Source organism: Peromyscus eremicus, chromosome 18 (genome assembly GCF_949786415.1).
Source record: "Peromyscus eremicus chromosome 18, PerEre_H2_v1, whole genome shotgun sequence".
Taxonomy (NCBI): domain Eukaryota; kingdom Metazoa; phylum Chordata; class Mammalia; order Rodentia; family Cricetidae; genus Peromyscus; species Peromyscus eremicus.
This window is the reverse complement of record NC_081434.1, coordinates 33,082,499-33,204,394: the sequence shown is the minus strand read 5'-3', so window position 1 is coordinate 33,204,394 and position 121,896 is coordinate 33,082,499. Positions and strand designations below refer to the sequence as shown.

The window sequence follows — 121,896 nt, the reverse complement described above, 5'->3', positions numbered from 1 at the left end:
GGTGCTGGGAATCAAACTTGAGTTCTCTGGAGGAGCAACAAGTCCCCTTCACCACTGAGCCATCAATCCAGCCCTCGGTAGTCGTTTCTGTCTAAATATGTGAGTTTGGGTCCGTGCACACACGGGTGGCAAGGAGTTGCAGGTGGACGCTCAACTCGGTGCTCCAACTCCCAGGACATCGGACCGACAGGCGGCGGCGCCGGCGGCCGTGTCCCTCCACACCTGCAGGGGGCAATCGACTTCCAGCCCGGCCCGCCGGACGCCGGGGCCCTCGGCTTCACCCGGGGAACGTCACCGCGGCTGCCCGCCGCTCCACCGCGCCACCGCGCAGGCGCCGAGAGCAGCGCGCGCCGCCGAGCCCGGGGAGGGGTCACGAACTCTGACCTCCCCGCCCCCACCCCCCCAAGTCTTCACAAACCCGGAAAGCTCCCCTTGTCTCCCCCCACCCCACCCCCCTCGCGTCAGCTCTCTCCAGCCCAGCGGCCGCCGCGGCGGGAGGGGTAAGTCGGCTGCGGGACGGCTGAACCGACGAGTGCCGCGACCCCCGGGGCCCCGAGCGAGCGCCCCGGGTCCCCCGAGTCCCCCCCCCCACCCCACCCCCGGGAGGGAGCTAGCGGCCCTGCCCGGAGCCGCGGGAGGCCGGGCGGGCACGGTGACCTTTCACCCGCGGGGAACGCTTCCGTCTCGGCGCCGCTTCCTCCGCCCCGGGGCTGCGCGCGGGGTGGGTGCTGGGCAGGGAGCGGCGGCGGGCGGCCGGGCGGGCCGCGGACCCCGGGGCCACGGGAGGGAGGTCGGCCGGCCGGCCGTGCGCCCGCCCCGGGCTCTCCTTCCACCCCGAGGGCGAGCCGCCGCTGCGATCGGGTCCGGGAGGGGAAGGTGGCCCACGGTGTCGCGTGCACCGGGCACATCACAGCCCCCGTCCCCCCCACTCCGGAGCGCTTTTGTTAAGAGCCCTGCCTGCCTCCAGCTCCTGCAGATGGCATCCCCCCACCCCCCCGTGAGGGGCAGAGAAGTGCCAGGTTGTCCCTCACCCTGTAGTTAAGTAGGTCGCCCTGAGTTGGAAAAGACAAGCAAAGACGACTTGGAGTTAAGTCCTGATAGGGTTTTCTCCGCCCCCTGGAAGTTTTAAGTATGCCTTAGACTTTGAGGGAGAGGTGTTTGTTTGTTTGTTTGTTTGTTTGTTTGAACAATGTCTGTTTCTTTACCCGGTTGGGTAATTGTATTTAAACTTTATGTGTCCGCTTTGGTAAACTTGGAAAGCGATTAGTGATCAGTGTCTGTTTCTTTACCCGGTTGGGTAATTGTGTTTAAGCTTTATGTGTCCGCTTTGGTAAATTCGGAAAGCGATTAGTGATCTGTTCTAGTCACACGGCTAAGATGAGAAGGAAATCGTTTTGGGAGGGTGTTTGAGGAATTTTAAGTTTGGGGGACAGACATTGAAGTAAATTAAGGAAGATTCCAGGAAGGTGAGAGAAATGGGAATTTATTGTGGACCGTTTAATATGGATGAACACCCGAGTGACCCGTAGGAGCCGGGCTGGTGAAGGACGCCTGTAATCCTAGTCCTCTGGAGGCTAGGACATCAAAAATGGCTTGGAGTTCCAGGCCAGACTGGCTTAGAAGCTATGTATCCAAACCCCAGGAGACCTGAGGAAGATAAAGGAAAGGTGGTGTTTCCTTTGTATCAGTATGTCCGGTAACCTTTTGGTATGCATCTTGAACCTTTGGATACAATGTAATCTTCCCAGTTGTGGTCATTGTGGTCGAAGGGTGGCGGTAACCAAAGGTCAGGTGTCCAGGTCAGAGCTTTGTACAGCTTCCTTCAGAGTCTCCTAACTCTGTTTTCAAAAGCTGTTTTCATGTTACTTCCACTGCCATTAATGAAGATACGTGTATCTGTTAACCCGTGGTGCCAATAAATGTAACTGGTTTCATCATTCTGTGTAATATAATTGAAAGGTTTTGAAGGGGGCAATTCCATGGCAGCAAACCCTAAATATCTACTGTGGGTGTGATGAGGTGTGTGGTTCCTACCCCAGTGATAACTAAGACAAACACCACACAATAAGTAGCACCATAAGAACCCCTGTGTGTCAAACCATCTCTAGAAAAATGGGCCTCTGTTCAAAATTTTTAGGAATTAATAGAAGTCTGTTCTTGAATTCCAGTCAACTCTTCCTGTATACAATATACACTAGATCATTCAAAAATAGTGTGTAAAATGGAATTTGAACTGGGTCTCAGAGGTGGAGTAGGGGATTGAAATGGGGTATTGAAGGTGTTGCTTTCCATGGTTTCTGTTCAGCGTGATAAACTGCTAAAATTTTACCTCAGGAATTCCTGACTAAGTAGGGAATTCCTTGGACTGACTGTGTGCTTTGTAAAGCTCTTGACATTTAGCGTACAGAATTGGGAGGTGAAGGAATATGAACTTGTGATTTTCTGGGGAGGGCAATCTCCATCAGATTTTCAGAAAAAAATTTATGCATATGGGTGTTTTGCCTGCATGTGTGTATCAAGGGTGTACAGTGCCCTCAGGGGCCAGAAGAGGTGTCAGATCTTCTAGAACTGTGGTTACAGGGGCTAGTGAGCCACCGTGTGGGTGGAGGAACCGAACTTGGGTCTTTTGAGTCTTTTGAAGGACAAGTGCTCTTAACCTTTGAGCCATCTTCTCTGCCTGAGGAGGTTATTTTTCATTATAAAATCATCTCTACTATAAACATCTCTAAAGAACTAATTTTCACTCTGTTTCTTCATGGTAGCTTTTTTAGTAAAAGTTTCAATTTTATCTTTTAACATAAAAACATTCCAGTTACTTCCTTGAAGCAGCATCATATTTAAAAAAAAAAAAACCTGACAACTTTTTGAGAGCCATAAATCATTATGAAAAAAATAATCCAAATCAGATTTATGCTCCATCCAAGACATAACATTGTTCAATTTCAGTGACCTTTGAACTTAACTATCTTGAGAGCCACCTCTGGGTGCCGAGAAGCTCTGTAAACAGAGCTTGTTTGCCATGTTGGAGAACAGAGCCAAGAGCACAGCTCTTGAATGAACAGTACTGCCAACCACAACTGCCTCGATGCCTTTTGACTACAGGTGCCTTCTGGTGGGTCATTCAGTGAGTGAAAGTACACTGGTTTCTGCCAACTTGAACTCCTGCTACAAGCCAACAGTCTCCCCTAGAGTTTCTCACAGCATCTCTGCAGAAACTTAGCAAGACCTTTCAGCTGTGAACCTTCATTTGTGAAAAAAATCCATTGGTGTTAGATATCTTTCCAGCCTGTCTGCACTTCCACAGGGCAGCAAAACAGTTTTTCAAATGTGCTTCCTTCCTAAACATATCTTAAAGGAACTACTGTACCATGTTAGAAATCCTGGCTGTATCATCCAGCTGAGTTACAAGCTTTGACTTTCCGTAAACCTGATAGTAAACTGCTGGAATTGGTCACATTAATTCTGGAAATTCTGTTGGAAAGTGGACCTTTTGGTAAAGAAACTTGGTGAATTTCATCACTAGCTCTGTTCCTTTAGAGGGCCCTGACTAGTGAATCCCCTTTGCCATGAGCCGCTGCTAACATTTTAATGGTAACACACATACCCACTGTATATGTAACACACACACACACACACACACACACACACACACACACACACAGAGTTTTTGCAAGTAAATAAAAGTTTGTAGAGTACAAATAAACGCTTTTCACTGACAGTAACAAACAGAGCTCTTTCTCTTCCTTTATTTGAAGAATTTTAAGAAACATTCAAATTATTCTTTTGGTTATTGCAGTGTGTTGCATATTTTTATTAAAATGTCAGCTTGGGCTGCTTTCATGTTCTCTGCAGCCAGATCCTCATTACAAATCAGGCTGGGGGGGATTATTGATTTTTCACATCATCATGATTATTAGAAATAAATCTATATTGCAAAGATGATTTGACTTACTTTTTTCTTGCCAATTTTGGTATTCTACAACCTGCCTGGGAAGAGTTAGACAGTTACCCATAACTGAAAAATAAAAACAGGTTTGTCCTAAAATACAAATGAATATTCCTTATAATTTTTAAAATAAAAACTTTAGTTTGTGAAATTACACTTGTGGTTAATTTTTTAAAATCCTACTTATAGCTGGGCAGTGGTAGTACATACCCTTAATCCCAGCACTCGGGAGGCAGAGGCAGGTGGAACTCTTAGTTTGAGGCTAGCCTGGTGTACAGAGTAAGTTCCAGGACAGCCAGGGACACACAGAGAAACTTTGTCTCAAAAAACCAAAATAATACTACTAATAAAAAAATTTTTTTAAATAAGATAAAAATGTAGGGAGGTGGGGAAGAATTGGATGAGGGAAAAAACATGATCAAATGTATTGTATGAGTCGAGCGTGGGTGGTGCACGCCTTTAATCCCAGCACTAGGGAGGCAGAGGCAGGGGGATCTCTAAGTTTGAGGCCAGCCTGATCTATAAATCAGGTTCCAGAATAGCCAGGGCTATACACATAGAAACTCTGTCTTGAAAAAAAAAAAAAACACAATAAACCAGTGTGTGTGTGTGTGTGTGTGTGTACATCTATAATTGCTTTTAATAAAAGATTTAACCACATGTGTATGTGTTGAGGGGAGTGCACGTAAGTGCAGGTGTCCATGGAGACCAGAGGAAAAGTGTGAGATCTCTGGAGCTACAGTTGCAGGTAGTTGTGAGTTACCAGATATGGGTGCTAGGATCCTGATCTGCTCCAAGTACAGTATGTGCTGGTAACTGCTGAACCATCTCTCCAGACCCCACAATAGCAGTTTTCAAAATCATGCTATAACTTGTCCAATCCAAAAAGTGTATTTGTCTTATTTTCCTATTGCTGTGACAAAACTCCATGACCAAGGTCATTTGTAAAAGAAAGCATTTAGCTGGACTTTGGTGACACATGCCTTGAATCCTAGCACTGGGGAGGCAGATGTAGTGAGTAGCTGTTCCAGCTTTGACCTGGAAGTACTACCCCCATTGAGGCTTCCAGTAACTGTCACGCCTACAAGGCGGGACCAAGACAGGAGCCCTTAAGACCTGAGATCCAGATGTACTGGCTCTTGGTTCCTGGATCCTGGACACTGGAGGTAGACCAAGCCGAGTTCTCCAGAGAACACTGCTGGACTGCGCTTCACCTTTCCCAGACCCTGTAACCTATCCCTTCACTTGTAAGTTACCCCACAAAATAAACCTCCCTTTTAACTACGTGGAGTGGCCTTAATACTACAACCAGTAGGCAGAGGCAGGCAGATCTCTGAGTTGAAGGACAGCCTGGTCTACAGAGTGAGTTCTAGGACAGCCAGGACTACACAGAGAAACCCTGTCTTCAGAAACAAAAACAGCATTTAATTTGGGGGTTCATAGTTCCAGAGGGCTGAAGTCCATGACCATCCTGAAGGGAAGCATGGCAGTCATGATGGCAGTAACAGAGTTGGCATGTTGAGACAGCAACCAAAAGTCAGAGAGAGCACGCACACATCAGGGCTAATGGGAAATTGCATGGACTTTTGAAACCTCAAAACCCTGCCCAGAGACACACCTCCTCCAGCAAGGTCTATCTGCTCATCTTTCCCAAACAGTTCCACCAACTGGGGACCAAGTATTCAAACATATGAGCCCATGGGGCCATTCTCCTTCAAACCACCACAGTACTAATTTGATAATTAGATGCTGAAAAAAGATAGTGTAGGAAAGTATTAGGAAATCTTTTTTAGAATAATTACAAATAATTACATAATCTTTATATAATTAAACTGTTACGTTTCTGTAAGAACAGAAATGTTTGTATCAGGGAAAAGAACTTTAGAGCACCCAGTAGTCTGAGCGGAGGTGTTTCAGGCAGAGTTCATGGTGTCATAGGTCACAAAAGCATGCACAGTACAAACTGCATGTGTTCTGTGTTTAAAACAGAGGTCTCAGGGACGTGGCTCCATATGACTTGGGTGGACCTGTGCTGCCAGCAACACCTTGGATTAACTGTGTTTGATTTTGAGTTAATGTTCTGTCATCACACATTTAAAACCCTCTTACTGTTACCAGATTTGTGGTGACTCCTATGTGACCCTTGTGTGATCTTGTACAGGATAGAGATCCATAGATTAGGAAACTGAGGGTTTCTGTTAATTCAACCATTTATATGGAAAGGATGAAGAGAGAGGGTCAGGGAGATTGTATGAGAGATCAAGGTTGATAGCAGTAACGGAAGGGAGCATCCTTGTGTTTTTGAAATTTGATTGTATTTAATCTGTATGGGTGTTTCACTGTGTGGATGTCTGTGTTCTATGTTCATGCTTCATGACATACAGAGACCAGAAGAGGGTGTTGAATCCCCTGGAACTGGAGTTATAGACAATTGTGAGCCACCAAGTGGGTGTTAGGAATCAAGCCCAGGTTCTCTGGAAAAGCAGCCACAGCTCTTAACCACTGAGTCTCCTCTCCAGCTCTCTCCCTCATGTTTTTTGCTTTCTACCTCAGGCTAATAAAAATACATAACCCTCCAGTGACTAATTTAGTTGTCTCTTCTATAAGATTTTGTTAAGTCTTCCTTTTTGTTCATTCTGCTAACTCGAATGGAATGCTTATTACATCACGGGCTGAAGACCATCAGTCATAGGTATATTTCCACTTACATCGACTCTTTAACTTCCCAGAGACAGTGTTGATGGTCTTATTTCTGAAGAATGCTAATAATAAGGACATTATGTAATAAACTGTGCATTTAGTAGCTATTACAATGAGGATTGCAACTCTGGAGTCTAGCACTCTGTAATAGGCTGACCATGAACTTGAAACTCTGACTTGGCCTCAGTACTGAGAATAAGTAGTTTAATTCCTTTGCTGTACAGTGTCAAATTACTTCTCTAGGGGAAGGTAGAATAGTTTAAACTGTCAACAGTCTGAAGACTATGTTGACACTTGCCTGTAATCCCAGTACTTAGGTAGTAGCAGGAGGGTTAGGAGTTCATGGTCATACTCAGCTACATAGCAAGTTCAAAGCCACCCATGGCTACCTTTTAAATCTAGAGTCTGGAGAGATGGCTCAGCAGTTAAGAGCACTGGCTGCTTTTCCAGGGGAGCCAAGTTCAGTTCTCAGCACCCACATTGGGCAGCTCAGTGCAGCCTTTAACTCCATCTTCAAGGTATCTAATACCTTCTTCTGGCCTTCTGACATCTATATTCCCGAGCACAAACCTATGCACATGCACATAATAAAAAAATAAAAATTTAAAGAAGAAAAATGCCTGTTTTGTCTCATTTATTATGCAGGCTTGAGCATATACATTGATCAATGATTGTGTGACATTCAGAGTGAAGAGAAAAGCCATTATCAAGGATGGGGAAGCATGGTAAACTGCAAGAATTAGTCTGGACGGCTAGAATGTAAAGTTTAGCAAATGGCAGCCCAAATCCCACAGAGAAAGGCCAGTCTGGGGTGAATATTGAGAAGATAGGTAATAGTAAATTGGTTTGTTTGGTCTTTTGCAAAATAATAGGGCCTGGAGAGATGGCTTGTAGTCAGAGACAGGGGCATTACTGGGACTTGCTGCCTTCTAGCCTAGCCAAGAAAACATGAACCCCAGCTTCAAGGAGAGACCCCTCTTCAAAGGAATAGTCAGAGCGATGGTGGAGGACACACATGCCCTCTTCTGGCCTCCACACATGCACATGTTCATGCACACAGTCACGCACAAATAAATTTTTTTGAAGTTGCAATTAGATGAATCATATTGGACTTTGATATCCGATACTTGAAGACTAGATGGTTATAATTTGGACGTCCTCAAGGACAAGAAAGGAACAACACTTGGTGTGAACCTCAGTAGGTGGTGGTATTGAAACAAGTCACCAGATGATAATAGTGATATCATTGGAAGCTGAACTTGTAAGGGAGAGCTGTTCTTGGTTTGTATGCTCGCTGCTTTCGTGTTTCTGGGAATTGAGCTCAGGCCTCTTTGGGCATGCCAGGCCAGCGTTCTACTGTGGAAGCTCTCCAGCTTAATCATGTTTGCATGAAGGTAGAGGAATTACAGTTTAGAATGGCAGACTTCACAGTGGCAGCAGGAAGGAGAGCAAACAGCTTGTTCAGGGGGCTAGAACATTGGCAGGGTCCTGGTGATCTCTGTGCATTATTTGTTACAGCTTGGCCCTTCCAGCCGTGGGCTTCTTACTGTGTTTACAGTACTAAACATAGATTCCCTCCTGTGAAGCAGGCCTCAGATCATAGCAGAGAGCAGTTGGTTACCGCCGTGACAGACTTGCCACAGTTGTGTGTCCCAATGGTGACATTTTAATTATCAGATCAGTAATATCACATCACAAACCTACACCTGAGTAAGACTATAGGTAACAGTCCCCCAGCAGCCTGCACAACACTGTCTAGCACTGGAGGCTAGCCAGCATGGAAGAAGAAGCTTCCAGTGCCAGCCTGGTTTCTCTTACCTCCTCTGACCAGAGAGGATGGAGTCTTCAGCAGTAGAGTCTTAACTGTCTAGTTCCCATGGACACCCAAGAGCAGTGGCACTTGCCTGTATTACCTGTGGGCCTCAGAGGCCTCCCTGACCAGTAATAGCTCACAGGAAGCAGCCTACTGCAGACTCTGGGATTTCCATGTAATAGCATGTGGCTTATAGGAGCAGCTTTATCCACCCACACAGGTAGAGAGCAGCTTTCTGAAACAGCTGTGTCTGAGTATGGAAGAGCAGAATAGTTACATGGACCTCCAGCATGGACGTTCATCAGCTGACAGTGTGTTCAACATTGCTAGTCTGCAGCCAATCTGGTTTTGTCTAATCCGGTAGTTCTCAACCTGTGGGTCGTGACCCCTTGTGAGGGTTGAATGACCCTTCGCAGGGGTCACATATCATATTCTGCATGTCAGATACGTACATAACTACTCATAACAGTAACAAAATTATAGTTATGAAATAGCAGATAAAAAGATGTTGTGGTTGGGGTCATCACACCATGAGGAACTGTTTTAAAGGCATTAGGAAGGGTGAGAACCACTGGTCTAGTGTCTCTCAAACCCCACTACCTTAACTGGATTATTTTAAAGAACATCTGAGGCAATCACAAATTCTTCAGTAAATGTTTTATGTGTATATTGTAAGCAGGCTTTTTTTTCCCCGTCTCTGGCAGGTGTTTTGACGGTTAGATCATGGCGACCATAGAAGAAATCGCACACCAGATTATTGAACAGCAGATGGGTGAGGTAGGTCTGGTTTACCGTTCTCTTGCTGGCCTACCAAGCTGTCATCCTTCATGCTCCATGTCTGTATTGGGTTCTGGACGGTCCAGGTGGGAAGATAGGCAGCTCACAGAAAGCTTTTCTGTGCAGTGAGAAGTAGTTCAGTAACTGCGATAAAATATGGGAAGTACTGTGACTTTAATGTATATGGTGCCCTGGAGCACACATATATACCAAACGTTTATAACAATGAAAAATAAATGGAAAGCTAATAGAGAGGAGTAGGAGGGGGCTCTGATCAGAGAATGTCATTTGGGGGTCAGGAAATCTGAGGCTAGTCTTAAATGACTACATCCAGTTTTTCGCAAAAAGTAACGTATGTGTCTTAGTTTGGGTTTCTGTTGCTGTGAGGCGACACCATGACCACAACAACTCTTATAAAGGAAACATTTAATTGAGGGGGCTCACTTACAGTTCAGAGGTTCCATCCATCATGACAGGGAGCATGGCAGCGTGCAGGCAGACGTGGTGCTGGAGCTGAGAGTCCTTACATCTTCATAGACAGGCAACTGGACGTCAACTGACTGTCACACCAAGTGAAACTTGAGAAAAAGACCCCAAAACCCGGCCCCCACACTGACACACTTCCACCAGATTAAAGGTGTGGCCCAGATTAAAGGTGTGGCCTCCAGCCTCAAAATCTGAATTAAAGGGAGTGTCATCCAGCCTCCAAGACCACACTTCCTCCAGCAAAGCCACACCTCCTAATAGTGCCACTCCCTATGAGCTTATGGGGGCCAAATACATTCAAACTACTATAATATGGCATATGTTTGGGGGTTTTATCTGAAGTTCGTGACTTATTACTCCCATAGACATTGTTAATTTTCATTCTTCAGTGTGAACTATTTTGACCATGTCTGACTTTTTGAAGTGATTTAAAAACATTGGGGCATATCAGGTCTCAGCAACACAACAGTACTTCTTCTTAGGGACCTTGCCCGGCCTCTGTCACAGTAAGAAAGAGAGATGGGCTCTGTTATTATAATAGCACCCAATAAAAACCAGTCTTGGGAACCAGGAAGATTGCTCATCTGTATCGAGGGCTTGCCACTAATCCTAATGACCAGAGTTCAATCCCCAGAACCTCTGTGGTGATGAGAAAAAAAAAAAAAAAACTCTTGAAGGTGTCCCCTCACTCCACATGCATGCTATGGAGTGCATGCATGCACATATGCGTGCTCACACTAGTGCGAGCGCACACACATGTCATGCACACATATAAAATAATAGGATAATAATAACTAGGATGGGATAGTTTGTGCTAAAAACATAAACATCCCCGTAGTTCAGTCAAGTTGTATCATAACCATCTACAATGTGGTTAATAGGGTTCAACTACCTCATAGAAGTCAATCTTACGATAGTAGGAATGTGATAGTGAAATAAAAATTTAATCTTCCTCATGATGTTAGTACCCAAAATATTATTGACTTGTCAGGCTAACGACACGTGCCTGTAATCCCAGAACTCAGGAGATAGAGTCAGGAGGACCTCAAGTTTAAGGCTAGACTAGGTATAAATAATGGTGAACAAAATGATTAATTTTAAGAAAAATATGAAAACGTTTATGACTTCCTAAGACAAAATATGTGTTTCTTCAAAGCTCTGCCTGCCCTGTGCTAGGTTTTCCATTTGTATATAATGTAACTCCTGATTCCACACTGCAGCTAACTTTTGCAAAGCTACACATCATGTTTTGGGATGGTATCAATGAACAATTTCCACAATTCAAGATGCTATTAAAATATTTCATTCCTTTCTACACCATCTATGCGAGACTGAGTTTCCTTTTTAAATTTGAACCAAAACAACGCATTCTAATGGACCAAATGAAAAAGCAGATATGAACTTACAACTTTATTAAATCAGACGTTAGAATAGTTCACAGAAACATAACAACACCACTCTTACTATTACATATTCAGTGGAGAAATAAACTTAGTTTTCATAAAACATTATTTCCTATTAGTATATGAATTATTTTTAAATGAATAAAGGTTTTCTAATTATCTTGGAAATTTTATGATGCCTCCCCCACCCCCAGTTTCTTCATTTTATTCCCAAAGGACAGCCAGGGTAGAGCTAGAATATGTCCCCAGGCCTCAGGAACTTCCTGCAGTGAGTATACACCAGATCCTCTGCTCTGTCCCAGCAGCCCACTGGTTTACAGACAGGCTGTCATCCAGGCCTGGGCTCGGGCATTGGTTGGGGAGACCTAGCCAGAGCATGTAATTGTGAGTCCAGATATAGCAAGACATGTCCTTCTGTTACCAGGGCCTCTTCCATAAGAGCCTACAGCTTTACCCTGTAGTCATTGTAGCCCATGTGAAACTTGGTAAAGTTCTACTTGAGAATGGCATTTCTTGACATGTCCCTCCTCTTGGGCTGGACCACTTCTAAAGCTGATGGGGCCCTTTCCATTCTCGTGGATCCGATGTGTATGTCTAATTTGACATGAGAGCTGGTTCCAGACTTAGAGAGTATAGGAGGTCCTGAGACCGGAGAACTGCTTACTTAATTACTGTTCTTCTCCACTGAAGTCCAAGTTTATTATTTTTCTTTTTAATTATTCTGTTACACTGTGGTAAATACCCTTTTACTGATCTAATGTTTCAACCCAGTGACAGTTAGATCATGCATGTACCTAATTCTCTTTTCTAAAAACTAAGTGAACGTTAGACTCATAACTCACAACCATAGAGTTATTTCATTGCCACTGAAAACTTGCTGCTGTTAGGAATCATAAAGTCTGTATTTGTAGATGGAGGGTTGCCGAAGGTGTCCTGACCCTCAGGTTGAGAACTGCTAAGTGAGACGTAGTGAAAAAAGGGAGAGATCAAAACAGCGATAATCAAAATCAAATAGGCTTGCTATTGTAGTTTATTTCTTTACTTGTTTTGGGTTTTTTGAGACTGGGTTTCTCTGTGTATTCTTGGCTGACCTGGAACTTGCTCTGTAAACCAGGCTGGCCTCAAATTCAGGACAGTCTGGCTACAAAGCCAGACCTGTCTCAAAAAGTAAGCAAACATGATTGAGTTGGATGGGTCATTAATGTGCCCTGGCTGTGTTAGATTGTTACAGAGCAGCAGAACGAACAGAAGATCCAGATTGTGACAGCGCTTGACCATAGCACCCAGGGCAAGCAGTTCACTCTGGCCAATCATGAGGGCTCCACCCCAGGAAAAGTCTTCCTCACAACCCCAGATGCCGCAGGCGTCAGCCAGCTGTTTTTTGCCACTCCTGACCTGGCCACACCGCACCTCCAGGTAAGTCATGGTTAAAAAAAAAAAAAAAAAAAAATGTTTTTCTCATCGGGGAACAACTAGCAGAGGATTAACGGAAAAGTAGATCTGAGGGAAGAACCCAGAACTCTTTGCCGGCGTTCTCCTAGATGTACCTAATGATGAGCTCTTCATACAACTCAACAGGGCCACCTCACCTTGTCTCAGTAATGGCCAGTTCTGTGGGTCTTTGTGCAGCAGTCATACTCACATAATTATAGTTAATCATATTGATAACATTTATTTGGAACTCCCTTTCTTTTTAAAAAGTCTGTAAAAACTATCTTTGTATGCTGTCACTTTTAGGTTTGGAGGCACAGGGGCTCATTTGTGTGACCCAGGGTCTCACTGTGTAGCCCAGGCTGCTGTAACTCAAGATCCTTGTCCCCTAGCCTCCCAAGTGCCGGGGTGGCAGGTGTGCACCACCAGGTCCAGCTTTAGTATATAGATGCTTTTGCTGGGCCATTTCATTTGGAAAGGTTCTGAACTGTCAAAGGCAAATGTCATGAAAGGTCTTAGAACTTTTAGAATAATCAGACATATTTCTATATGAATAATTTTATATATGAATAGTGTTAGTGTGTATGAATGGCTTACACTTAAAAATACTCATGTATTTGAACTTTTTTTAAGACTTACTTATTTTATATGTATGTGTGTATACCTGAGGATATGTGCATGTGCAAAATGTGTGCAGGTTCCTGAGTTAGCCATCAGTCACTGGACCTGGACATACAGATTGCTTATGAACTACCTGACGTGGGTGCTGGGAACTGAACCCATGTCCTCTACAAGAGCAGCGAGTGTTCTCAACCACCAGCTGGGTTTTGGTGTGGGGTTTTGTTCTGCTGGACTGGAACTGAGTACACCAGGCTGGACTTGAACTCACAAAGATCCACCTGCCCTCCCCACCCCTTCTCATAATACTAGAATCAGAGGTGTGTGCCATTGTGATTGTTGTAGAAGAAGGGAAAAGATACTCATAGTTTTTGCCTTGTCTACCACTGCCGTATTTTCTCTGTGTGTGGAAGAAAACTGGCTTACCTGCTGTGGCCATGGTCACAGAGTTCTTGGTTGAAGAGTAATTTATGTCAGAGTCAGTGACTCTGACTCTGTGTTCTTTCACTGTTGGACAGCATGAGGCTGTTGCTGACCAATGACGTTTGTCTTCTTCTAAAAGCTCTTTACAGAAAATTCGCCTGACCAAGGACCAAATAAAGTTTTTGATCTTTGTGTAGTATGTGGAGACAAAGCATCAGGTATGATTAAAAATAATTCTGTATATGTTACACTGTTAAAGTACCTGCTCCTCAACTGTGTTCCCTCTAACACTAAAAAATAAATAGAAGAATATGTTTTTTTATGCTTCATCTTTGTGACCTCGAAAACTTCACTTTTCTCTCTTTTTTATACTTTTTCTTGAGTGTCATTTCATTTGATTTATAATGGCATAGAATATTTGTTTTGGTTTCACCATTTGGAGGTAAACACAAAAACGTTTTAAATGTAAAAATTAAATTTGCCAAAGGAATCATCGGAAAATGAATTGTGGTCTTTAATAAATCATTATGTCGTAAATTTATTTTAACACGCTTCCCCAAATCCTGTTTTAGAAATTCAGAGTAAATTGAATTGCTGAATGGAAGATTCTTTGGTCAACCTTTATTTGGAGTTCTGCATATCTGATTTAGTTAGTTTCCCATCCAAGAATGAGCCAGCCTCACCTGGTTAGCTTCTGTGATCAGATGGGGTCTGCCGGGGAAGTTCGGCTCTAAGACCTGGGTGGGCTGTTCTCCGTCGGTTCTGGGTGCTCAGTGATAAGTCATTTTAACTGATCACTGCTTGCTTCCTGTCAGAAGTGCGTGCTCATGCACAGGTGTCAGTGGGGCAGAGTTTAAGGGCCCAGCTTGTTTCTGTAAATTTTTTTTTGAAATTTTATTACAAAAACTTCCATTAGAACTTTTCCTCAAGTTTGTGTAATTTGTTAATGTCATCATACAAAACACATGATTGGTTGCTGTGGGATGTTCTGTATGGCAAATGTGTTGCTGATTAGTCAATAAATAAAACACTGATTGGCCATTGGCTAGGCAGGAAGTGTAGGCGGGACAAGGAGGAGAATAAAGCTGGGAAGTGGAAGGCTGAGTCAGAGACACTGCCAGCCGCCACAATGAGAAACAGCATGTGAAGATGCCGGTAAGCCACGAGCCATGTGGCAAGGTATAGATTTATAGAAATGGATTAATTTAAGCTGTAAGAAAAGTTAGCAAGAAGCCTGCCACGGCCATACAGTTTGTAAGCAATCTAAGTCTCTGTGTTTACTTGGTCAGGTCTGAGCGGCTGTGGGACTGGCAGGTGAGAGAGATTTGCCCTGACTGTGGACCAGGCAGGAAAACTCTAGCTACAATTGGTGAAATAACAAGTTAATCAAAATGTAATGTGTGTGTGAGCAGTTTGCTTGGCTGTATCTGTGTGTACTGTGTGTGCACCTGATACTGGAGGCTAGAAGAGGCTGTCAAGTCCTCTGGAACTAGAGTTGCAGATGGATGATGGGTGCTGGGAACTGATCCTGGACCCTCTGACAGAGTAACAAGTGCTCTTACCACCGAGCCGTCTCTAGTCCAGACTACAGTAGCTTTATTAAGAAGTTTTCAAAGTGGAACTCACAAAGAAAGGGTACTATAATTCCAGGAGTAGGTAGCACTTTTCATTCTTCTGGAGCATGGAGCTGTAATATTAAATATCTATTATATCCAAGGATGCAGATTGGTAGAATGTTTGCCTAGCGTATACGAGGAGCTGTATTTACTCCCTAACAGGAAGGGGAAGAACACTGTTGTATGATATATGACAAAACTATAATTTGTAAGCTTTCTTAGAATCAAAATTTTAATGTGCATAATAGAATTTTTGATGATGATTTTGGCCCTAAGTTCTCTAATATTTTTAATGTTACATTATAAAATTCAAAACTATACATCATTGAAGTTACCACAGGATATGGTTGTTTGATTCTCTACTTAAATCCTAAAAAAAAATTTTGTCAGAATCTCAATCACAATTTCATTTTATATATTGTTGTTTTCATAGAAAAAATGAATTTATTTCCCTTCTAACTATAGTTTGTTTTCTACTGTCTTAAACATTTCTTCTCTAGGACGTCATTATGGAGCAATAACTTGTGAAGGCTGCAAAGGATTTTTTAAAAGAAGCATCCGGAAAAATCTAGTGTACTCGTGTCGAGGGTCAAAAGACTGTGTGATTAATAAGCACCACCGAAACCGCTGTCAGTACTGCAGGTTACAGAGATGCATCGCCTTCGGCATGAAACAGGACTGTATGTACTTGCCGGAAAGGAGCAATGTTCTGTGTACTCGGAAGTGAACGCGCGTTAGCAGGTTGAGCAGCTCAGGTGCCCGGGTGCTGTATTAGCGACTTTTCTGTCACTGTAGTTAAATACCGTGACAAAACCAACTGAAAGAACAAAATGCTTGTTGCGTTTATGGCTCCAGAAGTCTGGAAGGTTCTGTGCTAGCAGGACCAGGAAGCAGGCTGCTCACGTTTTAGCCCTATTCAGGAAGTGGAACGAGGCTACAAACCCTTACAATTCACTGCAGCCACACATGTCCTCCAGCAAGGCTCTTCTTTTGTCAAACATGACATGGGCTATTTAATCCAGTTGTCCAACTAAAAGAATATATACATATGTATTTATTATTCAATAAATATTTTTAATACTCCTGTGCCAAGCACACATTTCCACTTGGCACTTAGCACCCAAATGATTTTTGTAAGTTGTCTCAGAATTTAAAAATTTTAATATGCATAATAGAATTTTTAGTGATTTTTGTTGTGTTTCCTAAGTTCTCTGCAGTATTGTCAATGTTACATTCTAAAATTGAAAACTGTGTATCATTAGAGTAGCTAGACGTCAGTGTGCTTTGTGACTGATGGCCAAATGTGATCTTGGTAACAGCGGCCACTACTGATTGAACGGTCTGTGTGCCAAAAGCCGCTCCTTACACATCGTGTCAGCATATTCACATAGCAGTTCTCTGCGGTTGGTTATACTGCTAACACGTAACACCTTCACCGAGGAAGGGTGAAAACTCACCAAAGGACAGACAGCTAGCAGGTGGCTGAGCCGAGTTCTGAGTTCTGACAGCTTGCGTTCACCTCCACCCCAAAAGAAAGTGTACATTTAACAACTCTCTTACCTCCTCTCTAGGTCCTACAAATTCCTATGGATAGTGCACATTGTGCAGATGAGCTTCTGTGTAATACGTATTTATTTCTTAACTAGAAAGGCTGTCCTTAAGTCCTTTTTTCTTTATTAGTATTATCTTCAACTGATAAAGTTCCTTTTTCTTTAATGCTATATACAGTTTTTCCTTCTTGATTGTGAGGTTTTGTTTTTGTTTTTTGTTTTTTGTTTTTTTGATTTTTCGAGACAGGGTTTCTCTGTGTAGCTTTGGTGCCTGTCCTGGAACTCTCTGTAGACCAGGCTGGCCTCGAACTCACAGAGATCTGCCTGACTCTGCCTCCCAAGTGCTGGGATTGAAGGTGTGCGCCGCCGCTGCCACCACCACCACCTGGTGTGAGGTTTCTTAAGAGTTCTGTTTTTCTACCATAGGACTGGCCATATAGGAAGAAATGTGAATAAAATGTAAATTGACCAGTTTTACAAATAGGCAGCAACACCATTGAACGTGAATAGACTCTGTAAAGATTGATGGTTGCCTTTGGAATTCACTAGGAAACAGTGTCTCTCTCTTGCTAGCCATACTGATGACAAGAAGCCTAGGTTTACAAATTTCCATAAAGTTTCTTGTAGTATAATTATTTAACATGTTTTCACAGCTGTTCAGTGTGAGAGAAAACCCATTGAAGTATCCCGAGAAAAATCTTCCAACTGTGCGGCCTCGACAGAAAAAATCTACATCCGCAAAGACCTCCGAAGCCCACTGGCAGCCACTCCAACCTTTGTGACGGACGGCGAGGCCACCAGGTGCCGTACAGATGACGCTAAGAAGCGGATCAGTTGCTACTTTTTCCAGATCAAGTAAGACTGAAATTTGTGCTTCATTTGTTACAGGTCAACGGGACTGTTGGATTCAGGAATGTTCGTGAATATTCATCCGTCGGGAATAAAAACTGAACCAACTATGCTAATGGCACCAGATAAGGTATACAGTGCAGTTTAAAAGACCCCTCCCCTCCCCCGTCCCTATGGTGCTCTACTACAGAGCAATAATTCCTCCTTCCTTTTTAAAAAGCTTTTATTTATTTATATATGTTATGTATATGAGTGTTCTGCCTGCGTGTATGCCTGCAGGCCAGAAGAGGGCACCAGATCTCATTACAAATGGTTGTGAGCCACCATGTGGTTGCTGGGAATTGAACTCAGGACCTCTGGAAGAACAGTCAGTGCTCTTAACCTCTGAGCCATCTCTCCATCCCCAGACAGTGCTCTTAACCATTGAGCCATCTCTCTAGTTCCTAATTCCTGTTTCTAAAGCTAAAATTACTTGATAAAATTTTTTACTGTGCCACTAAAATTTTATCTTTACCATGAAAGCAACAAAAATTAGAAGTGTTCCCAGTTTTTCTTTCATCTTGAAATAAAAGCTGTCAGAAAATTAAATGATGCTAAATCTAAACCAAACCTAATGAATGGTACACTTCCTGAACCCAGCAACTTGGAAGGCTAAAAGCAGGAAACGACTGGGAGTGGATCCAGCCCGGTCTCACTCTGATTTGAGGATCAGCCGTGATGTATTGTGAACCTGTCTGATCAGAATCCTTACCTGTCTTCCTCTTATTTTTCCTGCTAGATTTATTATATTTTATGTATTATTTTACATATTATATTTTACTTGGAGTATCACATCAAGTAAAGGGAAATTCTCAGCAGACCTCCATTAGAACACTCAGTTGAGTCTCAGGATTCTATGTGGCCGTTGTGCATCTCAGCGTCTCTGGGGTCAGGGTGGGAATGAGATTGCATGTGCTCTCAGATGACACCCCAGTCCTCTAGACTCTCCTGAGACTGGAGCCGATCTGTTTGGCTCGAGTCTAAAGGAGAGATTTCTGTATGTGTGCGTGCACACACTTGCATGCTTGTGGACACCCTCATGCTCACGCTCACAATGCCCTGCTGTGTGCCGTCTGCCTTGTCCTTTGAGACAGGGTCTTAGCGAACCTGGAATTTGATGTTCCAGTTGGGGGGCAGCCAGTGAGGCCCCCAGCAACCCTCCTGTCTTTCTCTTCCCTGGATGCGGCGATGACAGGAACACACATGATTGTTTATGTGTGCGCTGGGGATCTGAATTCAGATCTGTCCTCATGCTTGTACAGCAGGCGCTGTTGCCCATGAAGCCATTTCCCCAGCCCTAAGAATTGCTCTATTTAGATAAACTTTATAAACTCCATAGTTTCCCAAAACTGTATGAGAAGAGAAAGTTTTCCTAAAAAGGTTTTTAACCTTTTATTTATTTATTTTATTTTTTTTTATTATTATTATTTTTTTACTGTGTACATATGCCACCATACACATATGGAGGTCAGAGGACAACTTTCCAGAGTTGGCTCTCCCTTCCCACCATGTGGGGTCTTGTCATACAAGGAATCATGGTTAGTGGCCAGTGCCTTGGCTCTGAGCTGTCTTGCTGGCCCTGAAAAGACTTGGGAGTGCCTCTGGGAAGACTTATATGTATGTATCATCAATCTCTCAGTTAATCCTGTCCAACAGGAATCCTCATCCGTCTTCAGCAGAATGACCCTGCACACACAGACCATAAACAATAGGGGCCTGCTGAATTGCAAAGCCTATGTTCAGAGCCAATTAGCCTTCTTTTTTTTTTTTTTTTTTTTTTTTTTGTTTTGTTTTGTTTTGTTTTGTTTTTCGAGACAGGGTCTCTCTGTGTAGCTTTTGCGCCTTTCCTGGAACTCACTTGGTAGCCCAGGCTGGCCTCGAACTCACAGAGATCCACCTGGCTCTGCCTCCCGAGTGCTGGGATTAAAGGCGTGCGCCACCACCGCCCGGCCAATTAGCCTTCTTAAATAAGAATACAAGTAATTAGTATTTTTAACTATTTTAATTTTTTTTCTTGTTTAGCTTTTGTTTTTTGAGACAGGGTCTAAGTGTACAGCCCTGGCTGGCCTATCACTGTATGTAGACCAAGCTGGCCTCAAGCTCAGACAGCTCCTCCTGCCTCTGCCTCCTGAATGCTGGGATTACATTAAAGGCATTTGCTCATATATTCTGCTAGGTATCTTAACTTTTATTTAAAACTCAGAAATGTAAATATTCCTTTCCATGAGACAGTATGTCTAACTAGATTTCAAAGTTTCTGCCACTGGAGATTCTTAGGTAACACAACATGGAGAAATCTCATCTTGTGATATGATATTTAGGGCCATTTGTTGTGTTCTGCATTACACCTTCCGGTGCCGAGATTGAACCAAGGACTTCATGCATGCTGCACCTACTCTTCCACTATATATATATAGTGGAATTTCATAAGAAATTGCTAACAGGATATCATTAAGGATCTGGGAACACTGGCAATGATTTATTTGAGGAGGGCATAAAAATTATTGTCTACTTATTCACCAAAGTATGTTTCATATAAATTAAAGAATTAATAAAACCAATGAAACTTTAAAAGAAACACTGATATTATTTCAGAATTCAGAATGGTTTGCGTGTGCTAGATGTATTGTAGTGTTTCACACCTGTAATTCCAGCTCTCAGGGGGCAGAGGCAGGCTCACAAGCTCAAAATCAGCCTGGACCAACAGTAGGAAACTACAGGCCAGCCCTGATCGGCATAGCAGGACTCTGCATTAAAAAAAAGAAACAAATCATGTACACACAGACAAAACAAATTAAAGACTATAGAAGAAACTTAAAGGTCTTGTTATTAGGTTTGGGTGGAATAATTGAACGTTAAAAGAATTGTTATATGCCTCTGTGTGTGTGCATGCAGATTTGTTTATATATGTGTGCATGTGTGCATGCATGTGTTTGTATATGTGTACATGCATATGTGTTTGTGTGTGTGTGCATGCATATGTGTTTGTATATGTGTGCATGCATATGTTTGTGTGTGTGCATGCATATGTGTTTGTATATGTGTGCATGCATATGTGTTTGTTTTTGCGTGCATGTGTGTGCATGTACACATGTATGTGAAGCCCCCAGCTGATGTTGGGAGGCTTATTTGATTTCTTTTCACCTTATTCATTGAGGCAGGGTGTCTATTGAACCCACAGACATGGCTCTCTCACTTGCTCCACGGTTGCCCTCTCTGACTTCAGAGAGCTGAAATAACAGACAGGCCCCATGCCCTTGGCACTTTAACTGCTGACCCATCTCCCCGGCCCCAAAGGGATTTAATAAATGGAAGCATTAGGTATATAGGAACCTTTTCATTGAAAATGGTATTTCCCAAAGCTCATGTGTTACTATGAGAAGTTGCTGAGTGTCAACTCGTGGCTTTGAAGATTGAGAGCTAAAAGGAAAAAAAGTAACTCCCCTGCTCTTCCTGTGCAGGATTTTAGCTGAAGCATTGCGAGAGAATGCTTTCTTACAAGAGGCGCGGCCAGTGCATAAATACTGTATATTATTCACTGTTGACAACAAGAGCAGACAGCTGGGAAAGTGTGTGAGGAGTGTGTCGTAAGAGACTGAGAGCCTGACCAGGAGGTTCTTCAACTCTGATAAGAAGAAAACGTAAACAAACCTGGACAGAGGATCCATTTCCTCCTGTTCTAGTGCCCGGTCTGGTCCGTTACTTGCAGTTAAGACAGTGGCCTCTTAGGAAGTCCGTTTGGTAATAAATTTGCCTTTCCCCTTTTCACTTAATTTAGATTCTGTGCCAGTTTGTTGTGTAAGACGTTTTGGGGGGCAGGAAGATGGCCCAGTGGTTAAGAGCACACATTGCTCTTCCAGAGGACCTGAGTTCATTCCCCAGCATTCAGCTCAGGTGGCTCACGACGACGACGTCTCTAACTCCACCTCCAGGTGACCCAGTGCCCTTTTCTAAGCCCCATAAACACATGTACTCATGACTATACCCACACACAGACACACCGAACGTAAAAAGAAAACTAAATCTCTGGGGCTGGAGAGATGAGATGGCTCAGAGGTTAAGAGCCCTGCTGCTCTTGGAGAGGACCCACGTTCAATTCCCTGCACCTGCATGGCCACTCATAGTCATCTGTAACTCCAGTTCCAGGGAACCCAGTGCCCTCTGTTGACCTCTGAGGGCACCAGGCCGCATGTGGTGCACACACATACGTGCAAGCAAAACACCCATACACATAAAATTAAAAAATTTTAATCTTAAAGAGTTTTGGAAGTTTTAACAATATTAAATCATTACTGCTAAAAGGAATTATTACCTAATTTGATGTCCTTTTTAGAGGAAGTAACTGACTTGGCTAGATTAGTTAGTAAGTAGAATTTTTGTTTTAAACTTTGTAAATATTTTTTAAGAACTTATACCTATTTTTAATTCTATATTTTCCTCAAGAGTTTTTTCTTTAAGGGCAGCCTCTCACTCTGAAGCCCACACTGGCCTTGACTTTGTGGAAACCCTCCCACCTCAGCCTCTTGAGTGCAGGGATTACAGAAATGAACTCATCAATTTGATTTATTACTTTGCTTTTCTTTTAGTATTTCATGACCTAGAATTTGATATTTGAGGTTTTGAAATATCAGTACCGCTTTGCAAAATTTTAGTACTTTCTTTATTTTTAAGGTTGAATCATGTCAGGGAGACCTAAGCACACTGGCCAGTGTGGTCACGTCACTAGCGAATCTCGGCAAAGCTAAAGACCTTCCTTACACTAGTCACGACATGCCTGTGGTGGAGAGCTTACGCAATGGGGATACACCCTTCTGTGCATTTCATCAGGATATCCAGACCAATGGTGACGTCTCAAGGTAAATCTGGTCTCTTCTTCTAAACTGCATTCTGAATTGATTAGAGTGTTTTTATGTTAATGTATGTCTGTAAAAGTTTCTGAAAAGTATTTCAGTAAGAAATAGAGAAATGTAAGGCATAGTAAGGTTTAACTGAAAATCTGCCTTTAGTGCAGCATGAACACACTGCATTCTGAGTTTTGTGAGCAGGAAGTGTATATTATAAAATTAGTACTGCTGTCTGACAGGTTGGGGATTTCCTTTATCTTAAATGACAGTTGGGGTCTGACGTTTCATTTTGTGTTTAGATGTTTTCCCTCAGTATGTAGAACGAAACATGTTTCCTAAGCAGTCATCTTGATTTCCCAACCACCACTGATTTCTGTTGATAAAGATAATGTCAAAGATCTCATTGAAATAACTATTTTAAATTATACTTAAGGAAAATAGAATCAGAATTTGATTTTATTTTGTCAGTATTAATACGCAGAATACAGAAATGAAATTCCTTCGGAGTTTTCTCAGACTTCCGTTTATTATTTTATATTTAATATTTTGCTGAGGTATACCTAAGTGGTGGTAGAATGCTCACCCGGTATGTTCTAGGCCCTGGGTTTGAGTGACAGCATTGCAAAAGGACCAGAAAGGGGGAAATAGCAGTTGAGCCTTGGGGAGTTGTTGAGCATAGGACTTCATTTAAGGAACTCTAGAAAATGTATCATTTAACAGTATGAGAAACTGTTTTGAATGATTACTTGGTAACTTCAGTTATCTATCATCCTAATCTTAAATTCTTAACTGTGTGCATTTAAGTAACCACAAGTGTAAAAATGTCTGAATTTTTAAGTAAAATCAAAACTGAACCTGTTTTGTGTTTGATATAGCAAAGTCAACATAAATAACTTGTATATGAAGGAATACGTATGAGGATTTCTCTCATACTTAAAGAGATGGTAATTTCTTGGTAATATGGTAATATATAATATTTTAAAGTACACTTACTAAGTTTAATTTGTTGGCTTTGGAGCTGATCACAGAGGTCACTGAAATACAAAGTCTGTCTGTCATTCAAGAATGCTGCTGTTTTCTGGAGCCTGGTTGGTTATTGTTTGTTTTGTGTGTGCATACCCCTCCTGACGGTGGCACTGGAGGTGGAGCCCAGGGCCTTTTGTACACTACACAGCCTTCCACCACTGAGCCACACCCCTGGCCTATTTGCAAAAGAATTTTTATGCTTAAGTGCCCCCTCAACCCCCATCCTGGGCACTAAACCCATGGCCATGTGTGTGCTAGACAAGTGTTCTACCACTGAGCTATTCTCGCAGTCCCTTGATTTAAATCTTAGCTCCAGGATTTTGTAGAGGAATTTCATTTGCCTGTTGGACATTGGCCGAGCTCACGGCGTCTGATGTCTCCTTGTAGGGCGTTTGACAACCTTGCCAAAGCCTTGACTCCCGGAGAAAGCCCAGCCTGTCATAGCCCAGTGGAGAGCATGGACGGACACGCGCACCTCATCACTGGAGAGTCGAGCTACATGGAAAAAGAGGGGCCGCTGCTCAGCGACTCCCATGTAGTTTTCAGGGTACCTTGATTTTTATGTTGTGTTACTGTTCGATTCTGATCTTCCTTTCAACAGTCAGAATTTGCCTGTTACACTTTTAAAGTCAGAAATACCCGTGGTAGAATTTCAGCACTGCGCCACACCCTGCTGTAGAACACAGTGGGTCAGCTTGCTGTCTGTCAGTTGTGATAGGGCAATTGAGTGGTTAGATTTTAATAATTCTCTAAATTTAATTTATTTATATTGTATGTATGAGTGCTTTGCGTGTATACCTGCATGCCAGAAGAGGGCATCGGATCCTACTGTAGATGGTTGTGAGCCCAGCCAGGCAGTGGTGGCACACGCCTTTAATCCCAACACTCGAGAGGCAGAGGCAGGTTGATCTCTGAATTCAAGGCCAGCCTGGTCTACAGAGAGACTCTAGGATAGCCAAGGCTACACAGAGCAGGAGAAATGTGCCTTGAAAAACAAATTAAAAAAGATTTTAGGGCCAGTTAGGCACAATTGCTTTCTTTCATTAGGCATGGACATTCATTGTGACCTGAGTGCATGGCTTTGTTCAGTACCTGGATACTATTTCAGTGTAAACTGGCATCTAAGACCCAGGTATTTTGCTCTCACATTAGAAATAATAAAGATAAAAATGGTGAATGTGTGAATGAGCTACCTTACTTAGCTACCCTTCAGCACTATCATATGGGGGTGCTTATTATGTAATGCATTTTAGCCTTAGGTTTTTAACTCCTGGTACTTTTAAAGACCATTTTGGAAAAGGAGCATTTGAAATTCATCCTAAATACATTTTGTCATGATGCTGGGGATGAATCCCTACATATACACTACATGTATATATGGTCCTATGTATGCTGGGCCAGTGACCTACCCCTGCACCCCTCCTCCCCCCGTACACTCTTATAATGGAAGCAGCACAGCTAGACTGTTAGAAGCGATACAGATGAAGCCTAAGAAGTAACTCTAAAGTTTGATCTGTTACTCAGATTAATATGCTGAACCGAGCTGCAGATGTGCTCACCGCTGAGATCTCATTAGCACCCTAACTGACCCCTCTTCTTGGCTCTTTGCTCTGCCCTTGTGAATACTATTAGAGAGGGGTGTGTAAAATAAATGAGTATACCCAGATTACAGTCAGCCGTACATAGCAGTTCTGGGACACTTGAGAATGATTTACAATAGATACAAACTTTCCTACTAGACCAAAACACTGTAGAAGATTGGTATTTCAGAATTCAACTTGCTTGAAATATCCATAGGAAGAGTTCACATGGGTTAATAATTGCCACAACATGATATACCAGTTAAATGCAGAGGGAAAACAATTCTCATGTAAAATTTTACTAAATACAACTTAGAAAAATTCAAGTGTTTTATCTGCACTGCCCAAAAACATGTTTCATAGGTGATATAAGAAGAGATAGAGTAAGAATAATTAGTGCCTAAAAGTTATTGTCAGAGCTATGGACAAGGGGATCAAGGCAAAGATGCTTTTCCCATGGTTCTTTTATCTTCTAAATGAAATCCGTTCTCTTGTGTGCTCAGTTCATCTCCCGCTCTGGACTGAAATTGGAGGAAGGACAAGGAGAAAGGTGCAGGCAGAGACCCAGTGCACGCAGGGACAGATGGCTGTTTTAGACAGCAGCTCATCAGCTTCCTTCTATAGTTCTCAGATTTTTAATTCTATAAACTAAACGCCTGGGACAGATGAATTCAACAAATTCAAACTGTGCTTTTCTCTCTGGAGCTGGTGGGTTCTTCCTCTCCTGGAAATGGCAGCAGCTTCAACCCTTGCTTCCAGTCCTGGGAAGAGTTTAGTTTTCTGCAGTCATTTCCTGGGTCAGGTCTCCCGCTGCTGTCCTCCAGTTTCGGGGCCGACACCCCCTTCAGGTCCCGGACTTCTCAGTCACTGAGGAGAGCCGCCTTGTGTCCCTCTGCTGCTCTGTGTGTCTAATTGGCATATTTCCCTATCTGCTCTCAGCTGAGCCATGACACTTCTCTTGCATGAGTTGAAGTTTTTATTCTCATTTCATAGTGGAACTAAGATGTGTGTATTTTAATATCTTATTCAAAGCAACCTAAATGTAGGAAGGAGAAGCCATCCGGTGATATAACAGCAAGTAAAGAATCTAGAATGATAGTAATATTTTTATTTATGACTTTTTTGAGTTATGATTTCAAAAATCTCTTTCACTTTATTCCTATAGGAACAATTAAGGTAAATAGGACTTCTATCCTTTGAAGTAAATCCATAGGACAAGGGTGAGGCCGTTTTCAAAACTGATGTGGTGCTGAACTCAAACCCTTCCTGTCCTCCATCAGGTGACTCCCCTTCATCCTGCACTCGAGTTTCCCTCAATTCCCCTCTTGTTTCTATCACTGTGTCTTAAAGCGCCTTTAAAGTTCTAGCTCGAATTGTCACAGTGTTATCTTTGTCCCGTATGTCTTCTCCATCTTGTCCTAGATCCTGAAACCAGTGCATCTTTGTTAAAAATCAACCTACTGTGTCACTGACAATTTAAAGTGTGACAACACCCTATCACAAAAATCAACCAGCCAGCATATTTCGTAGTTTCCATTGCTCATGTGGGGTTCAGCTGCGGCTCTGTCACATGACCTTTTAAGGCCCTTCCTGTCCAAGTCATGTCTCCATCACTTCACACACATGCCCTTCTCAATCCTGCCCACAGTTCTCACCGGTCAGATGTGAGTTCTGAGATAACAGCTCCTAGTGCTCACAGTGTTCATCAGTCACCTGAAGGGCTAACCCAGAGTCACAGATCTTGAAAGACAATCCATATCTCCTAACAAGTCCAATGGTTTTTTCAAAGTTTTATTCTCACAGAATTTGATGTAGAAGAAGCTGCACTAGAGAGGTAATTGCCAGGGCAAGTAAGGAAAACATACAGCTAGTATTTTATTTGTTTAAAGGTAGTTTAAAACTGTTTGCAAAGGGTGTTGAGGGGTTTGGAGGGTATTGTTTTCTTTTATGGATTTCTGTTACTTTGGTTTTGGTTTCTGAGACAGGAACAGGGTCTTGCTGCATAGCACATGTGGTTGTGAGCTTTCCATCCTCTTGTATGCTATGATGAGAGGCATGTGCCACGAGTATTCTGTAGTGTTGTTTTGTAGCGGCCCTCACCCATAGGACTGGTTGTTTTGGGTAATTCCCTAATTTTTCACTGCCCCCCCCACACACACTCACCTTAGGCAATTCTGAAATGGTATATTTCCCAAAAATTTTACTCTTCTTCTTATGTAAAAACAGTCACATCTTTGTTTTTAAAGGCATTTAATATTTGCTTGCTTCTTTTAAGAATTGTTTTGTGGGGTTGGGGAAGATGGCTCAGTCAATGCCTACTTACCACATAGCATGAGGACCCAAGTTCAGATCAATAGCATCAAAAGAAAAGGTCAAGTGTGGTGTGTGAGCTTGTAATCCTAGCTCTGAGGAGGGATGCAGGAGGCTCCCTGGAGCTCATTGGCCAGCTAGTCTTCAGACTCAGTGAGAGACTGTGTCTCAAAACAAGGTGAGGAGCCAGCAGAGAGATGATTCAGTGGGTAAAAACACCTGCTTCAGAGCCTGGTGACCCGAGTTTGACTCCTGAGATGCACAGTGGAGAGAGTTGATTCTGAAAGTTGTCCTCTGACCTCCACATGTACACCATGGCACACATCCATACTCATATACACATATCATATGCAAAGTAAGTAAAAAAAAATGTGGCGAGCAGTAGAGGAAGACACTCAACACCAACCTGTGGGCTGTGTGCATACACCTGCACACATACACACACAGGTATTTTTAAAGAAATGTTTTGTGTTTTCTGAATTGTGTTTTATTTTGCTGCTCCAGTAAACATTTGAAAATTTTTTTGTCATGAGTCTGTTGGTATTGTTTGGTGGTAGAATGGATTCTCAACATGCCAAGGCCCTGGGTTCAGACCTCAGAAGACAATCTTATATAGGGTTTAAACCATCTATTTCCCTGTCTCATCATTTGGTACTATCAATATTAATAAATAAGTAAACCAAACTGGTGATGTAGCTCAGCTGGTAAAGCATTTGTCTCGCATACTTAATGCCCTGAGTTCGATCCCCAGCTCTACAGGTAAAAGTATATACTTAGCGAGCTTGAGTGCCCACATTCTTTTTTTCTTTTCCTATTGAAAATAATATTTTTTTTGCCAAGTGGTGGTGGCAAATCCCAGCACTCAGGAAGCAGAGGCAGGTGGATTTCTATGAGCTCCAGGCAAGCCTGGTCTACAGAGCAAGTTCCAGGACAGCCAGGGCTACACAGAGAAACTTTGTCTCAAAAACCCAATAAAAGAAAAAGAAGAAAATAATTTTTTTCATGGAACATATTCTGATCACAGTTTCACCTCCCCACCATCCAACTCTACTCCTTTCTTTCTTTCTCTTTCTCTTTAGAACAAACAGGCAAACAAGCAAACCAGAATAAAAAAGAAAAAGTGTAAGAAACACACACACACACACCCCATACAACACAAAATTGTATACTATACTATACAAATATACTATACTATACAATCTTTCCTCTCCCTCTTCAGCAGAGTTCCCTGAGCTCTGAAGGGAAGGACCTGGTGGAGACCTCCAGTTTAGACTCTCTGCATAGTGTCTGGCTGTGGGTCTCTGCACCTGCTCCCATCTGCTGCTGGAGGAAGCCTCCCTGATGATGACTGGACAAGGCAACAATCATATTTGCCTTTCTGGGTTTGGTTACCTCACACAGGATGATCTTTTGTAGCTGCATCCATTTGCCTGCAAATTTGATGTCATTTTTAACAGTTGAGTAATACTCCATTGTGTAAATACGCCACATTTTCTTTATCCCTTCTTTAGTTGAGGGACATCTAGGTTGTTTCCAGTTTCTAGTTATTATAAAATAAAGCCACAATCAACATAGTTGAGCAAGTATCCTTGTGGTAGGATGGAGCATCCTTTGGGTATATACCCAGGAGTGGTATAGCTGGGTCTTGAGGTAGATAGATTTCCAACTTTCTAAGGAACCTCCATATTGATTTCCATAGTGTCTGTACAAGTTTGCACTCCCACCAGCAATGGAATGTTCCCCTTGCTCCACATCCTCACCAGCATGAACTGTCACTTGTGTTACTGATTTTAGCCCCTCTGACAGGTATAAGATGGAATCTCAAAGTAGTTTTAATTTGTATTTCCCTGAGGGCTAAGGATGTTGAATATTTATTTCTTTTAGTGTTTCTCAACTGTTAGAGATTCCTCTATTGAGAATAATCTCTCTAGATCTGTATTTCATTTTTTAATTGTATTATTTGATTTTTTTAAAATACCTAGTTTGAGTTCTATATATATATATATATGTGTGTGTGTGTGTGTGTGTGTGTGTGTGTGTGTGTGTGTATGTATATATATGTATATACATTTCGAGTATTATTCTCTCTTGAATATGGAGTTGATAAAAAACTTTTTTCCCATTATGTAGGTTACTGCTTTGTCCAACTGACAATGTCCTTTGCCTTACAGAAGCTTTTCAGTTTTACCAGGGCCTGTTTATTAACTGTTAATCTTAGTGCCTGTGCTATTGGTGTTCTGTTCAGAAAGTTGTCACCTGTGCCAATGGGTTCAAGGCTGTTCCCCACTTTCTCTTTTATCAGGTTCAGCATATCTGGTTTTATATTGACATCTTTGATCCCCTTGACTTGAGTTTTGTGCAGGGTGATAAATATGGATCTATTTGCATTCTTCTACATGAATATATGTCCAGTTTGACCAACACCATTTGTGGAAGATGCTGTCTTTTTTCCCCATGTATATTTCTGGCTTCTTTATCAAAAATCAGGTGTACAAAAGTGTGTGGATTTATGTCTGGGTCTTCAATTTGATTCCATTGATCAACGTATCTGTTTTTATGCCAATACCATGTGGTTTTTATTACTATAGCTCAGTAGTACAACTGAAAATCAGGGATGGTGATACCTCCAGAAGTTCTTTTATTGTTCAGGATTGTTTTAGCCATCCTGGGTTTTTTGTTTTTCCATTAGAAGTTGAGAACTGTTCCTTCAAGGTCTGTAAATAATTGTGTTGAAATTTTGGTAGGGATTGCATTGAATCTGTAGATTGCTTTTGGTAGGATGGCCATTTTTACTATGCTAATCCTACTGATCCATGAGCATGGGAGATCTTCCCATCTTCTGATATATTCTTCAATTTCCTTCTTCAAAGACTTCAAGTTTTTATCATACAGGTCTTTCCCTCACTTGGTTATTTTCTATTATTTGAAGGAATTGTGAAGGGTGTTATTTTCCCGATTTTTTTCTCAGTCCATTTGTCATTTGTATACAAGAGGGCTACTGATTTGTTGTTGTTGTTGTTGTTGCTGCTGCTGCTGTTGTTGTTCAGACAATCTTGTACCCAGTCAGTTTGCTGAAAGTATTTATCAGGTGTAGGAGTTCCCAGGTGGAATTTTTAAGGCCCATTATGTGTACTATTATATTATCTGCAAATAACAATACTTTGACTTCTTCCTTTCCAATATGTATCCCCTTGATCTCCTTCAGTTGTCTTATTGCTCTAGCTAGAACTTCAAGTATTATATTGAATAGATATAGATAAAATGGACAGCCTTGTTGTGTTCCTGATTTTAGTGGAATTGCTTTAAGTTTCTCTTCATTTAATTTGATGTTGGCTATAGGCTTGCTGTAAATTGACTTTACTATGTTTAGGTATGTTTCTTGTATCCCTGATCTCTCCATGACTTTTATCATGAAAGAAGTGTTATATTTTGTTAAAGACTTTTTCAGTATCTAATGAGATGATCATGTGGTTTTTTTTCTTTTCGTTTATTTATATGGTAGATTAATTACATTTACTGATTTTCATATATTGATCCATCCCTGCATCTCCGGGATGAAGCCTACTTGATAATAGTGGATGATCTTTTTGAAGTGTTCTTGGATTTGCACTGAAAGTATTTTAGAGATGATTTTTGCATCTAAGTTTATAAGGGAAATTGATCTGTAATTTTCTTTCTTTGTTTGGTCTTTATGTGGTTTGGGTATCATGATGACTGTGGCCTCATAAAATGAACTTGGCAAAATTCCTTCTGTTTCTATTTTGTGAAATAATTTGAGGAGTATTGGCGTTAACTCTTCTTTGAAAGTCTGGTAGAATTCTGTGTTAAAACCATCTGGCCCTGGGGACTTTAATGACTCGTTCATTTCACTAGGGGTTATGGGTCTATTCAAATTAATTATCTGATCTTTATTTATTTAACTTTTGGGGTTTTTTGCTTTTTTTTTTTACTTTTAATAAAATTTTTTAATGTGTATTCCCCATCCCTTATTGTGATATTTGTGCACAGATTTTACTGATAATAAATGGTAAAGTAATCTTTTGACCACCTTTATCACTTACCTATGACTTTTTGTGTGTATGGGTAAGTGTTTTTCTAGAATAGATTTAGAAATGGGGCCTGGGACCAGAAGTGTGTCATAGTTTTTTCAGTTTCTCAGATTTGGGAGTGGATATTCAGTTGTTACTAGTTGAACACTGTTGATCCAAAAATCCAGGATGTGCCAATGTTTGAAATATTAGGCGTTGATCCCCAAAATGTTTCTGTGTTTAGATTTTTGGATTGAGGTTGTTCAACGATGTTTTAGGTCCCCAGATATAACTCAGTTTTCCTATTTGGTAGATAACAGCCAGGTTTCTTCTGGTTCAGTCTTCAGTCACTGTGAGCACTCATTGCCTGGGTCCACTCTGAGGTCATCTCTGTTGATTCAAAACAGGAAAGGCGGTCCTTCTGTATGCCACGTGCAGTGGTGTCGACTCTCCTTAAGACTTCCGGAATGTTCTCAGAAGTCCTCTGACAGAGGATTTGTTTTCACTGTGGTCAGACACTTGAAATAACTATCTTAAGTCAAACTGAGTATTACTTCTTTATACTTATTTGTTTATAATAATGCAAACGGATAGCCTTTGAGTGGCTTGCCTGTAGACACTTTTTTTTTTTTTACATACTTTTGTATTTAGTAACAGTATTTTAGAATAGGGTGATACTGCATAGACCTGCTCTTTGAAGGATGAAGGAGTGTCAGCATTGAGCCCTGGTTCCATGTGTTTTGTTTTGCTTTCAGGCCATAGCTCTACCCGGTGTCTGGGCGCATGCTCTCCTCCGTTGGCACTGGCAGGCCTGCTTCAGGATCACTATCTCTGCTAGCAAAACTGTAGCCTAAATAAAGGACCCCTCAGCATGCAGGGCCGCTTCTGACACTGAAATGTACTGTGTTGCATTGATAGAGAAGGGAGTGGGGCAAGAAAACACACTGATGTACCAAGATAGTAACTTCATAAGGTAAACCAGATCGTTCCACGGTTGACAGCCGTTTAGTGAGAGTCTGTTGGTCTGGATGCTACTTTGACAGAAATTATGACCAGTTCATTCCTTCTAAGCACTATTGTAATAGCCAGTGACTTGGGTTATTTCAATATTAGACTTTGTTAGGTGCAGGTATTGGATTCCTATATGATGTGTTATATTTATATTCAAGTTTTTCAAAGAAGTGATAATTTCGAACTTGAAGTCATAAGATGATTTACCTAAATCCCTGTTCACGCTAGCTCACCATGCCTTCTCCTATGCCCGAGTACCTGAATGTGCACTACATTGGGGAGTCGGCCTCCAGACTGCTGTTCTTGTCGATGCACTGGGCACTTTCCATCCCTTCTTTCCAGGCTCTAGGGTGAGTGTTTTGAAGTCCTTGAACATAAATGTGATTTCTGTGGCACACGTGTATTTACACACGAAGTTTATTTGGGGAGGATTTGTGTTATCCTGAGGTAGAAAAAAAAGGTCTACCAGTCTATCTAGATGACAATTCAGGATAGCTAACTACTATTTTCTCTATTACTGTTTGTGTGGAAGAGTAGCCATGTTGGGTAAGTGGAGAGGACAATCGTGGCCAGCACTGGCAATGGTCATCTTTGATTATCACAGTGATTGGAGGTCTGGGGGTTGGAGAGAGGCCCAGTGGTTAGGAGCACTGTCTGCTCTTGCAGAAGCCCCAGGTTCTGTTTCCAGCACCCACCTGGTGGCTCACAGCCTTCTTAACTCCGGTCCCTGGGGATCTAATGCCCCCTTTCTGACTCTGCTGCCAGCACCGGGCATGCACATGGTGCACAGACATGCATGCAGGCAAAATACACACACACACACACACACACACACACACACACACACACACACACAAACACATTTTTCTGTAAGATAGGAATGTGTTAGAACTCAGGCATGTCCAGCCTCATGGCCGTGAACTACATAACAGCCAACGATAGCTATAAAATCATAAAACAATATAGAATTTGGGGGACGTATTAATTTTTCTTACTGTAACTTGATGATGTGCTCTTTGTAGATGGAGTGTCCTGTGCAGTGTCGAAGGCTGGGTGCTCCTCTTGGGTGGCTATCCCCCTGCAGCCTTGTTTCAGTGTTCATTCCAGGCATGTCACTAGGGAGCTGTATTTGCCTACATGTTTAAAATCAGCAGTGACTGTTACCCAGTCACCTAGTTCCTTCCCCCAACCTCCAAAGATCATTTCAGAAATGTGTGCTGTGACAGACCGTATCTGTATTTGGTTTTAAAGCAGTCAGGTGAAATGGAAAGTGAGCCACTCCAAGAAATCAAAGCCTGACTGAAGTTCGCCAACACGTGCTTAAAGTCACTGGCCTGTGACGGTGAAGGAGTCTGCCCTTAGCCAGCAAGCTCGTTTATCACAGGACCCTCCCTGTCTGTCTGGTTTTGTAACCATTCACTTTCCTAGCCTGTCCATTGATTGCCCACTTGACAAATGGAGGTAACTCTCCCTTCCTATCATAGAATACTTTGACTGTAACTAGAAAACATGTGAGCCCTGATTCCAAAGGATATAGTTGATACCATGATTTGGTTGCTAGCTAATCAGTGATCTGTGGTATACAGAGCAGAGCTTACATTAGAGTATGTAATCTCTGAGTGAGCCTTCCCTTTTATCTCAGAGTAATATTCAGCTTTTAGTAATTTTCCAACATTTTTTAAGAAAAAACATTCTCGATTCCAACCCCACCCACCTCCTCCAGAATACACTCTTCATTATTTTAATAAAAGAAAAGAATTGGAGGTTTAGCTGAAGTCCATTAGTCCCACCGCCCTTGGTTTTAAGTACCTCTGTAGAATGTGCCTATCTCAGGGAAACAGCTGAGATGCTGAGCCCAAGAACAGAGCCCGAGGTTTCTGCTTATAGAATAATTAATTTTATAGTGGCAGCCACTTTTCTCTGTGATCTGTATTGGAAATCCGTTTCTGTGCAGCAGCCACAGGCCTCTTAATTAGAATAACTGTTGAGCTAACAATCCAGGCCATTAGCTGCTGCATAAACTCTTACTTCTTATCTCTGCCTAGATAATCTTTAAATCCTTTTTATGAGTTGACTTAATCAGATAAGTGCTGGATGCTAATGGCGGGAAGCTGTTATGTGGAGACAGAGGATGTTCTTCTAAGCCTGACTGGGGGTGGGTGCTGAATTTTTCTGGCTGGATACAGAAATTGTCCTCAGAGTTCTAGTTTTACAGAGACATGGACAGCGGTACTAGGCACGTGTACTCGGATGCCTTAGTGGGTGGAGATTTGCTTAGTGTCGTTTGTGTTTGGAAAAGCCTTGACATTTAATAGGAATGTTGATTTTCTGTTTAAGATCTGTAGTTTAATTCATAGGAAATCATTCTGCATGATTTAGGTAAATGACTCCACAGTTCTAGTAGATTAAGAAGCTGGGGTTACTTAGTGTAATTTGCCTGGAGTGTGGACAGTAACAGGGTTGTTTACTCTGATTTTTCTTTACATTGGTGTGTGTGTGTGTGTGTGTGTGTGTGTGTGTGTGTCTCTGTGTGTCTGTGTCTGTGTCTCTGTGTGTGTCTGTCTGTGTGTGTGTGTCTGTGTCTGTATGTGTGTCTGTCTGTGTGTGTTTCTGTGTCTGTCTCTGTGTCTCTGTGTCTGTGTCTGTGTGTGTATATGTCTGTGTGTGTGTGTGTCTGTGTGTGTGTGTGTGTCTGTGTGTGTCTGTGTGTGTGTGTGTGTGTGTGTGTGTGTGTGTGTGTGTGTGTGTGTGTGTCTGGCACATACATTGCAGGCACACATTTGGATGTAAGAGGAGGGCTCAAGGGAAGTCAGTCCCCCTGGTTCTGAGGTTGAACTCACGCAGTCGGCTCAGTGGTGAGTGCCGAGCTTTCTCACTGCCCTGGGTTTGGAACAGGGTCTGACTGTTTAGCCCAGGCTGACCTCAAACTCATGTCAGCCCCCCAGTCTTCAGTCTCCCAGGTGCTGTGTTTCAGGCACACACTACCATGCCTAACTCTGCCTAGATTCTTAGAACCCAAAGTTCCAGGCCACCATGGTTTGCCACAGAGACTTTCTGATTTACACACGTTTTCTTTAACACCACTTTAACCTGAAAGTTCAGTCTTCTGTGGTTCCATAAAATGTAATGTCTTCTGTAACCTGCTGGTTTCAGACCTGTAGTTGGGTGAATTAATTGCTTCTTGTTGGTTCTCTTTCTCTAAGGACCATGGGTTCAGTTCAGACAGATGCTGAAGTGGCAGGTAGCACACTGGGTGTGTTTATGTGGATGCCAGATGGTTGCATTGTCCTCAGACATAGGTGACCGGGCCAACAGAATGCTTCTGTTGTTGATATTTGTGGGACTTTCTGGGACCTGGATGGATAGTTTACATGCATTTTCTATCCATTTCTTTTGCTTCCTCAGAAAAAAGATTTGAAAATAGGTACTGTAAGGATACTGCAATAGTCATTTATTTCCTAACAGAAAAACTCTGATAGCAAACGTGGCCGTGATCCAGGGTCTTGCTGTGACTCCAGGATAGCCTCGAACTCACTGTGGAGCTCAGATTGGCCTTGCTTCTTTTGCATCAGCTTTCCAAGTGCTGGATTACTGTCCTGCACCCCATCCCTAGCTGGAATTTTGTTTTGAATAAACTTAGATGGATATCCTTCTGTAATTGATTCCTACAACTAACCCTGTAACTTTCTCTCTGGCAAAGAAGTAATCTAGTAATTTGCTCTCAGTTGCCCCTTTCGGCCCCTTGTTTCAACGTTTCTCATCCTCTGCATTGAATCTAAGTTGGTCTCTGAGCCCTCTCCCTAAGGCCGAGGTGTTTCCAATACAAAGGGTAGCACAGACAAGCTCTGGTATTTTTTTCCAGTTATTTTTACTTTCCTGTGTTTGCCATTTGCCCTAGTGACCTTTCTATTGCTGTGACAAAACACCACAACCAAGTCAACTAATAGAAGAAAAAGTTTGGAGGATCTTACAGCTTCCGAGGGTCAGAGTCCATGAGCATCATGGCAGGAAGTGTGTCCCCAGACAGGCAGGTGTGGTGCTGGAGCAACATCTGAGAGCTTAATCTTGAACCTCAGACAAGAGCCAGAGAGAAACACGGGAAATGGCTTGGGTCTTTTGAAACTTCAAAGCCCACCCCCTGTGACACATGTCCTGTAACAAGGCCACACCTCCCAATCCTTCCCAAACAGTTCCACCAATTGAGACCAAGTATTCACATATTTGAGCCTATGGGGCCATTCTCATTCAAACCACCATACTATTCAACTACTGTGGTTAGCTGTTTTCTTTTTAAAACTTCATAATCAATTAAGAGGAAAACTGATTTGCTTTTAACTCTGAAGTATAGAACCATAAAGTAAAACCTCCTCTCCAGAAAGCTAATTCCGTAGTCAAGAGTTCAGTGTCCTGCCAGCGCTTCCCACGCCCTGGTTATTAAACTGTCCAAACACTTTCGCATAGTGGCACGTCCTGTTACTCCCCGTGATGTCCCATCACACAGTCAAGTTTCCTGTGCCACATGTATGAATTCCTGATGGCCATCTTCTTTGTGGAAGTACTACAGCTTACATACTCATCTCCATCAGTAGACGTCTGAGCTGTTACCAGCTTTGTATTCTGTCCAGTGCTACCAAGCACGGTTTGTCAACATGTGTTACTACTGCCATGAAATAGGTATTTCCAATGAAATTGCGAGGTATTATAAGGTATGCATGTTGGCTTTGATATTGTTAGAAGTCATCCCCAGAAAGCACTGACCAGTGCTTCTTTCTCCTCACTACTGATGCTGGATCTTACCATCCCTGCCAGCAGAGCACAGTGTCTTCTTATTTTCCTTGGTTTTAACTGAGATGGCTTTCTCTGTATTATTTTCTGTGTGGAGGTTTATAAATACTGCTTTTCTTTGCATTGGAGCTTCCCTTTCAAGTTTACTCCATAGCCAGTTTCTTCTGATGGCAGGCTGTCTGTCCCAAATACTAAAGGAATTCCCATGAGGAAAAGCTTCCTGGTAAACTCTTGGTTTGGCTTTGGTTTTTTGTTTGCTTGTGTGTTGCTCTTGAGGCAGCATCTCACACTGTAGTGCACACTAGCTGGGAACTCATTATGCCGCCCGGACTCACTTCTTACTCACACAGTCCTCCTGCCTCAGTCTCCCCCTGCTTTGTGTGTACACATGCACCGCCCAGTCCAGCCACTTTGTAAACTCTTAGGTGACAATGTCAGCCTTTGTGTCTCTTCTTCTTTTTATTTATGTGTATGTGTGTACCTGAGTGCACTATGTACACAAAGTTGCAGGGGTTTATTTTGTTTTATTTTGTGTCTGAGGGATGGGACGCACATGGCACAGCCCACGTGGGAAGGTCAGAGGACAACTTGCAGTAGTGAGTTCTCTCCTTCCACCGTGTGGGTCCCGGGCCCCCAGGTGCTCGGCTTGATGTCAGACACTTTCACTTGTGGACATCTCTCTGACCCCTGTGGCATCTTCAAGAAGGAAATAGTTGATGTGCGGTCGCCAGGATCATGTGTTTCTTAGCAGCCCGTGCTTACTAACTTGAATCCCTTTGGAGAAAGGAAAGAAATCCTACAATTTAATTATCTTATAACAACATATTTAGAATTTGCTTGAAGATTTTTTTTTTCTTCTAAAAAGTCCTATACCTACAACTTCTCTAACTGACTTTTTTGTTTTGTTTTGTTGTTTTTCAAGTCAGGGTTTTTCTGTGTAACAGCCTTGGCTGGTCTCAACTCTGAGATCCGCCTGCCTCTCCTCCCCAGTGCTGGGTTAAAGGTGTGCACCACCACAGCCTGGCCTCTAGCTGACCTTTTAAAGTCCTCACTTCTGTCCGTTCTATGTCCTCAAAGATTAGAACAAACAAACAACAAAAAGCCCAGATTTGTTTCTGTATACAATGTACTTTGAACTGTTCACTGAGATGCAGAAATGAGGGAACTTTTACCTTTGGGCAGTGTGGTAACAGACCCCTAACATAACAAACTGTGTGTCAGGTAAACACCAGAGGTCGTGTGTGTGTGTGTGTGTGTGTGTGTGTGTGTGTGTGTGTGTGTGTGTGTGAGAGAGAGAGAGAGAGAGAGAGAGAGAGAGAGAGAGAGAGAGAGAGAGAGAGAGAGAGAGACTGAGATTATAAGAGGGCATTTCTTCAAAGAACCAGGCTCTGAAGCCAGCTGTCATGGTACTTACCTGTAATCCTAGCACTAGGGGAGCTGAGGCAAGAGGACCGTGCATTCCAAACCATCAGTGGCTCCATAGTGAAACTCTGCCTCAAACAAAAAACATAACTGCAACTCCTGGGCATGGAGATGTGGCTCATGGCTCTGGGGTCATCCTCAGCAGCACATGAGCGCACACACACATCTTCAGTAACACACACACACACACACACACACACACACACACACACACACACACAGCTCTGATCTAGCCCTCAAAGAATGAGTGGGTTTGTTAACTAGAAAATGAAGTGGAAAAAACATTCAGAGAAGACAGAACCGCCTTTAGAAATGCATCAACACTATTGAGCACTAATGTTGCCCTTCCCAGCTCGTTACTTTCTCATTGCTGATGCAGTTTAAGGAGGGAGGGTCGGGTTTTGGCTCATCAGTTTAAGAACAATGCTGTCCATCATGACGGGGTCGTGGTGACAGCTGACAGTGAACGGTAGTCACCACACCCCTGCTGCAGGCTTGCCCTGTTCTCTCTTAATGCTACAGTCCTCGCTCTCCAGTCTCTGGATTTGTGAGACAGTATTTCTGGTAGCCTCGGCTTACCTCCAGTCACTGTAATGGCCTTGAACTCCCTCCCTGATCCTCCTGCCTCCACCTTGACTCCTGGGATTGCAAGTAAATCCCAACATTTTTGTTTTTCAAAAAGTGTCTCCTAGAGCTGGAGATACGTCTCTGTTTTCGAGCACTTAATGCTCCTGCAGAGGACTTGAGTTTGAATCTTAACACCCACAGCAGGCTCCAGTCAGCCTGTAACAGCAGCTCCAGAGGATCTCATGCTCTCTTCTGGCCTCTGAGGACACACACACACACACACACACACACACACACACACACACACACATGAGACAAGCACACTTACACATACAGAAAGGAGCACACACACACATGAGACAAGCACACTTACACACACACACACACATACACACACACACACAGCATATACAATCACATACACATGCATGTAAATAAAAAAAAAAAAAGATCTGAGCCAGGCAGTGGTGGCGCACGCCTTTAATCCCAGCACTCGGGAGGCAGAGCCAGGCGGATCTCTGTGAGTTCGAGGCCAGCCTGGGCTACCAAGTGAGTCCCAGGAAAGGCGCAAAGCTACACAGAGAAACCCTGTCTCGAAAAACCAAAAAAAAAAAAAAAAAAAAAAAAAAAGATCTGCCGTCTCTCTTCAAATCAGAGTCCTCTCCCCTGACCCGCCCGTTTTCTTACATGTCTTCATGCAAGTGGAATTTTAATCATCTGAAATTAGCTGTGTAAATAATCACATGTATATGTTTACATAACACGTATATAAAATATCTAAAATTACACATTTATCCAGCCCTCCTCTCTCATAGGCAGGCTTAATTCACCATGTCAATTCCTATTTCACCAGTGCCTAGCATGTCATGGCCTGTTCATTTAAAGTTTTTGCAATATATTTTTATTGGCAATTGATTCATAGAAATTGTGCATGTCTAAGGAGAGTGCTGGGTCATTTCCACACTTATACAATGTGTTGTGATCACCTCAGGGTAATCGACACATCTATTACCTCAGGTACATATCATCTTTTTTTTTTAATGTATTGGGAAAGTTCAGAATCCTCTCTACTGAGCTGTTTTTAAATCTTACTGTAGCTGGTTTTGTAAACTGGCTGAGTGGTAACAAGCTAGCTGAGATTTAGATTTCTAGGTCCTCTTTGTGGACTTCTGTCAACTGTACAGAACACAGAATTCTCAGGTGTTTGCCTACGGGTCTTTTAGAATAGTTATGATTTGGTGTTTTTAATACATTGATCAGCTTATATCTGATGTATGCTTTTGTTTCTGTTTTTACTAGGCAAGAAAACAGTATCTCGTTGGTAAAAGCGTATTGGAACGAACTCTTCACTCTTGGTCTTGCCCAATGCTGGCAGGTGATGAACGTAGCAACCATATTAGCAACATTTGTCAACTGTCTCCACAGTAGTCTTCAGCAAGGTAAAAACACTCCTGACTTTCTATGTTTGCAGGGAGAGAAGGGGAGTCCTCAGCTTTACAGAAGGTTCTGGCCAAATTAGGTAGCCTGATGACTATTGATTTACTCAGGGTAATGTTAACATTTTGACAAATCCATTGATCATTCAAAATATTTTCAAATGAGAGAAACTTGAAGGCTGGTGGATTTAAGTTGGAAAGGCTTAGTGGTCAAGTTTTTGTCTCTGAAATATAATACCTGAGACTGGCTTATGAAGTAGATGTCTCCAGAAGAGAGAGAATACATGTGATTGTACCAAGGAATCCAGACTTGCTCCTAACAACCTGCTTTCACAAATGACTCTAAGCTCATGAAGATACATTAATCCCTCTTATAAGGGATTGCCCCCCAACACCACTGCCTTAGCAACCAAATTCAGAATGATTGGCAGGGACAAACCACACATCATCACATAGGGCTTGTGAAATTTTGTACTTTTATATAGTTATAAAAGTATAGAGAATGATCGAATATTTCAGTATGTATGTATACTTCTTCTCTCCCAGTTCTAAAGCTGTATTTCTTCTTAAGCACACTTAGAGTCACATGACCAACTGGTTTTGAGTCAATTCCTTAGGCTCTCTTCTTTCATGTAAAGAGCATGGAAACACATTGGACACAATGGTGCTTGCGAGGAAGACTGGCCTAGGAAGGCACAAGTTCAAGGCCATCATTGGCCGAATAGCAGACCTTATGTAGACACCTTATGTAGACATGGTCTCACTGTCTAGGTCAGGCTGTCCTGAAATAACCACAGAGATCACCTACCTCTGCCTCCTGAACTCTAAGATTTAAGGCATACACTACCACAACCAGCTCCAAAAAGCTTCCTACAAGAAGAGGGAACTGGAAAGTCGCTGATTACTTATTGCTTTTTTTTTTTTTTTTAATTTCTAGATGCTTGTTCATCTGAGGAGGCAGGCAGTAACTTAACACTTTGTAAATGGCTGACTAATTAAAACATGACTGCCTTTATGCTCAGGAATAATTTATACACTTGTCACTTTTTAGGTCCCTAGTACATTCTGTTTCCCCTTGTTTTTGTTTGTTTTGTATTTTAGGTTGGTATTTGTTTTTATCAGGACAACATCTCAGTATCTTCTGAGATTCCCCCACCTTCAACACCTCCCAGCCCTCTCCACATGCTGGCTGGCAGGGATGTGCTAGCTACTCACATGTCTTCTTCCTTTTCCTTTCTTCCTTTTTCTTCTTGTGGTTGTGATTAAGGACGGAGTCTCCCCTTGGCCTCACCTCACTGTGTAGCTCAGGCTTACACTACACTATTCTCCTGTGGTTGTGATTAGGGACGGAGTCTCCCCTTGGCCTCACCTCACTGTGTAGCTCAGGCTTACACTACACTATTCTTCTTCCATCCTTAGCCTACCAAAGGGCTGTGGTTACAGCTATGCACCATCACACCTGATTTTTTCTTTACATTATTTTAAAATCATCTGCTTCCTCAGAAAGGACTGAAAAATCACTTTAAATCTCATCTGCGAGAAAACTCCCAAAAGGCAGCACCACACTTACTTCTTATCCCTGGTTCTGAATCATTCTGTCTGCTCATGTGTTGTACAGCATGCCTTCAGGAAAGCTGCAGTCCATTAAACACTCTAGATGGCTTTTACACGCATCCCTTTTAGATAAGGTAAATATTGTAAGACTTTATTTTTCTCAACTTTTCTTTGGTCTTAGCAATGTGTTTTGCTCAGTTTTTGTCTTTATTATACTAGAGTTTCTAATTTTTAAAACTGAAAATGGTTTTCCTCATTATTTTTCCAAATGACATAAACTTAAATAAAATCCTTCTATAAACATTTGAGTCTTTTATACCTTAGTTTTTGATGGTGTTGTTCTTTGTTTCTGTTGAGACAGGGTCTCTGGCCACAGATTCCTTAAGTACCTCCTGATCCCCTGCCTCTACCTCCCAAGCCTTGGGAGGTGCACACCACCACACCAGGGTTGTGCAGTGCGCGCCGTCAGATCTAAGGTTTCCTGAGTGCTAGATGCGCACTCTGTCAGCTGGCCTCCATCCCTGGCCCGCTTTGTACTTGGGCGTCGTTTTCAGATGGCTGTCTCTGCATCTAACGGGGTGTCTGAAGAGGAGCACTGAGTTTGGGGTTCTACTTCCTTTTCTTAAATGAGCAATACCAGAAAGTGATGACCTTTGTGGTGACCTTCCTCGCTATGCAGAGATTCTGAATTCTAAGCATTTAGAGATTGATTACATTCAGTCTTGGAGGGAAAGTGAGAAGGGAAATGCATGAAAACCGTCAAACACTTTCAGTGACAATTAGACGTGTGTGTTTGTGTTTTAAAGACAAAATGTCACCTGAAAGGAGAAAGTCACTGATGGAGCACATCTTCAAGTTGCAGGAGTTCTGTAACAGCATGGTTAAACTCTGCATCGACGGATATGAATACGCCTACCTGAAGGCAATAGTACTCTTCAGTCCAGGTCTGTAAACACGTCTTTTGTGTTTCCTTTATCATTTATTTAGTCACTTTTGTAGTTTTGAGACAGGGTCTTGGACATGTAGCCATGGTGAGGCTGATACTGCCTATGTAGCCCAGGCTTGAATTGAACTCTTGGTAGTCCTGCCACAAATACCCAAGTTCAGGATTGCAGATATACACCGCCATGCCCAGGACGTTTGTGTCTCATTACAGTATTGGATGACGTGGAGAAGTCGGAGCCCTCATCCATTGTAGGTAGGAATGTGAAATGGTGCAGTTGCCTTGGACAAGAGTTCAGCCCTTCTTCAGAACATTAAATGTAAGGAGTCTGGGAAATATATTCAGTGGGTAAAGTACATGTCATGCAGTCCCCAGAACCAATATAAAAAGCTAGGCTAGCATGTACCTGTGATCCCAGAGCCCTGGGGAGTGGGTAGACAGATCTCTAAAGCTCATTGGCCCTCCAGCCTAGCCAAATTGATAAGCTTGGCAAGAGACTCTGTCTCAAAACATAAAGGCAGAGAGGAACAATGCCAGATGGCTCCCTGTGACCTACACACACATGAATACACCTATAATATATAATATAATAACAAGTGATATGCTGCACACATACACGCACACACAAACAGACCTATAATAACAGGTGCGTGTATCATACTCATACACATGAACACACCTGTAATAACAAGTACATATGCCACACACATACATGAACACCCCATAATAACAAATATATTTGCTGCGTGCACATGCGCGCACACACACACACAAACACACCTATAATAACAAGTACATATGCTGCACACACACAAAAAAAAATTAAGCATATATTCAATTCCGATTGACTCCAAAATAGAAAAGTATATATGTACACAAAAATATGGACATGAATGTTCATCTTAGCACTAGTCACAGTAGCCAAAAAATGGACACTATGTAATTGCCCATCAAAAAATGGATGAAGCCAGGCTTGATGGGATATGCCCTTAATCTAAGTATTTGGTAGGTAGATGTGAGATGATTAGAATTCAAGGACAACCTCTCCATAGTAAATTTGGGCCACCTTTGGTTAAATGAGACTCTGGCTCAAAACAACACTTAAGAAGAAAAGAAAATGAGGTGGTGAGTTGGCTGAGCCAGGGAAGGTGGTTGCTGCCAAGCCTGGTGCCCTGAGTTCCAGTCCCTGGGACCCACATGGTTTAAAAAAAAAAAAAAAAAGGAAAGAACTGACTCTTGCAAGACTCTGGCCTCCAGAGATGCACTGTGGCATGTATTCCTGTACGTACATACACACACACACACACACAAATATGTAAATGTAATAAGAAAATTTAAAGACTGATTGGTTTGTATGTGTAATATGTGCATACAGTGAAATACTATTAGCATAAAAAGTTTTGATATATGCTATGACATGATAAACCCTGAAAACATTATGCTAAGTGAAAGAAGCCACTCATACAGGCCCACATAATTCTTTGACTCCCATTTATATGAAATAATCCCATATAGACAAGCATGAAGAAGAGTGTAAATTAGTCATTTGTAGGTCAAGGAGTCGGGAGATGGGGAGTGATTGCTACTGGTTGGGGGGTCAGTTTGGAATCATAAAAATGTCCCATGATTACATTGTGGTAATAAGTATAAAACTCTGAATATTCTAAAATCATCTAATTTTGTGCTCTAAATGTGATTTTAAGGATATCAGACACTTTCATGGGTAATCAGTGGAACACATAGGCCTATATTATTTGAATTCTTAGGTTTATCTTGCTAGTCATTAGTAAAGCCAGAACACAAGACAATTATTGCTGTGCCCGGGGTTTGTTACACTCTCAGGATCTTATGAAAACTGTAAAATGTAGAAAGATGGGCCTCTTGCTTTCCTGACAGTGTCTAGTTTTCAATAAACTGACATTAAGATCTCTAGTTCGGGCTGGAGAGATGGCTCAGAGGTTAAGAGCACTGACTACTTGTCCAGAGGTCCTGAGTTCAATTCCCAGCACCCACATGGTGGCTCACAACCATCTGTATTGAGATCTGGCACCCTCTTCTGTATACATAATAAATAAATAAATCTTTAAAAAAAAAATTTAAGATCTCTAGTTCATGAGTAGGAGGGATCAACAGTCCTCCGAGGGTCTGTGTTTTCACTTTGTAGGTATTGTGTTCCTGTGTGTCCTAATAAAACTGGGGAAACCTGATTCTTCCTCTCAGTGATATGAATAAGATATTGAAACTTTTTCTCCTAGTAGAGAGTGCTTTGCATGAGCTGATAATCGGTCCCTCCATTTTCACTCACTCTGTTTTTTCTGTTTGTGGTGCTGAGATCCAGCATAGGACCGTACAGGACAGGAGATAGCTCTGCCCCTGAGCCACGCATGTCTCCGTTTTAGCACAACCCCTTAGCCAATTTTATTTTCTTTGGGTAAAATTGAAAAGTTAGATATAAATTGATGGAGTTCCTTAAATATTTCTGTCTTGTGAAATATGACAATCAAAATGTTTTGTAGATCAGGTCATGTTCCTGCACTATGATTTTTCTGAGAGAGGTAAAAGTGCTCGTAACTCATAATTTCATAAGTACTTTTAAACTTGGCCATATCTGGTGGGCTCCTTGACAGATGCAACCTGCAAATACTTTGTGGATTAAAGGTGCTTTTAAATTTAGTCTTTTAATTTTAGTCTTACAACAAAAAAGCATTCCACTACTTTTGAGAAGAAAACATGTTGGTAACACACAGTGATCTGGTTTTTATTAGATGTTATAGTAGTTACCACTGGCTACAATATGGTGTTTGGTGGTGTATCCAGTAAATACTTATGGAATGAAGGAGCAAAACATTGTATGTGGCGCTTCTGTTTCTGATGAACTATTGGTTCCTCCCCCTTCTCCACATCCATGAATTATTAAATGAGCATTCAGAACTTGGGTAACTATATTCTTTTATGTTTTAGATCATCCAGGCCTGGAGAACATGGAACTGATTGAGAGATTTCAGGAAAAGGCTTATGTGGAGTTCCAGGATTATATCACCAGGACGTATCCAGATGACACCTACAGGTACCTCAAGACTTATGCTATTCAGCGCCATTCCTTTAAAGGATTTGTATGCTGTGGAATAATGCTCTTATATACTGGTTGAATAAAACGCTGATTGGCCAGTAGCCAGGCAGGAGTATAGGCGGGATAAGCAGACAAGGAGAATTCTGGGAAGAGGAAGGCTGAGTGAGGAGACGTCAGCCCGCCATCCAGGGAGCAGCATGTAATGGCACACAGGTAAAGCCACGGAACACGAGGCAACATGTAGATTAAAAGAAATGGGCTGAGTTTAAGTGTAAGAGCTAGTCAGTAGTAAGCCTGAGCTAATGGCCGAGCAGTTATAAATTATATTAAGCCTCTGTGTGATTATTTTATAAGCAGGCCATGGGACTGCAGGGCCCAGGCAGGACCAGAGAAACTTCTAGCTACATTTGCATTTGTTTTGAGATAGGGTCTCATGTATCTTACGCTGCCTTGAATTTACATGTACCCAAGGATACCCTTGGTTATGATTCCCCTGCTTCTGCTTCCAGATTGCTGAGATTATACCTAGACATGCAACACTATGCCTGGCCTAAAAGCTTTTTAGTAAATCTGTTCTACATCATTTTCCATTTTCGGAGGAATGAAGTGTTTTACCTTTGCAGTGGTTAATGCTATTGAAGGCCATAATGTGGCTGTCATTGCAGCGTGGCGTTAAGAGTGCTTGCTTAGTGTATGTAAGCTCCTGAGTGTCCTTCTCAGCACCACAAAAAGACAGAACTGAAGACATTCCCAGGGCTTTAGGTTAGTGGTGACACACAGAGTCACCAACAACAGAGGGGACAAACTAGCTGTTACCAGGCCTCACATGCAATAGCTAATGAGTTCTCACTTTAAATCAGTGGTTCAAGACCCCTTTGGGGGTTGAACAACCCTTTCACAGGGGTTGCTTAAAACCATTGGAAAACAGGTATTTACATTATGATTCTTAGCAGCAGCAAAATTGCAGTTATGAAGTAACAACAAAAATAGTATTATAATTGGTGGTCACCACAGCATGAGGAACTGTATTAAAGGGTCGCAGCATTAGAACGGGTGAGAACCACTGCTTTAAATAGAGAGTGAAGAACTGGCTCAAAGACACAGGATTGTCAGAGCCCAACTTATGAAATAATTAGTGAAAAGAGAGAGGAAAACAATGAATTAAAACACTCTTAAGCTGGTAGATAATTCAGTTTGAAACACAACTTATGATAAGTCTCCCAAGTTACTTCTTGCCAATGTTCTTTGGAGTGGGAGGCAACTCTCCTTTCTTATTTTTATAAAAACAGCCACCTATCCCTGAAGAAAGGACAGTAGGTCAGAATGATTAAGAATCATAAGCATATGATACCATACTTGCTGGGTTTAATGTCTGTTGCACTTATGATAATACTATGCACTTATCAAAATTCTAGTAGGCTTCTTTATGCATAGTTTCAGTTACCTGTGGTCAATCTCAGACTAGAAATATTAACTAAAGAATTCCAGGAATTATTCATGCATTCTAATTGCTATTGTGAGTAGCCATGAAAGGTCATGTTCTCTTGTTCTGTCCCATCCTGGATTGCATCACCCTCTGCCTAGCATATCCATGCTGTACAGACTCCTCTCCTGTTGACCGTGTGGTACCCATCTCGGGTGTCAGGTGTTTCGTTCAGGGTTTGTGTTCAGATAACCCTTGTTTTACTTCCTGACAACCCAGAGCACCAGAGTAAGGATGCTCTCTCAGTTTTTCACATCCTTGCTTATGTAAAGTTGTTACCCTTGAACTGCAATTTTTAGCTTCCAATACACTTTTCACACAAGCTAATGGTCCTGCCTTTATGAACTTACTCCTAAACGTAGAATTAGTCAGGAAGCGTCATTCATCTTCACACCAGCTCTGTGGAAAGGCCCGGAGGAAGTGACACTTTCATGTAAAAGGGGGAGTTGGGTCACGGTTTGAACCCAATGACCAGTTTCCATAGCCATGCTCTTTATAATGGCATTGGTTGCCTGTTAGACCATTTCTAGAAGTTGTGTGTGTGTGTGTGTGTGTGTGTGTGTGTGTGTGTGTCTGTGTCTGTGTCAGTGTCTGTATGTATCTTTGTGTGTCTGTGTGTGTCTATATGTGTCTCTGTGCCTGTGTCTCTGTTGTGTGAGTGTCTCTGTGTGTGTGTATCTCTGTGTGTGCCTGTCTCTGTGTGTGCATTTTCAAAAGAAAAGTTATCGGCCCTCTCGTGTTCTGCTAACATAAAACATTGTTCTTAAAACCATGGTTAAAACATTTAAAAACATTGTTAGGAAGCTGTTCTTAAAAGAACCTGACTCATGGTTTAATAATGTAGTTCTGTGGTCCTTGCAGCCGAGTGGGGACAGCGTGGTGAAGCAGTGCAGAGCACGGGCTTTGCTGTGGAGATTGGAGCCGTGTATAGGTGATTGTCATGTCACTCGAGGCCTTGACAATCTGAAGTTTTGGATTGGGTTTTGACAGTTTGTTCTTTGTTTTGGCATGCATGCTTTTCTCCTAAGTCTCTTTGGCTTTTCACCTGACTCCCCTGCTTCCTTCCAGGCTATCCCGACTACTTCTCAGACTGCCGGCTTTGAGACTGATGAACGCCACCATCACCGAGGAGTTGTTCTTCAAAGGTCTCATTGGGAACGTGCGGATCGACAGTGTCATCCCACACATTTTAAAGATGGAGCCCGCCGACTACAACTCCCAGATAATCGGTCACAGCCTTTGAGAGCCGAGGGCATGTGGCTGTGGACTCAGTTTACTGTCCCTTCTTGGGACACCAGACACCAAATTGAACTGTTCCTTCCAGGGCATCTGCAAGTACTAACTTTAAGAGTAACCAAAATTCAAAGTATTTTTATTTTGGATTCCTTCAGAAGAATTGAAGTGACGAGGCAGGGATCCGGAATAGACTTCCCTCTCTGTGCTGTGGGGAGGAATAAGAAATGTGTGGGTCCGTTCTTGATCAAGGTGACACCCAGGACTACTGTCTCCTCCTGACCATCTACACTAAGCTTTCTCATTCTATTTTATAAAACAAATAAACTAGTATTTCCCCTGAATTGTGTTCTCTTCCTGTTTAATTCCATTGAGCTGGTTCACTGTAATAATGAGACACCCAGGCAGCTGCATCTTATTCCTCCAAAATGTAATCGTTTTAGTTACCAGGTCAAAAGATGATTTTATGTTCAATTATATAATGATAATTTTAGAATGATGGGAAGTAAGAAATGAATATATATTTTTAGCTTTTATAACTATCAAGCATTTAACACTCTCGTTGCTGGCAATGAGACAGAAGCCATTTGTAATTTTGGTTTTTAGTGTTGTATATTATCAGTTATGAGCACTTTTATTCACTGTGGTAGAAAATTAGTTTTGAGAACAAGATAGAGATCTGGTTTTAAAATGTTGGGTTTCCTGTGTTCTAAACACAGTCAAGACTGAACCCAGGATGTGTTAATATTTTAGACTGGGCGTTAAAATTGTTGCTTTTCCATTCCACAGAAAGCACCTAGCCTCTCCACAGATGGGGTTCAGCTTCTCCATTCTACCCTGGCTTTTAGCCATTTTTATTAGGTCATTTAAAAAGACTCACCCAGTTTGTTAAGTAATGCAATTATCGTAGCCAATATGGTCCCCAGGTGAGTTAAATAATTAAAGCCCTTGATAGTTTGTAAAGGTAAAAGGAGGAGAGTCAACGGAGTTTTTTTTTTCCACCGCTAAGTAGAAGAGGGGCCGTTAAAACACCGTGAAGTCTCATTGGCTACAACAAAAACATTTCAGCCTCCTGAGCCTTCCACGTCAATACTACAAGCAATCAATATTTCTTTGTTCTGATTTCATAATGAATCCCTTTGGGAAATCTATTCATCTGTTTGTTAATATTCTCTCTCCTCTCTCCCTTCCCTCTTCCTCTCTGTTTTGGTTTTTTGAGACAGGATCTTACCTCCCAGCCCAGACTGGACTCAAATTTGCAGTGGTCTTCCTGCTTCCAGCCCCCAATTGCTGGGATTAAAGACATGTACCACATGCTGGTATTTGTTTATTTTTTAAACACAAATGTAGAGATTTTATGGCAGCCAGAGTACATTCTTTTAATAAAGATTTTTGCTGAATTTTTCTATGGGGGTGGCTTTTACTAATAATTATAGTAACAAAATGTTTAAAAGTATAAATCTTGCAAATTTTATCAACTTACTACGAGGGCTTTATTCCCTGTTTAATTTTGCCAACAGCTTTGTTTATAATAAGCTGCTGGGGGAAAAACTACGCAGAGCATAAAATGCTCACATAGACTATTTCAGTAGGGCATGTCTAACCTATAGCCTAACACATCTGTAGATGACAATGTCATATCACAGTGTCAAAATGTTGGACACCTCTGAAACCTTTGTCATCTCAGATAGTAAGCAAAGGATTCAGGAAAAACAGTGCTTTAAAGCAGTGTACCAATGCTTAACATATGTCATATATTTTTCCTGACTAAATTTGTAGTTATATCGGGAAGTGGTTTTGAAACTGTATTAAAATGTGTCTTGCATTACAAATTTCCGTATCCTGTCCATGTATTTTATTTCAGTAACCAATTTATTCAGTGTTTGGATGTCTCCCATGTCATAGGGCAGGGAAAGGATCCTTGTGCTTAGTTTAATATTTATAAGACGCTAGGTTGAATCTTCAGCACTAGAAGGGGAAAATCATGTAAGTATTTTAAGAGCAAAAATAATGGCCCAGCAAGATGAATTAGTGGGTCAAAGCACTTTCCATTGAAAGCCCTGCTACCTGAGTTCATTCTCTATCCTCTGAGCTCCACACATGCACCATGGCACATACATGCCCCCCTTACACACACACACAAACACACACGCATGCACACTTGCACATGATAAGATTTTATAAATAGAGCTAGCCTGTATTGACAGGAATAAATACATAAAGCAAGCAGAATATGATTTAACCAGTTTATTGTTATATATGCATAACAATACTTTTCTATGTTCATATACATATAAAAACTAGTGGTCAAAAAGGAAAAGCATTAGGAATAATAAGTGTAGGTATATTATAATAATAAGTATAGTTAGGGAGGTAGGAAGGTAAGGATCTAGAAGGGGCTTCAAAACTATTGTTAGTATTTCAAGCATCAATTGCTTTGTAGTAAGTCACCCCAAACCTTCCAGCTGAAATGTGCATTTTCTCATGAATCTACAGTATGGACAGAGGTTGTCAGGGACCAGGATTCATGCAGAAGTCATGGATTCAAAGCTTTGTAGTCACTCATGTTGCTGGAAGTTGTCTGTGGCTGTTAGCTGGGACTTCGGTGGGCAGAACCAGGCCGTGTCCATAGTCCCCCTGTTCTGCTCCTCACAGCCCAGTTGACAGTCACCTGGAAGCCACTTTGCCTTTTCTTCCCCGCTGTGACTCTTCTGCATTCTAGTCATCAAAGAAAATAAGCGTTGGTGAGGAATACGTAAAGAACACCCACCACTCACACACAAAATACAAATAACTAAAAAATTTTCTTTAGCATAGCATCAACAGTGTTCACCTTATAGTACATCCTCATACCTCTGTCTTTCACTCTGTGTTTGGAGGGTGGGTATTGGAACCCTGTGCTCTGTTAGTGGGACAATTAAGTGGTGCAACCAATATAATGATTCCTTTAAGACAAAATTACCATATGCTTAGGAAATAGGACCTCAATATTTGCACACCCATGTTCACTGGAACTTTGTTCAGAATAGTCAAGAGATGAGAGCAACCTAAATTACCATGATAAAGGAGTGGATAGAGAATAGTTAATACATACATGAAGTAGAGCTTATTTATTATTCAATCTTTAGAGAAAAAAAAACAAACAAACAGTGATCCAAGGGCTGGGGAGATGCTTCAGTGGGTAAAATGCTTCCTGCCCAAGCATGATGTGAATTTGGATTTCTAGAACCCATATAAGCCAAGTACAGGGGTGTGCATCTGTAACTCAGTGCTGGGGGCGGGGCAGGAGGTGGGGTGGAGACTGAGACAAGTGGATCCTGAGCACTCTGCCAGCCAGTCTAGACAAATTTCAGGTTCAGTGAAAGACCTTGTCTCAAAAATAAGATTGGCGGAGCTGGATAGACAGCTCAACAGTTAAGAGCCCTGGCTGTTACTGCAGCAGACCTGGATCTGTTTTCCAGCATGGTGGTTCACAACAATCTGTAACTTCAGTTCGAGGGATCTGGCTCCCTCTTTTGGCCTCTGAGGATACTGCACACATGTGCAGCATGTACATACGTTCAGGAACTAGCATACATATAAAAAATATTCTAAAATAAGGTTAAGAGTATTGGCTGCTCTTGCCGAGGACCTGGGTTTGAGTCCCAGCACCCACAGGGTGGTTCGCAACAGTCTGTAACTCCAGTTTCAAGGGATCTGATACACTCTTCTGGCATCCATGGGCACCTGGCGTGCATGTGGTACATAGACATACATGCAGGTAAAACCCCCATGCACATTAAAGAATAATAAGGTGGAGATTGATAGAAGACACCCAGATTTGACCTCTGCCTTCACACCTGCACAAGTTCATGGGCATATATATATATATACACCTGCACACTCACATATATATACATGGAGGTGGGCTACATTCATACTATAAGGTGAACATTCCTGATGATGTGGCAAAAATGATCCAGTTATAAAGTGACTAATTTTTCTAAGAATGAAGTGTTATGTCACTTGCATGAAAATGTTCGCAACTGGAGATAATCATAGTAAATGAATTCATCTAGTCTCAGAAAGGAAACTATTCATGTCTGTCTGCCTTTCTTCCTTCCTCTCTTTCTTTCCTTGAGACAGGGTTTCTCTGTGTAGTCTTGGCTGTCCTGGAACTCACTCTGTAGACCAGGCTGGCCTCAAACTCAGAGATCCATCTGCCTCTGCCTCCTGAGTGCTAAGGATTAAAAGTGTGCGCCACCACTGCCAAGCCTTGATAGTAATATTGTATGTTGAAAAAAATAAACAAGGCTTAGTCACCAAATGCCTACCTTGCAAGCATGAGAACCTGTTACATCCTCAGAACCCATGTAGAAAATGCTGGGTATGGTGGCACCTTGGTAGTCTTGGTGCTAGGGAGTGGATCCAGGTGGATCAGTGAGGCTTTCAGTCTTGCACGTCTAGTTTACAAGTTCAAGTCCAATGAGTGATTGTGTCTAAAAAAGTAGATGATATCTGAGGAACAACATGTTGTCCTCTGACCTCTACATGAACATGCACATACATATAAACACACAAATCTAAAGCGAAGAAAGGTAGACACTGCACAATCCCACCTATATGAGATATTTAAATTAGTCAAATCTATAAATTATATTTATACACACACACACACACATACACAGACAGAGAGAGAGAGTTTGCTTTAGCTCCAAATGAATCAAGCACTCATCTGACTTTTATATATGGACTGTATTATTTCAGGAACCAAACAGTTGATGGGGTGGTATCTGTGGTTAGTAAATGAAGTAAGAATAAGGTTGTGTAAGCAATATTGACTCTAGCACTCCATGAGCATGGACCATCATTCATGGAACATCATTTCATCATCGAGTGCCTTCTTCACTTTCTTTCCTCAGGGTCTTGAAATGCTCATCTAGAGTCTTTTTCATAAATGGGATGGTTTTCCTGGTTTCTTCCTCCACAAGTTTGTTATTGGTACAGAGAGAACCTACTGATTTTTGTATCCTGATTTTGCTGAAAGTATCTGTCTGATTTAAGAATTTCTTTTTCTTTTTTAATTTATTTAACTTTATTTTATGTGCATTAGTGTGAGGGTGTCAGATCCCCCGGAACTGGAGTTACAGACACTTGTAAGCTGCTATGTTGGTGCTAGGAATTGAACCCGGGTCCTCTGGAAGAGCAGCCAGTGCTCTTAACCACCGTGCTATCTCTCTAGCCCAAAACTTCTTGTGGAATCTAGGATCTTTTAAGTGCAGGATCATGTCATCTGCAAGTAGGGTTTTTTGTTTGTTTGTTTTTACTTCTTTCCCATTTGTATTGCTTTCTTCTCTTTCTTGATTGTTTCTTTAGCTGAGACTTTGAGTGTCATGTTGAATAAGAGCAGAGAAAGTGAACACCCTTGTCTCGTTCATGATTTTGGGGGAAATGCTTTCCATTTTCCACATTTGGTAATGTTTACTATAGGTTTGTCATATCCAGTATTTACTATATTGAGGTATGTTCTTTTTACTCCTAGTTTTTTTTTTTTCAGGGTTTTAACATGAAAGGAAGTTGAACTTTATCAAAGGCTTTCTTGCATCTGTTGAGGTAATCTTGTGATTTCTCTCCTTAAAGCCGTTTTTTTTTGGGGGGGGGTTGTATTATATTTGTTGATTTGCATAGGATGAACTATACTTACATCCAAACAGCTTGGTTATGGTGTGTAGTCTCAATGACTTCTTGAATTCAGTCTGTAAGGCTTCTGTTGAGAATTTTTGTTTCTATGAGGTTTAGTGAAGTGGCCTTATTCAGCTTTGGTACTGGGATAATGCTGACTTTTCTCAAATGAATTTGATAACGTTTTTACTTTATGGAACACTTGGAGAAGTTGGCGCTAGCTCTTTTATTTTTAAGGTTTGGTAGAATTCTACTGAGAATTAATCTGTTCTGGGCTTTTATTCGCTAAGAGACTTTGTGTTTCGCCCTTGGTCTCATTGACTGCTATGGATCTGTTTAAATTGCTCATACTCTCTTGAACTAATTTTGGTAGGCTACGCATGTCTAAGAATTTATCCATTTCCTGTCCTTTCCAGCATTTTAAAAATATAAGTTTTGTAGTATTCTCTAATGATCCTTTAGATTTCATTGACAGCTGTTTTTAATCTTTAGTTTTTATTAATCTGAATCTTCTCTCTCTTTTCCTCCCCACCGCACGGCCCTGGTTATTATGGTTAAGGGTTTGCCAGGATTATTTATTTTACTATTTTGTAAAGCACTAACTCTGTGATGGAGTCTATGTAGTGTCCTTTCAATCTCTACAAAATGCTTACATTTTGAATATTAACCTGGCAAACTAAAATAGCTAATCCTTGAAGTATTTTAATCTTATACTTTTCATTTCCTCCTCACTCCCTGCTGACACACCACCAACGTGTGCATTCAAAATCAGACGCACTCGGTATCGAAGGTACAATGCCGATATGGGGGTCAGTGATACATTTCTTAGTTTCTAGCGCTGTAAGGAATTTTTGGAATGGGTTCCATCGGGGTTTTGTTTTTTTGTTTTTTTTGGAGGGAGAAACTGAAGAATGCACCGGAGAAACTCCCATCTGGGTTGCTTTGTTTGGTGCACCGTCCCCCACAGGGTCGCTTTCTGGGTCCAGCCTCTGAAAACATTTGCACTCTTTCCATCTTTCCGGTGGACACCAACCTGCGCCTGCAGCGAGATCCAGACCCCCCTCTGCCTGGCCGGCTCCAGCTCTGCGCGCGTGCGCGCGGTGCCCTCCGCGGCTGCTTCTTTGCTCGGAACCTCCAACCGCCGGTTTCTTGCGCGCTAGCCGCTGCTTCCGACCGGCGCCTTTTGCCCGGAGCACGGAAGGGGCGGGCCATGGAGGCTTATTACATGGAGCTGGTGGCCGTACTGAAGCGCGGGCTGCAGCAGGTCACCGGCCACGGTGGCCTGCGGGGCCTCCTGAAGGTTTTCTTCAGGTAGGAGGGTCCGATCTCGACTCGGGGACTCTGGGGACGGCCCCGCGCTGGCTGCTTTTCTGGAAAAGGGGCCCCGGGGTCGCTCACCCCCCCGGAGGGCCACAGTCCCCGTCAAGGACGACAGGTTCGGTCCCAGGGTTGCGATCGTCGGAAGTCTCTGGCTCCGGCTCGGTCCCAAGTGATGGATGGGGCTGTGACGCCCGCAGGGCTGGGGACAGCTGGGCTGCACCGGTCCCCGAGTCCTGGGGTGCAATGACTTACCAGACGCGCCCTTGGTGACCTTGGGGAGTTTTCCTTGGCACTTACTGGCGTACAGTCAGAAGTTGAAGGAGGCGCTCCTAACCCTCTGTGTCCGCCCCTGATACCCCGACAAGCAGCAGCCACTGCGGGGAACCATTTGGAGACCTGCAGTGGATTGAAAAGTCCAGGAGATATTCGCCATACGAAGATGAAGTACTTTTGACTCTCCGAAGAGTTGGCTGACTCGTGTCTCTGGGTGCAGGGAAGGTAGAAAAAACGTGTACTGTGGCTTGCAGGTCGTGGTTTAAATATAATTTAAGCGCACACCCGTTGTGTTGGTTCATTCTTCTCACCTGTCTACGTGCTCCTGGGACCACACAGGAGACGCCAGAGTTCTTAGCAGGAAAGGTGACCCTTGAACGTTGAGTGACAAGAGCCTTCTGCGGAAGGCTATAGAGAGGTACAACCGGCGAGTGTCCCCAGAATCTCCTCATTCCTGTAGCTGGTGCAGCAGAACATGGTATTCACGCTCTGTTTGTTTGTGTCTTGAACAGTGAACCGTTCTGAGATGCCCCCTTTTTTCCCGTGTATTTACAGGGCAAATGATATACGGCTCGGTACCTTGGTGGGAGAGGACAAGTATGGAAACAAATACTATGAGGACAATAAGCAATTTTTTGGTGAGTGCAATATTTTCTCTGTGAATAATTGGATTTGGGGTTGGGATTTTGAGTCTCTTTTCCGTATCATGCGTGAGCTTGTATGAAGTCCGTGGAAAGACATGTAAAACTCAATAGAAGATATTAAAAAATGGGCTGACGAGATGGATCAGTCAGTTTGGGCGCCCGCCACCAAGCCTGGTGACCCGGGTTATTCTTGAAGTAGGCTCTTTAGACGAACTCATGCCTCATCTTTCAGGTGAAGAAACAGAGACAACAACTGGCTAAAAGTATTCCAGTTTACGCGGCTGAGAGTTGGTGCCCCAGAGGTTAACATCGTAAAGAAATGAACTAAAATCTGGTTTTTATAGATGAAGCAGCCAAAGCTCAGGAAGTAGCTTTGCCAGAGACTTAATCGTGTAACAGGAATGATAAGAGAACCCAAGGAGTTCTTTACTCACTACTGTGTTGTTAGGAATCAAACTGACTTTCCCTCTCTCTCCTTTCTCTGTTCTCACACTAAAATATAAGTGTCTTCATTTTTGCTAATTATTAAAATGACATATATATTCAGTTTTAGTGTATAGAGTAAAGAGTGAAAGTTGAGCTGAGAATATTAGATAGTTCAATGATAGAGTCCTTTCCTTGTGTGTCTAAGGCCCTGGGTTCAACTCTTTTTTTTTAATTTATTTTAATGATTCCTTTTTATTTTTTATGTACATTAGTGTTTTGCTTGCATGTATGTCTGTGTGAGGGTGTCAGATCCCCCGGAATTGGATTTACAGTCAGTTGTGAGCTGCCATGTGGGTGCTGGGAATTGAACCCTGGTCCTCTGGAAGAGGAGCCAGTGCTCTTAACCACTGAGCCATCTGTCCCACCCTTGGGTTCAACTCTTAAGTACAGAAGTAAAAAAGAAAAAGAAAAAAGTGCAAAGTGACTTCTGTTGTAAGTTTACTCCATTACTCCTCTGTAAGTTTTTAATGACATTTATGTAATTACATTAAGTAATTACATAATTACTTTTTTTTAATCATTTTTTAAAATTTTTTTATTTTCAAGACAGGGTTTCTCTGTGTAACTTTGCGCCTTTCCTGGAACTCACTCTGTAGACCAGGCTGGCCTTGAACTCACAGAGATCCACCAGGCTCTGTCTCCCAAGTGCTGGGATTAAAGACATGTGCCACCACTGCCCGGCTGTACTTACTTATTTTTATGTGAGGGTGTTTGAGTCCCACGGTGCACATGGGGAGGTCAGAGGACAGCTTGTGGGAGTCTTTTCTCTCCTTCCACAGTGTGGGATGCAGTGATTGAACTCAGGTCCTCACACTTGGCCACAAGCACCTTTACCCACTGCCATCTCACTGGCCCTTGTAATTTTCCTTCTCTTTTAATGCTTTAGCTTATGTATATTTTAAAGACTTTTTAATGGTGGGGGGTAGAGAGATAGCTCTGTGATGAAGAGTGCTTGCTGCTCTTGCAGAGGACTTGGGTTCAGTTCATAGTATCCATGTGGGAGCTGTCTACAACTCCAGTTCCAGGGGAATCCGATGCCCCCTTCTGGCCTCCACGGGCGCCAGGCACACATGTGGTGCACGTACATACATGCAGATAAAACATTCATACACATAAAATAAAAATCAATAATTCTTTAAATAAATAGTCTAAAAACAAATTCCTAGAAGTGGAGTTGCTAATCATGAACATGGACTTTCAATATCAAAATAATTTTCTTAGATTTAATGGGTATGAATGTTTTGCCTGCATGTATGTCTGTATACCACATGCATGCCTGGTGTCTATGGAGGCCAGAAGAAGGTATCAGATACCAGGAACTGGAGTTACAAATGATGTGAGCCATTGTGTGGACACTGGAAACTGAGGCAAGGTCCTCTGTAAGGGCAGCAAGTGCCCTTAACTGCTGAGCCAGTTCTCCAGCCCTGACTTTCAACAATTTAAAAAAGAATATCCTATTTGAGATTGATAAGGGTCAGCTCTGTCATAGTATAAATCTATTGCCAAGGCCTAATTTATTAAACCTTTCCCATGGTCCATTCCATCAGCCTTGACAGTCCCCTGCCTGGTTGGATTATAGTTCATGTTCGGTTATCAGTTCTCTTTTTATAATGTGTGTTTTCTGTGCCAGTCACTCTGGTCTTGAACTCAGCTGTCCTGCCAGTGGACCTGATGGAAAGTGTGAGTGCTTGTGGGGAGTGTGTGTGTATGTGTGTGTGTGTGGGGGGGGGACTATGTTGAGAGTGTATGTGGACTATGTTGGATATGTGTGTGTATGTGTCTGTGTGTGTGTGTACTATGTTGAGAGTATGTGTTACTATGTTGGGTATTTGTATGTGTGTATGTGTGTACTATGTTGAGAGTGTGTGTGTATGTGTGTACTAAACTATGTTGAGAGTGTATGTGGACTATATTGGGTGTGTATGTGTCTGTGTCTGTGTGTACTATGTTGAGAGAGAGAGAGAGAGTGTGTGTGTGTGTACTATGTTGAGAGAGTATGTGGACTATATTGGGTGTGTGTATGTCTGTGTGTCTGTGTCTGTGTGTACTATGTTGAGAGTGTGTGTGTACTATGTTGTATGTGTGTGTGTGTGTGTATAGTATGTTGGGTGTGTGTCTGTGTCTGTGTCTGTGTCTGTGTGTACTATGTTGAGAGTGTGTGTGTATGTGTGTACTAAACTATGTTGAGAGTGTATGTGGACTATATTGAGTGTATATGTGTCTGTGTTTGTGTGTACTATGTTGAAAGAGAGTGTGTGTGTGTGTGTGTGTGTGTACTATGTTGAGAGTGTATGTGGACTATATTGGGTGTGTATGTGTCTGTGTGTCTGTGTATGTGTGTATTATGTTGAGAGTGTGTGTGTACTATGTTGTGTGTGTGTGTGTGTATACTATGTTGGGTGTGTGTGTGTCTGTGTCTGTGTGTACTATGTTGAGAGTGTGTGTGTACTATGTTGTGTGTGTGTGTGTATACTATGTTGGGTGTGTGTGTGTCTGTGTCTGTGTGTACTATGTTGAGAGTGTGTGTACTATGTTGGATGTGTGTGTGTCTGTGTATGTGTGTACTGTGTTGAGAGTGTTTGTGTACTATGTTGTGTGTGTGTATGTGTACTATGTTGAGAGTGTGTGTGTACTATGTTGGTGTGTGTGAATGTGTAGGCTAGAAGAAAACCTTGAATATCATTCCTCAGGTACCATTCACCTTCACCTTTTTCCCATTCATTGGCCTGGAACTCACCAAGTAAGCCAGGCTTGCCAGCCAATTTGCCCTAGCGGTCCACCTATCTCTGATTGAGTTGGTATTATATGCACCTACCACCATGCCTGGCATTTATTTATTACTTATTTATTTTATTATGTGAGTTCTGGAGACCAAACTCAGGTCCTAAAGTGCAGGGTAAGCACTTTACTGTCTAGTTTTCTCTAGCCTTGGAAACAGTAGGTAGGCCGCCCAACTCATTTCACAGATACTTGGTAAGTAAAATAACACAGCCATGCTATTTTGATGACGTGAACTGTCCTCATACCTGACCATCATTTATAGTACTCCCCTATTATTTAAGTTTCACACATTTCCAAAGGATCACGTGGTTTCTTTGTTGGTTTTGATTTACTTAGAAACTTAGAATTCACGTGTAGTGTTGCAAATACATTTTGACTCTGATCGCTGAAGAACTGTCTTTTTCTGGGAGTGCCCTGGGCAGACAGGACATGTGCATGCCCTCTTTGCTTATTTCTCTGTCAGGGTGTTGGGGAGAAGCAAGGATTCTCCGCTGTGAAAAGATTGCAAGCGCGCCCCCCCCCCCCCCCGCGCACCCCCCAGCCTAATCCCTCTAATCCCTGTTCTGTGATGAAGCCTGCTTCATAGTGCACCAGGATGCCATCCCTCGCGCATCGCTGCTGTGTTAGAACACAATGTCTTCTTGGTGTTCTGTGCACATGCATCAAAAAACGATCTTCTTTCTTGCAGGCCGTCACCGATGGGTCATATACACCACTGAAATGAACGGCAAAAACACGTTCTGGGATATGGATGGAAGCATGGTGCCTCCTGAATGGTAAGCTAAGCCAACATGCTGTTTATTTGAAGGGCAGTGGTTTTTCACAATGGAAATATCTATTGCCCAGTTACTTATAAAACATTTACTAGTGATAAGAGTCTGCCTCAGGGCACAGTGGTTATACAAGTTACTCCACAGCAAAAAACAGCAAACCCTTGTTTTTACCATAGCTTTTGTGAGTCAGGGGTTCTAGGCAAAACAAGATGGCTTGTCTCTGCTCTGGGATGTCTGGGGCCTCGGAGTTCTCGACTCATCTGAAGACTTGTTTGCGTTGCAGCTGGCAGTTAATGCTGGCTGTCAGCTGGGAGCGTAGCTGAGGCTGTGCTTGGAACACCTTCATGTTGCCTTGGTTCTTCAGGTGAGTGCTTCGAGAGAAAACAAATGGAAGCCGTATTGCTTTGTTAGACCTGATCTTCGAAGCATCCATTATCACGTCCATCTTCCAAGCACTGAAACAGGGAGAAAGTACTGCCCCAGTTCAGCAGAAGACACTGAGTGCCTTCTCTTGAAGGCATGTTAAAATGACATTATATATATGTAATATATAATGGCGTGGTGATCTGAGGGAAAACACGTGCCACAGTGCCACCTATGTGAGCAAAGAAAAGGTACAAAGAAACCCAGCCCCGGTTTCCTCATCTATACAATGGAAGTCCTAAAATTCCTTAAGTCTCTAAAACCTCTATGGTTTCATAATATGCCTGTTTTAAAACAAACAGAATGTTAAATGCAGCTCACTTAACAGATTTATATAAAATATTTCAGAGCAGAGTACTTACATCTTTTTTATTTATTTTATTTTTTTGATTCTTGAAATAACAAACTTCCCAATTGGTCTAGAAAATGTCATTTAAGAAAATTCAGAGAGCAGAAACACAGGTAGAAAGTTGCTGATTTAGTGGTGCAGGCTTGGAATCCTGTCTGCTTAGCAGGTTGAGGCAGCAAGAGCACCAGCCTGGACAGGGGGCTGGGGCAATGGCTCACTGACAGTGCTCACCCAGCACGAGGCTCACTCTCAGTTCCTAGTACTGCAAAGCCAACAGCAACAGATAAAACCCTCGAAGCTGCCGGGCAGTGGTGGCGCACACCTTTAATCCCAGCACTCGGGAGGCAGAGGCAGGCAGATCTCTGTGAGTTCGAGGCTAGCCTGGTCTACAGAGTGAGTTCCAGGAAAGGTGCAAAGCTACACAGAGAAACCCTGTTTGGGGGGGGAGGGGGAGGTGCTTTGGGGTTGGGGATTTAGCTCAGTGGTAGAGCGCTTGCCTAGCAAGTGCAAGGCCCTGGGTTCGGTCCTCAGCTCAGGAAAAAAAACAAAACAAAACAAAAACAAAAACCCTAGAAGTTAATGCATTAGGTTGGCTGTGACATTTTATTTTAACTGAACCTGGTCACTGGCATAGTTTGGAGGTCGATCGAAGATGGGACAATCCCACAGTACACTCTTCAGTTCTAAAGACTCTTGGAAACAGGCACGTTGATGTTAGTGGGTGAAATGCAGACATGAAGACAGAGGGAGTGCTGGGGATCGTGGTGATGCACAAATGAAATACCACCACAGGGGATGACCATGAGCTGGTGCTGTTAGCCGAGACCCCTACCAAGGCTTTCCAGATCGTGGTTTTTCTAAATGAGTACATTTGTATTTTCATTGTGAGAGTTCTTGTTTTTCTGACATTAGTTTTTTTGTAGCAATTTAAATATACCCAATAGAATGTTCGATGGTGGTGGAAATGATCTGTGTCTTCACAGCCTAATACAGTGGGCACACGTGACCCCAAGCACTTTAAAATGTAGACACTACAACTAAGACAAGGAGTCATTTGTTTATTTACTTACACTTTGTGTGTGTGTGTGTGTGTGTATGTGTCTCACAGGGCTTTGTTCTGTAACCTAGGCTGGTTTGAAGCTCCTGGTGAGCCTCCTGCCTCAGCTTCCTGAGTACTAAGATAGCAGATAGGAGTTAACCCTTTATTCATATACTCAGCCTTTTATTCTATTAGAATTAAATAGGCTACTTGATTGGGCCAGCAGGTTCTCAAAACTGCTGTTTGGCAAGGAGAACAGTCTTCCAAGAGCTTTCACTCATAAGTCGTTCTTCACCTGGGCCGGTACTTGAACTATTGGGAACACTGGTACCCTTGCAGGAAGTTACTGAGTGTAAGAGGTAAAGCAGCAGGGGTTAGGAGATGGTCCCTCTGGGCTTAGTGTTGTGATGTTGTAAGGGAATAAATAGGCTGTGGCTCTGTTAGGGTCTGGGGAGCTGTCCAGGTCCAGAGCTGCATTAAAGGACTCAGCCCACAGCCTCAAGGTCAAGCACAGGGCTTACCAGCTGAGGGACCACCTTGCTTCTGTGCCATTGATGGTTCGTAGCTGGACTTCATTCTGGGTGGACATAAGAGGCCTGTGTGCTGTTGTGTTCAGACTGACATCTGTCTCCTTTAGATACTAGCATTTGTGCTTGGGGTCATCATCTTGAGAGCAGGGAAAAAGGGGTACTGGTTTAAATTACGTGAAATGAAGCCCATTTAAAATGAGTTAACATTTTGGCAAGATAAAAGTCCTGTTCAGCCGAGTGAGTCCTTTTACATGATCACGTATAAGATCACATGGACAGAAAGGCAGAGCTGGAGAAGACAGGATCACTCTAGCAAGTGCCTGAGGGCGACAGGGGATAGGAAGCTGGATTTCTTTGAAAGGGGTCTCCTAAGGGTAGAGGCTTTGATGACTCATCTCTGTATGGGGAGAGGTGGTGACGGGCAGGCTCAGCTGTGTTTAGACAGAACTCACTCTGCTAAATGTGGTATACTGTGGAATTCTCCATTCCTTCTGTATGTAAATCTGAAGATGGGATCCAGATGTCATAGTTTCTGTCTGTGGTCTTGGCACTCCAGAGGCTGAGGCAGGATGGCCGTGAATTCTCTGTACACTGGAGTACAGAGTGTAATCCTGCCTAATAAAACAAAAATAAAATTGAAGGTGAGTTAATCTTTTAATGAGAGAGCCAGGTGGCATTATGCACATACAGTATGAATAGCAGATTCACCTTAATCATCTTTCTGCATTCAACTGTTCATTGAGTACCCAGTGCCTATAAACTATTGTAGATACTACAAATAGAACATTGGATAAAACAAATGTGTGTTCTTATGGCAGAAAAATATGTGGTTGGGTATATTCAAAGTAATAATGAAAGCAAAGAAGATAAAATGAAGCTGGGATTTATGGGATTTCTAAGGAGGTAGAGAACAATGGGGAAATCCAGAATTTTTTTTTTTCTTGTCTTTTTTTGAGGTAGAGTCTTACTGTATAGCCTAGGTTGGCCTCGAACTCATGATCCTGCCCCAGCTTCCTGGGTGCTGGTATTATAGGCAGAGACCACTGTGCCCTGCTTAGGAGGTTCTTCTAATACAGGGGATAGGAAAATCTTCTTTGAGGAAGTGACATTTTAGGAGCCTTAGGAGGGGGTGGGAGTTCCAGGCGGAATCTTTCCTAGAAGCTTAGCTGTAGACGCTCTGGTGTTTCGCATACACTCTGGTGTGTTACAAGAACAGCAGTACGGCCAGTTTGTGAGTGAGGGGAAAATGAGAAGAAATGGAATAGGACAAATAACTGTGTCCCAGAGCGCTGTAGACAGTGGTTAACACCTTCACTTTTTATCTACAATTCTTTGGAAGTCACCGGGAGGTAAGGTAGGTTGTGATCCGGTTTGCAAATTCTTTGAAACAGTTTTTTTCTTTTTTAAATAATCTCATTTTCAGAGGTATCATCAGCATTTGAATCGTTTCAAAGTAGGGTGTCCAAATGCGGCCCCATCACACCTCAATACCTTAGTGTATAATTACTACACGTAGGACATCTCCTGTTTAAACACAATTTAAACATCGACTTCAAGAAATTACCAATGATGTACCATGGAGTTTGGGCTGGACCTGCTACTAAATTGATGGAATACAAATAATGGGATAAAAAGTATATACATTGATTTAAGTTTTATGACACAAAGCCACTGTAAGAAACGAATACTAAAAACAGTTAATATGGAGTAATGTTAGCTCTTCATCATTATGACAGAATGCCTGAAATAATTACATATGAAGAGAAGAGAGTTAGGTACAAGAGCCATTGCCCTGGGAGCTTCAGTTTTGTTTCCAGGCTGGAGGTACAGTTCAGAGCACTTGCCCAGGATGGGCAAGGATGTGTTCAACCCATGGTAACACTAAATCAATCAATCAATCAATAAGAGTCCGTTAAAGCAGGAAAAGGGACATGCATGAGGGTTGTGTTGGAAGGTGACGCTTTCCTCTCAAGTCCAGGGCTGCATATGGACAGGGTGTCACAGAAATAAGGCCATGCTTCTCTTGTTACACTCCGCCAAGTGGCCTCCAGTTTGGATTTGTCCCATTGTTAATTATAACTTCTGTCAGTTCATTGAGATGTCTGCTAGGTTTTTCCTAAAAAAGAAATTACTCATTTTCCCTTTGTAGTTAATTAGCATTTTGTGAGGCAATATGTTGAAGTTTCATATCCCATTCATATTTTTAATCTATTTATATTAGTTTCAATTCCTGTTTGAGTCAGTGGATTATAATCAGTTTCTATAATTAGTTCTTTTATTACTTAAACTGGGCTCGATTTGGTTATTGGGACCCGTTTGGAATGCCTTTTGGATGCTTTTGAAATGACCCTGTCTGCCTTAGAGTGAGCCCTTGCTTTCCTGTACCAGGTGCTCCCGTTTTACCTCGAGGTTTCTGTCTCCACCTCACAAACAGTGATTTCTGTGCAGGGAAATGGACCAGGGCATGCCTCAAGCCTGATGACCTGTCACGATCATGAAGTTCAGCCCATTCTGAAGGAAACTAAAGAGCCATGAGATCTGGTCTTTTTGCTGTAATAATTTTGCTAGATGATGAATGTGAATGGGATCTGAAGATTACAGGATAGTGTAGTGTTCGAAAGTCGTTCTAAAAAGTTGGTGATGAGTGTAATGAGGAAGGGTATTCCTGAGACACGTTGAAAGCTAGGCTTCTAGGGACAGTTAGCTAAGATGTGGATTCAAAGGAAAGGTCTTGACTGGAAGTGATACTTAGCAAAGGTGAACTTTAGAGAAGCAGAACTGACTTCTTGCTAAAGAAAGCCTTAGTGGTCCCGATACTAGATCAGACCAGCCACGGCGTTCCCTTAAGACAAAGCCTAACCTAATCCAGAGCAAGACCAGGGCTCTTCACCCCTCCTGAAAAGGCTGAGAGAGATGAGGAAGCCACAGGAAGAAGTTTGAAGCTAGCAGGGGTTGGCTTATGAAGTTTAAGGAAAGAAAGCATTTCCGTGACGTAACAGTCACAGGTGAAGCGGCAGGGGCCAGTGGAGAAGCTGCAGCCAGTTACCCGGGAGATGGAGCTGAGAACTGGTGGTGGCCATGCTAACTGACGGTTTCAATGCAGATGAAACAGACTCCTCTACCCGGGGACTCCATCACTAGAGGTGAGTGGAGACCTCAGTGCCTGACCTCAAAGTTCAAGGCCAATGCAGCTGATGGCTTCAGGGAAAGACAGTGCTGTTGGCTGTTCCAAAAAGCCTGTGCTCTGAGGGATTGTGCTGAAACCTGCGATCTGTGAATGGAACGGCAAACCTAGACAGCGGCATTCCTATTTACAACCTGATTAACTGATGTCACTGTGGAGACGTACTGCTCAGAAATAAAGATTCCTTTCCAGTATTGCTACTCACTGACAACACTTACTGAGTGCTCCAAGGGAGATGGACAAGGAAATTAGTGCTTACAATCCTGCTAACACACATCCCTTCTGTAACCCCTGCATCAAGGAGCAATTCTGACTTACATGACATAATTCACAAATACATAAGGTGGTTATGGCTACTACAGACATGATTCCTCCGATGGATGTGAGCAGTTAATTGAAAACCTAGAAAAAAAACAGTCACCATTCTGGAAAGCATTAAGAGCATTAATAATTCATGGGAGGATGTAAAAATGTCAACATAAGAAAGAGTTGACTCCAGCCCTCACGAGTGGCTTTGAGGGGTTCAGGACTTGAGAGGGCGCAGTAACTAATGATGTGGTAGGACAGACGCGAGCACTAGAATCAGAAGTGGAGCCTGAGGTGCTGCTGGGATTCCATGCTAAGATGTTCCTGGATAAGAGTACAGATGCTATGAACAATGTGGAGATAATAGCGAAGGACTTAGGGTATTACAGGAACTTAATTAATAAAACTGTAGCATGCTTTGAGAGGGAAGACTCCAAGAGGTCCTTCTGTGGGTAAAATGCTATCAAAGAGCGTCAGATACCAGGAATTCCTTACAGAAGACTCAACTGATGTGGCGAGCTTGGGTGTCCTCTTAGGAACATGCCAGGAACTAGAGAGACGACTCCGTGGATAAAGTGCTTCCTTCTTGTGGAAGCGTGAGGACCTGGGTTTGGATCCCCAGTGCGTACATAGCCCAGGATGGTGGTGTGCACCTGTAACCCCAGCACTGGCAGATAGAGGAGTCGAGAAGACCCCAGAGACTTGCCCGCCGGCCTGTCCAGTCGGCAAGCTCAAGGTTCAGGGAAACCCTTCCTCAGAAGTTGAGGTAGTGAGTAAAGGAAGACACGTTATATCAACTTGCAGTCTCCACATACTACTACCCCATGGAGCATACACTGGCATATGTGTTCATGTCTGCATACACACATACACACAAAAAAAAGGAAGAGAAATTGCCAGGCTAGGGGTGTAGCTCAGTGGTAGAGTGCCCACAGTAGAGACAAGACTTCAACAGCAAAAAATGAGAGACAAGACTTCAAGATGATGGCTAGCAACTTTTAGCAATAAAGTATTATAAATTAGGGCATGTGTTGTTTGGGGACATACTGCTGCATAGTTACTAGGTGCCAGCATCATGGGAGCTCAATTTTTATGTGTATGTTCAACCAGACGGCTTCTTGTGATACTTCCCTTCATGGGCTGCTGAACCCACCATAGCCTACAACATTCCTGTAGTGGTTTATATCCCCCGTCATGCTTCCTGCCTAATCCCATACATTCCATTCTCCTCTCCCCCAGCCTGTATTGGCATTTTTCCCTTGCTAGACTTCTCGATGATTCTTTATATGTAACTGAGTTAGTACGTCCATCCTAGTCCCTCAGTGGACTGCCACCTCCCGTTGTGAACTTCCTCCTTAACCCCAGTTTGCCTCCAATACCCACACACAATTGCTCTGTTCCTAAGGGCACCCCTCCTAGCGTGAATTTTCTGACTCGCCTTGCTGGGTTAGCATACAGAATGATGAGTTTCAGTATGACGTTTTCATACATATCTATAATAACTGTTGGGGCATATTTTCCTCCCACCCCAGCTTGACCTCCCTTCACGGCTTTTGTTTTCTGGTTGCTGTATAGATTCAAGGGAGAGGGTAAGGCCTTAGGCTAGTCCCTCAGGAAGCTGCTGTGCACAGTTTAGCTGTCTGACAAAAGGTGATAGATAGCTGCTAGACTAGCATGTGAGTGATACAAGCTGCAACTTAGGATGGTATTGGTTATCAGTCACCGGGCATCAGTTATCATACAGCCCAGCATAGCAAACAGTGGCTCCCATTCTCTTTGTTAGCACCTGGGTGTTTCCTGTGAGTGCCTCTGCTCCGGGCCTTCACAGAGCTCCAGCGGAGGTACCATCTGGAGCTGGAGTCATGTCTTCACTTTGGAAGGCTCTACTGCCACACTCACAGGATCCTCATGACTTGACAGCTGGCTTCCCCAGAGCCAAACGTTGGAGAGAAAGCAAAAGAGTCCTCTTCAGGTGGAAGCCAGGCCTTCCAAACCTAATCTTAGAAGTGACATTCTGCTTGTTAGGAGTGAGCTGGTTAGTCCCTACTCTAAAAATGGGCCTTGCACAAGGGGGTGAGTCCAGGAAAGGTGACCATCGGAGGCCCTCTCGGGAGGCCTGGAGCACAGCAACAGGAAACAGAACTAAGATATATGTAAAAAAGGAAAAAGAAATGTTCATTCAGGAGCTGGGCCTGACTGCACATACCTGAAGTTCTAGCACTCCATAGGCTGGGAGAGAAGCATGGAAAGTTTGAGGCCAGCCTATACTACATAGCAAGACTTTGTCTTAAACAACAACAAAACCCTGTTCAGATCGTTTGTTCATTTTTAAGTTCAAATTACTTGCTTTTTTTGTTGTTGTGTCTTTTAATTCAAGGTCTTGGATCTGGGGTGCTGGTGGTAGAGTTATGAAGGGAGGGGAAGCTGGTAGTCAGACATTCTCTTTTATACCACAACGGGGGCAGGAGAATAGTCAGTTGAATCCACTCATTGCAAGTCAGGACAGAGTTGGTGCTGGAGACGGAGACTTCCTGTGGTTGTAGCCAGTGTACTGTATAATTTAAAGGAATATGGCCTTCGGTGGCATTCCTTGCTCACTGCTCTGGAGACCAGGTAAGAATAGACCAGCTGTACTGCTAGAAATTGAGCTCTGATTGGTAAATTGCTTATGGCTTGGGAGGAATCACAAAAGCCTATTCATTTGGAGTGTTTGGGCTCGCCTCGGTGCTGGTGTGCTCAGAACTGGCATGCTCCTGTAGGAATGGGAATTGTAACGCTGCGCCTATGTCTGTAGAGATGTCGGCTGTTGGGGAGCATGAAGCTTTTAATCACAGGCCAGCTCCTGCACCTGCCGATGCAACTCTCCTCTCCAGAGAGTGTGTACTGTGTCATCTAGAGAGTAAAAGAACACGGCTCCTGGCTGGCTGGCTGAACTGTCTCCCGCATGAATGACTGCGAGGCTCTCTGGGAGAAGAACATCCCATGCTGCCCAGCTGGCAGGCTACGGTTCCTGTCTTCAGCTCTGAGTCCTCAGGGGCCTCTGAGGCCTTCGGTAATCTTTTGAATTGTTCAGCAGCTGCACAATCTCACCTGGGGACAGATTTTCTTCTGAGGATTGGTGAATTTTGTTAGACTCAGAGATCCTTAGTCATCTTGTCTTATTAGTCTTATAGTCGCTTATTCTGCCCTAATCTTGTGGGGAAACGAGTTCACTTTATGGATCTCGTTTTTGCTCTGCTTGCTCCAGTGTGCCAGTGGTCAGGACAGCCCCTAGGTCCCTCCGTGGGTAAGCAGAGGGCGTGTGTGTGTGTGTGTGTGTGTGTGTGTGTGTGTGTGTGGTGCAGATGTCCGGAAGGGCACTAGAGCTTTGTGGGACTAGAAAGAAAGACCATGACAGTGACCTAGCATAGCACTCTGCTCAAACTCATTCAACTAGTATTTAATTGAGGGCTTCACTACATATCAAATACTGTGATGCATTTGTGTGAAAAGTGAAATATATCTGCCCTTTGGGAGTTTATAGTCACATAATGAATATAATCAGGCAGAATAATAATGTTCTACAATTCAGTGTTTTCATTTTCCTGTCAACCTTTTTTTTTCTCTCTCTCTCTGATGGGATCAGCAGTAAGATTTTAATTTCTTCAGGAATTTGTATTAGTTTAATTGCTTGTATGAAATAACTTCAAAGTATTTATTTAAGTAAATAATACATATTTTATACCACTTTTATTTTCCCTCAGTTTTTATCTTTAAATTAACTATCCCTGTCTATAGAGTAATGCACAAAAGTTTATTTTCACTGGGTATGGTAGTTAGCCTGTTCATGGAATTACAGACATAAAAACCAAGTAAATAATGAGTAAATTAAACATAAAACTTGACAGAGTTAAAATGTTACTGAGTGTGGAGAAGTAGACCATTTGGATGATTTCAGGCAGCTAGAAAAAAATTATTATTTTCACTTACACCAGTAGAAGTGATTGACTGTTTGTGATTTGATGTATGGGAACCCTGAACTGATTAAAAATTGTGGTTAATGGCGCTTAGATTGTCTCTGCAGCATGTATACTGTGTCCCCACTTGGTGGCACCTTCTGTTCATTTTTAGCTAACATGTCATTTTCCTCAGTGTAGAGTACGTATGTCTCCTTGTACACTCCTCTCTCTCTCTCTCTCTCTCTCTCTCTCTCTCTCTCTCTCTCTCTCTCTCTCCCTCTCTCTCCCCCCTTCCTCCCTACCTCCTCTTGGACTGTGTTCCAGATTTTTTTGTAAAGAACAAGGACATGGATGGGATTGTGTGGAGTAGGTGGGGTAGACAAAGAGTCAAGACTGACTCATTGGGTTAGGCTTGACTGGTCAGTACCATAGTGGTGAGTGAGGCCATCCATTCACAGAAATAGAAAGGAGGGAGTGGGTTGTGATGGTCCATGCCTGTCCTCTCAGTAGTAGGGAGGTGGGAGGAAGAAGAATCAGGAGTTGAAGGCCAGCCTGAGCTGCATGATACCTTGTACCAGGGAGACAGGGAAAGAGGACTGTAGAAGAAAGGAAGTCAGGCAGGCAGGTGGGCGGGCAGCCTGGGAGGAGATGTAGGTAGTGGTGGGTGGGGCTCCATGTAGAGCATCTGTGTACTGTGCACAAGGCCCTGAGTTCAATCGGAGCTCTGCAGAAGCACAAAACAGAGCAAAGTCTGATTATAAAGAGGTGCAACTGTTAGAGAAACCTTGGAAATGCAGAGGGACAGGGTGCAGTTGAAATAAACTCTGAGTTCCTTGGCTTTGGACGTGCACCCTTAACGTTCACTCCCCTGATCTATAGATACGGGTCAGCTTCTTGAGAAAAGGAATGTGTCCTTTTTTTCAGAGATGGGTCTTGCTGTGTTGCCCAACTTGGCTTTGAACTCCTGGACTCAGGTGGTCCTCCTGCCTCAGCCTCCTGGGTAGCTGCTTCCTCTGTCCTCTAAGAATCACAGTGGGGAGAAGAGATGATCGTCTTGGTCACATTGTCTGTAGAAGAAAGTTTGTGATTATAAATAATAGCCATTTGTATTTCTGACATAGGCACAAAATGTGTGCCTTCTTCCCCGTTCACAAACGTTTCCTGCATCTTAGTGAACACTCTGCCTGTCAGTTGAATGTTCCTGGCACTGGGGGCTTTTGTACAATGGCAATTTGTATTTAAAATTAACATCCCATTGATTGCAGCTGTAAATCTAAAACTGTAGTTCTTCTTAAGCCTCAAGGCTTAGCTCATAAACAGAATAACAAGATTAGTAAATTGAATACTTTTTGCATAAAAATAAAGAATAATCATTTTCTCTTGTTCTTTGATGGATGTTTGATAAACTCTAATGGAATGGATTACATTCTCCTAAACAGTCATATCTATTTACAGATTTAGTTCATTACATTAGTTTAAGCATTTTAGTTAGGTTACATCTATAAATTTAATAATTTGATTTTTTCCAGTTCTTCAGATGCCTAGTGACTAGGGAGACTCACAACCCCATGGAGTAACTGTTCTGATTACATAAGCAGCTCTCTTTACTCAGGCCAGGCCATTGACGGGTCATTTCAACCCACCTTTCTCTACATTCTCAACTAATTTGTTCTGCTTTACTTCTCAATTATTAATGTGTCATTATCAGCATTAACTGTACCTGGTATTTTCATACTTGTATCGTTGCTATCATGGCCACCTATCCTTTTGAAACCCCCCCCCCCCCACACACACACTTTCTTTTTAAAATTGTATCTGTTAGTATTTGTGTATGGGGGTTGATGTGTTGGGAGGTAGTAAATGCATGTTACAATGTGTATGTGGGAGCCAGATGTCTTAGTTAGGGTTTCTGTTGCTGTGAAGAGACACCATGACCACAGCAACTCTTATAAAGAAAGCATTTAATTGGGGTGGCTTACATTTTCAGAGGTTTAGTCCATTGTCATCATGGCAGGACATGGCAGCATGCAGGCAGACATGGTGCTGGAGAAGGAGCTGAGAGTTCTACATCTTGATCTGCAGGCAGCAGAAGGTGAACCGTGTGTCACGCTGAGTCTGATCAAAGGAGACCTCATAGCCCACCCCCACATTGACACACTTCCTCCAACAAGGCCACACCTACTCAACAAAACCACACCTCCTAATAGTGCCACTCCCTATGAGTTTAGGGACACCAATTCCATTCAAACTATCACACCAGAGAACAAGTTTGTGAAGCTGGTTCTCCGCTTCCATCTTCATGTGGAGTCCGGGATCTCACTCGGGTCTCTAGGCTTTCTGGCCAGCACTGTGGACAGCCCCATCGCTTGGGTGTTTTTGGTTTTTGTTTCCCATGCTGAGGATGGAATTTAGGGCCTGTGTAGGCTAGGCTAGTGCTGTCCCACCGAGGTGCATGCCCAGCCCATAATAGTCCGAGGGCTAGTCACCTTCGCTCTTGTTTCTCTCCTGTGCTTTTTTTGTCTTATATTTGGGGTTTTGCTCATTATCTTAATGGACTGAATTTGCAGAATCGAACCTTGTGGGGGGTGTGCATGTGAGACATGCATTCCATCACTGGGCTCTACCCCCAGCCCCTCTCTATTTTTTTCGACCTCACGCAGGGTCTGCTGTCTTCTCAGCATAGTGAGAACACAGTTCCCACCCGCTTGGTCCATAGGGCTTGTGTGATCTCAGTACTTTCCAGCTCTGAACACCGCCCTACATTTGGGTTTGTCCTCACTGACTCTGGCTTTTCTCAGACTGTGAGGACACTCTGGCTACAGGCTCTTCATAGAAGCTGTTCCTCTGAGCCTCACATGCTCTGTGGAGAGAAGGCATGCACCCCCCACACTGTCATCCTTTCCCAGACCTCTGCCTCTGCCTAGCATTTTATTTTATTTTTTGAAATTTCCCTTTTATTGAAAATAGATTTTTTAATCATATAATGTATCGTGATTATAGTGTCGTGTCCCCCCTCTACCCCCAGCTCCTCCTTACTCCTCTCCTATCCAGATCCACCCCCTTTCTGTCTCTCGTTAGAAAACAAACAGGCTTTTAAAGGAGAATAATAAAACATAATAAGATAAAACAAAACTAACACATCAGAATAGGACAAAACACACAAACAAAGAAAAGAGCCCAAGAAGAACAAGAAACAGACTCCGAGACCCACTTGTTTGCACACTCAGGAGTCATAAAAACACTAGACTGGAAGCCATAATATGTACACAAAGGACCATATTTATATTTCTGGGTCTGGGTTACCTCACTCGGGATGATTTTTTTCTAGTTCAAAACAAAAATGAAATCATGAAATTGTCAGATAAATGCTTAGCATTTATTGTGTATTTTTAATTTCTGGTCTGTTTCCTCAACTACCATGTTAAAAAAACTTCCTAGCACAGAGTAGCTTATAGGTAAACGTTTGTTGAATAAAGATAGATATACTTTCTTTGAAGCAATCGTTATTTATAGATAAAATGACCAATTTACTTGAAGTACTTAATGCAAAAATGACACTCCTTTATGGTTTAAAAACTATTTTTATTTTATGTGTATGACTGATTTGCCTGCATGTATGAAAGTGCACCTTCTGTCTCGTAGGCTAGACAAGTTCTAGTCCTTACCCTCAGGAGCTGGAGTTACAGACAGCTAGGAGCCTCCATGTGGGTGTTGGGAACAGGACAGGGGTCCCCTGCCAGAGCAAGAAATACTCTTGCCTGCTGAGCTCTCTCTCCAGTGTTTCCCGCCCCTGTTCTTTTTTGAGACAGGGTCTCCCTATGCAGTTGCTGGGCCTGGAACTGTGCACACCGGGTTGGCCAGGAACTCATAGAAATCCACCTGCCTCTGCTCTCCCGTGCTGGGATTAAAGGTGTGGCAACACTGCACCTTGCTTAAAATAGATCCCTCTTAATGTTTGTTTCCTGACCATAAAACAATACTAATATGTTCTAAGAAACTACAATCGGAATGATTAGATTTTTTTCTCCTACCATTTTTAAAAATACAAGGTCTGGCCCTGTAGCCCAGGCTGACCACAAACTCACCACCCTCCTGCTTCAGTCCCCTAAATGCTGGAATGACAGGTGTGTACCCACACCCAGCTCTTCTTTGATTTTGGTTTGGAGACAAGGTTTACATGTAGCCCAGTCTGGCCTGAAGCTTGCTATGCAATCCAAGGCTGGCACTCAATTAGTAACCCGTTTGTCTATACACCACCATGCTGGGGTTACGGGCATCCAAAAAGAATTCTTACATTTTACAAAGAAAAGTTAATGGAATTCTCTATACCTGGGGTGTAGAAATAAGCTAGGGTTATTCTTTTAAAACAAAGAACTGTTCTTGTTGCCAATGTCCAGAATTTTTTTTTAAAGTCTTCATTGTATTCATAGGTTATCATGACCATGGTACATTCTGGATATATCACAAGTAGGAAATTGGATAAATAGATATTTTTAACGTTTCTGTGTGACTGTTAGTGAAGGACATTGCACTGTAGAAATAACCTAGAAAAGCATTCATTAAGGTAGACTGAGAGGAACATCTGTCTACCACTGAATCATTTGTGTACTTTGGAGGAAGTGATTGTGTTTTAAATAGCTAGCACCTTAAGTAAGACTGGAAGTCAATAGAATCTATTTATAATTTCAAAATAATGACAGAAGACTTGGGTAGGGTTTATAACTATTTCCTGAATTGGTTTGATAAAGGGTATTTCTTTTTAATATACTTGATTTCTTCTTATTAAGTAATATGTGTTTGTTACAGAAAATAACAAAGGAAATAGTCTATTATCCCACCAGATGGAAACAATAACCATTAACGTTTTGATATGTATTGTTATGTTCTTCTTTCCTATGTACCTATACCCTTTGGGTTTCATTCTTTAACATATTTAAAATTTTAATTTTATTCACTTTTGTGTGTATGTGTGCTTACATGAGTTTATGTGCATGAGATGTATGCAGGAGCCTGCTGAGGCCAAAGAGGGCATTAGATCCCCTGGAACTGGAGTTAACTCACTGCATGGGTGCTGGGAACTCACCTGGGTTCTCTTCAATAGTAATAAGTGCGCTTAACCATTGAGTCATAAGTCCAAGTCCAAAATTTTGGTTTTTTGGGGTGTGTGTGTGTGTGTGTGTCTGTGTGTGTCTGTGTCTGTCTGCCTGTCTGTCTGCCTGCCTGCCTTGTATGTGGGTGCCTATAGAATCCAGAAGAGGGTGTCAGATACGCTGTACCAGGGGTTACAGGTCATGCCTGCAGTGGGTACTAGGAACTGAATTCAGATCTTCAGCCGTAGCAGTCAGCACCCTGAAGCACTGAGCTGTCTGTCTGGTCCCTGTTTTAATGGTTAATGTCCTTTTCTGCCACCTTGGACAAACCGATTGAAGTCTTGTGCACTGGATCCCTTAAGTATTAAATTGGAGCAATAATCTCCCGCTTCGCCTTGTTACAAGGACAAAGGAATTAACGGTTTTTGCAGTGTTTAGGCTAATGCCCATGATTTACAAATTCTATCGAAGTATTGCTTAAAATGTGGCAAATACTTTATCAAGTGACGGAGTGGTCTGTACTGTAATTTATAGTGAGAGTTTAGTCCTGTGGCTGTGCCGTGCATCATTTAACATTTAACATCATTTAAACATTCCCCTTTATTCTTGGCTTTGCTCTTTCCATTTTCTCACTATTATAAGTAAACCTGTGATCAGCATCCTCTTTGTACACAGTGTTTGTCCCGTGGGTCCTCTTTTCTTTAAGGCCTATTCCTACGGGAGAGTATTAAATATAGTATACATGACCTATGAAGTTTGAAAGAAGCTTTTTTTAAAAAATCAAAGTGTGTAATGACACATCTTGTATTCTAGTGACCATTTCAAATAAACTACATTTACTATGGCATTTTAGATGTTCATTATCTCTAAAATACTTGTTTTAGAAGATTAGTTACCTTTTGGTATATCTAAGCACTTTGACTCTGTCTGGAATTTTTTGATGTGTAATGGGAAATCTAACTTAATTTTCTTTTTTAAACAAATTCATTCTAGCAGTGTGTCGAAATTTTCGCTTTTCCCAATGATGTGACGATCCAGCCCTTCCTCTGGTTGACTCGAGCCTGTCGGGACTGGGAGTCTGTGTGTGCTGTGCATCTGCACTGGTTGTAATGCATTCTGTTTGTGACCACATTTGATGCCTGCTAGTGACAGTCTTCCTGGCTGTGCCCGACATCCACAGTTGTCTTAGTTGGACCTGCAGCTGACTTTAGAATATATCCTTGAACTCTGGAGGAGAACCTGTTAGGGATTTGATTCACATTGCATTTAATTAGTAGTCCCTGTGTTAACGAGCTTTGAGTTGGCCATCTTATAAACCATGCTTGATTGTTTACATTGATATCAGCCTGGGTTGGGTAGATGGGGTGGGAAGGATTACCGTAATTATGATTTAACATTTGTTTTCAGTTATGTGGTTTCACGTCAGTCTATTTGAATATTGATTTTCCCCAGTGTTACACCTGCTCATTATAAATTCTCTTTTCGTCTCTGTAACTTTTCTCCTTTTTGCCAGTGTCCTTATTTGTGGTCTTAGGGCTCTGCCAAACTTCTACATTCTAGAGAACACCAGTCACCAGTTTTGTAGACTGTGCTCCTTGAATGTTGGCATCTTTAAGTCATTTGAATAAGTATGACCCTTAGTTGAAAATACTTTGCAAATAAAACGCTTTGGTGTGGAAATCTAAAGGTACCATTTCTTTCCCTTTTATTTAATAATCATAACAAAAACAGAAGGGTTACACTATTAGCCTGGCAGACCATAAACATTTTTCTTATTTCTTTGTATCTTATTGTAATGACTATAGTTTGTGTGTGTGTGTTTTGGTTTTCGGTGTGTGTGTGTATGTGTGTGTGTGTGTGTGTGTGTTTTAACGGGGTCTCACTATGTAGACCAGGCTGGTCTCGAATTCACAGAGATCTATCTGCCTGGCTCTGCCTCCCTAGTGTTGGGATTAAAGGCGTGCGCCACCACGCCCAGCTGATGATGGGTTGTTGTTGTTTGTTTGTTTCCTGATGCTTGCGTGTATCCTTGCAAGGATTTCAAATTTTATAAATTACAATAAAAATGATCTTTCCCTTGCATTTTCTGTTTTTCTATGAGCTCTTCAATTTATCACTTAAGTAGTCAAATAGGCATTTGCAAGCTTTAGACTGTGGTTTCTTAAATATCATTTTAACCTTCAACGGTCTTGAAAGTAATTAATTGGAAAACAGTTCTCTTATTATTTAAGCTGACTCAGTGAAGTGCGAGTCAACTCTCTGCACTGTGCCCTGAGCTCACGTGGGGCCCTTCGGGACGTGGCAGGCCGCCTTTGGCAGCTGATCCCTCTCCTTAGTAGTCAGCAGAGTCCGTCTCAGCACCAGCAGCCACGAGGACTTCCGTATTTGTTACTGGTCCTGGCTTGTTGGTCCCAGGATGTAAGGCGGACACCACTCCAGCTTGTACAGGCTTCTTCATCCATCCTCGCTTGCCTATCACGATGCAGTTGTTAGAGTCAAATAGGAATGGTAGTGTGTGTGTGTGTGTGTGTGTGTGTGTGTGTGTGTGTGTGTGTGTGTAAGGGTGTAAATACATGCCATATCGTGCGTATGGAGGCAGAAGACAACTTGGTGGTTGGTTTTCTCCTTCCGCCTTTACATGGGTTCCAGGGATTGAACTCCGGTCATACATGCCTGACCATCTTGCTACTACTAAAATAAACCCTCAGCTCTGGAAGTTGGATTCTTTTTTTTTTTTTTTTTTTTTTTTTCTCGAGACAGGGTTTCTCTGTGTAGCTTTGCACCTTTCCTAGAACTCACTTGGTAGCCCAGGCTGGCCTCGAACTCACAGAGATCCACTTGGCTCTGCCTCCCGAGTGCTGGGATTAAAGGCATGCGCCACCACCGCCCGGCTGGAAGTTGTATTCTTATTCCATTAAAGTGAGTGCACTTTCAGATTTCACAATGCATTCAGAGTCTCAGGTCCTTCAATAATGACAGACTGTGTCTCTTGAGTATTACTTCAGAAAATAAACACAAATGTAAAACAATAAGATGACAATACTCATTTTTTTTTAAGGTAGTTGTTACTACCTTAAAAAAAACTGCTATTCAGAGCTGACTGGTTTTATTGTGTGGCTGGCCAGTTCAATTCTAAAGGAAGAATATAGTGTATTTTGAGCAACATTGTAACACTTACATAGTTTGTGGTGCCAAAACTATGTGTCATCAAAATCTCATTTGAATCTTAAGCATGTAGTTTGCTTATCATAGGAGACAAAGTCTCATGTTGTCCAGGCTGGCCGGGAACTCCTGACTCAAGCAGTCCTCACACGTGAGCCTGTGGAGCAGCCAGGATTGTGAGTGTGCACCACCTTGCCCAGCTTGACTTTATCATTCTACCCCCCCAACACACACACACACACACACACACACACACACACACACACACACACACACACGGGGCTAGAGAACTAGCAAGTATTTTTGCACTGAGCTAAGTCCCCAGTCCCAAGATTTAATAGTTTTAATTCAAGTTGTTTATTCTGTGGTGTTCAGGCTCCAGCTTGAATTGAAGACATGTGCAGAAGCTGCTTTCTCCAGCAGGACCTTTGTGAATTTCAAACTGAGGCCTTGTGAGCCAGAGTAACCCAAGTGTATGAAATGTCTCAATCAGCCTGTAAACCCTCATACCAGCACTATTTATCGTCAACTCTAGAGTAACGTTTTTACATCCACAGTCAGGATCCATGTTCTAATACCTCTGTGTTATACTCTGACAGCATTGTTTTCTTCCTTTGTAATCCATAAAGAATGGTGTGACTGGAGAAGGATGATCCTTCAGTTTGATAAGACTTAGTGGTGATGCTGGTGGCCAGCGCTGGCTGGCACGGCCGAGGGCCTGCTGGGCGGGTTCTGGGCACTCTGCTGCAGTTTGACCGTAGACCATAACTGGCATCTTTCCTCTTTAAGGCACCGTTGGCTTCACTGCATGACTGACGACCCTCCCACAACGCAACCGCCTACTGCTCGCAAGTTCATCTGGGCAAACCACAAACTCAACATGTCTGGCACTCCAGAGCAGTACGTTCCTTATTCCACCACGAGAAAGAAGATTCATGAGTGGGTCCCACCTTCGACACCTTACAAGTGACAGCAGTGAAGACCAGATCCAGCACGTACAGGATGGTACAGGATCTTTCTTGAATTCACACTTGTATAGCTGATCATGAACTTGATTAAAGTTGCTTGACCAAGCAGTGTCTTGGGTATTTCTGCCATTTGTCATTCATCACCTGCAGAATAGAGGCTCAGACATGAGGGAGAGTAATTGATACAGCCATCACTGAGGGTGGCTGTCTGGTGTCAAGTTCCCCGTTCTAGGAAGTAGCCCCAGTAATCATGTTTATGGCCACCTCCCTGACTGCTATAGCTGACTGATAAGGGCAGGCCTAATTCTAACCTGAGCCAGCTAGAAATTGGGAAGTTACATGGAGAGATACAGATGTTGAGGGGCAGCATAGCTCCGTGCTTTAGTGTGGCTCTTGATGGAGAAGGTTATTTGAGATGTCCTGTTTCCTGGGTTTGGGTCCTTTAATAGTTTGTTTTAGTCTGTGTATTCTCCACATTTCAGTCTGGTCCTTTTTTAAAGATAAGTCTTATATAACCCAGGCTAGTCTCAGACTCACTGTGCTAAAGCTGAGAGTGACTTGGAACTCCTGATCTTCCTGGGATTATAGGTATGCACAATCGCATCTGACTTTGGTTGTTTTTTAAAATCCAGAAATCCATGCAACCAAAGCCAGCATCTCTGAGAGGGAGTCACAAACTGGTACGTTTTGACGGTGGCTGCGAACTTCTGAGCCAAAGAAATCAGCTCACTAGAACCAGTTCTGAGTCTTCCTCAGTCTGACAAACTGTTGGCTGCAAGTCTTCCCCCTGAGTATTCCTCATTTAGCTGGGTCAGGCTGAATCTGGAGTCCTTGGGAGACACTGTTCAACAGGTTCTTTAGGGCAGCTTTCTACATTTTGCTGATTGATTGACGAAGCACAGGACCTAATAACAAAAGACGCCTGTGCTGGCCTGAGATTCCGCGTGCCATCTTCATCTTCCAATGGCGCCTCCGTGTTTTAGTGTATTGTATTTTATTGCTCTGAGAAGTAGATTGGCAAGAGGAACTAAGCAGTTCTTAGCCCCCGACTCAAGGGCCATGCCATAGCAGCAGATATGTATAGAAGGCTTGCCTGTGTGGCCATTCTCTCAAGTGACATACACTTGGAAAGGAATTAGCCCCAAATCCCAAGGATCCATGAGTACGTGCTCAACATTAACTCTAGTTTTGGGGTTGATATTATGGCCCAATGGTCAGAATAAAGGATTATGGGGGTTAAGTGGAGTTCCTATTCCACTGTGAACCCCAGGACACTGACCTATACATGCACATATATTTCATGGATTATAGCCTCATGTCCCGAGTGTAAATGGGGTAGACATCACTTGCAGCGTGGGAACATTGGATCCCTGCCCTGGGGACTGCATGTTCCTGTGGTGCAAAGGTTGGGGTGAGCCATTACAAACCTCCCCTGTGTTTTCAGTGTGGCCCTAAGGGTTCGTGGGTAGAAATCTTAACTCCCATTGTGAGATATGAAGAGGGTAGAAATTTAATCTGGCCACGATGCCTAGAGGTAGGACTTTGGGGCAGTGACTGTCATTAGATGGGGACATCAGTGTAGAGCCCTGTGATCCAATCCTGGTGGCTTTCTGGGATGAAGGAGATCGGAATACAGGCACACACAAGCCCTATCTGTTGTCTTCCTTGTACCATCTTGAAACTTCTAGAAAGAAAGTCATCACCAGATGCTGCGCCCTTGACCTTAAGTCAAGTGTGAGCCAAAGTACGCATCCTCTGGGGGTAGGGAGACAGGGTCACCTAGCTGTCCTGGAACTCACTCTGTAGACCAGGCTGGCCTTGAACTCAGAGATCCACCTGCCTCTGCCTCCAAGTGCCGGGATTAAAGGCGTGCACAAGTACTCCCTGGTAAATATCTTGTCTTTATAAGGTTATAAGCATCAAGTATTTCATTGTAGGAACAGAATGGTCTACTCCCGTCTACCAAAATACTAAATGAAAAGGGAATCTTATCTTTGGGATAATTATAGAGATTAACTCAACCATCAGAGGCTATAAAGAAACAAATGTAATTCTTGTTAAATTCCCAAATGTACAGTGTACTTCCTGTTTATCAGTTGGCGAGATTGGCAGGTCTTAGAGCATGACAGTCAATCTGGAGTGAAACTAAATCTTGAGGTATCTAACACTGTAGCTGCTGTTTGGGAATGTTCTCTTTGTTGGAGCAAATGTGATAGATAACTTACAGTCTAACTACTTGACTCTGATCCATTTTGATTTGCAGAATCTATCAGTAGGGACAGGAAGACATTCACAAGTCCCTCCTAAGATTTGTCCATGAGGACGTGTAATGTCTCACTGAATCATGAGATGGGACATTAGTTCACTGCACTTAGGCAAATCAGGAAATGCCATACCTTAGATGAGCTGGTAAGGCACAAGTACTCGAGAGATTGGGATCTGAGTCTCATAGAAGCATTGGGACCCAACACTATGCACAGTCAGAACCCCAGTTCAAGCCTCCCTGTAATTATCATCATTGGCAGCATCTGGCCAGGTCCATCCCCAGATGGAGGAAAGTACCTTATCAGAGATACCTCTGTACTCTCTAAGAACAGACTTAAGCATCCAAGGCCAAATGAAACACCTGTCTCCTACGTCAGGAGGATAGCTTTATTTCTTGTGCAATTTAGGGTGAGACCCTCCTTCCTTACAGCCTTACTAATAGACTCCTAATTTTTTACCTAACCACTTCTAGGAATGTAGATTGAGCACTAATTTCCCTTCTTGATATACTAACGGATCATTAGCTCTCCATTGACCTCCTCCTTTACCACTCCCCTTTTGGGTTGTAAAAGAAAGCCTGGTTGCCGGGTGGTGGTGGTGGTGGTGGTGGCGGCGGCGGCGGCGGCGGCGGCGGCGGCGGCGGCGGCGGCGGCGGCGCACGCCTTTAATCCCAGCACTCGGGAGGCAGAGCCAGGTGGATCTCTGTGAGTTCGAGGCCAGCCTGGGCTACCAAGTGAGTTCCAGGAAAGGCGCAAAGCTACACAGAGAAACCCTGTCTCGAAAAACCCCCCCAAAAAAAGAAAGCCTAGTGGTCACTCCCTGAAGAAAATTCTTACCTACCTTTATGACCCCATAAGAATTCAAGCCTGGTGACCTTGCTCTGCGAGAAGATTGCTATTGCTTGGGTTTATAACTGGATTCCTGAGAGACTTGGAGAGAACTGAGAGAATAAAGAGATTAAGAGGAGGAGAGAGAGAGGAAAAAAGAATGGAAGAACTAGATGGATAAGAACTGGAGAGGAATGGACTAGATGGGAAGAACTAGATTGAAGGGCTAAAAGAGAGGACTAGAGGAACAAGATGGAAGATGAGGAAGAGCCAGATGGGGAAGAACAAGATGAGGGAGAACAAGATAGAAGATGGGAGAGGAGCTGAGATGGGAAGGAACTAGATGGATGAGAACCTAGATGGGACAGAACTAAGATGAGAGAATTAAGATAGAACCTAGAGGGGACAGCAGATAAATGTAAAGAGAAATTAGGCAAGAAAGGAGCTAGGCATGAGAACAGAATAGAAGCTTTTTAAATAGAGAACTATCACAGAATAATAAAAGTGTATGGACTAAGGAGTTTCGTGTACATAGATTCATTTCTTTTCATCAAAGATTAAATTATCAACTGGTTGTAGATTCTTCCCGGACCCTGGGAGGGGACTATCGAGGGGCTGGACCCCTTAGTCCCTGATAGGGAAGGAAAAGAAAGTGAGGGGTGGGGGAGGGAGGGAGGAGAGCATCTTGTGTCATCTGGATTTCTGAGATGGCATGTAATAAACAGACATTTTTATTTATCAGTTGGCCTGAAAAGCCACCAATCCAATGTCAGCCTCTAGCTCAGAGCTTCTCAACCTTCCTAATGCTGAGACCCTTTAATACAGCTCCTCATGTTATGGTGACTCCCAGCCATAAAATGATTTCATTGCTACTTCATAACTAATTTTGCTATTATGAACCATAATGTAAATATCTGTGTGACCTTAGACAACCCCTGTGAAAGGGTCATTCAACCCCAGGTGTCACGACTCACAGGTTGGGAACCAGTGCTCCCAGTGATCCAGCCCCTTTGATCCAGCCGAAGCCTAGGCAGTTTTGCTGCCTATCCCTCTCAGTGTCTGGTCCTTTCTGAACTTAAAGACTCTCTGAAGGCAAATTGCGAGGGAAGCCCAAGAGTCTAGGAGTGAGATTGTACCCCCTTCAGGAAGATAATCATTCTCCTTTGAAGAAACAATTCTTATTTGCTACTGGGGGTGTTGGAGACTATGGACCAGTGGTGCTCTGATCCATCCCATAAAGTGCCTGTTTCTAGTAGTACTTCATCACCTCATAGCTGGGACCAGAGCAGGTGTGAAGGCACATAGAATTAGTGTGAGCAGGACCCTGCTCTGGGCCTTAGAATACCCTGTTCCTGTACAGTGTTCCTGGCTGTCCCTTGGACATTGTGGAGCATTCTTGTCCAGTGATCTGACAATGGAAAAGGCCAGCCTGGTTTGTAGCTGTTGAGTGGTGTGCGGTGCGCTGGAAGGCTACTGCTATTTATCATAGTCCCTGCACAGGGACATCTGGAGGGACAGAGGAGGACAGACCTTGGTGGGTGGAATTGTACGCAGTGCTCTTTATGGGGCACTCTGACTTGAAGGCTACATGAGCAGAGGTCAAGATCTATAAATGGTCCGACACTTGAAAAGAGCAATGTTCAAGGCTGGTGGGGAAGGTTTGGAAGAGCCGGCTTGGAAAATGAACCTGGAGGATTAGACCTAAGACTCCCAGATATAGAGCAAAGCATGCAGGTGCTTCCCGAGGTCCCCTCAGTCCTGATGCGCATCTTAGTCTTATGGTCCTGATTGTGGACCCAACACACATGTACTGTTAAGCCCAGAGTTGTCAGGGCAGTGGGCTCATTTCATTGGCTTCTTCCATTCTGTTGGGATAGGCAGTTATTCTGAGATTATTCTGCCCTACCTAATACACCTCCGCCATGTTCTTAAGGACTAAGAACATGCTGTTAGGGTTCTCTAGATGAACAGCACTGATAGGATGACTATATTATAAAAATATATTAGGTTGGCTTACGTCATAGAGACTGGATAGACAAACGGCTGCCTGTACACGGGACACCTATGAACCTGGTACTCAGTCCACGAGGCCGGATGCATCGGCTGTCCCAGTCTGCTGCTGCTGAAGGCCTGGAGAACTGGAAGCCGCTGGTCTTTGGTCCACAATAGAAGGCTAAAGAGGCCAATGTCAGAGAAGGATGGAGACAGCAATAGCAGTCAGTGTGTGAGCACACCAGCAAGAAGCGAAAGCAGACAAGCAGGACCGCTTTCCCTCAGAGTTCTGTGTGTGTAGGTCAATGTCAGAGGGTGCCCCCACTCAGGGAGGGCTTCTCTCCATGAGTCCTTCCTAGAAATGCCCTCACAGACCTGCAAAGTGGCTTGTCTCACTTCATTCCAGACCCAGTCAAGTCAACCATCAGGGTCAGCCATCACAACGAAGGACAGTGTCCTTGACCAAAAAGCGACAGTAAAGAGGCACCGGACTCCGGTCTTTTGGGATCCCCACTATTCACAAGGTGACTTCTCAGAGAGAATGGTGATTGTTTCCAGGGCTTGTAATTGCTGGCACGATTAGCCTGTGAAGGCCTCTAGACCTTTCCCTGCACTGTAATGTTCCTAGATACAGATCAACCTGGTTTGTAATAGTGGCCTCCAGAGTAACTTCAGATCTCAGCTTGTAAGAATGAAGATGCATCCCAAGTGTGCAGTGACCTGGCCCCAGGGTGGTGATGTCCATGAATCTGTGGACATAGTGGGATTTCAGAAATCAACACTTGGTTATGGATTCTCTCTGTCTCTCTCTGTCTCTCTGTCTGTCTGTCTCTCTCTCTCTCTACACACACACACACACACACACACACACACACACAGAGACAGAGACAGAGACAGAGACAGAGAGAATCTGTTAAAACAGCCTCTTGTCCCAGAGAGAAAGGTTGTGCCAGGGCCACTCTTGCACATTTCACACAGAATACACTCCAAATGGTCTCCTGACGTTGTGTGACATGTTGGTCCTGAGTCATCCATCTACCAGAGTGACAGGTCAGGAATCCAGCTCCTGTATGTGGGCTGTCCTGCCTGCCCTTGCCTCCAGCTCCTCCGAAGACCAGGACTTCTCTTCGGGACCACACCTCCCCCACTTTCAGCCCCTGTGGGTTGGTGGATTGGACTACACCCACTCTCTAATTCTGAGAACTTCACACCCCACTAGCTTCAGTGCCGGGCCCAGGACACCCCAGTGAAGTCAAATCTAGGGCTTCAACTAGAAATACAGAAGACAGACGCATCACTCATGAGACTTAAGTGATGGCCAGAAGGCAGCCCAGGGAAGAGTAAAATGCAGAGGGAGTTGGAACTTAGAACAAGGAGATCCCTGGGTTTAGTGACGGGGGCCGTGGCCTCATGGGTGCGTGAAGAAGTACACTTCATTTAGACACTGCCGTATGTCAGCCAGTGCATTTCTGTCACTCATCTCTCTTTTGAATGGAGATTGTCTCAGGCGTCCCTCATTTACAACTGAATGTCCTGGCTGGTGTAAAATCCCTACAGCTGTCTCAGTTCTCCCCTAGTCATAAAAAATGATATTGGCACTTTCTATCCTTACTAGATAATAGTCCTGATTATGCAATGTCAGATGAAACAGGGTATTATTATGAATCAGTAGTGGTTTTCAGGATTTATCACTGAAAACTGATCAAGAGCTCTGCCTTGATGGCCGAATTCAAGTTGAAGTTGATGCACGTGCTCCATGAAGCCTCTGCACGTGCCTTGAAGGCGGAGTCAGGGCTTCAGCTCTCCTGGTGTGGTGGCTGGGTTCAGGGGTAACACTTGCACAGCGCTCCACAGACTGGAAGTTTTGCTCGCTTACATGCTGAGCTTCAGACTTCGCATTGCAATAAAATTGGAGAAAGAAAGGAAGGAAGAGGGGCTGGAGAGATAGCTCAGAGGTTAAGAGCACTGGCTGCTCATCCAGAGGACCTGGGTTCAATTCCCAGCACCCACATGGCAGCTCACAACTGTCTATAACTCCAGTTTCAGGAGATCTGACAACCTCACACAGATCTACGTGTAGGCAAAACACCAATGCACATAAAATAGAAAATATATATTGAAAAAGAAAGAAATAGCCAGCCTGTTGGATGTCACTAACTAAGGCTAGCACCAACCCCTGAGTTTAGAGTGATTCATGACACTCTTATCAAAGCAATAGAAAGTGAATGGGGAAAGCTACATCCCAACTTGAAATTTAAATATTAAGTTACCATGAAAAACCATTGTCTCACATGTAATAGCTATGATCAATACATTTGTAATACTAAGAGTTTCATCAAAAGGAAGCACATATTAGCTTTAGCTTGAGCAGGTGGGAAGAACAAAAAAATTACCCATGCAATAATTACTCAGCCATATAGGCACATCTCATAAGTATCAATTAATAAAGCAAAATCCGAAGAGCCAAGAGGATGCCCACAGTGGTACAACTGGGCATCAGAATCAGGCACGTGTGAGGGCTTGAAGAAATGACTCAGTTGTTGGTGAGATGTCTGCGGCATAGGCATGAGGACCTGGATTTGGATACCCAGCACCCGTGTGAAAAGCCGGGCGTGAGGATACACGTCTGTACTCTGGTCACTGAGAGGGAGACAAGAGGGTCCCTGAGGTTTTCTGGCCAGCCCATCTAGTGAATCAGTGAGCCCTGGGTTAAATGAAAGACTTTCTCCAAAAATAAGGTAGAAGGTAATTGAGGTCTTGGACTCCATATGCACACACTAACATGTGAACATTTCCATACACATGGAGAAAGGATCTGGGAGGTATCTGTATTACTTTTAAGGAAGGGAGGGTTTATTTAGGCTTTATGGTTTGAGGGTACACCATGGTGGACCATGTTGTCTGCAGTCAGGAAGCAAAGAGAACTCACTCACTCTTTTCATTCAGCCCAGGACCCCAGCCCTGGGGATGGCTTTACTTACGTTCAGGATGGATCTTTTCTCCTCAGCCAAACCTCTCTGGAGATATCCAAAAGCTTATCGTCTAGGTCAGCGCTTCTCAACCTATGGGTTGGAACCATTGGCAAACACATACTCCTGTGGTCTTAGAAACGGAGACCCCTCTCAGTAGCAAAATTACAGTTATGAGGTAGCAATGAAAATAAATGTGTCTGGGAGTTCCTAAGACCATTGGAAATATGTGTTTTCACAGGTTGCGACCCACAGGTTGAGAAGCCATGTTCTAGGTGCTCCTAAATCCCATTAAGTTGACAGTCAAGATTAACTACCAGAATATTTATAGATGGAAAAGTGCATGTCACATTTAAAACATAATTTTGCATTGGAAAAATGAAAAAAAAAAAAAAAACAGCCCACTCTGTTATCTCTGTAATCAGCTGCAGAAAAGAAAACTTGGCAAAATTGCCAGCTCTTGGGATCTGTGAGTTGAAGGATTGAGAGGGGGACTTGACTACTAAGAGGCAGGTTCGGGAAAAATGTTCAGCAGTTACTCGTGATGGTTGCACAGCATTGAAAACACCAAAACTGCTGAACTGTATATACTTTAAGTGGATGCTACTTGACTTTTATCTCTGTTTTCCAAAAATACACGAAATTCAGTTTCTAATGGGTTGTTGACAGGAACTTTGGTTCAACATAAAAAAGAAGCGACAATTATTCCTCTGCAGATCGTCTAAGCTCAACTATGTTCGGAGGTTAGCCCAGCTTCCTGTTTTCTATAGATTCAGCTGAGCCTTTTCCTACACACTCCATTGCCTAAAAGTAAGTTTGGCGTGGCTTGTAGGACACCGAGTAAGAGTGGAGGTGGGAAGAAGATGATGACCCCACAAAGTCCCAGATGTCATAAAAACCACCGAAAAGCAAACAGAGGGGGGCTAGCTCCACCCAGGATGTGGGGAGGCAGCTCTTGCAATCTCTTGTTTGGGGAGGTTGTCAGGAAGCCTTGGCTGTACAGGAACCCGGTCTAGCCTGGGGGGTGGTGGTGGTGGTGGCGGCCTTCGCCTGTAATCCTAGCACTGGGGGATCTGAGGCAAGATGACAAGTTCGAGGCTAGCCTGGGCTTCGGGTTGAGGCTGTCTCAAAACAAAAGACAGCGGGAAAACCTAACCCTAAAGGTTAAATCTAATCTGCTTTAAACACTTATCGACACATGTAACAGAGCCTAGGTTAGAGCTGTAACTTAGTTTCTAAGTTCAATAATACCTCAATAACACTGTCAAGAACTGTTTTCCCCGTCTGTCTGTCCGTTCTGCCTTCCTCACAGACCTAAAACACTGACGGTTTCTGCAGACGTCATATGCAGGTAATCTCTTCAGTCAGAAAAGGGTGGTGGGTGTTGAGAGGCCGGATCCTTGTCTCCCTTTGGAGAACACAGAAAGGTCTTTGGAACCTTCCAACAGACTCCCTCTCCAGTCTCATGGACCAGAATTGTATCTCCTGCCTCCATGTCTAAACCAGACATGTGGCACGGATCATGAGACAATACCTTTGGCTTATTTATCCAGAGTCGTCCCTAGAGGCTAGGAAAGGAGTCATCCTTGTCAAAAGATATAAAGAGTAAGAAAAATTGAGGTTCTGTTAGCAAAAGCTGGAAGGGGCACTCTGGGCAGGTAGCAATGAGTGCCATGCAGAACCCTAATCTGCCCAACTGGCTGTAGTGCAGCCATGATTAATGCCTCTCAGCAGGTGAGCATGGTCTTGTCCTCTGGAAAGATAACCATGACACTGATGCTTTGCCTCAGTATGTGGAACTCTTTTTTAAAGAGTTTTTTTTTTCCTTATTTCAAGTTATATAGTTAGTTCACTGTGACTTCAGATGACCTCTCTCGCCCAGGTGGACTTTACTGAAGAATCATTAAAAAAATAAAAAGAAAGAAAGAAAAAAAGTTCTTACTTGGAAGACAGCTCACCCTACCGGCTGACCTGAATTTTTTAGTTGAGAATCGAGCTAGTCATTAGTATTTGTCACACAGCTGTGCTTGCCCCAGTTCCTGACTGTCTCCACACCCAGCCCCCACAGCCTAAATTAAAACCCTCAATGAACTTCCCACTGGTGAAGAGGAGCCGTGGTTTTGTGCTCAAGCCCCTGGTAGCTCCCCGGAGCTCAGCTGCTTCCTAACTTTTGCTGAATAATGGCCGCCTTGCCCACACTTCTTGTGTGTCTGTGTTTTCTGGTTTGAGTTTGATGTTACGGTTCCTTTAACAGCCAAGAGTTGGTATTCATCTCACTTTATGCATTGCTAGTGTGATCTACTTTGATTTTGAACAGTTTTTATTTTATTCATTTTTTTTTTTTAAGTTAGTGGTGGTGGAGGTCACACCCAATGCCACTTCTGTACCAGGCAAGTACACTACTGCCTAGCTACTTTGCCAGCCCTGGAGGACGTTTTAAAATGAAAAAGTTTGTGTCAAGCATGGTATCGCACACCTTGAATCCCAGCACTCAGGAGGTGGATCTCTGTGAGTTCAAGGCCAGCCTGGTTTACAGAGTGAGTTCCAGGACAGCCATGGCTACAGAGTGAGATTCTGTCTCAGAAAAAGAAAACAAAAGAAGTTGGTTTGTTGTTTGGGCCTAGTGGCATACTCTTGTAATGACCACACTCAGGAGTCAGGTGCAGGAGGATGGCTGCAAGTTCTCTTCCCTGAGAGAAGAGAGAGACTTAAGGACAGGAGAGGAGGGGAGGGGAGAGAAGGGGGGGGGAACTCTGGTCTTCCTTCCCCGTCCCCTTGTTTGCTCAGTTCAGCTCAATTCAACCTGGATTTCTTTCTTTGGCAATGAGAGAAGTGACTGATGCCTTGGGCATTAGCATTCTGCGCTGGGTACTTGGCTAACAACCAGAGCTGTCCAAATTTATGAGGACGATAATGGAAATCATTTTCATTCTTGTGAGGTCTTATTATTAGCATCTCATTGAGCATTGTGTGGCTTTATAGAAGCAAATGTCATTTGTCATTAGATTAGAGGGATTTATTTGAAAGCGGTCTGTGACCTTTAGTTCTTTACAGATGAAGTGGTTTTGCCTGGCTCCCGTTCCAGCGCCAAGCTTGGACTTCCAGCGTTTTGATTTAGGGCCATATTTATGAGGCAGCCTTTAGCCCCGCTCACACTCTTGCTCTTACTGTGTCATCCTGACAGCAGGGTCAGCTCACGCTTGCAGGTTTCAGTCTGTGGGTTGTCTCCGCGGCCATTGTGCATCCGCTCCTGGAGCTTGTATCACTTGACGTTGATGTCTTTTCAGTGGTTGCTAGGATACGTCGTCAGAATCCGTTCACCCTTGAGAATCAGAGCCAGCTTGAGTTCTTCTTGACTTCTCAGTATTGCAAAAGCAGGGGCAGTGTGAGCACCCTATTCTGCTTGCAGGACGTCACTGGGACTGTGGCTAGGGACTAGGGGAGGGGGCAGGATTTGTGCAGCTCACATGTCTGCTGGGGTCTTCCTGCGGCTCCAGATCTGGATCAAACCGCCTCATTCCCCTTCACCTCTGAAGAAAGTCCAATAAAACGCGCTTCTGTCAGATTAACCTTGAACCCAACGTTCCTTTTGTTTGGAAGGAGTCTGGTGGAAGTCCCACCTCTGGTCCCCTCCCCATCTCTTTCCCTAAACCCACCCTTTCAAAGCCCGCCAAACACAGCTCCTCCCCCAGAGAGGCTCAGGACAACTCCCACAGGGGATATATAAGACTTGTGGTTCTTCCCGTCTTGTCCCCTTCTCTCTGCAGGGCCGGGGAATCGCCTAGGAGTGTTTTACCCATTAAACCTGGGCTTTTCCTGATTCAGTCTGAGGCTTAAAACTTATCACCTTTCTCCCCACTCTTTCCCCTTTCCTTTCTTCCCTTCCTCTCCCACTTCCCCATTTTTTTTGCTTGAAATTGAACCTAGGACCTTCTGCTATACCAACGACTACTTCCCCAGCCCCAGATCCCCAGTTCTGCTGAGTTCCGTCCAACAGACTATGTAGGCATGTTGCGCTATTTCTAGGCCACATCAGTCCACATGTGCACCTCAGCTCCACCTAAGAGTTTCATAAGATATTACTCATAATTCCTCGTTGTCAGAGCCCAGGCCTGTAAGCCCAGCACTGGGGGGCTGAGGCTGGGGGATCAGCAGTTCAAGCAACATAGCCAGTTGGAGGCCAGCCTGGGCTACACGACACCCTATCTCAAAACAAAACAAAAACAAGCAAACAAGCAAAAAAACAAATGCTAGCCACAATAGATATTTGTACATGGCAGACTTCAAAATGAAAATACGGAGTAGCAGAGGATCCTACATACCAAAAGAAAAATTAATGACCTCAATATTAGTTGTCTAAGAATGTAGTCCTACAAGGAGAATTGTGAATGCTTGTGGGAAAACTCCAAGAAAACAAGAGTCTTGTGACCTCAGTTTCTTCAAAACCATGAAGTTGTTCTTGGATTATGCTTTTGTGCCCCTCCCAAGTGTAGTGGATAGGAGTGGGTTCACTTCAGATTATTCATGCAGCTGGCTGTTGTTACTTGTTTGTGTGCCTCTATGGGAAAGACGTGTTTTTACCTCATGTGACTTGTCCCTGTGACTGGGCACTTTACTCACGTGACTCCTCTTGACCCTCAGCGTATATATTGTCTGATGCTCTGAATAAGTTGGCTATTGCACGAGACTTTAGTCCGCCTTCGTTGCTCGACTCCCAGGTCCCACCAACCCTAGAGCAGCAAACGATGAGTATTTATTATTGTTGTGTAGGGGATCTAACCCAAGCACTGAAGCGTTGTAGGCAAGAGATGTACAAACCACCTACACCCAGCCCCAGGATTTGTTCTTAAGTGTCCTTCTCCACCATGCCCTCTATCTATCTATCTATCTATCTATCTATCTATCTATCTATCTATCTATCTATGTGTATTATCTATCTATCTATCTATCTAGAAATATATATATATCTGAGACTGTGTGTGTGTGTGTGTGTGTGTGTGTGTGTGTGTATTAGAAGCCTTGCTGTTTTTCATCTGTTACTGGCAGCTGAATACAACACTTAACCGGGGGTGGGGGGGATAGGGGGGGGTGGCCTTGTGCCTTTTCTGTAGGGACCAAAAGAGCTATCTCCTCTGGGCTCTTGGCAACAGTCCACCATCCATTAACAAGCATTGGGTAGCTCTTTTGTGTTATTTGTAGGTATCTTAGTTTGTTTCTCCTACTTTTTTTTTTTTGTTGTTTGTTTGTTTTTTGTTTTTCGAGACAGGGTTTCTCTGTGTAGTTTTGGTGCCTGTCCTGGACCTCGCTCTGTAGACCAGGTTGGCCTTGAACTCACAGAGATCCGCCTGGCTCTGCCTCCCGAGTGCTGGGATTAAAGGCGTGCACCACCACCACTCTCCTACTTTTTTTGGTCACTCTGTCTCTCTGTATCACGCTGGAGAACAGAAAGAGGAAGGCACAATGGGACTTGGTTGCTGCAGTGACAGGTTGACAAGCTGCCTTCCTCCCTATCTGGAAGAGAATCCCTGGAGTAGGAACTTTTGAATCTAGACTCACAAGTCTCAGAAAGTGGGCATTTTCTGACTCAGCTGGATCAGGGGCAGCAGCACTGGTGGCCGTTCCTGAGGCCTGGGCAAGGTGTTAGCACCGGAGAGGGGTGGCTGGTGGAGTGTGGCCCTCAGAGAGCCTCTGTGGGCAACAATGGGATGAGTTGAGCATTGCCTGGAGAAGTTGAAGGGATCTATGGTGGGTCTAGGATTGGGGTGGGGGTCATCCCTTACTAGAGTCTCAGCATCTCCTAGGAGCAAGAAAACCCCTTCTTTTTTTTTGTTTTTTTTTTTGTTTTTTTGTTTTTTTGTTTTTCAAGACAGAGTTTCTCTGTGTAGCTTTGTGCCTTTCCTGGATCTCGCTCTGTAGCCCAGGCTGGCCTCGAACTCACAGAGATCTGCCTGCCTCTGCTTCCTGAGTGCTGGGATTAAAGGCGTGCGCCACTACCGCTCGGCTAAGAAAACCCCTTCTAATCAGGAAACACCAGAACAGCTCATGGAGGTGGAGTTGAACACACTGGCCTGGAAAGGGTGATGGCTGAGTGGGGAGAAGAGAGAGAGGCTGGCCCATCGCCCTGGAGCCCCTTTCCTGCTCTGCTCGGTACTGTGTTTATTGGCTCCCTCATCGTTCAGGTACACACAAACTCCTTTTCTCCTACAAAGGATGTGCATCTGCTTATGGAGACAATTCTAACATTGCTGGAGTTTAATAGAAGTATAATTAAATATTAGCGGCAAGCTGAGCGTGATGGCACGTGTATTTAATCCCAGCACTCGGGAGACTGAGGCAGGTGGATCTCTGTAAGTTCGAGGCCATCCTCGTCTACAAAGTGAGTTCCAGGACAGTCAAGGCTATTATACAGAGAAACCCTGTCTCAAAAAAAAGATAATAATTAGCAGCAGGTATACTTTTTAAAAGCCCTCAGCTGTAATTTTTTTAACTGCAAAAGCAATAAATGTACATGGCAAAAAATTAGAAGATATTAGAAAAAAGATTAAAGAAGAATATTTAGAATTCTGTCACCCACAGAATAGTATTGTGAACATGTCAAAATACATCTTTTCATGCAAAATGTAAATTTTTCATAGAAACATCTTTTTCTATGCAAAATGTACTTTATTGTTTTTATAAAAGATTGAGTCTATCTCATTTTCTGACTTGTTTTCCTGCTTACTGAAAAAATACTGTGAATATCATGCAGTTTTCATTTTCATCTATGAGATCATCAATTGGATAAAATTTCATCATAAAAATATATCATAATTTATTTAAACACTTACCTCACTATTAGACAAGACTTGAAATCTACTGTTACATTCAGACCTGTGGAGTGGGAAATTCTATTTAAACTCCAGACATGGATTAAAGACCCAGGAAAATCTATTGAACAATTTTCATTGTAAGAGTCTTACAATTCTTTCCCGCACAAAAGAATGACTGTTATGGTCCGTGTTCCATGTTATATAACTTGTTAATGTTTCTAGCCAGGCTACTCTAACGTTATTAATTACACCTCTTCCTTAACTTGAGAGATTTTCCCGTGAGTGCACAACGATCCGTCTTCCCAGGGCTCACTTGAACCAAAGTGACGTACTGAATGTTAGTTACTGCTGGAGTTCAGGAGAAAACCAGCCTGGTAATAAATACAGCAAAAAACGTAACAGAACATTAACTCACTGCTGGGGTGTGTGCACGACCTTCCAAGAACATTAGGTAGAGTATACAAGTCAGATCCATCTCTGGAGATGATTGGTGTGAGTTGGTCCTCACTGTGTCTCAGTCACATCCTCTCTTCTAGCTCCCTCCCTCCCCCCCATAGAGAGGTTTTCACTGTTTGTCTTTTCCTTTGATTTGGTTTGGAGCATATATTCCTTAAATCCCTCCTCTGCTGGAGCATCTGGCACAGGATGTTGGCTGTCCAGACTGTGTTCTTCCTGTCTCATCACACTGCTGCCCTGCCCTTTGGGGGAACCCTCACCGCCCCTCCCCCATTTCCAACCATGTAGATTTTATGTGGTGGGCTTCACAGCCATCTCTTGGTTAGAAACTTGGCACCTCTTCTTCTAGATACAGTGTTTGCTTGAAAGGTAGGCACGAGACCTGGGCTAGTCCAGTGGAGATCCTTTGATGGGAATTCTGGGACACGGGCTCCTTCCTTTCCTCATGGGCACCAGTGGTGAATGCCTTCCCATCCCCAGAGACACTGGTTGGCATCTTTCACAAAAGGATGTAGACGTTGGATGCAGAAACTAGAGGTGAGAAGACCCTGTGATCTCTAAGATGTTGGGTCAAGCTCAGCCTAAATCAATCAATGTTTGGTGGAAAATATATTCCCCAGCCTTAACCAGGAGAGAAATGCAAATCAAAACTCTGCTGGAATTCCATCTCACCCCAGCCAGAAAGGCTTTCTTCAAGGAAGCAGAGGACAGTAAGTATTGGCAAGGGTGTGGTGGGGAAGCATAGCCTACTGGTGGGAACAGAAATCAGTACAGCCACTGTGGCTCAGTATGGAGGCTCTTCAAAAAGCTAAAACTAGAACCGTATGGTCGAGTTATACCCTCCTGGTGCATACCCGAAGGAACTGAGGTCAGCATACACTAGGGACATCTGTGTTTATCCAGGCCACTGTTGACAGCAGCCAAGTTAGTCTAGGTGCCCATCAATGGATGAACAGATAAAGAAAATGCAGTGTATATGCACAGTGGAGTTTAGTTCAGCAACAAGGAAGAAGACGGTGCTCTTGCAGAAATCATACATTTCTGGGGGTCCTACATAAAATATGGCAGACTCAGAAAGTCAAGATCACACATTGTCTTTCTTATGTATGGACAAAGGGTAGGGAAAGTGGGATCAAAGTACACAATGTACCTAAATACAAATGTCCCAGTGAAGCTCACTACTTTAAAAAAATTTTTACATGTCTTTATTTTTAATGTGTATGAGACATGTAAGTCTGTGTTCCACCTATGTGTAATGCCCAAGGAAGTCAGAGGAGGGTGTCTGGTACCCTGGAATGGGAATTATAGACTGTTGTGAGCTGCCGTGTGGGTGCTGGGAGTCGAACCTGGGTCCTCTGGAAGAGCAGCCAGTGCTCTTATCTGCTGAGCCATCTCTCCAGCCGCACACTTATTTATTTTGTGTGTGGATGTGTGCATGCTATGGCACATGTGTGGAAATCAGAGGCTAATATTTGGTTCCACCGTGTGAGTCCAGTGATTGAACTCAAGTTGTCAGGTTTAGTGGCAAGTGCCTTTATCTGTTGAACCATCTTGCTGGCCCCCAAACTCATTATTTTATTCAATTAATATTCACAAATTTGTAACAGAAGCAAATAATTGAAAAAAATTCAAAATCCTCCCTAAAGTCAATTGTCCATTTGCTCTTTAAAAATATGCAAACCGGGCTGGAGAGATGACTCAGAGGTTAAGAGCGCTGCTTGCTCTTCCAAAGGTCCTGAGTTCAATTCCCAGCAACCACATGGTGGCTCACAACCATCTGTAATGAGATCTGGCACCCTCTTCTGGCCTGCAGGGATATGTGCATCAGAACACTGTATACATAATAAATAAATAAATCTTAAAATAAAATAAAATAAAATAAAAATATGCAAACCAGTAATTTTTTTTTCTAAGTCAGTTTGGGAAAAGTTTTCTAATTTTTTTAAAAAGATTTATTTGCTTGTTATGTACATTGGGGATTTGCCTGCATGTATGTGTGTGTGAAAATGCCAGATCCCCTGGAATTGGAGTTACCAACAGTTGCGAGCTGCCGTGTGGGTGCTGGGAATTGAACCTGGGTCCTTTGGAAGAGCAACCAGTGCTCTTAACCACGGAGTCATCTCTTCAGACCTCCTCTATTGTTTGTACCTAACTCAAATGAACTCACTCTTAAGAAACTGTAGCCGACTCCTACATATCTTTTCAGTAATAGCTTTCTTCGACATCTTTTCTTCTTTTTCCTTTTTCTCCCTCTCCTCCTCTTTTTTCACAATTCTTCTTATGAAATGCCATGCTTTATATATGTTTTTTTCTCTTCCACAGGTCCTAAGCATTCATCTCCCATTTCTTTTCAAAGCCACAAGCCCCTTTCCAACACATCTCCCGGACAGAATGTTTATTATTGTCCTGATCTGATAATCCCAGGAAAAATTCAAGATGCTGCCTTGGTTATGTCTGGGAGCTTTGTGAGTGAAAGCTAAATTTTCTGCTTCAATTCTGTCATTAGTGTGGATGGATCTCTCGGTCTTGGAGGAGAGAAAACACCTTCTACCAGACTTCTGGAAATTGCCACCATGGTTTAGTCCGTTCCTATATCCACATCCTATCCATTCTTCCCAGGTAATTCTGGAAAACCCTGCCTAGTACAAAGACTCCCATCGGTTGTTTCTAAACACCAGCTCTCCTTGGTGGTAACTGTACTTTAGTTCCCTCTAAAGGGCTCTGGCCTTTCACTTTCAGTCATGACATTTGCCCCATAAGTAGACTCTAAGTTACTATACGTCTTAACAAAGCCCTGCCCCCCCCCCCCCACGGCTACAGGGATAGGTGTAGGATAGACACAGCACCCCATTAAGGCTGAAGAGACGCACGGAAATATCTGCTCAAGTTCAGCTACACTTCAACCCATGTAGCTTATCTTCTGCAGCTTTCTGGAAGCTTCTTTTGCATCAGCCCCTGAAAGAAATCCTTTCTTTTTCTGTCCAGATCTCTGTTCTATACAACACGCCTTTTGTTCTTTCTCAAGACTGGTACTAGTGCAGAATTCATTCTAACCTAAGTGTGACTCTTTTACTCCGCAATACAAACCAGGGATAGAAATAGTTTTTATCGGCGACCGGGCAGTGGTGGCGCACGCCTTTAATCCCAGCACACGAGAGGGAGAGGCAGGTGGATCTCTGTGAGTTCGAGGCCAGCCTGGACTACAGAATGAGTTCCAGGAAAGGTGCAAAGCTACACAGAGAAACCCTGCCTCGAAAAACCAAAAAAAAAAAAAAAAAGAAGAAGAAGAAGAAATAGTTTTTATCTTGTGGGACAACTCTAATCAATAAGTAATAAGTCTCTGGTGATCTGTGAGGGGAGACATCCAGAAACCGACTCTGTTCTCAGCAAAAATGTGTGCAGTGGTCACTTAGTAATGTCGGCAGGCTCTAGGGTGGCGAGTGCCTAGGTGCCTTGTGGTTTTGATGCTATCCGTCTAAGTGAAGGTTGTCAGGCTCGGTGGTAACCTTCTGTTTGCCCTTCCCTCTGGGCCATTTCACTGGCCCAGCTGTCTTCCTTTTTTGGGAGACAGGGTCTCAAGTGTTCCAGGCTGGCCTTGAACTCGCCAAGTAGTGTTGAACTCCCAATCCTCCAATCCTCCCGCCCCTACCCGTCATGCTAGGGTTACAGACATGCGCCTCCACACTTGGCTCAGCTGCCCTCTTCTCTCTGGTTCTTTCTGTTCATGTGGGTTTATTCCTATTTTCTACCCGCTTTATTCCTTTCCGGTCATGCTATTGAGATTTCAAAAGGGAGAAGGCATGAAAGCCTGCGTGTTCATTCTCCTTTACTTAACCATCAGGAATCAAAGGAGCTTTGCTAAAAAAAAAAAAAAAGGGGGGGTAGCCAGCATTGCCTCAGGTAACCCATCCCTTACAAGTTCCTGAAACACAGCAACTTAAGCAGAAATTAAATCTCCAAATCTTAATAGCTATTTTTAAGGAAACGTGAGCCCTCAGAAACCTAATGCGCTCCAGGGCAAAATGTCTTTGCTCTAAAAGAAACAATAAATTCCATCCTAAGAAAAGAATCGCTCTGTTTCACGAGAACAGCCATGGCCGTGCGGTTTCACAAGTGAACCCAACTCGATGTGGGCTCCTGCACCCCTCCGACCCGCATCCCTGCTTTATCTGCTGCAGGGATCTGCCTTTGGGGCCCTCCAAAAGATGCCAGCTCTGTGTGAGAGCCTGTGTTCCGCCTTACCGCCCCCCCCCCTCCACCACCCCCACCCCTCCATCCCCCCCATCCCCATCTTTCTTGCTCTCTGCGGTGGTGTGGGAGGCTGTGACGTCACAGCATCAGTCATCCGGGGCTCTTGGCTGTTACCTCTCTTCTAATCAGCTGCCACTGATGACTACAGAGCAAAAACAAGGAGAGATGAGGACCTAATTCATTCATCTGAAAATAGCACGCCGGAAGCGCCAGTCGTGGACTTGTTTACCTTGACATGATACATCTTGACATCTTTGGGAGCAGGACAAGCTGCTCTTTGGGATAATTTTCTTTGAACATCCCCAGACGTAGGCTCCCCAGACCTTCTCCCATCACCCCTCCACGTCCAGACAGCTCACAAAGTCAATGATGATGGCAGGGGAGTTCCGTGGAAAGTAAAGCTTATGTCGGTTCCTTCCATAGGAAAAAGAATACAGAATTGTGGGTATGAAATTGAGTGTGGAATTTAATATTTACTTAAAATGGAAAAGAAATTACAGCAAATTATAAAAATTTAAAATCTGACAAATGCTACAATAACTAGAAAGAAAAATATCTCTTTAAAAAACATTTTTATAGCCGGGCAGTGGTGGCACACGCCTTTAATCCCAGCACTTGGGAGGCAGAGGGAGGCGGATCTCAGTGAGTTCAAGGCCAGCCTGGTCTACAAAGCGAGTTCCAAGACAGTCAGGAATGATGCACAGAGAAGCTCTGTCTTGAAAAAAACCAAAAAAAAAAAAAAAAAATTATTACGCGCGTGCGCGTGCATGCGTGCGTGCGTGCGTGCGTGTGTGCAAACACTAATGCTATGGTGCCTAGGTGAAGGTCATCTCCCCCTTTATCATGTGAGCCTCAGAAATAGAACTCAGTGGTCAGGCTTGGTGGCAAGTCCCTTTCCCCACTGAAACATCTCACCTCTTCACCAAAATAATATCTTTATTACTAACTTCTTCATACACCTCTTTACTACTTTTACCGTTATTTTTTCCCTCTGAGACAGTCTCCTGCCTCAACCCTCCGAGTGCTGAAGTTATAGCTACCAGGTCATTTCCTACGGAGGGATAATCCATTTTTTCCTGTAGTATGAGAGAAGTCTCTAAGACTTTCAGGTCTGGGAAAACTGAACATTTTCTAAATTATCAGCTTGGGGACATTTTTATTAAGTTGGCTTTCAGAAATGAACTCTAAGATTTCATATTTCAAGTTTGCTTGTGTGGGAACTACTTTTACGTTTCTTTGGCCTGACGGTCTTCGTTTTCTCCCGTTCATTATCCTAGCCTCACTGTAATGATAGATGATAAATGACGTCCGTGCTTCATTTTAGATCACGAGGAAGTAGATTACCCGACAGTGTAAAAGCCTGTTCCTTTGATGAATCACTGCTTTGGATGTAATTTTTTAAAGAAACACAACTGTTTGGGGAGGGGTTATGATTTCTAGTCTATGGATTTTACTGCGCATGTCCCCTTTTCCTCCCAGCCACAGCCCTACTCACATTATGAACGCCTCTCTCACATGTGAACACTCTGGTCTACACGCCTCCAGCTTTATGAACAGCCTCTGACACACGGGCTTGGCCATCTCCTGGGGTTACAGTGGGCCATCCTACTGCTCTTGGAAGGTTTGGACTCCATAGGAGAGGCCAGGTAGAACTCTAGAAGTGGGCTCCAGCTCACGTAAATAGGGAATTCTAGGATTCTGGGTACTCAGAACATAGGCAAGAACTGGAAGGGACACATTCTAGATGGTTCCTTTCCTTGATCCCGTGGACTTCTCATCTTGATGGAGGGCACTTTAGAAGAAATGTCAGTCCTCATAAACCCCGGGCCCAGACTGGAGTTCCCGCTGTTCAAGTCCAAGCGTGGGCTGTTTTTGTTTTATTCTAATCTTCAAAGTATTCCACCCACCGTCAGGTGAGATGTCATGCAAATTTTACTAAAACATGGATCTGTGTTGAAAACATTAGCGAGGTCCCCCCAGGACTTTGGAAAAGGTCTGAAGCTTAATCATCTCTGTTTTCATCAGCCTGTAGGAAGAGGCAAACCTCTAGTGATCTGCCTGATTGAGTTAACACCAGAGACAGCCCTCAGATCTATTTATTTATTTAATTTGGAGACAGGATCTTCCTATGTGGTTCAGGCCAGCTTTGAACTCATGATCTTCCTGCCTCTTCCCCCCTAAGTACTAGGATTACATCAGATTTAAACTTTCGTCCTCATTTAGAAGCCAAGCATTGAGGCGAGCCCTGTAATGACGTCATCAGAGCCCATCCCCTTGTGTCCTTTACTCTGTCCATAATGGCAGGGAGATGCCACCCACAGGGGACCTGGATGCCAGGGGGAGCCGGGTGTTTTTCCTTTCTCAGCCTGAAGCCTCTTCTGTAAGACTCTTTCTTTGGACAAACTTCTGCGCTTCGTGGTTCCAACATTTCATTAGGGGAACCTTGGTCCCGAGGTCTTATAGCCAACGGCTCCTCCTTTTGTACTTGCAGCTCAGTGGTTCTCAGTGGGAGACATGTCTGCCTGTCCCCCCCCCACACACACACACACATACTCAAGGGATGTCTAGCATTTTCTGCAGGAACGTCTGGTTGCTACAACTTGGTAGATAAAGGGGTGACATACAGGGCAATGCTGCCCCTTTCCCAGCAAAGAATCATCCCACCCAAAACATCGAGAGAGCCCACTCCAAGAACCCTGCTCTAGTGGGAAGGTATCAGTGACCCGCAACTGTCATTCTCCTGTTTACTTATTGACCCTGCCAGGGCTCAGCTGTGTGACCAGTTCCCCGCGTTTAAATCCCTTTGTTTAAACACTTAAAAGTATTCATCCTGATTTGAGCGTGACATAATGTATACACGTATGGAAACATCACATGATGCTCTAGAAATGTGTTCAATTCTTATGGACCAGTCAAATTTAAAGATAAACACTTGAGTGGGGGCGTGGTGGTGCACACCTTTAATCCCAGCACTCTGGAGGCGGAGACAGGCAGATCTCTGTGAGTTCGAGGCCAGCCTGGTCTACAGAGAGAGTTCCAGGACAGCCAGGGCTACACAGAGAAACCCTGTCTTGAAAAACCAAATAAATAAACAAATAAATAAATAAATGGACACCCTGTCTTAGTTAGGGTTTCTATCGCTGCAACAAAACACCATGACCAAAGAGCAAGTTGGGGAGGAAAGGGTTTATTTGACTTACACTTCCACATCCCTGCTCATCATCAAAGGAAGTCAGGACAAGAACTAAGGCAGGGCAGGATCCTGGAGGCCGGAGCTGATGCAGAGGCCATGGAGGGGTGCTGCTTACTGGCTTGCTTTCCCTGGCTTGCTCAGCCTACTTTCTTACAGAACTCAGGATCAGCAACCCAGGGATGGCACCACCTACCATGAACTGGGTCCTCCCCCAGTGATCACTAATTGAGAAAATACCTTACAGCTGGATCTCATGGAGGCATTTCCTCAACTGAGGCTCCTTCCTCTCTGATGACTCTAGCTTGTGTCAAGTTGACACACAAGACCAGCCAGTATATACTTGAAGGCTGGGGCTATAGCTCAGTGGCAGAGAACTTGCCTAGCATGGTTGAGGGCCTAGGTTCATATCCCCAGTAGTACAAAAAGAGAATAGAATAGCCACTGGAAGGGGCTTCTGTTTTCCTGGTCAGACTGACCCCCTCTCTAAAACACAAGCTTCTTTTCTTTCTTCCCTCTATCAAAACTACCTAGTTCTCTCTCACCTCCCTGTGAATTCTGGGAAATTTTTACCATGGCTGCCTCCCCACCCCACTGACTTCAATCCAGATTGCTACAGTTTTCAAAAAGTACTTTTTAGTGAGTAGACGATGTTATTTTACAATGATGCTCATCTGGTGTTATAGAACAAGATGCAGAAAATGCATAGCATGTGTCTTTTTTCCTAAATAAAAATAAGGCCGAGGAGAGGGCTCCGTGGATGAAGCGCTTGTTGCACGAGAGAGAGAGAGAGAGAGAGAGAGAGAGAGAGAGAGAGAGAGAGAGAACCACCAAGACCTTTCAAAACGCATTTATTATAATAAAAATACATTTGGTTAGTTTAATACCACTATAAATATATCTGTAGGTTAATTTAAATCAGAGTAAAGTGGAATCTTTGGAGATTCTTCTAAATTTCTTATTAGGCTTAATTGCATAGAGTGCCATAGATTTTTTTTTTTTGTGCATGTTGTTATTCCTTTGCCTAAAAATAAAGTTGAGGTACTAAAAAGAAAAAGCAAAGAAAATGTATTTTGGTATCTTCCATGTTTGGGGGTATATCAGCTTCCTGGATCTTCCCAAACAAAAGCTGGATGGATTAGAACAATTTATTGGTTCCTTCCTGGGGTCTAAAAGTTCCAAATCAAGGTGTTGGTAGGACTGTGTTCCCTCTGAGGGTGTCCATATGACCTTCCAGTAGCTCAGGCATTATTGGTTTGTAGATGTGTCAGACCAATCCCCTGTCTTCATGGTGCTTCTGTGTGTCAGCTTCCCTCTGGCATGTCTGTCTGTGTCCAGCCATATTAGATTAGGGCCACTGACCTTTGGATTTAGAAGAAAAAAAAATCCACCTTTTGTACCCTACTCACTCATTTTTTTTTAAAGACAGGGTCTCAGTATGACTTCAGACTTAGAGATCCAATTACTTCTGCCTTCTGAGTGCTAACATTAAAGGTGTATGCCACCAAGCCCAGGTTGACCTTACTTTTACTTAATTATTTCAAGGGGACTAGTAAATGGAAGTGGATGGGTGGGGATGGGCAAATATGAGCAAAGTACAATAATAGATGTATGGAAATATTATAATGACACCAACTATTTTGTATACTAACTAAAAAAGCTAATGAAAAAAAAAAAGACCCTATTTCCTCCAATAAATCAGAAGGCTGAAGCAGGAAGATCCCAAATTTGAGGCCAGCCTGGGCTATGTAGTGAGACCCGGTCTCAAAATAATTAATAATAAAAATAATAATAAACCTAAAGACAAAAATAAACAACAACATTAAAATCCTATTTCCAAATAAGGTCACAGTGTGAACCAATGGAGTTAGGACTTCACCACTGTAGTAGAGATACAGTTAAACTAATAACAGAGACTACTAATATTTTGTACCTTTCAAGGTACATTTTTGTATTATGGAGATCTATACATACATTCAAATTCAGTAGATATATTTTAACTTTGATTTTCCTTTAAGAATAATATGCTATTGAGCATCTCATTGTTATAGCAAAATACTTCTATAAGGAAAAAAAAAGATTGATTTGGGCTTAGAATTTTAGAGGCCCCACGACATAATTGGGGGACATGCTGCTTTTAGGTTTATGTTGAGGGGCCATATTATGAGTAGCATGTATGACTGAGCAAAGTTGTTCAACTTTGAGTCCACTAAGGAAAAGAAAATAATAAGAATGGGTGACAGTCAGTCCGGGTAGTGGTGGCACACATCTTTAATCCCAGCCCTCGGGAGACAGAGGCAGGCAGATCTCTGTGAGTTCGAGGCCAGCCTGGTCTACGGAGCGAGATCCAGGACAGGCACCAAAACTACACAGAGAAACCCTGTCTTGAAAAACCAAAAAAAAAAAAAAAAAAAAAAAAAGAATGGATGACAGTCTTACAATTCCTTTGGAGACAAGCCCCATCACCTAAATAATTCCATAATCTCCAACCTTTCAAAGCTTCCCCCACCTCCCAGATGTTCTACCCTGGGAGTAAGCCTTTAACACAGTGGTTCTTGGAAGACATTCAGGATCCAAACTGTAGCAAACAGTTATGACTTCCATTTGAAACAGAAGTCTCTAGTGAATTTATCTAGTAAGTGCTTATCTAGTGTCCAGAACAGGCTAGGCATTGCATTGGGACCTAAAGACGAATGCACAGTCTCAGCGGCCAACAGGGCGAGATGAATCTGAGAGCCGTGTTCATGCGCCCCGAGATGTGCTACACCAGGGGGCAGGTTTTCAGCCCCTAGGAGGTCAAAACAGGGAAGCCTTCCTCCAGAGAGTTCCAGCTCAGCAGCACCAGCCCCTGAATTGCTCCAGGGTAAGCGAGGTCAGAACATGTCCCAGACATGGTGACTGGGATGCTGAGTGAGACACACTTTCTAGTCACTGCTCCTGGGGCACTGAGGGCACCTGGAGGCCAATGGCCAATTGCAGATCAATACAACCCGCTAAGGAGCCGGTGATGAGCCACTGATGTTTTCAAGGAGTCACATTTCCAGATTTGTCTTTATAAGATCAGTCTGAGAGCGTCACTGCCAAGGGTGTTTTGTTCTTGTCTCTCCTAAATTCAGGGGTCATTTCCTTGTCCTCCTCTTACTTCTGTCTCCCAACAGCTTTCATCAGAGACGGCCGCTCCTTTCATTTTGAAATACTTTGCTCTTTACCCCCTTACTCCAGCTGTCCTGGTTTCTTCCCCGATTTCCAGCTCCTCTTCCTTGTCCTTTTCACCAGCTCTCAAGGCGCATGTGAGACATCTGCAAGGCTGGGACCATCCCCTTCTCCTCCTGTCCTGTCCCCGAGACTCCCCCAGACCTGAATCTGTTCCCCAGCTTTAGCCTCTCGCTTGAGCCCCAAATTGCCCATTTCATTGATTATTCTGCCCAAGTCCCTAGAATGCCTCGAATTCAGCTTCTCAATTCTGTTTCTTTTGAGCTTTCCCACATTGATAAATGCTCTCATATTCAGCCAGAATGAAAAGTTTAATTCAGCTCTTCCCTTTCCCTCCTACCTCACAGACAACTCCATCTCAGCTCACCCCGGTCTTCTTACCAAAGCAGATGCTCAAGTCATCTGCTTCCCTCCCATCTCTACCATCGCCACCTTAGAAGGGACCCCCAGCTGTCCATTACCTAGACAATCCCAACAGCTGGCACACACGTGGGACAGGGTCTCATGGAACCCAGGCTGGTCTTGAACTCACGCTGTAGCAGAGTGTCTATCTATGAACCCTCTGATCTTCCTGCCTCCACCTCCAGGGTACTGTGACTAGAGGTGCATGGCACCCACCCAGGAAGAGTTTTGACCAGTTATATTATTCAGTGTGGAATCCAAACACCTTTCTATGCTTTGGAAGGTTTTCTATGACCTGTTTCCTATCTGCGTTCCTCATTCTAACCACGGATCTACCTCTGTTCCCTGAATATATCCATCCTTTTCTGCCTCAGGGCCTTTGCTCTTACCATTCTTTTCTCGCTCTACTATTAATATGGCAACATTTTTCCTATCCTTCAGGACTCAGGTCACACCTTCCCAGAGATGCCATCCTGATCTCTCCTGTATAAAGGAGCCTCCTCCTTCATTCCTCTGTGTCTTACACTTTGTTTATTTCCACCAGGGAAACTGGTCAGCCCAAAGAGTATATGCTTGCTCATTTGTTTATGTTTCTTTCTCTCCATACGCCATTCATTCTTCCCAACTCACAAGTTAGAAGCCTCTGCACAGTGATAGCTCTACAGCGTGGGACTTCAGGGAGAGCTCTGCTTACCCATAATCCACCTGTCTTCAAATCTCTCAACATGGTAGCTCTTCATTTACAGTGTAACATTTAATCTTCCCAGTCGTGGTCCGTGGTAGGTTTATTATTCCCATGCTATCAGTAAGGAAACTGCTTTGGAGGGTAAGATGACCTACCTACCCCAGGCCACGTGGACACTGAGAATGAGGGGGCAAGAAAGCTTGCCATGACCATTAACCTCGTTTGTCACGTTGGTCACAAGGCTGAGAAGTGCCTAAGGGATTAGTAGTGCACACCTCTGGGTGTGTCTTCAAGAGTGTTTCCTGAGAGAGTTAACTAATCATAGTTGCCACGTAGGAGAAAAGGCCAGGGGCACAGACATCCGCTGTCTCAACTTCCTGGCCGCCACGTTGGGAACTGTCAGTCAGCTTCCTGTCCGCAACGGTCAGGCTCAGCCTGGTGTCAGGTCCGGAGCAGACCACAGACGAGCCCAGGCTAACCTTCCTCCCATATGTTACTTCAGCCAGGTGATTGTCGCAGCAACAGTAAACATAATCAAACTTGCCAGTGTGGGCAGAGCTGAGCTCACGATCGGCCTCTCTGCACCATGCTATGCGTCTCAAGCCCACGGCCCAGAGAGGAGCCAGAAGGAGCAGGAAAAAAACACAATGGAAGGTGCAATTTCATCTCTTCTTTTACTTGACCTATTCTGAAAGACAAGCCTCTGCACTTGGGTCAAATAAACATGTCAGCCTACCACGATTTAGCAGTGGTTTCACGTTTTATTGGTTTTGTTTTTTTCCTCAGTGTTGGGGATCAAGCCCAAGGCTTTATGAATGCTAGACAAGTATTCTACTGTTGAACAATATCCCCCAGACATAGTACTTTCATTTGGGGAAAACACCTCCTTCATGCCATAAGAATTCTGCGTTGCCATTTGGTACCAAGGGCACTTACCTTCTCCCCTTTCCAGTCTAAAAGTAACATGTGACCTGAACCACCCAATCAGATGACTACCTCCCCGGGTTTCATGCTTGGTATAGGCAAGAGCATGTGCTGACAGGTCAGTCGGATTCTCTCCTGGGACGTTGTTTGACCCCTGGAGACAAGAATTCCTCTGGGATTGCCATTCCCCAGTGCCACAGTAGCCAGGGGCTGCAAGTGGCAGCTTAGTCACATGGAATCTTCTGGAAGAGAAGCTAGGCAGATGACATCGGCTCAGGGATGGATGGAGAGAGACAGAAAAGGACTGATAACACAGCTTCAACCCGAGAGCCATTTATTTATTCTGGTATTTGTGGCTGGCATTTGCCTCCTCACTAAATGGTTGCACAAGCATGAAAGTGATGTCTGCCTTTGCCCCTCATGGCTCTCCCCAGGGCTTAAGGAAGCAGCTGCCATGCTGTAGGTATATCCATACGTATGTGAACAGGCTACCACTTCTACCAGGACAGCAGCTCAGGGCGTAATGATAATATTCAAGAGACATCATTTCTAGCTCTGGCTTTTAGAAGGAGCTGCTTGGACATGTGGGGCTGGATTAAAATGGGAGGAAACTCAGTCTTACCAGAGTGTCACTCAACTTGATAATACGTAATGAGTCCTTTAAAATATTTTTGGTCCCAATGAGGATGGATTGGGACAAAGCAGACACAATACATTCTGTCTCTGCTCTTCAAAGATGTGGGTCATGGCTGAGGCACTATAAATTTAATTTGACTGTAATACGTCTTTGAGCGCCCTGTCAGATTACAACCTGGTTCATCACTCACTTTGCAGGCTAAAAATAGAGGGAGAGACAAGAGGTTCTCGTCACTTAGCAAGGAGTGTTTTTCTCAAAGAACGGACATAAATCAGAAGCAATGCGTCACTCTCTCCCGTCCAGAGCCACAGGCTGGGGACGCCTGGTGCCTGGCAATTGTTTCAGAATAAAAAAAGTCTGCTGAGTTCAAATCATCGTCATTCAGGAGAGGCAGCCTGAGATTGTCACACGTGACCGCTTGAAAGTCTACCCCCAGCCGGCCTCCGCTAATCAGTCCTGGCTGAAGAGTTCCTGATGCCTGGCAGTTTTATCTGGTTTCCAGGGGAGCAGCTGAAATCATGTCACGGACTAAGAGGAAGGAAGAAAATGTGAGGTTTCTCCTTGAGTATTTCTGGAAAAATCTCTATCTTACGTTGTGTTCCAGCTTTCCTCTAGGATAAAGTAAAAGTGGTTCATGTACCTGCACCCCACACCCGTGTGCTAAGTCCTCAGTGGGCCTCAAAAAAAGGGGGGGAACAGTGGAAAAATTAAGTTGTTACTTCTTATGGTGCTGGATCAGGAGGAGAAGGTGCTTCAGATTCTGGAAGAAGAATGACTGGAAGTAATGTAGTGATTGTGGCCTCCTAGTGACTGGGCAGAGAGTGGGCTGGGACTATGGATGGGGACAGCAATGAACACAGAGGGAACATGTAACTACACACTGGCCATGGTAATGTGGTGGTGCTGCCTACCGTGTTGGTCAGATCAAGGTGCTGTGACAGGGTATTGTGGGCCAGGTGGCCTCGAAGCAACAGACCTTGGTTCCTCTCCGTTGAGATGGAAAGTCGAGATCTGGGTTCTGGTGTGATCCGGTTCAGCAGAGGCTGTGTCCAGCCGAGTTTCTGTAACCTCCAGAACGCCACCAAGTGAGTTTCATAGACACTTAGAGGCAGCCAACTGGTCTCCATCATAGGACATAATGCAGAGCACTCCATGAATGCCCGAGGCCCCAGGTAACTCCATGATCTAAATCCAAGAGCCACAGCTATGCCAAGGATGGTTTCCTGCAGGAACATGGTAGGACCTGGCAGGGCACACTGCCCTGACTCTGTCACCCAATACTTGGGCTCTATCACACATAACTACCTCTTCTCTTTCCGAATCCCAATTTTCTCTTTTTGTACATATGGACAATTAATTTCTAGGACATCTGGCTTAGACCCATAACAATGGTGACAAATCAAAACAAACAGATTGTCATCAGATTACAAAGAAGCTGAAATAGAGACAATGAACTAGCTGATCTAGCCCCTGACACCACTTACCAAGAACAGCACTGAAATGGTGCTTGTCCTTGGCTGCACAGAGGCTTTGCTGCAGAACTTGCCCAGGGAATGTGACCTGGAAATGTCACCCTTACCTGGCTTCCTAGGTCTGTTGTTTACACATGTGTGCAGTTGTGTGCACCTGTGTACATACATGTGCAGGCCAGGGGATGGTGTTTCACACCCTGCTCTACCACTCTGCTTTATTCCTTTGCTCTCACTGAAACTGGAGCCAAGCTGGTGGCCAGCAAGCCCCAGCCATCCGCCTGTCTCTGCCCCCGCCATACACAATGTGAGTGTTACAGCTGGGGCCACACCCGGCCTTTTACATGGGTGTGGGATTAGAACTCAGGTCCTCAAGCTTATGCAGCAAAAGGAGTTCCTCACTGACTCTTGCCCCAGCCTCTGTTGGGGGAATGTTGACTCCTCATTTGCAGGAGTATCCGTTCCTAACTCACAGTTACCTTTTCATACTATCCTAACTCATGGTCACCTTTTCATACTATCCTAACTCATGGTCACCTTTTCTTACTATCCTAACTCATGGTCACCTTTTCATACTATCCTAACTCATGGTCACCTTTGCATACTATCCTAACTCACGGTTACCTTTTTATACCATCCCTGTGCAGGGTTGGTTTTCTTTCTTACCTGATGCCTAGAAGTTTTTATATTTTGTGCAATGATTTCTAGTGATCTTTTCTATGGTTTCCCCATATTTACTTCTAGGCTTAAAAAAAAAATCATCCTTCTTTGAAGGTAAATCATCCAGTGTGGTTCAACACAGTTTTATCTTTTCAGTCATTCAATATTTTTCTGACTTATATTTATTAGTAGTAAGCATATGTGCACACCTGCCATCACACATGTGGACATCAGGGGACAACTCTCTGGAGTGGGTCCCTTCCAGTCCCCCGTACGTGGGTTCCAGGCCACATAAGGAACTCACATCATCAGTCATGGGCAGCAAGAGCCTTCTCCTGATGAGCCACAAAGCCCTGCTGCCTGTTCTTCTGAGACAGGGCCTCACCACGTCGCTCAGGTTGGCCTTGAACTCCAGCGCCTCCTGCCTCAGCCTCCCATGTGCTGAGACCATAGGTCCATGTTATCACGCCAAGCAATATTGACTCATATGCCTTGGTTTTCGTCCACAGCTACGGAAAAAAATATTGCAGCTTTCCATTTGAATCTGTGAGGAACAGGCTTAAAGGATGAAAGCTAATCCTCGGGGAAGGCCAAGACACCCACAAAGCCTGGAAAGCGGATTTGTTTTATGCGTTAGGATGTTAGTTGACAGAAATGAAACTGACTTATTGTCTTAAATCGTGTTCCCTACAAGCCAGACCTGAGGCAGTGAGCCAATGATCCACCGAACCTTTGGATGCTGGAGTATCCTGGTCCAGGCCGGGTGGGCCTACCACACGGCTGTGAAGGCTGCTGGTGAAGGCCCAGATGCTTTTTGTCTGGTGGGTACACCCATCCCCCAGGTGCAGCTGGTTTGGGGATTTACCTCCGTCACTAGAGATACCCATCCAGGATCGGCCCCTCCTCAGCTGTAGCCAACAGCCAAAGAATGAGTGAGGCAGGCGACTATGAGACCCACTTTCTGAATCTCATTGGAGCCAGAGAGACCACCCCGAAGCTAAGTTCCCTCTCCCAAGGGCTCCCCTTTTTTCTCCTCTTCTCCAGAGGTGAAGCATACATGCTCTCATTGTCTTGGGATTGGCTTCTAGGGAACACCAGCTCAGACCTCATGTGGATCTCATTTCTTACCTCTGACGTTCTTACACATAGCAAGCACGTCCATGGACTTGTAGGTAGTGTGAACTCGAGGCTAATGGTTGTATTTCAGAGGGCTGATTAAGTAAATGTGTAAGTGTAGACTGCCAACCGTTTCTGGAGACTTTTACCTTTAAACGTTGGAAGTATAGTAATCAGAATTAGAAGAGATCATAAGAATAACGTTTAAGCCCAGAGTTTTGATCTCATCTGCACAACAGCCCTTATTTTTTCTGTTTTTCTAGGGTCCTATGTGTTCTCTAATCTCTTTTCTCATCTTACTGAGAAGGGAAACAGTATGCCTGGCTTTTGGATTTGTCCATGTACCTTTGCTAAAGAGATAATCCTCCCCAAAGTCGCACCATTAAATACCATCTGGCATGTTACTGAGTGACTCCTTTAGTCTCAAAGCTGAATCCAATCTTTCCCCAGTGACGTCAGCCGTATCAGCCGGCCCCCAGCGCCAGCTGTGAGATAACACTTCCTTCCGCCCACAGCCACTCTCCCAGGGCCCTACTGCGTGGATCCACTCAAGCTTGAGCTCTTACAATCTTGTGTGTTCTCTGGTTCATCTGAAGAAACCCATTGCTTAAAGCCGGGAAGAGGAGCAGGTTTCATGGTCAGAACGCCAAGCTCTGAAGCATCTTCCCAACCCCGAAACAGCTCAACCTCCCGTGGTGTTCATGGCTGTAAGCATCCGTGCCCAGGCTCAGCAGTTTGCATTCGCTTCATTGATCTGCCCAGCAGTGACCCTTTCCTCGACTCCGGATCCTGTCACGCTCCATCGGCTTATCACGACTGAACACACCACACACAGAAAGCACTGTGTTTGGAAATGAAGGAGAACCATCCCTGGGCCTCGCTTGGGGTCCCTCCCTCTGTTTAGAGCATCTCTGGGAGATGGTTCAATGGTGACTTACTTGCCTGCCTCATTTAGATTTCTAAGAGCTCAAGAGAACTGTTGGAAAACCTTACAGCAATGCCCAGGAGGAACATCAGGTGCATGGGAGGCCAGCAGCGGGTTAGTTAGGAGGGAGCCAGGCTGCTGACGCCCTTGGGTTTTGCTGCTCATTCTCCTAGTGAGCAGGGGAGAGTGTGACACTGGGCTGCAGGTGAGATGAGGCGTTGGACCTTGGGACAGTTGCTTCCATGCTCTTGTATATTATGGATGGAGCAGTGTATCATGGGATGGCTGTTTTAGATAGATTCAGATTACGTAGCTTCCTCCCACAAACCAGTTCAGATAAGAAGGCTGCCCCCACCTTGATGTATCTTTGAGTTTCCCTGTTAATATGGTGTGGTAGTTTGAAAGAAAATGGCCCCCAAAGGAAGTAGTACTATGAGGAGGTGTGGCCTTGTTGGAGGAAGTGTGTCACTGTGGAAGTGGGCTTTGAGGTCTCATACATGCTCAAGCCACACCCAGTGATTGAGACCACTTCCTGTTGCCTGTAAGTCAAGATATAAGAACTCTCGGCTCCTTCTCCAGCACCATGTCTGCCTGCATGCTGCCTTGCTTCCCGCCGTGATGTTAATGAATTAAACCTCTGAACTGTAAATGAGCTGCCACAATGAAATGTTTTCCTTTATCAGAGTTGCTGTGGTCATGGTGTCTCTTCACAGCAATGGAAACCCTAACAAAGATACTCGGATACCTTGGTTTATGATGCCAAGGATCAGAGCTTGTAGCACCAAGAGTGGGATACCCAGATTGCTGACCTCAACCCATCCGTCACTCTCCCAGGTGCTGGTCCTGATGCTGTTCTCCCAGACTTACTGTTTCAGTTAGAAGAGGCAGTGGGCGCTGTGGTACTGTTCTGCTTGGTAACGTCATGTTATAGATGTATAAATTGATGTATGGGAAAGTGAAATAATCTGCCCAAGACCACACAGCCAGTAATGGGCATAGCTAGGACTCAAACCCAGACACCACTCACAAGAGATTACAGCCAATAGTCAAAGGGTATTCAAATAATGCAACTATGTTATTTTACTTACTACGTCTAAGGTATGCCTATTTAAGTTGTCCAGGTAATTCTTTTAGAATGGAAGACATTTATTTTTTTCTGAGCAATTGGTTTTTTTTTTTTTTGGAAAATTTTCCACAAGAAGTGTATTATAATCCAGCATGATCAAAAACGGGGCTTCCTTCAGTTGAATTACTTGAGCGTTCCACCAGTTTTCCCAGAAGTCTCTCAAGCTTTGTTACTCAAACAATTCCCTTTGAAGTGTCTGTGCAATCAGCTTAATTGTATTTACACTGTAGACTCACACCATTGGCACACATTTGCTCTGACAAAATGAGGCACACACTAGCATCAGGAGGAGAAATGTTTGCTGGAGCGGGCACTAATTTGATGGCATTGGTGACATTTTCATCATCGGATGACCTTTGCTTCCCCAAGCAGCCCCGCAACAGCAAGGGCTTGGATGATGAAGGCTGAGCTGATGAGGCCTGTCTAGCAGTTCACAGACATGAGCCATCCTGCCTCCCCTGGGTACCACATGGCTTAGCCGATTCAGTGAGGCCATTGGGCTCCTCATGGAGGCAGATAGACTCCAGGATGGTTCTCAGCAACCCTTCCCTCGTGCTATTCATGTCCTGGTGTGATGCTGTCTCCTTCAGTGTGGATAGGACCTGTGACCTGCTTCTACCATGATAACATGTACGCTTCCATGTCACATAACATGGAAGATTGTTGTACTCGTTTCTCGAAGCCCCCAGAGACCACCAAGGAGCCGGTTTCTGATGCAAGCACATAAGGGTCCTTTTATTCAGGTTCAACCTGGGCCACCGCATGGCAGATGGAAGGAAACGTGGCGGCAGCCATAGCCCAGGTGTAGAGAGTTTTTATAGGGAAAAACCAGAAGCTGGGAATTACATGCTTGGGATTGGGTAGAAGAGACATGGGGCAAGGTGATTTTTTGAAGCTATTGGTCTAGACTTCGGGCGCGAAACCACATTTGAAACCATTGGGTTAGACTTTTGGCGGGGAACCACAACCTGCTGAACAGGATTATCTGGATGGCTCCGCAAGATTATCTAGATATCTTCAAGGGCCATGAACCGCAGACTGAATGTTTGCAGGCAGATACTGCTCTGTATCCGTTCAAGTTGTCATGGCACATTCCTGAGGTCCTTCCTGGAACTGAGTACAGCAGATGGTCTGAGATGGTGGCCCTTCCCTAAGATGGGGTCTGTATTGTCTTCGGAGATTAGAATGTGCTCCCAATGAGTAGACTCTCCCTTGCTGGCCTGAAGCCAGTTGCCATGTCGTGTGTGTGATGCAGTGGAGAGGCCTGTGTGGTAGGGTCTGGTAGAAGATCCACCTCAACTCGCTTCCCCATCTCTTTCCCTAAACCCACCCCTTCAAAGCCCACCAAACACAGCTCCTCCCCCAGAGAGGCTCAACACCACTCCCACAGGGTATTTAAGCTGCATCCCAGAAAACAGACTTGTGGTTCTTCCGGTCTCTCATCCCTGTCTCCTCTCTGTTAGGACCAGGGAATTACCCAGGATGCTTTACCCATTAAACCTGGGCTTTCCAATTCGGTCTGATTCAATTTGCTGCATGGGCAGAGAGGCCTTCAGGAGGCCTAAAACTTATCGGGAACTGAAGGTGGTCTCTAGCTGACAGGTACCAACCACCGAGGCCTTTAGTCTACCAGCCCATGGGGCTGAATTCTGCCAAAGTCCTGTGAGACAGTAACTGAATCCTTCCCTGGTTTCTATGGGGATATCATGGTGAACAGCAAGGGAAAAAAATCTCACAGATTCAATGCAATTCCTAATAAAGTGTCAGTGACTGAGGAAGTAACAGAAGTGTGGGTTCTGGGTCCCACTGTGAGTAAGCTCTATCTACTCACATTTCTTATGAATTCCCAGATCCCTAACCGGAGACGGTGTGTGGGGTGTCTAGAACCAGTGTAAACGAGAGATGGTAATAATCCAGGAAGATCCCATCAGAATGGGAGTCAAGGCTGTTTCGTGGGTAGTTGTGTGAGTTCTGGAGCATCACATCCCTGGAGTGAGTTTCCCGACACCTCCAGCGTTTCTCCATTCCCGCTCCTGAGAGAAGAGCCGTTTTCCCAGCCAGTTCCCCGAAAGGCCCGGTGGACTGTCAGTTTGGACTGTTTGCAATTCATCAATCTTCGGCATCTATGCCTGCCTCTAATTTTCAGCATCATTAGCCCCGTGCCTGCCTGAGACGACGAGAGTGTTTTAGGAATGTCACGGCAGCGTCCTTACTCACTGACCGTGCTTTGAAGTGAGAAATGAAGTCCTTAAGCCTGTCTTTATTTTCTTTCTTCTTAACTTTAAAAGTTTTTCCATGAAGTTAGCCTTACCTCACAGCCTTTATAACCCTCCCCCCTCAGTCTACCAGGCCCTCGCTTTCAACAGGCACTTCGTCCTGTGTGCCTCCAGGTGATGATTATGCATTTCGCCCCTGGGCGCTGTAGATGGACGTCAGCACATTTTATGCTGAACTGAAAAAAATGCAATTTGATTGATTTGTGCAACTGTGAACTCTTGAAGCTTCATTCAGAGGCTATAACCTTCCTCCCTCTGTGGATGAAGCAACCAACAGGTTCCGGGCTTCTCTTTCCCGTTGCCGGCCTTTGCCTCTACCTGGCGGATACCATTTTTTTCTTCTCCGCTGATGGGCAAAGTAGGGTAGAGATGAGAGAGAAAGAAGGCAGGGTGAGTTAAGACTCGGTCTGCTACCCTCGCCATCTCCACCCCACCCACGATCAAAGCTAGCAACCCCTGGAGTCTGCAGAATGACACCTTTGTCTCTTACCTTTGCAAGGGAATTCTGGAGCTGTCCCGCAGGTCCCTGTCTGGCAAGCCCTCTGACTCCAGTGGATCACACTCATTCCAGGCTGCCTCTTTTAGCTCTGCCCTCAGCCTTGGGGGAATCCCGCTGTGCATGCCTCGCCTTGATCTTGGCTTTCTTCCTATTGCTCTCCTTTGAACCGTGCCTCAGCAAGCCCTGAGAACGGCCACCGATCCCAGTACAGCACCCCTGCTTGCCCTTTGTGTCTCTAGAGCCCCAAGGCCAGCTCTTCTCAATTGTCCACATTTTCTCGGTGGAACTGACTTTAGTCACAGCTGGCTTCCACCCTTCTGCTCCCCAGTCAATGCTCTTCCACCTCCAGCCTCCAGCTCCCAGTGGAGCGGACTATCTCACAGCTCTCCAGGTAGTCTGCTGAAAACCTCCCCAGGCTTAGGATAAGGAGACAGCATTACCACCCCTCACCCAGAGCCAGAGGACTTGCATCAGATAAAGCACACCCTCAAAACACTCATTAGCCCTCGGCTCCAAACTCTGATCCCTTCATCCTATAATCCTACAGAGAGTCCTAGGAGGTATGAGTCAAGTTCTCTTCCATCCATGTGCGGTAAAGTAGGAGGGAAAAGTCTCTCTGAACTGAGGCAGAACAGTGTCTTACGAGGTTCTGTAACAATTATTTTAGTGGCCGACTCACTTGTAGCTCACTGTTATATTTTACCTCTCTCTTTGGCTGCTCAAATCCAGATACCCGGCAATCCCCCAATTCTCCGTGTCTTGGGATCTCTTTACAAGAAGGATCCACTGCAGGCAGTTTCAGTAGTAATTTATTATATGATATTAATTAGAATTGCTGGAAGGAAAGGCCAAGGATGCCAAAGTTGGAGATGTTTCATAGCCCAAAGCCAAGCATCCAGGAACAATGTCCCAGCACATCTGTGTCTCAAACACCCTAAGGCTGTACTAGCTAGCACAAGTCCAGTTGTATTTGCCCAATGATAGCTGTCTTAGGGTTTCTATTGCTGTGAAAAGACGCCATGACCATGGCAACTCTTATAAAGAAAACATTTAATTGTGGTCCCTCACTTACAGTTTAGAGGTTCAATCCACTATCATCATGACAGAGAGCTTGACGGCATGCAGGCAGACGTGGTGCTGGAGTAGTAGCTGAGAGTCCTACATCTTGCAGGCAACAGGAGGTTGACCAAGACACTGGGTGGAATTCTGAGCATAGGAAACCTCAAAGCCCACCTCCATGGTGACACACTTCCTCCAACGAGGCCGTACCCACCCCAACAAAGCCACACCATCCAATAGTGTCACTCCCTATGAGATTATGGAGGCCAGTTACATTTAAACTACCACAATAATCTATAGCCACAGGCCCGGAAATGGTTGCCAGCCTGATCCCACATCAGCTTCTACAGAAGACCAAATGCCTCTGTGCCCATGTTTACCAGAATAGTGTCTGCAACCCTCCATGGCTTGCTTAGGTTTGGAGTCTGTTGGTAAACAGTCAAATGTCTACATCTTAGCAGCAAAGACTCTTGGGAAATGTACCCTCATTTCTACCTATGGAAAAGAGAATTCACTGTATAGAATTAAAAAATTATTTGAGGCAGACACAAAAAAAATCCATTCTAAATGCGAATTAAAGTTTGTCTTAATAAACCATGTTGACTATATAAAATAAAATCTCCTCAGGGGCTGAAGCGTTGGTTCAGCGGTTAAGAGCACAGGCTGTTCTTCCAGAAGACCCAGGTTCAATTCCCAGCACCCACATGGCAGCTCACAACTGCCTGTAACTCCAGTTCCATGGGATCTGGCACCCTCACGCAGACATACACCAACGCACATAAAATAAAAATAAATTATTTTTAAAAAATAAAACCTCCTCTTTTGTGTATATTTTAAATTGTGTCCCTTGGGATACATTGAGATGAATTTCAGCTTATTTATTTATTTATTTATTTTTCTATTATCAGCTTGATACAGTATAAATTCTTATCCTAATAGTGAAATGTTTCATTGAGGCTTGCCCAGTAATTGATTAAAATCAAAACTTACTATAAGCCACAGTCATCCTAGGGTCCCCCCTGCTATATAGCCTCCTTGGTTCTGTGGGTTGCAGTCTGATTGTTCTTTGCTTTATATCTAGAATCCACTTATGAGTGAGTACATACCATGTTTGTCCTTCTGGGTTTGGGTTACCTCACTCGGGATGATATTTTCTAGTTCCATCCATTTGCCTGCAAATTTCATGCTGTCGTTGTTTTTCTCTGCTGAGTAGTACTCCATTGTGTATATGTACCACATTTTCTTAATCCATTCTTCAGTTGACAGGCATCTAGGTTGTTTCCAGGTTCTGGCTATTACAAATAGTGCTGCTGTGAACATAGTTGAGCATGTATCTTTGTGGTATGATTGAGCATTCCTTGGGTATATGCCCAAGAGTGGTATGGCTGGGTCTTGAGGTAGATTGATTCCCAATTTTCTGAGAAACTGCTATACTGATTTCCACAGTGGTTGTACAAGTTTGCACTCCCACCAACAGTGGAGGAGTGTTCCCTTTGCTCCGCATCCTCTCCAACATTGACTGGTTTTTTTTTTTTTTTTTTTTTGGCTTTTCGAGACAGGGTTTCTCTGTGTAGCTTTGCGCCTTTCCTGGAACTCACTCTGTAGACCAGGCTGGCCTCGAACTCACAGAGATCCTCCTGCCTCTGCCTCCCAAGTGCTGGGATTAAAGGCGTGTGCCACCACCGCCCGGCTAACATTGACTGTTTTTGATCATGGCCATTCTGACAGGTGTAAGGTGGTATCTCAGAATCGTTTTGATCTGCATTTCTCTGATGATTAAGGATGTTGAGCATTTCTTTAAAGGTCTTTCAGCCACAAATGCTATTTTTTTTTAGGAACCCACCCCACTTTTGAGACAGAGTTTATCTGTGTAGCTTTGTCTGTTCTAAAACTTGTTCTGTAGACCAGGATGACCTCAAACTCAGAGATCCACCTGCTTTGAGTGCTGGGATTAACGGCCTGAGCCGCCATACCACATCCAGTTTAATCTCTGCATTCAGGTAGGATGATCACTCTGTCAAATTCAAGGCCAGTTTGGACTATTTGAGATCCTGTCTCAAAAAGAAAGAAACAAGAAAACTAAATAAATAAGTTCTATTTTTAAAGATTTAAGAAATGTATTTATGTGACTGTATGTATATTACATGTGTCTGGGTACCACCGAGGCCAGAAGAGAGTGCTGCATCCTTTAGAGGTGGAGTTACAGGCAGTTGTGAGTTGCCTCTTGTGAGTGCCAGGAACCAAACTTGAGTTCTCTGGAAGAGCAGCAAATCCTCTTAGCCACTGAGCCACCTCTCCAGTCCAATAAAAGTTATTTTTGAAATAAAAAGTGTTCAGGAAAAAAATTTATTTCTTCAAAATAATGTGTCACTAAAGGTAGAATTATTTTAATATGGCTAAAAGTTTTTCTGATGTATAAAGTCAAGTTTCGTTAGAAACATCAGAGAGTTCATACATCTTTCCTTGTAACATCTTTATAAAAACAATAACAGATAAAATCTAAATGCATGCCAATTTAATGCCCAGTTAATTACATTTAATACTCTAAGAAAGTAGATTTGCTTCAGCAGGCATGAAATAACTGGTGGGTTATTGTTCTATTTCCTTTAAAAATCTATTTTACAAGACAGCCAAGACGACATAGACCCTGTGTCAAAAAAAACCACGTAACACAAATCCCATCCATTAGAGCTCAGCCCTTACCATCACACTTCTTAAAATGAGTGCAAGTTCCAAATTCACAGTGTAGCACCTGCTTAGAATATCTTAGACTGGGGACATTTTATTTTCTGCCAATTCTCAGAAGTTGTTGACCCTTGTATTACACTTTTCCCATCAACTTTGTTGAAGTATAGTTGACTAATACAAATTGAGCTGATTTGATTGATACATGTGTCTGTAATTCTGGCAGGTGGAAGAGGGAGGCAGGAGGATCTGAAATTCAAGGTCATCCTTGACTACCTAGTAAATTTGAAATTCATCTGGGCTGCATAAGACCCTCCTATCCAGAAGAGAAATCCACAAAACCAAAAAACAACAACAAACCACCCAGCAACAAAATCCTACCACCAGGGCTAGGGAGATGGCTTAGTAGGTAAAGGGCTCCTCCCACCAAACCTGCCAACCTGAGTCTGAGCCCTGGCACCACATGGTTGAAGGAGAACTGGTTCCCATTAGTTGTTCTTTGACTTTAATACATGTGCTGCAGCATGCATAAACCCACCCACATATGCACACACACCGTACAAATAAATGAAAATGTTAAAAACACACACACAAAAATACATTTACCATGGGTATATGATATATACATAGTGATTTCACAATCCATCTAATTAATCTCTTCATCACCCCATATACTTGCCTATTTTTGTGTGTGATAAAAACAATTAAGTTTTTTTTTTCTCTTAACAAATGTATAGGGTAGTATAGCATTTTAAAGTATAGTCATATCACGGTTCTGTGTGTTAGATCCCAACAATTGACTCATCTTTTTTTTTTTATTTTTTTTTAAATTACACTCATGATATTCATTAATTACACTCATGATATTAATCACATTTGTGGTATTCATAGATTACATTTGCAGTATTCATTCAATTATATAATATATATATATATATATATATATATATATATATATATATATATATAAATTTTAAATGCCGAATGTCATTTATTGAAGGAGGGAGGAGGTCTTAAATACAGGCTTACAGCACAATGGGAGAACCCTGGAGGGCAGAAGTTTGCTACTGATGTTTTACAATCTTGCATCTAAGCTGTTAATGCCCATTATTCAGGATACACAGACAAGGAACTTCCCTTAAGCATTCAGGAGGGTGGAACCTGGCAGGGAAAAATTAGCATAGGGAGGATATTAAGGTCAAGATCTGAAAGCAAGGCAACAGTTACCCAAAACGGGGGCCAGGAACTTACAGGTCCCCCTTTTATTAAATAATGAGCTTCTGACTTGGGTTGCGTGGGACATCAGCAGGTCACCTTACCCGTCATGGAGACGCCTGCCCAGGCCACACAGGTGCTCTGTCTTAGGTTGGTGAGTGCCCCCCAGGCATTACCGGTCTCTGAATACTCATTATCATACAGGCTCAATCGTGTGTGAGCTGCACAGTTAACTGCTGCCAAAGATCTCAAAGTGGCACTGGGCTTGCAATCTGTGTGTTCGACACAGAAAAGACCAACAGAGGTCCTATCTCACCCATAGCCAGTAGGCTAAAGGCAACTGAGCCATTCCCTTCCTTAACGAGCCATACCATAC

General features: G+C 43.6%; 2 protein-coding genes across 2 annotated transcripts; both read left to right on the top strand.

The window, feature by feature from the left end:
* Positions 1 to 444: 444 nt before the first annotated feature.
* On the top strand, positions 445 to 49,287 carry Nr2c1 (nuclear receptor subfamily 2 group C member 1). The gene is made up of 14 exons (XM_059245392.1): positions 445 to 500; positions 9,164 to 9,236; positions 12,347 to 12,541; positions 13,737 to 13,815; positions 15,714 to 15,893; positions 17,417 to 17,564; positions 17,652 to 17,742; positions 22,323 to 22,507; positions 23,909 to 24,068; positions 32,679 to 32,800; positions 40,524 to 40,663; positions 43,021 to 43,158; positions 46,119 to 46,224; positions 48,779 to 49,287. The coding sequence occupies exons 2-14, from the start codon at positions 9,183 to 9,185 to the stop codon at positions 48,951 to 48,953; spliced, it is 1,773 nt and encodes a 590-aa protein (XP_059101375.1). The 5' UTR covers positions 445 to 500; positions 9,164 to 9,182; the 3' UTR covers positions 48,954 to 49,287.
* A 6,423-nt stretch (positions 49,288 to 55,710) lies between these two features.
* On the top strand, positions 55,711 to 79,979 carry Ndufa12 (NADH:ubiquinone oxidoreductase subunit A12). Its single transcript, XM_059245631.1, has 4 exons — positions 55,711 to 55,915; positions 56,753 to 56,835; positions 60,797 to 60,884; positions 79,692 to 79,979. Exons 1-4 carry the CDS (start codon positions 55,815 to 55,817, stop codon positions 79,870 to 79,872), a joined length of 453 nt encoding a protein of 150 aa, XP_059101614.1. The 5' UTR covers positions 55,711 to 55,814; the 3' UTR covers positions 79,873 to 79,979.
* Positions 79,980 to 121,896: the final 41,917 nt, after the last annotated feature.

Coding starts and splice junctions, on each gene's coding strand:
- Ndufa12 (XM_059245631.1), top strand. CDS start 55,815: ATGGAGGCTTATTACATGGAGCTGGTGGCCGTACTGAAGCGCGGGCTG. Junction 55,916..56,752: donor CTCCTGAAGGTTTTCTTCAG/GTAGGAGGGTCC, acceptor GTGTATTTACAG/GGCAAATGATATACGGCTCG. Junction 56,836..60,796: donor GGACAATAAGCAATTTTTTG/GTGAGTGCAATA, acceptor TCTTTCTTGCAG/GCCGTCACCGATGGGTCATA.
- Nr2c1 (XM_059245392.1), top strand. CDS start 9,183: ATGGCGACCATAGAAGAAATCGCACACCAGATTATTGAACAGCAGATG. Junction 12,542..13,736: donor TGGCCACACCGCACCTCCAG/GTAAGTCATGGT, acceptor TTCTTCTAAAAG/CTCTTTACAGAAAATTCGCC. Junction 22,508..23,908: donor ACCAATGGTGACGTCTCAAG/GTAAATCTGGTC, acceptor GTCTCCTTGTAG/GGCGTTTGACAACCTTGCCA.